Raw genomic sequence first — 144,179 nt, 5'->3', positions numbered from 1 at the left:
TGAGATAACACTTCCTTCCCATTAGCTAGTTCTACTACTAGTCTACTCGTAGGATACTGGCTTAGCTTTAGCTTTCTCATGTATCTAGGAGATAGAAATGAATGCTTACTTCCACAGTCTATGAGGAATTTAACTTTATCGCCTTGGCGCGTTCCAAGAGCTTGAATTACGGCGAGCTGCTGGCGAGCACCAGGATTATGTATGGCAGCATGCAGCACTGCCCTTTCGTCTGCTTCATCTCCTACAGTTGGTTGTCCAACTGCAACATTTGCCCTAGCAACTACATCACGTCCTTGTTTTTCTGCCTCCTCTTCCTCGTCCTTCGTGATTATTCGGTTGACCTCTTCCATTGACATTGAGAGGTACTGCATTTGCACTGGATGCATGAGTCTTCTTGGGAAATTTGTTTCTGTAATGGCCGTACTCTTGGCATTCATAGAAGTGCACATTGGGAAATTCAGTAGCAGTTGAAGTAGCTACCACAGGAGGATTCTGATAAGCAAGGTTTGTCGGTCTGTTATCCCAATTATTCGGTCTGGCCCTGTTCGCTAAGTAATTTCTTCTGCCCTTAACAGCTTTCTTGATCTCCACAGCTAACGGCTTGGCTCTTAACAAAGCATCTTGCAATGTTGTTGGTCTAAGAGCTTCCAATCTACTGTTCAATGGTTCAATGAGGCCTTGGCAGAACCTGGCCCCTTGTTGTTCCAAGGTCATCTTTAGCGCATATCTCTTCAGAGTCACGAACTTGGAGCATTACTCCTCTACAGTCAAGGATAGCTTCTTGAGTGAGAAAAAATCGTTCATTTTGATGGCCCTATGAGCTGGTGGTAAGTAGCATTTGGTCACCGCATTCTTAATTTCTTCCCATGATTGATAAGATCCAACAATGTCGGAGTCCCGGCAATGTTGTTTCCACCATATTTTGGCGTCTCCGGTAAGTCAAAACATGGCAAGCATAGTTTGATTCTACGAATGAGTTCCCGCAGCTTCAAAATAATCCTCCATGTGGCCTCGATCCAAACCTTTGCATCTCATTCCACATTAACCCCTTCACCTTTGAAGTTGGGGGGTTGCGCTTGCTTGAGAAGAAGTTTTTTCTCTTGAACCGTGGTATAAAGAGCAGAAGGAGGTACCTACATGATTTCATAAGATCAATAGACTGAAAAATTTAAAGACTTATCACACGACTAAGATTTAACTTCATAATAGACACAAGATCAAGACACTCAATTCAAAAGACTTGGTTCTTTATTCATAAAGTGAATATTTACAAGGATAGCCTGACAAAAGAGTCTTAGGGTATTTCATCCCAAATTATTACAATTTTCTACGGCATCTAAAGAATCCGCATAGCTGGCTGACTTGAAATATGGTGATACAAACGATGGGTGTTTATAGTTACATTTCTACAATCTTCTAATTGATTGGTATAGTAGTTCCTATACTCACTGGAAATCGGGAAGTAAATTACAAGATCCATATTCTTAGGGGTATTCTGAGGAATAGGAAAAGTTATGAGCCTTTGATGTGGAATTATCTCCACCACTTTCTCCCATAGCCAATCGTTCAAGGGTTTCTCCGTGCCTCTTGGATAAGTGGGAACACTAATAGTCGAGTTTGTACCCAAGAAGTAGTACAACTGAACCACTTTCAGTTCCTCTGCCCAGTGTAGTTTCCTTAAGTTCGTGGTAAGACATCCCAGCTTCCAAGCATTGATGTAATAGATCCCGCCTTCATTGCTCCAGTCGAGCTCCCAGCCTTTATCTATTCGAGTCGAATGAGGAGTGTATGCCTTCATTAGCAGCTCCATCACGCTCTGTCATAAAAGATAGTTCGGGGAACAACAGGCACTCTCATAAATAAGATTGAAGACTTGGAATTTGTGATATTCAAGCACAGGATCTTCCTGAAATATCGACACATAAGCCTTGGATTAGCTGTCTAATTTTTCTTGTTTTTAAAATTTTCAGACAGTACAAATTTTCCAAAACTAACCTAGGCTCTGAACCATAAGCTTTGATACCAGCTGATGTGAGGTCCCCTCCCCGTCTCACCTTGACGGAACGGGAGGACACCTGACGTTCACTAGGTCCTATGTGGAAGCAAACAAAAATTGGCTAAGAAGAAAAACCAGTGGATGGTCTCTCATCACTTAGTGAGTTGAGTCCAAGCCACCAGTGAAAGGAGTCTAGCTCCACCCCACAGGGGAAGCGTAACTACGTATTATCGGTCCTAATCTCATTTTCCAGGAGGAGAAGTAACCTCGGTGCCTTTTTCCCCGTAGCTTTCAGAGGCACATACACCGAGTTCCTTCTGCTCTAGCGTAATAAGATATCTAATTTCGTACTCTATAACACAGGGTAGAGAGTTCCCGACTGATCGGGACCACCCGCCTCGTAGGCTTTGGCAACCTGAGCCAAGCCCCCATTTTCCATCTCGCACTCACACATAGTCTTTGTGTGGCCTAATTACTAACACATTGTTGTTCAACTCTTAGGTTCCTTCTTTATATTTCCTCGACACAAGTTCCTTAAGACAATTCCCTTCAATCAAGAAAAATTGGCACCAAAACATATCTTTCCTAGAAAAAAGTAATCAACAAACAATACTTCATTAAAAATTCTAATGTCCTGGAGTCGTGAGGACCTCCAGCGAGTGTTAACTCCACCCATTGTTAATTGGCCGCCTATACAACCAGTCCATGATCCACCCAATTCCTGGAGTAACTCTCCGGGTAAAATCATGTACCCATAGCATCAAAAGCAAGCCATGGACATATCCACCGCACAAAAAGCAAGTCGTGGATTTAGCTCCTGCGATAACTTCATGAGCTACCGCCATGTGATCAGTAGGGGGTTCAGACTAAATCGACATTGGAATAATGAATGAAATTTGGTTGACATAGTTTTTCCTAAGAACCATTCTTTTCTACTTACAAATAGTCTTTCCATAAAGCCTTTCTTTCCTATTTGATTCAAACTTAAATTTAGATAAAACCATTGAAGTACTTATGCCGTTGTCTTAGTTGGATTTTCCAACATATTTCTGGGAAGTTTAGACATTCTCTAAAGTTATCGTAATTCAATGCTTATGTAAAGTATAAAATAAAATCTATCATGCCTCATGAATTTCCTCTTCGATGCCTCGTGAGATGGCCAGATTTTCCTCTCTTATCAGTACTTTACAGTTGTTCGCCATGTTACTAGTTCCCACCTCATGGTCGATAGCACCACCAAATCGAGTTCTTTTAGGGGTCATTTCTCACTACTAGGATTAGTTCTTTCGGAGAAACGAAGAGACTATGCGTGATTTCCCACAACAACGAATGAGAAAATTTGACAAAGAATTACCTTACTCTTACACATAATACTAGATTAAATGACAAGGCTTTCGCAATTGTATGTATGCAAGCTAACTCAAGAATACAACGAAATGATTATGCCCTAATCACTCATAAACTCATCCTAAGATTATCATAACTAAAACTTCCCTCGTATGCAACATAAGATCAAGATTAATGTACTAACTAGATGCATCAATATAACATACAATGATAGACTCTAACCATGCAAATACCAAATGTAATAGATGATTAATTCCCGCACAATCATACAAAATTGCTAATGCAACACAATACCCTAACTATGCATCTTTTTGTATGCAAGAAGTCTCATAATAATGCTTTAATTTCATGGGCAAATCAAGGGTTTAATTCCTTGATTAATCCTCAATTTGGGTGCATAAAAAAAGAAAAAATCTCACCATATCTTAGGGAATCATAGGTGAAGAGCTTTACAACGTAATTATGCACAACATACATTGCTGACAATGATGATTATATCCATAAACACATGCTTAATTTTAAAAAATTAGATATCCTTAAGAAGCAAGGTGCTCCTTAATCCAACAATGGAAATACAATCAATGGATGGAAACCATTGACAATACCCCACATGGATTATAATAGAGAATAGATTATTTAATGATGTAGCCAGCTAGCATAATTAGGCTCGACATAGGGATCCTCTAGAGAAAAGAGGCTATGGAGCAATAGGATTAGCATAATCATAAGTTAATTACCCTTTGATAAGATCCCCTTTGTGATGTAGAAAAAGACTTCTCAAAAATTTACTATGGCAACAGCACTTCCTTACACTGTCTTGGGGATTGTGTGTTCACTAGAGAGGGGTGAGCTACACTTATATAGGCATCCCCCTCAAGGAGGGTCAATTTTCATTGCTATAACTGGAATTAGAAGGTTTGCACACACAGACACACACACCTCCAAGGGCCATGCCAAGTGTGGGATTCCCTAGTGAGGTGTCCTCACTTGCCCATTCCACTTTCCTATGCTCCTTCTCTCTCTCTCTCTCTCTCTCTCTCTCTCTCTCTCTCTCTCTCTCACACACACACACACACACACACACACAAAAATTGATTTCTATACAAGAGGAGGTAGTGCTAGGGTCTTGCTATATTGAGGGGGTGTGGTGTCCTAAGCCCATGCTCCATTGCCCATACTAGGCCACACCTCACTCTTTGATCCATGCTCTACCCTATCTAGGCCATGCTTAGTTCCCATGCTAACCTATCACTTGTCACAGACTAGCTATACACATGACCCATGGCCATACATGATGGAGACACATGCCCATGCATACCCATGACCATGCATGCACATCCATGCCCATGCATACACATCCACATTTATGCCATACATACCTTAGAAAATGCTAACCTTAGGCTAACTAGACTTATACTAACCCAAATTCAATTCTGAAACTTGCGAACTCGAGACAGACCTGCAGGTAACATATATGACTACCTGCTATAAATAGCAGTTTTCGGCGTCCGAATCCTATTTTTACGGAAATCTGGGTCGGTGCACAGTTTGACGAGCCGATTGACCCTAGACCATACCGGGGGTCAAAAACTTTCTATTTTTGGGAATTTTTTATAAAAATTGAATCTGATCATAATTAAAAGTTTTACAAGGATCACAACATAAAAATGACATCTGATCTCACTGAAACATGCTAAAAATAGCATCTTTTGTCAGACTGATATATAGGCTTAAAATTTTACATAGGTAACCCTCTTCTAGGGGAGGTAGAGACCTTACATTTCCACTGACAATGAAGCACTTGATGATTCTCCTGTGCTTCTCCTTCGCATTTCCTCGCTTAGGAGAACACCCACAACATCATCAAACTTAAGAGTAATTGTGCCAGAAATAGAATTACTTACAGCCATCACAAGGCTGTCCCAACTATCCGGTAGAGACGATAGTATAAGGATAGCTCGCATTTCGTCACCGAAATTTTTTTTCACCGATCGAAGTTGACTTATGTTGGTATTAAAAAGTCATTTAGGTCTGCCATCTTTAGTTTGAACAAGTGCTTCATGAGAAATACCTTATTGGATGCCGATGTTTTCTCGTAGAAGTCGTCAAGTGACTTCATCAAGTCCTCAGTGGTCTTCATCTCCAAAACGTTGTATGCCACCGTTGATGCCAAGCTTAACTGGATTTTTCCCATTGCCTTTCGATCAAGGACAATCCATGCTTCATCTGCCATCGTTGCGGGCTTCTTTGCAAGACCGCCTAGTGGCAAATAGAGGTCCTTCTGGTAGAGATAGTCTTCAATCTGTACCTTCCAATGTTGGTAGTTTTTTCTATTGAACGTCTTGATCTTGAGCTTCCCTTCCTCCACCATTACTCCCACTCAATTCAAGGAATCCTTTCCTTGAGATAATTTAGCTACGAGCAAACCTTGCTCTGATACCAGTTGTTAGGAAATAGGACGTAGCTAAGTAGATAACTGAGTAGATTACTTAATGGAGAGAGATAATTTTCACACACAAGATATTATAGAGTAGGACCACCTCACACCCACCTTGTTCCATCAACTTCACACACTAAAATGTGTGTAGAAATGGCCTCCTTTTATAGGCCAAATGGGCTACCGTCTCTCATGAGAGGCAGTTGTGTGTAGCCGCCCTTGTGTAGCCAAGTCCAAATCGGACCCTCCAATCCGCCCATGTGTGGCCACCCTTGAGAAGATAAGTCCGCTTTTGAATTTGGCCACCGACCATTGACTTTCAACCACCACCCATGGCCATTGACTACCAGCCATCGACCAACCGACCAACCAACCGATCATTTTCCGACCACTTCTCGGCCGCCGTCCAGCCAAAACTTCTTTGCTCAAGACTGGCCTTGAAAATTTTTGTTTCCGATGACTGATTTTGGTTTTCAGTGAGTGATTTTTCTTCATGCACGATGGCTTCTCCTCATAATGAGGGCCTTACAAATGTGCGTTTTTAATACAAAAATTTACAAGGGGTAAATCAGGCTCCACCATACTTAACAACAATGATTGAAGAACTTTTGCGATACCCAAGGAAAAAATACATAAATAGTACACTATGGCAAGGAAATCTAGAATACTACAAGCTTCCATAAAACATTGGTAATGAGTTATTTCTTGCACAACTACAATATGTCTACACTAAGAAAGCTCCTCCTGTTAGAGTTTAGGCATCTCAAGTGAACTGCCCCATGTGATCCCATTATTTAGTTTGGCTTTTAGGTATTTATTTTACTTATTTGTCAATGTCTTGGATAGGGCAATTTACTGAGGTTGCTATATAAGAAACCCCTTGCCTCCATTCTACACACATTCAATTATTCATTGCCAAGGTTGATTGGTTCAGGAGACTCTCTCTCTCTCTCTCTCTCTCTCTCTCTCTCTCTCTCTCTCTCTCTCTCTCTCTCTCTCGCTTCCGCATCGTCGACTTTGACATATTACCATAATCTCTGTCCATCTTGCCTTTATCCTTGTCTATCTGTGAGTTCTTGCTTCTGCCTTTAGCTTCAAACTCTTGAGCCAAACAAAGCATTGAGTCACATTCATAACAACTCGTGGGTACCAAGGCAACTAACTGAGTAGTACTGGTACTGTCATCCTTGTCCAACTGACCTTTGTCATTGTCCTCTAGTAAACTCTACCATTTTCTTTTGACTTCACAAACTAGAGCCAATCAATTTTCCGGATTCCTTGAGAATTGTGCCGGTGCATAAGCCACTAACTAGATGATTGACGATCCGTTATCCATAGATTTTGGTTGGTTTTGGTCTATGTTGTCGGCCCTCGAGCAAGGGAGAGACATATTGACGTTGCAAGACCTGGTAATCGGGTACCTTCTCGCACTCCAAAAAATGGCCGCACAAACCAAGCCGCAAATGCTCCAAGCCAATTCAATTCCACCGCAAAGGGAACTCCATATGCAATGGGCTCGCACAATCTACTATCCCTCTCTGAAATCCAAAACTCTGTTGCCAATAGCAGCTTCGCACGTTTGCCTTGTGGTAGGCCTCAAACAAATCCAAAGCTCCACAATAAACCGTGCATAGCAAGGGCTAAGCGTTCCATCCAAGCCTCAACGCTGGAACTTTCTCGTTAATCAAGCCACATGACCGCTCCTCTCTTCACCTTGATAGCTCCCCTCCACTGTTCACATGACAGAGCCCTTGGCGTTTCAAAAACATTGGGCCTTACTACAAGGTATTGCCAAAGGGGGCTACTGGCCTTGTGTTTCAAAACGCTTGCCCTGTGCGCCTGTAGACTTGGCAGGCAAGGAGAGGAGAGAAGGTGTTGTCACACGGGCTACCTCTGTAGTAAGTTTTAGAATGCCTGTAGTGGCCCAAGGGATGCGGGAGACAGCTGTGAAAGGGGGATCCCTCTGCAGTGTTTCAAAACACAGCAGGGCATAGGCCGACAGGAGAGAGGGGATTCAAAACACAGGCAAACAACAATGTTTTAGGATGCCGATTGGGGAAAAGAAGAAACGTTGGCAATGAGAGGCCTCTTTTTGATTCTTCTTCTCAATGACGCTCCTCCGCCAAAGCTCTTCAAGCACGACCTCGCTCTTATACCATGTCCAAGGCGACGATGCGGAGAGAGAGAGAGAGAGAGAGAGAGAGAGAGAGAGAGAGAGAGAGAGAGAGAGAGAATGAGAGAGAGAGTCTCCTGAACCAATCAACCTCGGCAATGAATAACTGAATGTCAATCATCCAATTAGCAGTCTATGCACCGACACAGTTATCAAGAACACGAAAAATTGTTTGGCTCCAGTTTGTGAAGTCAAAAGAAAATAGAAGAGTTTACTAGAGGACAATGACAAAGGTCAGTTAAAAAGGATGATAGTACCAGTACTCAGTTAGTTGCCTTGGTACCAACAAGGTACGACCACAGTTGTTATGAGCGTGCTTTGTTTGGCATCTCAAGGAACCTGGAAAATTGTTTGTGATCTCCAGTTTGTGAAGTCAAAAGCAAATGGTAGAGTTTACTAGAGGACAACGCCAAAGGTCAATTGGACATGAATGACACTACCAGTACTCAGCTAGTTGCCTTGGTACCCACGAGGAACGACCACAGCTGTTATGAATGTGACTCAACGCTTTGTTTGGCTCGGGAGTTTGAAGCCAAAGGCAAAAGTAGGAACTTACATATAAACAAGGATAAAGGCAAGTTAGACAGAGATTACGGTAATAAAGACTTGACAGAGGAGATCGACGTGGCGGTGGCCACAATGACCTCGACGTCAGATTTCTAGTCAAATGACAGGTGTCACCACTAGCTTCATCCAGAGAGAGGCTTGTGAGTGGCAGAGAGGGGCAATGAATGCTCTCAATAAAGAAATTGGACCCTTGTATTGGAGTTCAAGTTATTGGTGTTTGGACCCGTAGGTCGGAGTTCAATGCACATGCATCTGGCACGGATCTAATCAGACATCTAAAACACTATGGAGGGGCGCGCCAACTCATTGTTGTTGGTCGGATCATGGACAGGATGTGTTATAACAGTTCATTATCTTGGAGTTTTATATTTTGGACATGATGTGTTCATAGTTCACGAATGGGGATTATTGGACGTAGTATGGTCTACAGTTCAAAGTTTCTACAAAGGCAACCAATGCTCAAGATGGCATTACTTTCAGGTACAAAGTTGAGGAGAGCAACACCGAGGTGTATCCAGTTGGTGGCCACTACCATGGTAGCTTCTTCATCGACTTGGTCTCGCTATTGATGTCCACTATGAGCTGCAGAGAGGGTGTTAGAGTTTTGGCATCTCAAGTGAACTGCCCAGTGTGATCCCATTATTTAGTCTGGCTTCTAGGTATTAATTTTACTTATTTGTCAAAGTCTTGGGTAGGGCAATTTACTAAGTTTGTTGTATAAGCAACCCCTTGCCTCCATTGTATACACATTCAGTTATTCATTGCCAAGGTTGATTGCTTTAGGAGACTCTCTCTCTCTCTCTCTCTCTCTCTCTCTCTCTCTCTCTCTCACCCCCCTTGGTCTCTACGCTTCCGAATCGTCGACTTTGACACCTCCAACATTGGAGGAGAAGCTTAAGTCCCCCTTCAACATTAAATGGGATGAAAGAAAGAGCACGTTCCCTAAGATATTGTTATAAATGTAGAGAACGGTCCTAACCCCACACCATACATATGTATCATATGTATGGTTTTTTCTTTTTTATTAATGGACACAAACATCGTAATGCACAAAATACTGCATCTGTCTCCATATTTAAATATTATAATGTGAAAGTTTTCTTCTCCACACATATGTTAATGCAAACTATCATTTGTGTTGAGAGTTTGTAGAGCTTTTGAAGAGAGATGCCACAGAGGCATGCCAACACAAGCTATGCCATGAGGTAAAAGCCACATCAACATGGCTTGTTAAATATTGAAGTCCTTTCTACAAAGTTTGAACAAAAATCATATCTACAACCAACTTCTTGTTGACCAACTTCCTAGGTTGACTGAGTGGAAAGGGATGCGGTTTCAAGATCAAGATACTTGGCTGGGGAGGAGTCGAGGGGACCGAAGTAGGCAGATGCGGGGAGGAGGGAGTCGAAGGGCTGGTGGAGGCTAGCTCTGCAGGACATGTAGAGAACAACGCGGGCTACCATGCTGAAGAGATCCAGCAGCGCCTTAGCTACGAGGCCCAGACCGAGGGCAATCCAGCGGGAGTCAGATGCCATTAGAGGCAGCAGCAGCAGGCCGCACATCCCGAACAGCAGCAGCAGCCCCAACGTCGCCCCCTTCCTTTGCCCCACCAAATGCATGCTCCGGATCATCGCCTCCCAACCCTGGGCCTCCTCCACAATAGCCACCGTTCCGGCCAAATTTAGCATCACCCCTAAATAGACGAGCCCAGCGCCAACCACTGATACTCCAGCTACGCTTATAACCGCTCCTAGAGTGCCTCCAACCACCGCAGTCCCCACTGCCACCGCCACCATCGCCGCTACCAGGCCCACCATCATCGCCGCCACCAGGCACAGAATCGTCACCACCAGCTTTCCCACCGACCGCCATATCCCCCTTGCAGACCCTCTCATATCCACGCTCTTCCCCAGGACCGCCCTGCACGCACTAAATGTTAGCAGCGGCGTGCACGTGAAAGCCACCACAAGAGAGAAGGCGATCAGGGCCACCTCCAGCGCGACCTTATGAGCTCCATGGGGTTGCGAGCCCCTGTCAAAGGCCGAGGGGTCGATCACAGCTGGCGGCGGCAGTTTACCGTCCAGAAGCTTGTACAGGTAGGATATGGAGGCTAGAAACTGTCTGATCGAGCCCGAGGTATCCAGTAGAAGTGCCTGCAGAGCAGCAGGGAGAGCTAGTATGACTGCAATGCACAGAAAATGCTTCGAGTTCCTGTGAATTATCAGGGCGGTGAGCTTGATGATACCAACAAACCCTACAGGCTCCATCTCTCTCTCTCTCTCTCTCTCTCTCTCTCTCACACACACACACACACACACACACACTATACAAGGCTATAAGCTCCTGCACTTTGCAGTTCGGCAATTATCAATAATTGAATTGGCATCTTCCTTTAGAACTTTCTTGTCATCTTCGCCTTGGCACATGCCATGCAAGACTTTGGAATCCCCAAAATTCAAATGGACCTATTCTAAGAAGACTTTTCATAATTATCATGATAGCAAGTCTTCATAATTATCATAATAGCGTTCGAGACTCGAGCGATGGATTGCCACTCATCCTACTGGTCCTTTTGAAGGAATCAAACAATTAATTGATAAGGCGTGCCAAGGACTTTCTATCGACTAGGATAGGTGTAGGTAAGGAGGTGTGCATGAATGGCCAAGTGTTTGACGCCCATTAGTAAGCACTCCTTGTCAGTGTTCACCAAAAACTTTTTTAGGAACCAATGGAAAAAAGGAGAGCATTGAAATTTTACCGATTTTTAGGGAAAATTTTAGAGGTTTTTTTTGTTTTTACACTAAAATCCTCCAAATTTAATCGGTTTCCTTCAAGGCAACCCTCAAAACTAACTCAGAGTTTCCAATTTTTGTCTTTTAAAAATACACTAAAGATCGGTTTTCTATGAACACCGCTCCTTAATGGTTTAGTAAAAGTGCAAAATTCTAAAAGGTGATTGGTTGAGAGTATCTTTTGCTAACCTTCTTTTGGAACAAAAATGCCCCTTTAAAGTCAGTTTTCAAAATTTTGAAACACCAAGTTGCACCAATATCAATGTTGACATTGAAGAAAGCATCTTGAAAAGACAAATCCAAATATATCTTCAGATCTCAGATTTGCATTGAATAGCAAAATCCCCCCCAAAATTACCACTTTTTTGTTCGATGCAAAGAAAAAATTTGATTGAGTGAAAGAGAGAGTGGATAATGAATATGGACTTGATGGAAGGATGGTTATCTTTCTTTATTTGTTTTGGTAAAGAAAAGGTGCCATGGAGTGAAAAAATCTAATTCACTCCATATATTCAAGATTAAAAAATTAGGACATCTTTACAGATGAAAGGGTAGTCACATCCAATGCTATTACCATTGTCGTGTTCATTCATCGAATCAAAACGCACCATCATTTTTATTCATGGCATAAACTAAGACTGTAGGAAGAGAAAGACTTCAATTTAGAGTAACTTAAAGCTCAATCCTTCCATGTTCATAATTTTTGGCCTTCAGAAGGTCATAGGAGAGTGGGTGAATAATTGGTGCACTTTTTGGACCGTTGATAAGAATCACGGATTGGCGACACATGTCAGGTGAGCTTGTTTTATAATGTATATGGATCTTTCCATCATTTCAACTTGGTCCCTTCTTTTAATGCTCAATTGACTTCTTTGTTTAATAAAGGTTATTATATTTTCTTTTTATAGCGTAAATGGGTCTTTCCATCATTGTAATTTGGTCCCTTTATTTAATACTCACTTGACTTTTTTTGTTTTTTAAATCTTTCTTTAGTTTATAAGTTTTATAAAAGTTATATTTTCCTTTTATAATGTAAGTGTCTCTTTTCATCATTGTAATTTGGTCCCTTTATTTAATGCTCACTTGACTTTTTTTAAATCTTTGTTTAGTTTATAAATAGGTCTTTTCATTAAAGGATCTAATTACTTTCTTATTAGCTCTTTGATTTAAAACATACTTTTTTCTTTGTAAATTTTCTTTTCATTTACAGACAATTTCTAACTAAAAATTTATAAATTGTCCTTACATGAAAGAATTTGTTCACCACTTTTTTTTTTTAACTTTTTTTTTGATATGCAAATGTCACCTTATTACTTTAATGCATGTATTATTATTAGGGATTACCTTTTTAAAAAATTCACAACAACTAAGATTTTTTTTTCGACTTTTTGTTTTGATATGTAAATGTCACGTTGTTACTTTAGTAGATGTATTATTATTAGAGAATAGGTTTAGACATTTTCAATATTCATTTCTAATCCTAAAGATATTATGTATTTATTTCATTTGATAGCATGCATCATTTTCTTGTGTAATTTGTTTTATTGATATATTTATACAAGAATTAGATCAATCCCTAAACTCTCACTAATATTTTATATGCTTTATGTTTTCATGAGACCAATTAATATAACACTCATACATAACGGCATAAGGAAAAGCGAAGATTTTTTGTGCAATTCTTTTACCATTGAATTGAATTGTTGGATGTTCTCCATGTGGCATTTGAACGTCGTTTTTGAATTTTAATGTGTGCATATGAGAGTGCCCCCCCACTCTCTCACTTCGTTGGAGTCGAGGTAACTCGCTCTCGCTCTCTCTCTCTCTCTCTCTCTCTCTCTCTCTCTCTCTTCCTTCTGTAGGCCGCCGTAAATCTTTACCTTGTTTTCATTTTGAAGGCCATAAAAAAAACTCCCCTTTTCTTTCAACATTTACACAAACTTTAACCTCACTATTTGTTGACCATTTCACCTCTATGTAGATGTGTATGCATTTGTGTGGGGGGGCTGGGGACAAATCGAAAGTGCATTTTTCATATCCATAATCCTTTGTTGAAGGCAATGGTGGGGACCATACCGATCGATAGGCCAATTTGGAACCGCTAGTTTCTAACGCCCGTGTCACATTGGGACATGGAGACAACGTTTATTCTCTTCCCAACCAATCAACGGATGTGCCGACAGAGTCACCTGTCACACTAGGATGCTGTCCATGTTTCCCCAACTAAGTTGGTCGTCTAGCTTAGCGACACACTTTTTCCAAAATTGTATCCGCCTCCCATGCCTGCCCAACTTCAACCCCAACACTAATCCTGCCGTTTGATTGGACGCGTAGAAACTTTTCTAATTTCTCGCACGCGCTCAATGTGACAGCATTTGTGCTAGCTATTGTAATCCGAACTCTTCTCATGCAAGGGCATGCTGATCATGGTCATCCAACTCATGATGGACACGCGGGCCAGTGTGATAGGGGCCTAATTATGTGTGTATATAGACAATACAATTCTATATCAAAACAACACAATTGCACAACCGATTGAGACCTACTTTCGATAAATCTTCCCCCTCCCCCTTACCTTCAATAGGCCATCGTGACTCCTTACTTTGTTTTTGAATGCTAAAGCAAAGCTACACCTTGCATAATTTCAGTAAATTTTACACACACACACACACACATGTTTTTTGGCCTTCAAAAGGCCATAGGAGAGTGGGTGAAGAATTGGTGCACTTTTTGGACCGTTGATTAAGAATCACGGATTGGCGATACATGTCAGGTGAGCTTGTTTTATAATATATATGGGTTTTTCTATCATTTCACTACAACAAAAAAGGGGGCCTTCAACGCAGCTTTCGAGGCTCTCCGTCGAAAAAACCATTGAAATACTCGTCCGTACAAAAACGTCGCAATATGCGTCGATATACGCATCGAAAGGCACTGTTATCGACGCCTATTTCGACGTGCCTAGCGATGCAGATTGCGACGACCATAACAGGAAAAAAAATTCTTGGGCAGAGGAAAGGCAGCTTGGCCTGTGCCCAGTGAAAAGATAGACACAACCACCACAGCCAGACTACCTGTCCTCTACCCAAGAAAGTGAGCAGCACCAAAATCAACTGTGCTCCAGCAGAAATTTTGGCAGAGTTCCCTTCGTTTTAACATAAAATTTTCAAAAAAAACCATATGTATACGCCTCCTACATGCTATCCATGTAGAATCTCACATGTTAAGGCAAATGAAAGAAATGAAATGAACTTTGTGCAAAACCATAACCAACTTAAAACCATAACCATAAGGAAATTTGTGCAAAACCATGACCAAATTAAAACCATAACCGGCTATAACCATATTGATCCAAACCATAATGATAACCATAACCATAAACAAAACAATAACCATAACCATAAAGTTAAACATAACCATAAACAAAACAATAACCATAACCATAACCATGTCTATAAAAGAACAATAACCATAACCATGTCTATACAAGGATAATAACCATAACCATAAAGAAAACAATAACCATAACCATGTCTATACAAAAAAGAGACACAGAAGCGTGTCTGTGTCTCACAATATATATATATGAAATCCATTGATGACTACGCGTCACAACCTGCACATATATAGGACAAGGCACAAAATTAGTATTGATATTACTTCACATATACTTATTTAATTAAATCAACTCACACATATTAACGTCTCACCTCAATCGATCAGCAAGACTCTAAGGCCTCCTAGTCTATAGGCTCTCCTGAGACAGCAAGATCATTCAATACTTCATAAATACCTCTGCGATATCCATATGTCTCCTCTTGTCGTGTCGGGGCTCGATGCATTGCAAGATTCTTCGTTTATACAAAAATCAAAGTAATTAAGAATACATGATTCATACGTTTAAAAAAACGCCATAGCTAGGATTGGAATGGAAACTCATAAACTCATAGCGAAAGGTGTCAAAGCCTCCATTTGCCAAGATGAGATGTCCCCCTGGTCATCTGTCGTATCTCCGCGGCCTGACGCTGCTGTTTGAACCGCGTGTCCACTATCCGCTCATCCTCCTTGATCTGCTGCCACGTCTCGTATGGGATGCCCGAAGGCTTTGGCCTGCCGGTCCTGAAAGCCTACCGAGCTGCATCTCGTCGATGTTTCACGATGTCCCGTACAACACCCTTGATCCACCTCCTCGGAAGATCCTTTGGATCTGGAGCACGCTGATACTCTCTCATGATGGTCTCCACTATATAATTGATTTTGTCACGATCTTGCTCAGGCCAAGGCGTCAGAATGCTGGTCGAAAACTGCAGCACCGCGAGCTGGCAAATCCGCTCTCTCATCTTAGTCCCGACTCTATCCATGTCAACAGAACCATCTTCCCGTACAGTATAGAGCTTGGAGGCACTAGGATCGTGTGCCCCCCCAAGGTGTTCGAGGTGTGCTAAGAGGTGTGTCGAGAGGTGTGCCTGGGTAGGACGGGGGTCGTGAGCGAGGAGGGGTCGAAGCATCTATGGACCCTCCTCCACAGCAACCACCACCTCCACCTGACGATCACCGAGATCGGCAAGTGCACCTGTGCTGCGGAGATGAGGACGTACCCGCCTCTGCCGTACCCCTAGGTGTCGAAGTGGCCGTGATGGGAGACCTCGCAGGCGTCGTACCCGTGGGCGTTCCCCTCATAGGCGTCGGACCCTCGGGTGTGAAGCCCGAAGGCGTAGTACCCGTGCCTCTGGCTACCCAGTACTGAGACGCCTCTGCCATCTGACTGGGCGTCATCCGTGTGACGAAGCCTCTGTCATCTGACACGAGCGATGGATTGCCACTCATCCTATTGGTCCTTTTAAAGCAGTCAAGCAATTAATTGATAAGGCGTGCCAAGGACTTTCTATCCACTAGGTTAGGTGTACGTAAGGAGGCGTGCATGAATGGCCAAGTGTGTGATGCATGTGTTGTTATATTTTCAAAAAGAGAAAATTTTGATTGAGCGCAGCAGAGTGGATAATGAATATGGACTTGATGGAAGGATGGTTATCTTTCTTTATTTGTTTTGGTAAAGAGGTACCATTGAGTGAAAAAATCTTATTCACGCCATATTTTCAAGATTAAAAAATTCGAACATCTTTACAAATGAAAGTGTAGTCGCATCCAATGCTATTATCATTGTCGTGTTCATTCATCGAATCAAAATGCACCATCATTTTTATTCATGGCATAAACTAAGACTGTAGGAAGAAAACAAGTGAAAGGGTCACGATCATGGCTTTTTAAAACAATAAGAAAGTGATAAAATTATTAAGTTGAGTTTAACTAGAATTATATAAAGTGAAGCAGTGTTCGAGAATGTCTCTTTTATTAAGCAATTGAGTGCCCTCCTCGCAAAGAAGCAAACCAAAAATACTAGCAAATTTTTTGAAATTTGTAAGATTTTTGGACTAAGTTTTGACATCATTGCTTCTATATATATATATATATATATATATATATATATATATATATATATATATATATATATATATATATATGTATGTATGTGTGTGTGTGTATATAAATAGATAAATAAATTTATATATATAATAAAAATAACTCAGTATGTCTCTACTATCCTTGAAAATTCATTTCATTACATGAATCTCGAGAGATGCGTCTTTGCCATTAGAAGAAACAGTTGCCATACAGCAGAAGGAGTAGGGACGCAAGACCGCAGGTGCCGCGTGTAAGCAGGGAGCATTGACTGTGTCTATCGGCATCGATAGAGAGAAGCCACGCCACTGGACAAGGGGGTAAAGTTTGAAATATGTTTTTTTATAAATACAAAAGGGACTTCAATGTTGACATCGTGACCAGCTGGTCGGGTTGATTAGCAAAAGCGTCTGTCTGCGAATGCGAGCACCAGAGTTCAAATCAAGTCACGCCACTGGACAAGGGGGTAAAGTTTGAAATATGTTTCTATATAAATACAAAAGGTACAATGTGAGGAAGTGAAATGAAAGGTGAAATAACAAGTGAAAGGGTCACAGTGGCTTTCTACAATAATAAAAAAATGATAAAATCATTAGGTTGAGTTTAATTAGAATTATATAAGGTAAAGCATTGTTTAGGAATATCTCTTTTATTAAGGGATTGAGTTTCCTCCTTGCAAAGAAGCAAACCAGAAATAATAGTCGAATTTTTGAATTTGCAAGATTTTTGAACTAAGTTCACATATTTCACCATTTTTTCTTCCCTTTAACATAAATATACATGACTTTCTCACAAAGGGAGTGGGTAACGCATAGCCTATTGCCATGGAGAAGATAACCATCGTGCAAGGTGAATGGTTCTTTGTTCTTTCCCAATGCAAGGGCTGACATTATGTCTTTAAAGCCAAGGTAAGTAGCATACTCATCTATAATAGAAGATAGATCAGTGTGAGTTGCTATAGACACCGCATTAACTCTTGGTCGTCTCGTGAAAGTGCATCGGCCACCTAATTATGCTTACCAACAATGTGAGCAATATGAAAATAAAATTGTGAAAGAAACTTTTCCCTGTTTGTCGGAAAGCTTAGTTTGCGACATGAAGTACTTGAGACTTTGGTGGTCCGTTTGCAAAATGAATGGATTCCCCAATAGATAGTACTTCCATGTGTCTAGGACATGTAGAACCGCTAAAAGCTCTTTTTCATAAATGCCCAAGACCCGTTCGTCGGTATCGAGCCTTCGGCTCTCATATGCCATGGCATGCCCTTCTTGAAGAAAGATTGCTCCAAGGAAATCACAATAAGCATCACATTGGACCTCAAATGGCTTTGAGAGATCCGGAAGCATAAGCACTGGTTGGGAGGAAAGCTTCTCTTTGAGCTTATCAAAAGCACTTTTCTCTTTAGCAGCCCATGAGTACTTAATGTTCTTCTTTGTTAAGTCATGTAATGGTCCTGCTATTTGAGAGAATTTTTCTAGCGCCTATAGTATGCACACATACCAATAAATCTTTGTAGCTCATGTAGATTCTTTGGATTAGGCCATGATTTTATTACCTCCAACTTTGATGGACCCATACGGATACCATCTTGAGAGATAATATGACCTTAATATTGAATCTCTTCACTCTTTTGGTAGGCGACTCTAATTTAAATAAACCATGCCAATGGATTTTTGAATCAAAACCTCACGACATGTGAATAGAAACACCTCATGAACATTATAAAAACACCTACCAATAGGGAGGAAGATATTGCTATTAGCCATCGAGCTCCTTTCTTATAAATTTCATCATGATTCAGCTTGAACCTAGCTTATGCCAACAAATAATGAGGTGGCATTAATTTAAATGACAAGAAATCTTAGGGGATCACTACAATTTAAAACAAGTGAAAGGGTCACGGTGGTTTTTAAAAGAATGGAAAAGTTATTAAATCATTAGATTGAATTTAACTGAAAATTATCAGTGTTTGGGAAAGGATTGTCTCAGCTTAGTCTTGAGCCGGTTGAAAATCGAAACTAGACAGTTGCAAACCATGGTAAAGGGAAGAAATGCCGGTGAAAAATACTTCAAAAATATTACAAATTTTAATGTTTTTGCTAGTATTTCGGTTTGCTTCTTTCTGAGGAAAAACCTCGGCCGTTAATAAAAGAGACTTTTTTGAACATTGACTAGAATTAAACTATAGAATGCAACAAAAGCCAAATCATGTGAGGCTGTGAAATGAAAGGTGAAATAAAAATAACTCTTTAATATATATATGTGTGTGTGTGTGTAGAAAGGTGAAGCTTCGCTTTAACATTCTAAAACAATAGAATGTAAGAAAAGTCGTGTAGAATGTGAAATGAAAGGTGAAATAAAAAGAAACATTTAATATTTTAAAATCAAAAAAACATTTAAGGTAAGTCTCAATCGTCGCTGAAAACATTGAAAGTAAGCTTCTTTTAGAAAGCCAAAAAAAAAAACCTTTTTTTAAAACATCTAAAATGCAAAAGTGAAGGGTGAGAAAATTAAAATCTTCTTGCAATTGGGAAGTGAGAATACTTTTATTTTATTCTATATAAAAGGGTGGCCTTGCCTATATGCAATGTGTCATGCTTATGTGGAATTTAATTTACTTTTTAATTTTAAAGTGATTTGTTGTACACAAAAAAGATTATTATATTTAAACTTCAAATCATTTGTTGCACCCCCTTCAAAAACAAGGTGAGATTTCACGATGGCTTTCCAAAAAGGAAATCAAGATATGAGGGAAATAAAAATATTATATTATATATATATATATATATATATATATATATATATAGAGAGAGAGAGAGAGAGAGAGAGAGAGAGTCACAATCGCTTGTTCTTATGAAAAAAGCTCTTTACTCTTTAAAAGCTTTAAAAATAAAAAGGTACACAAAATAAAAGCAATGTAGTCCCATCCTAAGAAAAAAGAACAAGTATAAATTGTGTGTTCATGTTGAAAATAATATAAGATGAGCAAGGACAAAACAAATAAACAAAGCAAAGTCTTAAAAAGCCTTGTAAGGCTATGAAATGAAAGAGACCCATTTGACAAACTCCATCAACATTTAAGATGAGTCTCCATCGTTGGCACTGAAAACATTGGAATTGTCAATTGCTGCAGATTCACATGTGTGGTATTTCGATAGTGGTGCTACAAAGCACATTACCTCACATCATGAATTGTTTACCTCTCTCGAGTATGTCCCTCATGGGAATTCAATCACTTGTGCCAACAATGCCTCTTATCCTGTTCAGGGAGTTGGAAAGATATTGCTTACTGCTGCAAATGGCAGTTCCTTCACACTTGTTGATGCACTTTATGTACCTGGGATCAAGAAGAATCTCTTGTCTGTATCCCCACTTGCTAGACTTGGACTTGTAGTCAAATTTGTGGATGACAGATGTACAGTTCATGATCTCAGTTTTGGTGATGAAATTGTTGCATTTGGCCTTTTGTGTCGTGGGCTGTATAAGCTCACTTTGTATGACAAGTGTGGATAAAATTTTGCAAATGTTGTTGCAGATTCAAGGGCTATTTCAAATGTAAAACTTTGGCATGCACGTTTTGGTCATCTGAATTTTGCCAGTTTGTTGCGTTTGCAGAAATTTGATACGGTTGCTTCTTTGCCGCCTCTTGAAGCACCTATCAAACATGTTTGTGAAGGCTGTATTTTGGGTAAGATGCAGCGTTCTAAGTTTCCAAAGGATGGTTCAGTTCGGGCCACATGCAGGTTGCAGCTTGTGCATAGTGATGTTTGTGGGCCCATGCAAACACCGTCCTTGGGCAATTACCTTTACTTCGTGACTTTCATTGATGATTACTCCAAGCATGCATGGGTATTTCCTCTTAAAGCGAAGTCCAAAGTTTTTATGTGCTTCAAACAATTTTTGACTATGGTTGAAAATGTCTCGAAATGTACTATGGGCACCCTCCGTTCCGATCGAGGGGGGGACTATATGTCTCATGAATTTAATGCATTTCTGGCTAGTCGTGGGATAAAACACCAATGTACAGTACCTTATACACCTCAGCAAAATGGTGTTGTTGAGAGGAAAAACAGGTCACTGAGAGAAATGGCACGATGTATGGTCAAAAGACAAGCTTTGCCGCATTCTTTTTGGCTTGTGGCCATCATGTGTGCCACTTATGTACTTAACAGGTGTCCTACGAAAGCTTTGCAGTCTATTACTCCATATGATGCATGGCATGATAGAAAGCCTTCTATTGAGCACATGCAAGTTTTTGGTTGTTTGGCATATGCTTTGGTGCCAAAAACACAGCGCAAAAAATTGGATGATAAGGTTGTCAAATGTGTTTTTGTTGTTTATAGTGTTGAAAGCAAAGGTTACAGGTTATATCATCCACAAACAAAGCGTATTCTGGTTTCACGGGATGTAGTGTTTGTGGAAGATTCTATTCAACCCTTGCTGTCATGTACTAGAGACAGTAATGTAAGCTCACAGGACATTTATGACACTTTGTTGCCTCTTTTCAGTGGTGGAAATACGAATGTAAGTTCCAATGAGACAAATGTACAGCCTTTGGGGGTTTCTGAAAATGTTATAAATCAGCCTATAACTGATGCAGATGTACATGATGTACTTGATGAGGAAAGGGCTGAAAATGATGAGCAGGCTAGAGGTATGCCAAAATGGCTGGTGCACACTTTGCGTGATAGTAAATTGGATGCACCTTTGTCTAGTCGTACTCGTTCAGGCTCTCACCATGCATCTTATGCATCAGATTGTTATGCTTTGGCTGTGTCTAGATTACATGATGTTGAGGAGCCTCTGTCTTTTGATGAAGCACAGAATTCAGAAAATTGGATGGCTGCCATGCAATCAGAATACGATGCATTTATAGAAAATGACACATGGACTTTATGTGATTTGCCTCCTGGCAAAAAGGCCATTGGTACGAAGTGGGTTTACAAGTTGAAACGCAAGCCGGATGGTGAGATCGATCATCATAAGGCTCGACATGTTGCAAAGGGTTATGCACAGCAAAAAGGTATAGATTATTAAGAGACTTTTGCTCCGACTTGTCGTATGACTACTGTGCGTTTTCTATGTGCATTGGCAGCTCATTTTGGTTGGGATGTACATCAATCAGACATTGTTACTACTTTCTTGAATGGTGACATATTTGAGGAAGTTTATGTAATGCAGCCTCACGGTTTTGCATAAAAGGACAAGAGGATAAAGTGTGCAGATGTAAGAAGGCTTTGTATGGGTTGAAGCAATCTCCTCGTGCTTGGTATGAGAAATCTGACACTCATTTGGTTAAACGAGGCTTTCGTAATAGTCCAACAGAAAGCACATTGTATGTAAAGCGTGAGGGTGATGTACTTCTCATTGTGGTTCTTTATGTCGATGATTTGCTGATCACTGGACCAAATGAGAGACATATTGCTGAATTTAAGGGTGATTTGAATGCTACTTTCAAGATGAAAGATTTGGGGCTGTTGCATCATTACTTGGGTATACAGTTTAAGCAGTGTGATGGTGGTATTGCCTTGTGTCAGAAAAGTTAAATAGAGACATTGCTATATAAGTTTGGACTTGAGGATTGCAAACCTATTGCCACTCCCATGGAAACAAGTTTGAAGTTGAGTCTACATGATGCTGGAGATCCTACTGATGTCACTCTTTACCAAACTATTGTTGGCTGCCTCATTTATGTATGCAACACGAGGCTAGATATTCAGTTTGCAGTCTCACAGATCAGCAAATTTATGCATAGCCCAGGGTCTAAGCATTGGCAGGTTGTCAAGAGGATTTTTCGCTACCTTAGTGGCACTTTACATCTCGGCTTGTTTTATCCCAAGGGGGGATCATTGCCGCCAGACTTACATGCTTTTTCGGACTCAGATTGGGCTGGTTGTTTTGACACGCGAATGTCCACAAGTGGTTTTTGTTTCATGCTTGGTAGTTCATGTATATCATGGTTGAGCAAGAAGCAACCTACTGTGGCCACTTCGAGTTGTGAGGCTGAGTACAGGGCAGTCTTCACAGCTACGGTTGAGTGTGTATGGCTCAGACGCCTTATGGCTGATTTGGGTGTTGGACAGGACACTACCAACACTATCTACACTAACAGTCAGAGCGCATTGGCAGTTGCGAGGAACCCAATTTTTCATGCTCGCACAAAGCACATTGAGGTGCATTACCACTATGTCAGGGAGAGGCTCTCAGCAGGAGAGATCAACTTGGCTTATGTGCCAACACAGGACAACCTTGCAGATATTTTCACAAAGGCATTGTCTCGTGAGAAGCTTGAAGTTTTCCGCAAAGCTTTGGGCTTACTCCCCTTTGTGGACTGATCATGTCCTCAGGGCATGGCACTTCCCTGTACTCATGTGCCAGCTCTCGTTCACCGCATCACTCTAGGGGGGATTTGTTACCATATACATGTGGTAGTGATGTGTGTGAACACACTAGGACCGCCGGGGCATTTTTTCCCTCTTTAGGAGGTTTTTTCCCCTAAGCATTGTATATACGCCCATCACTCTAGGGCTATCTATCTTTCCATTGCATACTAAGTAACACACTCTCTATTGTGTGCCTTGAGCTTCCTTCGTCTTCTCCAAGTTGTGTGCATCGCTCTGCAACCCTAATTCCAACATCTCCAAGGGGGGAGTAATGTCAGGCCAAGGGTCACCTTGGAGGTCAAGGATCGCTGCCAAGGGCCCCGACTGCTAATGGAGATGGGGTCCTAGGGGCAATTCCTATAAAGGGAGGGTGGGCAGAGGATTGAGGCTAGGCAGTCCCAGGGTTTTATATTTTATGAGCACTTTTTATAATTCTTTAAGTAATGCTAAGATACTCTACATGACATTGTACGACTCTTTTACTGATTGATGTTATTAAATGTTATAAACATATATGTAGGGTTTTGTGGAGATTTTTCTTGATTTTTTCCTAGTTAAATGACTCATTGTTATATTTTTTTGGTTAGTGGTTAACATCATTTCTGTTTACAATACCTTTCAGAGCAATACAAGTGTTTAACTATGATAGCTTCTTTGCTTGTTACGAGTCAAATATCTAAACAAATCTATAATTTAATACATAGATGGTTGGGTATACTACCTTTGTGCTAGTCGTATCTATTGATCCCATTCAAAGAGAACAACATGGGTACACATACTCAACTTAGATGGCTTACTTATTAGTTTGATTATTGGCTATTTTTTCATAGAACCTCCAAGTACATAATTTCTCCATGTACTCTATTAATATACATTTAACAACAGTATTTAATTTTTCCTTAATGAGTCAATTCTCTTTATAGCCCCAAATAATGCATAATCTTAGTGTTTAATCTATTTCTTCTTTATCTTAAGATCTCCACATTATGCATCACCACTTAAAATATTTTCCATACGATAATTCCTCAGTTTAATATGCTCGTTCGATAAATGCTCACTTTCTTTACTTTCTTGTAAGTTTCTCTCTCTCTTTGCAGATTTACCTAAGGGGCTACACTTAAGCAGTTTTACAAGAAGAGAAAATACTGCTAGACACTTTTAGAAGGCAAGGTTCTTATACTTCCCTGCATTGTCTTCTTATGAGCAATGAAATCAACCACCTCTAATACTGTGGATTGTACTTGCACTGAGTATAATCTCTATTGAGATGATTCGACATTAAGCTACGTAGCTACTCACAAGAGCTTAGGTGATTTGGGATAATAGTTGTAAGAACTTTGTTAAACATACTCCCATTTGGTGTCAAACAAGTAGAAGATATGTTTTCTTTCATGCCTTGCTTAGTCCATTGGTCACGTATGCACATATTGCCGATTTACGTAGTGTGCAAATGCTCATCCTGGTGTAGATTCGTCAATTTAGGCAACACTAGTTATCCGTGCAAATGCATCGATTTAAGCATCACACCAACAAATAATAAATTCATCAATTTAGGCAACACTCCCAATTGGTGTTGATTCACTAATTTAAGCAACACCAACTACAAAATCATGCGGCAATGGCTGGCCACCAGTGCCACTTGTGTGATTTTGTTACTAGAGTTTATAATGGAAGTGATTCGAATATGGAATTGGATTTGGATCTAGATTTGGTTTATGATAATTTGATATTGACAACGTTTATGAAATTGGACTTGAAACTAATGCATATTGATTATTGATCGATGATTGTGACCAATAATATCTTGATACATCAAGATATGACATAAATTGCTTTTCTCGTGGTGTGGGACAATAAAATATGCAGTATTTGGATGATGACAGGCATAAGAAAATTCATTTGTTTAAGTTTATGAGTTTTTTTAAAAATTATACATGATATTTGTGACACATAATTTTAACCATTGTTTTTCAACAAGCATGATTTGCATATTAATAGCATAGCAATTTAGGACAATTGCTATTCTAAGAAGAAGTATGTAATAGAAATGATAAATATATATTTATTACAAGTAAAAAGTGGAAAATCAAGGCTGCACAAATGGATGTTGTGGTTGTGTTGTCGTGTATATACCTTACAAGGGTGTTGTAACCTTTGATGTGGCATTGTTGCGTGTTTTATCTTTTTCATACATGCTTAACTTGATAAACTGATGTATAAATGTGGAGTGTTTCTAAGTGGCACGCTTGTCTTACCTAAAAAGTCCAATGTGGGCCAATCTAAAATAAGTAAGTTTCATGCACATCTGTAAAAGATGTATGCAAAGTACTTGGAAAGTGAAAAATTGAGTTTATCATGGAATTTAAGACCAAGGAATATTTCTATAAATTTAAGAGATTTTCCAACTCACATTTTTGGGCTTTAAATGGCCTAAAAAAGAAAAAAATAACAAAAACTAGTCAAAAATATCTAAAATGCCACATCTACGACGTTGTAATCGTTGCTCAAGGTGCAAGGGTGCTTGTAGAGCCAAAAATCATCACTTTTGGCAATCTAATGGAGATATAGTTGTTCTAAGTGGAATTGTGCTAGTGTAGTCTCGTGTTGTTTCTACCCCGTGTTGAAGCTTTCTATTTGTAGTTTGTTCTTTGTCTCTTTTGCAGGTGAAGATGATGACGTTGATACCTGCATCTTTGGGTACTCTACTTATCGTGATACTTTTGTCGAAGCATGTATTTTGGTTGTTTTGATCTTGATTTGTACGCTTTATGTTGAAGTTGGTATGCTTTGCCATTTTCCTATGAGAGCTCTGTTGATATCTTTTGAAAAAATTGTCCTTGGTAGCTCATTTACTTGAGAACTTGTTCATTGAGCAATAATCATTAAGTCATAATTGCTTGACTTAATTGAGAACCTATTCATTGAGCAACAATCGAGGTGTTTGTATAAGAAATCCAAAGCCTATTACTAGAAATTAGTTGAAAATACTTCTTGGATAATCAAAACAGTGAAAATCACAAGCTTGTCTCCCTTTATCTTTAGACCAATTTTGTTTTATCAAAGGTATTAGCAAGAGTTTTGTTTAATTAACTCCTCCAAGAAATTGGATTTTTCTCCTTAGCTTTGCAGTGTGACATTGAAATTCCAAAATAACATAATATATGCCAATGCTGAAGTACGATTTTATGAAGTACAAAAATAGACGGATTCTATGGAAGTTATTTATTACCACAAGCATTTCTATTTTTGCATGGACTCTATGCTCTCTTGGTGCATTCATGACCTTTGTTGCTCTATTATATAGAAATTGGCTAATAAAGAGGTAAACAAAAGTTTTGGTATTTGTCTATGGATCTTTTGCCATATAACTTTGATGCCCCACCCTTATCCTTATTCCCAAGATTCGCACACGATCTCACAAAATATTTCCTTGATTGAAGGAATATTTTTTCTTTGTCAACTTTCTAAGCAAGTATCCATTGCTTATACAATCTCTCTCTCTCTCTCTCTCTCACACACACACACACACACACACACACACAATTTTATCGAATATGAGCTCTTACATGGGTGAGAGACTTCATGATGAGATTCATAGTGAGAAATTTTTGAGTGAGTATGCAACACAAAATTCAACAATCTTTTGCTCATTTTAACAACCTCCTTAACATTATCATTAAAGCTGGTTCATTCTTTTTCATTAGGACAAGCAGAAAATTCTATTTTATCATATTTGCGAACATTCCTACTATAAGCATGTCTTTGTGAGCACTTTTTCTAATTCTTTAATTAATGCTAAGCTACTCTACATGGCTTGTCATAATAACTATTATCTAATTTTGCTAAATGATTTTCTCATGTTAAATTGATCATTTAATATGGGGAAGTGCCAGGGGAGAAAAAGCTATAATCACTACAACAAAAACAGGTGTTATCGATGCATATATCGATGTTGCTCGTCGCTATGCGTGTCGCTATACGCGTCGCTATGAAACCAATCGCTATTAGCGACGCGGATAGCGACGACCATAGCAGAAAAAAAATTTCTTGGGCAGAGGGCAGGTAGCTTGGCCTGTGCCCAGTTAAAAGATGGACACAGCCACAGCCAGACTTCCTGCCCTCTGCCCCAAGAAAGCGAGCAACACCAAAATATCAACCATGCTCCCGCGCGCAGAAATTTCGACAGAGTTCCCTTTGTTTTTACATAAACTTTTCAAAAAAAACCATATCATGTATACGCCTCCTACATGCTATCCATGTAGGATCTCACATGAGATTTAAGGCCAATGAAAGACAACTGTACCAACTGAAAAGCATAGCCATAACTTAAAAGCATAACCATAACGAACCATAACCATAACTTAAAACCATAACCGGCTATAACCACTTTGATCAAAACCATAATGCAGATAACCATAACCATAAACAAAATTAACACTAACCATAAGCATAACCAGAAAGAGAAACAATAACTGTCTATACAATGACAATGACAATAATCATAACCATAAGGGAAACAATAACTGTCTCAACACTAACTGTTTGTACAAAAAAGAGACACAGAAGCGTGTCTGTGTCTCACAAAGCATATAGATGAAATCTAGTCCACTAATGACTAGGCGTCGCAACCTGCACATAGGACAACTCACAAAATTAGTATTGATATTACTTCACATATACTGACTTAATTAAATCAACTCACACATATTAACGTCTCACCTCAAGCGATCAGCGAGACTGGAAGGCCTCCCAGTCTACAGGCTCTCCTGAAGCTTCAAGATCATTCAGTACTTCACAGATACCTCTGCGATATCCATCTGACTCCTCCTCGCGTGATGGAGCTCGATGCATCGCAAGATTCTGTGTTTATACAAAAATCAAAGTAATAAGAATACATGATTCATTGCGTTTTAAAAAACGCCATAGTTAAGATTGGATTAGAAACTCACAAACTCATAGCGAAAGGTGTCGAAGCCTCCGCTGCCAAGATGAGATGTCCCCCTAGTCATCTGTCGTACCTGCGCGGCCTCACGCTGCTGTTTGAACCGCGTGGCCGTTGTCCGCTCATCCTCCCTGATCTATAGCCACGTCTCGTGTGGGATGCCTGAAGGCTTCGGCGAGCCGGTCCTGAAAGCCTTCCGAGCTGCATCTCGTCGATGTTTGATGGTGTCCCGTGCAACACCCTTGATCCATCGCGCCGAAACAACGGAAGAACCCGGAGCAAGCTGGTACTCTCTCAGGATGGTCTCCACTATGTAAGTGACTTTTTCCTTGTCTTGCTGATCCCAAGACGTCAGAATGCTGGTCGAAAACTGCAGCTCCACGAGCTGGCGAATCCGCTGTCGCATCTCAGTCCCGACTCTATCCATGTCAACAAAACCATCTCCGCGTACAGTATAGAGCTTGGAGGCACTAGGATCGTGTGCCCCCCAAGGTGTCTGAGGTGTGCCAAGAGGTGTGTCGAGAGGTGTGCCTGGGTAAGACGGGGGTCGTGAGCGAGGAGGGGTCGAAGCATCTGTGGACCCTCCTCCACAGCAACCACCACCTCCACCTGACGATCGTCGAGATCGGCAAGTGCGCCTGTGCTGCGGAGATGAGGACGTACCCGCCTCTACCCCACCCCTAGGTGTCGAAGCGGCCGTGATGGAAGAAGAAGGTGTCGTACCCATAGGCGTCCTGAACCCCGTAGGCGTCCCTCCCCTAGGCGTCGGTCCCTCGGGTGTGAAGCCCGGAGGCGTAGTACCCGTGCCTCTGGCTACCCAGTACTGAGAAGCCTCTGCCATCTGCGCAGGCGTCATCCGTGTAACGAAGCCCATGAATGCATTTGCACTCATGGAAGCCGGATCTGGAATCTCGTCTGTCATACTAAAGTCCTACACAAAGAAAGTAAAATAAAGCGTCAAAACACAGTTGTTTAAATTAACTTTAAGCTTAATTTTAAATCAAAGTCTTCACACAAACACTTACAGGCCTAGGCCTCGACGAGTGAGGCATCATCGATAAGATCTTGCACCATATCATCGTCTATCTCTAATTGCCAACATAACTCTGCCCCAACTCGTTCTGGCAGATTGTCTTCATCCATTGCATCTTCATCTACAAGTGTCAATTCTGGCTCGTCTGCGTCATCCCTCGTATATCTGTCAGCTTCCTCTGCCATACCTTCGTCCATCTCATCTAATGTCACAGTAGTATGGACGTCGTCTGACTGACTTTCCTCTAGGAGATCTTGCCCTTCAAATACTTGTTTATTTCTTGGAGCAACCTGAACCACAAACCACCATTGTCGCTCTCGAGGGTCCGGTACAAAGACCACTTGCTCGCAATGTTCGGGGAGAGCAAATGTGTCGCTCGCATCTGTCCAAGTCTTTCTAGAATCTATTTGCACAAGCTTGTTTCCATCTCTGCGTACCGTTGCATTGCGGTCAGAAGTTGCTTTGCGTCTGGCCTAGAGGGGGGCATTTCATTGCCAGCCAGGAGAAGTTGCTCCCGCAATAACCTGTTTAAGCCACATTAAATTAAAAAGCTCTCCGAGCACATCACCGTTGCAATCGGAAAATTTCTTTTGTAAATTACGTACCTAAACAAAGCAGTGACGCTTGCATCTGACCACCCGTACACTGACTGAAGATTCAAAAACGCCAGACAAGTACGAAGCACAGATATTTTGACGCCTTCATAGATTGGTTGACGTGCCAACTTCCTCAACATGTCTTTAGGAGATAGGCGCACGGCTTCTGGTGATGCTTTGTTCGCGTTCTCCTTGCTTGTCTGGAAGAAGGCATCCAGCATCTCCTCCATGCCGTCGTCTTCTGTCTGTAAGCCCTTTTCTGCTTCCATCCATGGCTCTATATTGGTCGGACCTTCATGCATAATCTTTTTTCTCTCTCTCTCAAATGTAGGTGCTATGTCGCGGAAATCAATGCCCGTTCCGTAGGAGTCGTATCGTAGATTCTGTACGGTTTCTCTAGCAAACTCTCCGTACTTGTGCACATGCTCATTACATATCCTACGCTTGTGCAGGATTTGATACTTGCAGAGCGTGCACGAGCATGCAATCTTTTCCTCCATGTTAATTGATGACGTTGCCATCTACAATGATTATGAATGTTGTTTATATATATATATATATATATATATACTCCTCACAATGTAAACTACCTCGCATTCTCTAGTCTTGCCCAATCTCCGTACACCTCGGTCCAGAGGTGTACGGAGATCAGGACCACCGGGTCAAAATCTCGTCTTTATTGGTCAAATCCTATATGGGTAGACACATACGTGCATTCCCAGGTGTACATGGCAATGCATGTAGCAGACAAAACCCCTTTGCCTATTTTAGTTCCATAGTTTCATCTCTGTCTACGAACCCACCTGCCTCCATTCCGAGGTAGCCTGTCAGAGAAAGCTTTCCAATGCCGCACTTGATGAAAGCACAAGCCATGGAAGTTCTCAGCCCAATGAAAGTTTTCTACCTGATTGTAAACCGGACGGGGCCTCCATGTCCAAGCCAGAAGATAATGTGGAGATGGATGAGCAACTTGAGAAAGATTCAGAAGCCTTGCATGGTTCTTGCTCAAAAAAGCTATCTCGATCTCACTCTCGCTATCTCTCTTTCTCTCTCTCTCTCTCTCTCGATCTCGCTCTCGCTATCTCTCTTTCTCTCTCTATTTCCTTATTTTCCTATCTCTCTCTGTCTCGCTCTTCACTTCCCTACCTCTCTCTCTCTCTCTCTCTCTCTCTCTCTCTCTCTCTCTCTCTCTCTCTCTCTCTCTCTCTCTCTCTCTCTCTATATATATATATATATATATATATATATATATATATATATATATATATATATATATATATAACTCTCTTTCTCTATCTCTCTCTCTCTCTCTCTCTCTCTCTCTCTCTCTCTCTCTCTCTCTACTTACCTCTCTCTCTCTCGCTCTCTACTTCCCTATCTCTCTACTGATCGAACGAGCGACTGAGCTAGGGAGATCTAGACGTCCACGACTGCGGAGGACTACACAACATCGAGAGATGCTGCATCAGAGGATCTAGCTAGGTCACTTTGGCTCGACATGCATAACGCCCGGTCAAACTACTGACCATGGAGGAGATTGATGAGATCCGCCAACGACAACTGCTAGATCTCCTATGATCTACCTATCCCAGCTTGCTGGTTTAACCATTTAGTCCATACCGAGCAGTTTAGGATTCCATAATATTTTATTTTGTCATCTTCTTACTCTGACTTTGTATCAGATCCATCACATTCTAACTTTCTTGTCTCATGTCTCGTAGGTCACTTTGGCCTTTCGAAGACGTTAATATAACATTTCATTTCATTTCTCTCTTTAATTATTTTTCTTTAATTTTAATTTCCTACGCATACATTAATTCTCTATCTCTCTCTCTCTCTCTTTGATTACCTACACACACACACACATTTCTCTCTCTCTCTCTCTCTCTCTCTCTCTCTCTCTCTCTCTCTCTCTCTCTCTCTCTCTATTTCCTACACACACACACCTCTCTCTCTCTCTCTTTCCTACACACACACACACCGCTCTCTCTCTCTCTCTCTCTCTCTCTCTCTCTCTCTCTCTATTTCCTACACACACACACACACCTCTCTCTCTCTCTCTCTCTCTCTCTCTCTCTCTCTCTCTCTCTCTCTCTATTTCCTACACACACACACACCTCTCTCTCTCTCTCTTTCCTACACACACACACACACCGCTCTCTCTCTCTCTCTCTCTCTCTCTCTCTCTCTCTATTTCCTACACACACACACACACCTCTCTCTCTCTCTCTCTCTCTCTCTCTCTCTCTCTCTTTCCTACACACACACACACACACACCGCTCTCTCTCTCTCTCTCTCTCTCTCTCTCTCTCTCTCTCTCTCTCTCTCTCTCTCTCTCTCTCCTACACACACACACACGATGTAGAGAGAGAGAGAGAAAGAGAGAGGGGTTGGGGGGGGGGCATAATACCTATGCAGCAGGTGGAGGCCAAGATTTGAGCAGAGCGCAGGCGAAAATGGCCCCTGCTGCTCGCGGGCTTCGCTTTTTTCCCCCAATTTTTTTTGTGTCACTATACGCCTCGATATACGTGTCGCTATAGGCGTCGATATACGCGTGGGAAGTAAAGCCTTTCCACGCGTATATCGACGTACATTGAGACGTGTATAACGACGCCTGCTAATTTTGTCGATATACGCGCGTCGATATCTCCATGTTGTGTTGTAGTGAATATTGGTTAAGCTGGCAGACCGACCACAGTAGGGATCCAAAGGAGGGAAAATAGGGATCCAAAGGGGGGGCCGTTTGCAAAAGAGAAAGGTGTAACAATGGGCTTAAAAGACCCTAAGGTTCAGCCCATTAAGACTTCCAAAATGCTAAGGTTCCAAAATTCAAAGGTTGTGTCCAAAGGTCAAAAGCCTAGGAATTCGATGCGTTGTGTGTGCTCAAAAAGTCTTCATGCATCCCTACATAGGAGGGGCCGAGCCCTAGAAGTAGGGATGAGAGAGAAACTCACACACACAGACACACACACAAGCTCCCTTTACACAAAGGGAATAAGGGACACATGTCAACTCCCTAGCCTAGATGCCCACAAAGTGTACTCAAATCCTATTGGATGGCCTTGGAGGTGGACCAATGAGAATTAGGCTAGAGTAAATCTAGTTTAATTAATTTAAAAACACTTAATAAAAGAACCAATAAGAATTAAGCTCTCTAGAAGACTATTGGACAGTCTCCCAAGGGGTCCAATGAGCATTCAGCAGCCCAATGGCTTGCCTGATTCCTATTGGTCAGGAGACAAAGGAGTCCAATGAGAGTTTAGTTGCATTAATTAATTATCTAAAGCTCTCACAAAAGGGGAAAGGGAGACACATGTCAGAAGGCTATCACTTATGCTGCTTAAATTTCATTGGCTAAGCCTGGCATGGGCCAATCGGGTGTGAGCACGAGGAAATAGCAAGGGGGATCAACCGAGAGAGAGAGGGGGCTGAATTTTACAAGGCATTATCACTTACACACTCACACAATCTCATTTGTGGATTAAGAAGACTCTCTCTCTCCTTCTCAAGCTTTAATGGAAAGCTTATCACCTACTCCAAGCTTGTGAGAAGGGAGGCCTACACCAACAACTCTTGGCTTTGTGATGCAAATCCAACCAAGAGCCAAACTTCAATGCATGCTCATATCCTCTATAATGCTAATTACTAAGCTAAGCTATGCTAATATGAGTGATTATGTGAGGAGATGTACATCTTTCTCGTAAGACTACTCCTTCTTCCTCTAAATCTACTCTCATACCCCGCTAGCTCTCACCATCTTTGAAGGTGTGTGAGGTCTTGGGTCTGAGACCGTGAGGGAATTGATGTTGTGTTAAATAAGTGTTTTGCTTAGTGCTTGAAGTTTCCATCTTCATTGCACTAGCTAGTATGGGAGGAACACAAAGAATTTTATTGTAAAATGTCTCTCTTGATGGGAGAAACCATAATACAAAGCCTTTTGGAGCGGGGACCAGCTCCATGTAAATCCGGTCCTCAATTGTTGTCAATAGCTTAATTTCTCTCTCTTTTGAAGTATTGTTCATGCTACCTAACTAGGTGTTACACTTTTTGTTGCTTTCTCCACCCAAGCACTCTTGTTATTCTCATTAGGAATCTATCCTAATGAAATGCTCACTATGTTCATGCTATTTTCCGCTACACACAAGTTACTAGTCTATTAAATGTTACATTGGTATCAGAGCACAAGGTTTCTCTTTTCTTTCTCAAGAAGGGAGGTCCTCAAGCTAGCTATAAATGGTTGGTACTATTAATTGCATTTGAGTAAGTAGAATAGGGATTTTTCAGCCTTGCAGTGCGCCTGCCTTCGTGCAGCTAACAGGGCGTCACTGTCGAGAGCTATGGTCTTAATAGTGGAGTCCTACGGGGCTTGCCTACAGCTTAACCACTATTGGGCTATTAGAACCTTGATAGGAGTCGATGGTGTTTTGGTGTTGAACGACCCTCTCTTCTATTGCTTGCAATTAATGGTATTCGAGCCACGGGTACAATAGCTTGAGTGATTTTTCTAAAGGGGTAAAGAGGAGTAGCAACTAGGGCTTGAAGTGCCAAAGTACATCTAAAAGTTGTTAGAATGGCTGACAATAGTAAAGAGAGTGAAATTAATGTTGATAACTTTGATTTGCTAATGAGCAGGCTACTAAAATGATGCCCCTATGCTTGTTAACTACCTTGTTTCTAGGCTTCAACAAGCCATGGGCAATCCATCCCTCCAAAGTGAAGTGCAACGGCAGCTTCATACTCATGGGATTCTCCAAACTCCCTATTATGACGAGAGAGTACATAAGAAGCCTCCTTGTGAGACTCCCAAAAGAGGCCTCTCTCCAATTCGGGGAGAAGAAGAGGATCCATACGAAGGGCTCATAAATTTGCTTCTTGATGATGCATCTCCTTCTCAAAGGAGAACTCAAGAGCCTCCATCAAAGGAACAAGAAATAAGTGAGTCTTCTACCACCTCGACAGAGATGGCTCCACGAAGACGGCGGGCTCAACGCTCTCCATCACCTCCAAAACGTAGAAGACCATCACACACTTCTCCACACCATAATTCAAAGAGGGATGACAAAAAGCAAGAGAAGAAAAAGGCGAGAAAGAGGACACCCTCTTCTCCATCTTCTTCATCCTCTTCCTCTTATGAAAGTGATGGTGAAGACAAAGAAGATCAAGGCGAGAAAGAGGTCACCCTCTTCTCCATCTTCCTCAAATTCTTCATCTTCTGAAGAAAGTGATGGTGCAACCTTTGAACCATCAAAAAGAAGAGGCCATAGGAAATCCTATGCCGCGTGGAAGAGGTCGTCCAAGCTCAAGAAGTTCAAAGAGGGAGGAAAGAGCATCTCTTCCTTACCTACGATGGCACCTTTGGTGCTACGGACAAAGTCTTGGCCTTTATCCAACAATTGGATGCGGCGTTTGGAGATGAGCGCTTCACGGAGTCCTCTAAGCTACGCCATGTAGCTATGCACTTTCAAAAGTCCGCCAGGCAATGGTGGTCTAGCCTACGGGCCAACAGTGAAGCTCCATGAACATGGAAAGCTTTAAGAGCTTCCATTATGAAGCAGTTTTTGGCCACCGATGCCAAAGACAAAGTACTCACCGAATGGCAAAGCTTGAAGCTCTCTCCCTATGAATCCATTCACAAATATGTAGACAAGTTTTGGGACCTACAACTCAAAGCCACTGTCTTCAAAAAGTTGGATTTTTGAGAGAAAAAGCAACAATTTTGTGCGGGCTTAACTGAAGAAATGGCGGAGTATGTCAACTCCCGAAGGCCATGCACCATATCAGCGGTTATACACCATACTATGGTGACTTCTCAAATCAATTTCCAAACAGGGGCTAAGAGAAATTATAAGCCCACGGAAAACAAGGGTTCCAATGAGTCTAAGGGGAAGGACAATGTCCAAAAGTCTCCTAAGGGCAATTCCAACAAAGCTAAAGAGAAGGGAGTTTACAAAGGCAAAAATAAACTCTCTCATGAAAAGCTTGAGCGTTATCGCAAGGATAACCGTTGTTTCAAGTGCAGCAAGCAAGGGCATGCGTATTGCGCTTGTTCCCAAAAGAACAACCGCCATGAGCCTCCTAGAGCTACCTTGGTTGAAATCCAAGAGGAGGAAACTCACCACAAAGGATCTCCTCTATGCCATGCTTGGGGAAAGGTAAGAGAACATGATGCTTTTATTCTCTTTGACCCTGGTTCTACTCACAATTTCATATCCACAGAGTTGGCCACCAAGCTAGGGATACAAGCCTACGAGATGGGAGATGTCCTACCCACAGACGGTGCTTTCAAGGGGCAAGAAGCTTCAGTCACTCCCTTGATCGGGAAATTGTGGCTCCATGTCCAAAGCTATGTGGACAAAGAGGACTTCTTTATCTCTCCTCTCAAGCATGAGGATGTAATCCTAGGGGCACCATCGTTTGATCGCATGGCTACCAATGTTAATTTCCCTGAAAGGAGAATCTACTTTAGGTTCAGGGAAAAGGATATGTACATAGATGCTAAAAGCAAATGGGTAACACCATAGCCATTGTACATATGCAAGCTTTTAACAAGTCAATAAAGAGCTCTATTTCCGTGTACATGATTTTTGTTACAGATTCTCAAAATGAACCTAATGCTTTAACATAAGAAAATATAAACAATCACAAAGAATTAGAGTTATCCAATTTTCTCAAGGGGTATGTCTTTATTGATGACATCCCTTGTGAGCTACCTCCTAAATGAGGCAATGATGACCATGCAATTGAACTTCTTCCAGGAAGTTCACCGCCTAACAAACCTCCTTACAGAGTTTCTCAAGCTCAACAAGAGGAGATTATGCGGCAAGTGCATGAGTTCGTTGAGAAGAGCATGGTTAGGCCTAGCTCATCTCCATTTTGCTCACCTGTGCTATTAGTGCAAAAGAAAGATGGCACATATCATATGTGTCTCGACTATAGAGCACTAAATAGGATCACTATCAAGAATAGGTTTCCTGTTCCATGGGTAGAAGACATATTTGATAAGCTACAAGGATCGACCTACTTTAGTAGGATTGACCTAAAAAGTGGCTATCATCAAATAAGGATAGTTGATCGAGACATTGTAAAGACCGCATTTCGCACTACATTTGGTCTTTACGAATACATTGTCATGCCTTTTGGCTTGACCAATGCACTAGCCACATTCAACCGCTTGATGGAGAAGCTATGCAGGCCTCACCGAACCTTTACTGGAGTGTTCTTTGATGATATCATCATCTACTCTAATTCGTTAGACGAACACAAGCAACACCTCTATGTAATATTTCAAGTTTTAAGAGAGAATAAACTTTATGTTAATCGAAAGAAAAGTGAATTTTTCTTACAAGAGATTCAGTATTTAGGTCAAATTATCTCTCAAGATGGCATCCAAATGGATCCATCAAAGTTAGAGGTAATAAAAGGATGGCCTAAACCAAGGAATCTTCATGAACTCAAAAGCTTTATAGGTGTGTGCATACTATAGACGCTTCATAGAAAAGTTCTCACTAATAGCAGGACCATTACATGACCTAACAAAGAAAAACACTAGGTATACATGGTCTGCCACGGAGAACAATGGTATCGAAAAGCTTATCTCTCAACCTGTGCTTACACTACCGGATCTCTCAAAGCCACTTGAGGTCCAATGTGACGCTTGTGGTGATCACCTTGGAGCTGTTTTGCTTCAAGAAGGGCACGCCATAGTCTATGAAAGTTGAAGGCTCGACCCTGTTGAGCAAGCTCTAGGCATATATGAAAAGGGACTCCTTGCAGTTCTACATGCCTTAGACTCATGGAAGCACTATTTATTGGGGACTCCTTTCATTCTACAAAGGGATCACCAAAGTCTTAAGTGCTTCATGACGCATACCAAGCTCTCCGACAAACAAATGAGGTGGGCAAATTTCCTTTCGCAATTTCGTTTTCATATTGCTCACATTGTTGTGGCAAGCATAATCAAGTAGCCGATGCACTCTCAAGACGGCTGAGAGTGAATGCGGTTTCCATAGCAACTCACAACGATCTTGAAGGAGTACGAGCGGAAGTGCGACGCGAGAGAGAGTGCGAGAAGAAGAGCACAACAATATGGTGAACTCGCTCTACTGTAATGTGTAGAGCATAGTGAGTTCTTATTAGGTTTTTACAAAAGAATGTGTGTACATACCTGGCGGCCCGCCCACTTACCTGGGCGACCACATTGGGCTTTATACCCCAACAACCTCCCCCTTAAAGTCCAATGTGGTACTTTAAGTGTGAGAGAAGCTACTATACAAGCTAATATACAAGAGATGTGGAGAAGTGATGTACTACCCTACACCTAACTGCTTGCGAAAATGCGCAAAGCTCTCTGAGGGAAGTCCTTTTGTAAGTAGATCAGCAGGATTTTCTGTGGTGTGAACTTTGACAAGCTGAAGTTGCTTATCCTCGAGCATTTCCCTGATGAAATGACACTTCACATCCACATGCTTTGTCTTTGAGTGATAAACTGGATTGCGAGCCAATTGTATAGCACTTTGACTATCACAATATAACACAGGCATCTCTTCTTTGATTCCCAAATCTGTTACTAGTCGATTAATCCAAATTGATTCTTTGCATGCCTCTGATGCTGCAACATATTCAGCCTCTGTAGTAGACTGAGTAACACAATCTTGTAATCTAGAACGCCATGATACTGCTCCACCAGCCAATGTAAAGACATACCCTGACGTAGACCTTCGGTTGTCTAAGTCACCTGCATAATCTGAGTCTGTAAAACCCTTTACACTTAGCTCCTGACTCCCATAGCATATACGCATACTCTTTGTAGCTTTCATGATTCTCAATATTCCTTTCACTGCCTCCCAATGTTTCTTGCCTGGGTTTGACATGTATCGACTTACTACTCCCACTGCAAATGCAATGTCTGGGCGAGTAGCAATCATTGCATACATCAAACTACCCACTGCAGACGCATATGGAATCTTATCCATTTCAGCCTGTTCTTCCTCAGACACAGGACAATCTTGTTTGCTAAGTTTCACATATGGTGGCAATGGAACACTCAGTGCCTTTCCCTTCTCCATATTGAAACGTTGCAAAACCTTGTCAATATACTCTCTTTGAGATAACCAAATCAACTTCTTTGATCTGTCTCTCTCAATGCGCATACCAAGTATATGACTTGCCTCACCCATGTCTTTCATGTCAAACGATTTTTCCATCTTTGACTTCAAAGCTGAAATTTCTTCCAAGTGCTTGCCAGCAATCAACATGTCATCCACATACAAAATAAGGATCAACCAACTACCATCCTTAGCCTTCTTTGTATATAGACAGTGATCGAACTCACTACGTTTGTAGCCTTGAGAAAGCATAAACTTGTGGAATTTATGGTACCATGCCCTCGGTGATTGTTTTAAGCCATAAAGACTCTTTAACAACTGACATACCCAATCTTCCTTGCCTTTCTCAACAAACCCTTCTGGCTACTGCATGTAAATTTCCACATCTAAATCACCATGCAAGAACGCTGTCTTGACATCCATTTGGTGCAACACCAAATCTAATATGGCAACCAATGCAAGAAAGCATCTCAATGTAGTCATCTTGACCACCGGAGAGAAGACTTCATCAAAGTCAATGCCTTGTTCTTGATTAAAGCCCTTGGCAACAAGCCTTGCTTTGTACTTTGGCTGACTATCATGAGCGGTGATCTTATACCTGTAAACCCATTTACAAGGTAGAGCCTTTTTGCCCTGTGGTAATTTAACTAGCTTCCATGTCTTGTTTTTATGCAGAGCTGTCATCTCTGACTGCATGGCCAATTGCCAATTCCCGGAGTCCTTCATTTGCACTGCTTCCTTGTAACATGAAGGCTCATTGCAATCAGTCAACATGACATAGTTCATAGATGGAACAAACCTATCAGGAGGTCGCGTGACACGTCCAGATCTACGAACAATAGGTGGCTCAGGCTCAGCCAGAACCTGTGGTTCCACTCTATCCTGTCCTTGCTCCTCTTGAGCCCTGACATTTTGTCTTGCATGTGCAGGTTCATCTTCTTGGAAGACAACTCTTCTAATCTCCTCAACCCTCTCTGGTTTAGAATGATATTTGGATTCATTAAAGTGAACATCATTGCTGCGGACAACCTTTCTGGATTCAGGATCCCAAAGTCTGTACCCCATCTCACCAGAATTACAATAGCCTAGAAATATGCACTTTCTACTCTTTGGCTCAAGTTTGTTCCTAAATTCCTTTGGAACGTGAGTATATGCCTCACAGCCAAAGACTCTGAGATGCTTGTATGAGGGCATTTTGCCTGACCATACCATCTCTGGCACTGAATCCTTCTGCAAAACCTTGCTAGGAGATCTATTTACAAGATGAACAACTGTTGATACAGCTTCAGCCCAAAACCCATTTGGCAGCTGTGCATTAGACAACATACTTCTGACCTTCTCTTGTATGGTCCTATTCATCCTCTCAGCAACACCATTTTGAGGAGGATTGTAAGGAGCAGTAAGTTCACGTTTTATACCTTTTGACTCACAAAAGTCCTGAAAGGCCTTTGAAACATACTCTCCACCATTGTCAGTGCATAAGCATTTAAGCTTCTTGCCACTCTGATTCTCCACAAGTGTCACAAACGTTTTGAAAACACTAAACGCTTCATCCTTGTGCTTGAGAAAGTAAACCCATACTTTCCTCGAGTAATCATCTATAAATGTCATAAAGTAAGAAGCTCCCCCTAGAGATAGGTAAGGCATAGGTCCACACAAATCACTATGAACAAGTGCCAACTGTGTATCTCTTCTACTGCTTCTATGCTTATGTGGCTGCTGTGTTTGCTTACCATACAGACAATGTTCATAGAATTCAAAATCATTAAATGAAAAGCCAGGCAAATAACCAGAACGAGACAAGATTTCCATTCCCTTCTTGGACATATGTCCTAACCGGCTATGCCACAAAGAAACGTTCGGCTGCTCGTTTACATTGATTACATTTTTAGAGACATTTGATACATAAATCATGTAAAGTCCTCCAGACTTTACTCCATGTGCTACTGTCATAGAACCCTTGGATATCTTCCACATGTTCTGTCCAAAAGTGGTGACGTAGCCAGCATCATCAAGTAAACCTGTGCTGATCAAGCTCTTTGTAATTGCGGGAACATGTCTCACATTCTTCAGCGTGAAAGAAGAGCCATTCTGAAACTTCAATTGAACATCTCCAACACCTAAGATCTCACATGTCTGCCCATTGCCTAGCCGAACATGATCTTTAGTGGTATCATAAGAGGTAAACCACTCCTTGTTTGGAGACACATGAAGTGATGCCCCTGAGTCTATAATCTAGTCACTCATTGCATTTCTATCAGATACTGTAAGAAGAGCTGAGTCCATTGTATTCTTCAAGAAGTAGATGTCTCCTGACACTAGACTGTCATCCTCTGCAACAGTGTTTGTCACATTTATTTCTTGAATCTTCACTGAGGACTTGTTCTTCTCACCATGGTCTTCAGCTTTCTCTTTGCCTTTTTCTGCTTTCCATTCTCTGCAGTCTCTTTTCATGTGACCCTTCTTGCCACAATGGTAGCATTCTATGTCACTCTTGCCTTTAGCATTGCGGGACTTGCTACGAGACTGATTCCTCTTTCCACCTTTGTACTTTTCTTTGGTCCTTCCCCTGACAACTAAGGCTGTTCCTTTGCCTTTGTCCATTGTCTTTCTATTGGTTTCTTCAGTAAGCAGACTTCCTTCTACACCTGCTATGTTCAAACCATCTGGAGGTGCAGAATTACTCAAAGCTGTGCGAAAAGTGTCCCAACTTTTCGGCAATGTGATCAACAGGAACATAGCTCTAACAGGTTCATCAAACTTGACACCTTGAGCTGACAACTGACTATAGATTGTGTTGAATTCATTCAGATGATTGGACATAGGTGTCCCTTCTTTCATCTTCAAGTCAACAAGCTTCTTAAGCCAGTATACCTGTGAAGCTGCACTCTGCTTCTCATAAAGATCACTCAGCTTTAACCATGCTTGATAAGCCGACATCTCGTCTGCTACATTGAAGTAAACGCTTTCTGCCAAAGTCAGCATAATGGTAGAAAGTGTCAATTCATCCATTTCGCTCCATTCATCTTCGTCCATATCTTCTAGTTTTATCCCCTTGAGCTTTATAGGTTTTATCTGCTTCTTTTGTACCAACACGTGCCAAATCTGCTTCTTCCACAATGGGAAATTGGTTCCATCCAGCTTTTTGATATTGTAAAGAGCAGTGTCCTGTGATCCAGCCATAGCTACGCTTCACAGTAGTTTACTTTCCTGGGAAAAATTCGGCAGAGTTTCCCCTGTAAACTGACCTCTGAACCAATATAAACCTGTCAAATGAACCAAGAAAGCTTCAGATTCTGCAGAAATTTTGGCAGAGTCTCCTTTGTAAAATGGCTCTGGTGTACTAAAAACAAACCAAAAAACAGCTCAAAAAACCACTGTCTCTCTAACACTATAAGCTGTGGGTAAACCTGTCCTGCACCTGTACTGTCTCTGACTGTCCTGTCACTGTCCTGTAAGCATAGACTGTGACAATGCCTCAACGGCAGTAAAGCAAAGATGCAATCCCAACTGTCTAACTCACAGTCAATACATCCTAGCTGCCTATCTAAGGGTGCTTGAGGGATCGCTCCAAGACCTGTATCACCGAAAGGATCTCAACATTCGAGAATCCCCCAGCTCAATAAAACCTCACTCGACCCTCAACAAAGGCTGCAGTAAATCTGACAGTACATAGACTTCCCACAAAGTCATACATCCACAAATTTCCCAGTATATGCTGTAACCGCTGCGGCGGTTGTTTGCTGCGTGACTCACAACCAGCAAACCCTCAACAGACATACATCATCTCTGACAATACATCCCATGTGGAAGTACCTGCAATGTCAGGATGAAATCTGGAATATCAAGCAACAAACACAAGCTACCTGATGAACTAGTGGATGTCGCCTACAGTCTGTGTGTAGATGCGCCCGTGTCGTATGTGACACGCCTCCAAGAACTGCGAGCCGTCTTCGATGTGTAGACAACCACAAATCAACACTCTGGGAGTGTCGATATCCTCAGCACGTGCAGTCGTAGGCCGAAAACCCCAAATTTGCAGAGTCGGATCTGCACCCGCTGAGACCACGTAGTCGAAAATGGCCTGCGCAGAACTTTGTCGAAGCCGAACGGTGGCCGAGATGACCTCAGAATGAAATTCTAACAACACCGGGCCCTACGGGTATTCCCACAAGATTTGGGGCCGTGTCTTTGCCTGTCAAATTTCACTCCAATTTGAGCTGGTGACTCTAGCCTCCTGCAGTGCTGCCCCAAGCCTCGATCTGAGCTCTGATACCAGTTGAAGGAGTACGAGCGGAAGTGCGACGCGAGAGAGAGTGCGAGAAGAAGAGCACGACGATATGGTGAACTTGCTCTACTGTAATGTGTAGAGCATAGTGAGTTCTTATTAGGTTTTTACAAAAGAATGTGTGTACATACCTGGCGGCCCGCCCACTTACCTGGGCGACCACATTGGGCTTTATACCCCAACAGATCTATCTTCTATGATAGATGAGTATGCTATTGATCCCGACTTTAGAGATGTGATTTCAGCCCTTGCATTAGGGAAGAAAGTGGAACCATTTACTTTACAAGATGGTTATCTTCTCTATAGCAATAGACTATGTGTTACTAACTCACTATGTGAAAAAGTAATGTATGAATCTCATGCCCCTCCTTATGCGGGGCATAGAGGGATTCAGTCTACCCTAAAGGGGATTGAAACATATTTCTATTGGCCTACCATGAAAGCAAACATACAAGAGTATGTTTCTAAATGTGTGGTATGCCAGAAGACGAAGTTTGATAGAGGGAAGCAAACTGGATTTCTTCAACCTTTGCCAATCCCTAATTCACCATGGGAGAGCATATCCATGGATTTTATCTTTGGATTGCCTAAGTCTATCCATGGGAATACGGAAATATGGACGATAGTAGATAGGTTCTGTAAACAAGCTCATTTTATACCTATCAAAAAGACTATCAAAGCCCATCAAATTGCAACCCTCTTCATTTCACAAATCTTCAAGTACCATGGCTTGCCAAATGTCCATAGTGTCGGATAGAGATCCTAGAATGACCAGTAATTTTTGGAAGGGTCTCTTTGAGAATTAGGGACAAGGCTAAATTTCTCTTCGGCCTATCACCCACAAATGGATGGCCAAAGTGAAATAGCCAACCTAACAATTCTTGATCTACTAAAAGCCTATGTAACGAAAGTAGATCAAAGGTCCCAATGGAAGAAGTACTTACCCCCCTTAGTGGAGTATGCCTATAATAACACTGTACATACTTCCACGGGAAAAGCACCTTTTGAGGTAATTGAGGGAAGATAAAAAAGTCCCCTGCTACTTAAGGTACACGGGAAGATCTTCGCTACAGATGAGTATAGCCGAGACCTACAAGAATCTTTCCAAGAGATTAAGGATGCTATCTCTATCTCACAACAAAGGCAAAAGGCTGCTGCTGATAAGCACAGAAGAGCCCAAGCCTTTAAAGAAAATGATTGGGTCTTACTCAAATTTCCCAAGGCTCCATTAAGACACACGGTGGGCAAAAATCCTATGGGACACCAAAAGTACTATGCTAAGTTAGCAAAAAGGTACTATGGTCCCTTCCAGATTCTTAGGCCAATCAATGAGATGGCATATCAACTCAAGTTGCCCAGCCATTGGCTCATACACAATGCTTTCCATGTGAGCCTACTAAAGCCTTACAAAGGAGAGCCACCTCAAGAACCAAATATTGAAGACCCACTGGAGATCGAGGACCAAGAAGAGGTGCTGCAACCCGAGTCCATTCTCCGACATGAAGACAAGGTATTAAGAGGTGGTAAGACTATCCGACGATATCTTATTAAGTTTAAGAATTATCCTTTTAAAGATGTTAGATGGATGAAGGCATACAATTAAAGGATAACCTAAACCTTGTCAATGCTTACAATGCTTCCCTAGAGTAAGCAAATGTACAAATGTTAAAAATGAACAAAGTTTTTGTCTCATAAGACTCTTTTTCTTTATTGTGCACAAAAATGAAGTAGTATGCATGCTTAGATCAAGTTTGCGGAGACGACGTCTCCTGAACACCAAGTAGAGCTTGTCACTCTACTATGGAAGATTGATATGACTAATGTGCAGACATGCTTGTGGGCAGCTTAGGTTCTCAAAATGGACTAGTCATCCATTCTAGAACGATGTCGTAGGGTAACATAGGGATCCTCTACCCGCTAGAAAAAAGGACTAATGAATATGCTTTATATTCTCTACCCCGTAGTCGAGGACGACTATGATTTCAAGAGAGGTAATGTCATAATAACTAATATCTGATTCTCCTAAATGATTTTCTCATGTTAAACTAATCATTTAATATGGGGAAGTGCCAAGGGAGAAAAAGCTAGAATATTGGTTAAGCTGGCAAACCGGCCACAGTAGGGATCCAAAGGAGGGAAAATAGGGATCCAAAGGGGGGGCCATTTGCAAAAGAGCAAGGTGCAACAATGGGCTTAAAAGACCCTAAGGTTCAGCCCATTAAGACTTCCAAAATGCTAAGGTTACAAAATTCAAAGGTTGTGTCCAAAGGTCAAAAGCCTAGGAACTGGATGCTTTGTGTGTGCTCAAAAAGTCTTCATGCATCCCTACATAGGAGGGGGCGAGCCCTAGAAGTAGGAGATGAGAGAGAAACTCACACACACACACACACACACACACAAGCTCCCTTTACACAAAGGGAATGAGGGACACATGTCAGCTCCCTAGCCCAGATGCCCACAAGGTGTACTCAAATCCTATTGGATGGCCTTGGAGGTGGACCAATGAGAATTAGGCTAGAGTAAATCTAGTTTAATCAATTTAAAAACACTTAATAAAAGAATCAATAAGAATTAAGCTCTCTAGAAGACTATTGAACAGTCTCCCAAGGGGTCCAATGAGCATTCAACAGCCCAATGGCTTGCCTGATTCCTATTGGCCAGGAGACAAAGGGGTCCAATGAGAGTTTGGTTGCATTAATTAATTACCTAAAGCTCTCACAAAAGGGGAAAGGGGGACACATGTCAGAAGGCTATCACTTATGCTGCTTAAATTTCATTGGCTAAGCCTGGCATGGGCCAATAGGGTGTGAGCATGAGCAAATAGCAAGGGGGGTTGACCAAGAGAGAGAGGGGGGTGAATTTTACAAGGAATTATCAATTACATACTCACACAATCTCATGTGTGGAGTAAGAAGACTCTCTCTCTCTCCTTCTCAAGCTTTAATGGAAAGCTTATCACCTACTCCAAGCTTGTGAGAAGGGAGGCCTACACCAACAACTCTTGGCTTAATCCAACCAAGACCCACACTTCAATGCATGCTCATCTCCTCTACCATGCTAACTATTAAGCTAAGCTATGCTAATATGAGTGATTATGTGAGGAGATGTACATCTTTCTCGTAAGACTACTCCTTCTTCCTCTGAATCTACTCTCATACCCTGCTAGCTCTCACCATCTTCGAAGGTGTGTGAGGTCTTGGGTTTGAGACCGTGAGGGAATTGATGTTGTGTTTAATAAGTGTTTTGCTTAGTGCTTGAAGTTTCCATCTTCATTGCACTAGCTAGTATTGAAGGAACACAAAGAATTGTATTGTAAAATGTCTCTCTTGATGGGAGAAACCATAATACAAAGCCTTTTGGAGGCGGGACCAACTCCATGTAAATCCGGTCCTCAACTGTTGTCAATAGCTTAATTTCTCTCTCTTTTGAAGTATTGTTCATGCTATCTAACTAGGTGTTATATTTTTTGTTTCTCTCTCCACCCAAGCACTCTTGTTATTCTCATTAGGAATCTATCCTAATGAAATGCTCACTATGTTCATGCTATTTTCCCCTACACACAAGTTACTAGGCCATTAAATGTTACATGGCTTTTTACGACACTTTTATTGATTGATGTTATTAAATGTTATAAACGTATATGTAGGGTTCTGTGCAGATTTTTCTTGATTTTGTCATATTTAAATGACTCATTGTTATTTTTTCTAGTTAGTGGTTAACATCATTTCAATTTACAACACCTTTCAGAGCAATACAAGTGTTTACCTAGAATGGCATTAACCCATTGATTTTGGTAGCGATCATCATCCTAGTCGTGTCTATTGATCCCATTCAAAGAGAACAACATGGGTACATATACTCAACTTAGATGGCTTACTTATTAGTTTGATTACTGGCTATTTCTTCATAGAACCTCCCATCTAACAACAATATTTGAATTTTCTTTGATAAGTCAATTCTCTCTATAGCCCCAAATAATGCACCATCTTAGTGTTTACTCTATTTTCTTCTTTATCTTAAGATCTCCACATTATGCACCACCTCTTACAATATTTTCTATACGACAATTCCTCATTTTAATATGCTCATTTGATAAATGCTCACTTTCTTTACTTTCTTGTAAGTTTCTCTCTTTGTAGATATACCTAAGAGGCTACACTTAAGCAGTTTTACGACAAACTTGGAAGGCAAGGTTCTTTTACTTGCGTGCATCATCTTCTTATGAGCTGTGAATTCAACCATCTCTAATGTTGTGGCTTGTACTTGCACTGAGTATAATCTCTATTTAGATGATTCGACATTAAGCTATGTAGCTACTCACATGAGCTTAGGTGATTTGGAATGATAGTTGTAAGTACTTTGTAAAACATACTTCAATTTGGTGTCAAGCAAGTAGAAGATATGTTGTCTTTCATGCCTTCCTTAGTCCATTGGTCACCTATACACAGATTGCTGATTTACATAGTGTGCAAATGTTCATCCTCATGTAGATTCGTCAATTTAGGCAACACTAGTGATCCTTACAGATTCGTCGATTTAAGCATTACACCAACAAACAACATATTCATCAATTTATGCAGCACACCCAATGGGTGTTGATTTTCTATAGGCAACACAGACTACAAAATCATGCTGCAATGGCTCGCCACCACTGTCCCTAGTGTGATTTTGTTTCCCGAGTATATAATGGAAGTGATTTGAATATGGAATAGGATTTGGATTTGAATTTGGTTTATGATGATTTGATATTGACAATGTTTACGAGATTGGACTTGAAATTAATGCAAATTAATTATTGAACGATGATTGTGATCAATAATATCCTGATACATCAAGATATGACATATATTGCTTATTCTTGTGGTATGGGACAATAAAATATGTAGTATGTAGATGATGACAGGCATAAGAAAATTCATTGTTTAAGTTTATGAGTTTTTAAAAATTTTATACATGATATTTGTGCCACATAGTTATAACCATTGTTTTTGACAAGCATGATTTGCATATTAATAGCATAGCAATTTAGGACAGTTGCTTTTCTAAGAAGAGGTATGTAATAGAAATGATAAATATATATTATTACAAGTAAAAAGAGGAAAATCGATGTTGCACAAATGGATGTTGTGGTTGTGTTGTCGTGTATATACCTTACCAAGGTGTTGTAACCTTGGATGTGGCATTGTTGCATGTTTTATCTTTTTCATACATGCTTAGAGATTCTTCTCACGGTGAGTTTCATAACTCACGCACACTAATCTAAGGTTGTTTCCCTGGAAAAAGGGAGAAATGGTGAGTTTGGGAAACTTTTGCAAATATGCAAAAGTTTGAAAGACTTGGAGTAGTTTCCTAAATCTTAGACCTATGCTTGGTGAGAAAGACACGTTTCTCACTATTTTTAAAAGCCTTTTTTTCATTATCTGAAGTTTAAGCATTCCTTTTCATGCATGGGAATGCAAAAAGGGATAGTTTCACCAAATTGTGAAACTCATCGTGTGGAGGCCCTCTTAACTTGGTAAAATAATGTATAAATGTGGAGTGTTTCTAAGTGGCACGCTTGTCTCACCTAAAAAGTCCAATGTGGGCGATCCCGTCCCAAATAAGTAGTTTCATGTACAACCGTAAAAGATGTGTACGTGCAAAGTACTTGGAAAGTGAAAAATTGAGTTTTAGCATGGAATTTAAGACCAAGGTATATTTTTATAAATTTAAGAACTTTTTTCGATTAATGAGGCCTTTTCGCAGACAAAAATGGTCATTTTTGGGCTTTAAATGGCTCAGAAAAGGTAAACAATAACAAAAACTAGCCAAAAATATCTAAAATGCCACATTGATGATAGTGGAATTGTTGCTCAAGCTGCTAGGGTGCTTGTAGAGCCAAAAATAATCACTTTTGGCAATCTAATGGAGATATAGATGTTCTAAGTGGATGTGTAAGTGCTGTCTCGTGTTGTTTCTACCCTGTGTTGGAGCTTGTGAGACCACCAATTAGGGTTTCCTCTCTTCAAATAAGCATTTTGGCTTGCCTAATGAAGGGCTAAGCTTCCATGAAATGGTCTCGATGAAGAATTGAGGTGAAAAATTAGGGTTTTTAACAAGGGAAATGAGCACTATATCTTTGCAACACCGCATCATCAAACACACAAGAGTTTTGAGTTGATCTTGGTTCTTTTTCAAAGTAAGACTTTTATGGATGGAGTTTTGTTCTTTTTTAATGTGTCTTTTGCTTCAAATTATCTCCAATTTTCGTGATTTGCGCACAAACTCTCACTGTCGGAGGCCCGACGCTTTCCTAGCCTTATTGCAAACTTCTTGACACCGCATTTACTTTATGTTAGGAAATAAGACGTAGCTAAATAGATAATTGAGTAGATTACTTAATGGAGAGAGACAGATTTATATACACGAGATTATAGAGTAGAGAGAGAGAGAGAGAGAGAGAGAGAGAGAGAGAGAGAGAGAGAGAGAGAGTACACACGATATACGTGGTTCACCCAATGTGGGCTACGTCCACGGGAAAGCAGCCACTCAATGGCTTTAGTACTTCAAAAAAATAAGTAGTTTACAAAGGGATTATACCCTTAATGGAGCTCCCGCCTTGCTTCACTCTCACCACCTCACACTCACCTTGTTGCATCAACTTCACACTCTGAAATGTGTGTAGAAATGGCCTCCTTTTATAGGCCAAAAGGGTTGCCCTCTCGTATGAGAGACAACCATGTGTAGCCGCCCTTGTGCGAATAAGTCCAAATCGGACCCTCCAATCCGCCCATGTGTGGCCGCCCTTGAGAAGACAAGTCCGCTTTTGAATTCGGCCACCGGCCATTGACTTCCGACCACCGGCCAACCGATCGGTTGTTTTCCGACCACTTTTCGGCCGCCGTCCGACCATAATATTCCGGCGAAAAAAAAAAGTCTCGGGGGCCTTCGCCCCCGAGGCCTTTAAGGTTGCCCATGATTCTTGTCCGTAAAAATTTTGGTTTTCGGTGAGTGATTTTCCTTCACGCACGATGGCTTCTCTTCATAATGGGGGCCTTACAAATGTGCGCTTTTACCATAGAAAATTACAAGGGTAAATCAAGCTCCATACTTAACACTTTATATGCCGGCTCATATCAAACACACATTAGATCATATTTCTCACCAACTTAATATTCAAAATGGATTAAAAATAAAAGCCATTATTTAATTCACATTTTTATAACAATTATTTTCATTACTTTGGATAATTACAAGTCTTATTAGACTATTGTTTGTGGTTCCACACATCTGTTTGTCATCTTAAATGCCAAAATATAGTTTAAATCATGTAGTTATGTGTCATATTGTTTCATGTGACAGTTGGCTCCGTTTAAGCCATCAATTCTCTTCTACACTCTCATCTTCTTTGCCTTGCTTACTTTTGTGCCCATAATCTTTCTTTTATTGTAGGACCAAATCATTTGATCCACAATATAGATGGAAGGCACAATAGGTTAATGGTTGATACCCATTATAGAGTTTTGTGCAGTTTTTTTAAATAAAAAAATTCTTTCCTTTATGTATGTGATTAATTGTCCTTTCACCATTGTGTAATTGTTAGTTTGCTTATTGATTATGAATTTGTGAGAAGTAAATCTTGTTGAAAGTGTTTGGAAGGAACCCATAATCTAGCAATATTTCATGCAATCTCAACAAGAGAGCCATTTTTCTTTTGATGTCTTGAATTTTAGTCAAACACAGGAAGCGTTGATTAAGTGGATTGAAGTCTTCAAACTAGCTAGATAGCAATCATCCCCTCCCCCTTGAATAATCTTTTTCAACTGGGTGCCTCTATATTGGCTCCTCTACCTGACCAAATGTTGATGTCTTAATGGAGAAGTGGTGGCCCCAAAATTTCCCCCCCTTGGGAAACAGATGGTCAAGAATCGTTGATGATCTTAGGCCATTGATGCCTCCTAGATTGGGGGTGTCATTTAGTGATGAGGAAAGTACACTTAGAGCAGAGCCCCGTGGGCAAGCTAGAAGTTGTTAAGTTTGGAGGGCCTTCTATGAAAGGAGGGCCCTCTAGAAAAAGAGGATCAACCCACAAATCTTGTTGTTGTCGGTTTGGAGCAGTGGACAACTCAATGAAAGTAGTTGGAAATAGGTATTGAAGCTGACGCCGAGAACGAGTTTAACTCCAAAAGCACATAATCATGTGCTACAAGCATATGGAGGGTGGTCAAAGGATTCCCCTTTTGCACCAGAAAGGAACGATTCTCTATGGGGTTGCAAGATGTTAGAAGGCCTCCCACATGCGCCTCTATTGGGTCTACGGGGCATTGCTCTTAGGTCGGGTTCAGACGAGCCGATGGAAAGAGTACACACTCCAGGCTGTCTGTATTTCATTGGGTGAAAAACATTTCATGGGCGAGCCCCCCGCTCCCCTCTAACGAGCCCACTTTTCATGAAAATTGCAGGCAGCACGGCCCGATCATGCATCATGGGGCTACTTGCAGTACTGCTTGGTGCTGACTATTGTGAACACGGGGTCTTGAGGCCGATGCCACAAGGGCAGAGCTCCGTCGCGATTGTGTGAACCCAGCCTTAGGAGTTGGCTGCATTGAAAATCGAAGCCTGACACCAATTTTAACAACTATGAGTCTGTGTGTCATGGATGATTGGCTGCAGTCTCGAGCACCAACATTCAAATTCGAGAAGCTGGTGAAAAAAGAATGAACCTTCCACGTTCAGGAGCTGCACCATGGCAGCAGCCGTCTGTACGGGGTGCTTGTGTAAGCAGTACTCTCAGTAAGGAATCATTTCCGGGGCTGCCAAACGGCGTACCTTCCAGTGAGGACGACGAAGACAACAGTGGAAATGAGGAGGATGATCATGGGCTGATCCAAGTTGATAGCTTAGAATCCAGCATCTTTCGAGGTTATGAAGAAGCAGACCATTCCCATCATGGCCCTGCAGACATCTCTTCCCAACACGCCCTTGCAAAGATCCGAGATCTCCTTGTTGCTTCTAAGCTCAAAGCCATATCTTGCCTCATATGCCTGGAGAAGGTACGGAATTCTGACCCCATTTGGCATTGCACAGCAGGTTGCCATGCTATCTATCATCTCATCTGCATTCAAGCATGGGCTGGGGAAGCCTGTAAAGCTGCTGAAGACAGAGCAAGAGTGAGGCTTTCTCGAGAGCATTTCCCTGTCGCAGAGCATGAAGTAAGTTGGCATTGCCCTAAGTGTCGAATTGAATATTCACGGGCCCAGATCCCTCGTGAGGCATTGTGTTACTGTGGGAAATTAGTTGATCCCCCTTTTGATCTGTGGCTCACGGCTCATTCCTGTGGCCATTTATGTGCACGGACCCTTTCTAAAGGTTGTGGACATGAATGCAAGCTCTTGTGCCACCCGGGTGCATGCCCTCCTTGTCCCCAGTTTGTTAAGGTGTTTTGCTTCTGTGGATCACTTACCGATGTTCGCCGTTGTGGTCATAAGCACTTCTCTTGTGGAAAGAATTGCAGCAAGAAGCTTGCTTGTGGGCTTCATACTTGCCAGGAGGTTTGCCATGCAGGAGACTGCCTCCCTTGTAAGAAGAGTGGGACACACAAATGTAGATGTGGTCGGACAGAGGAAGTTCGTGCGTGTTCTGAATCTGATTTTGGCTGCAATGAGCCGTGTGGAAAGGCAATGCAATGTAAGAAACATTGGTGCAAGAAAGTTTGCCATCAAGGGCCTTGCGGAGAGTGTGAACTCCAAGGTAGGCAGAAATGTCCGTGTGGGAAGATTGCTTACAAAGACTTGGCATGTGACGCCATAGCACCAACTTGTGGATCGACGTGTGAAAAGTTGTTACCATGCTTGCTTCATCGTTGCCAAGAGCGATGTCACATGGGTGATTGCAAAACGATCTGTAGGATTGTGACATTGAAAGTTTGCCGCTGTGGAAGTTTGAGAAAAGAGGTATCCAATTTTTTTTAACATGACAATCTCATGTTGAAGTCTCTCCTAGTATCTTTGATGCTTATATATTCTTGTCTTACTGTGTGTGGTCTTACTTGTTCCAATCTGTAATGCTAGGGCACTCATTCTCTTACAATGTTTCATGTGCAGGCTCCCTGCTACCAAGATCTACAATGTGACAGGAAATGCCAATTTCTGCGAGACTGTAAACGACATCCTTGTAAGCGTCGCTGTTGCAATGGGGATTGCCCTCCATGTTCAGAGGTAAGCTTTTTGAATCAAGCATGTGCTTCATCTTATATTATATCAAAGCAATACCAAATGAAACCAAAAACATTGAAATTCTGGGTTGCTCCATTTGTGTACCTCTCAACTTATTCTCAACTTGTTGCCCCCATGCACCACTCATGCATACTTGAAATTGTGTGTACAGTAGGTGCAACAAAACCTATAGGATGAGCTCTTAGCAAAGAGCTTACTATGCTGAGAGCTCACTAAGAACTAACAAAGGATGTCTACCCAACCATAGGAGTCCCATATTTATAGAGTTGTTCGTTCAAACATGGTTGGACATTGGCTGTACATGGCAAAAGTATGTTAGTGCTGGGGCCCATTGTCAGCTGTAGCAGAATCGAGAGAAGGTAGAATTGAACAATCACCCATCACTGGACGGTACATTTTCCAACATTCATCAACACAAAATCCAGTTCCACAATTAGATTCTATCTAGTTATCTCAACACTCTTTATATTCCAGAATAATGAACTTCTTAGTGTACTCCACGACGTTCTTGAGTCTGCATCGTTTGAATAGCAAAAGTATGAGGGACACAAATATAATCCTCTTAATAAGGTTAAAAGAATAGATTCATGTGATGAAGTGGCCAATTTTAAAACTAAAGAAGCTGCCTTGTGCTCTGTGGTGGGCGTATCTCATTGCAATGTGTATGGAACCTCACTCAGACATAATGGCCAACCACCACTCATCTACTCTGCACTAAATAGTTGGTCACTAGCCAGCAAGTCAACCAACTGGTCTAGACTCCATAGGTAGGTAGGCTGAAGAGGTAGATTCAGCACTGCTAGTCAGGTGGCCCACCAGGTGTCTGGGGAGCGTTTTTGTTGTGCGTTGGAAAACCTCTGAATGACGCAGACCAGGTATCTGGGGAGCGTTTCGTTGTATGCATGAAACCTCCAAGCGACGGGTTGCGGTTTGGGGAACGTTTGGTGTATCAGTCCTTTGAGCTCATGGCGTGGAACTTTTTAGGTTATTTGCGGGGGGAGTAATGAGGTAGTCGTTGAGTAGCTTCATGTTGCAGACCGTTTGTCTCAGAGGAGTGCTCAATGGCGTTGTTCGTTATGTCTTGTAACATGGATATGTGAGCATTTGTGTTGCATTGTGATGTGCCAACCATTGAATATTCCTAATTGGGTGAGATTGCCTGGGCATGTAATTTTAGTTACATCGAGACACCCGTTAAAGATCAGCGCGGTCTGGGTGTGATGGCTAATTTTGCTACGTTGGAATATCGAGAGCTCCGATCTGAAATGAGAAAAGTGAATGACCCTTGAAATGTCCATCGGAACGACCCTTGGAAATTATTGAGCTAACTTGAGTTATTTTGTAGATATGATGTAATCGCGGACGATTACTCTTCTTTCAAGAAGGGAGGATGTCACAAACTGCTGACGTGTCAAGCCACTGAAGACTCGAGCCAACCTGCAGATCTCGACCGAGGGGCCTAAACCCTAGGAGAAGCAGAAGAAGACAAAGGTCTCACCAAATTACCGATCCTTGGCGAGCAGGCCAAACATTAAAGCTGTACCAACTTATGGAACCCGATAGCCTAATAAAAATAAAGCAGGACCCACACACACACCAAGCCAGCGTAAAAACTGTTGACGTGGCAATTGTTGTACGGATTTTCCGCAAATCCCGCTAACATGCTGACGTGGCAGATTGTACAAACAGTTTGGAGTTTTTCACTGACAAGTGTTGACGTGGCAGGTGTACGGATTTCCGCGTTCTATGGTGCTGGCTGCCTAGCGCTAGCTTTTGGGAGCCTAGGTGCTTTTAGACTATATGCTTTTCATGTACTGCTTTTGGATGGGCCCAGGGCCTTTAAATACGAGGGTGGGCTCCCTTCTCCCGCAACTTTGCGGGAGCAGGAGCAGAGTCGAGCCACCTCTTGTGTACTGAGTTGAAGCAATATAAAGAAATAGGGAAAGGGGCGCCAAGGTTTGGGACCAGTGCTCTCTTAAGGTGGAACTATGCCACTCCGCGTCTTGTGTGTCGTGCATCTCTCTCTTTCAGTTAAGTTGTTATTGAAGGGCTTAAAAGTTTGTTCCATCTGTTCTTTTCCATTGGCATGTGGTGCCCTCCCATTATAGATATGACATTTAAGCAAGTCCAAAACCATTGAATTGGTTATCTCTAATTGCCGATTGGTTTGTGGGTGAAACAACGTGAAAATTTGGGTGTAGTGCTCACATTTTCACACATTTCTCTATTGGTGAACCGGGATTCTCTGTTTGAAACAATAGGTGTAGGAATCCTATGTAGCCGAAAGATGTGTGAGACAAACAACTTTGCCAAATGGTCAGTCTTCACTATCTTCTTTAGTGGTACAAAATGAGTCTACTTGTTGAATCTATCCACTATAGTCCTTATGCCATCATGTCCACTTTGAGTCGTTGGAAGGTAACAAACAAAGTCCATTGCGATACTCTTCCAAGGGAAATGTGGAATCGGTATACGTGTGGGGAGTCTTGTCACTTTGTGCCTGTCATACTTGACTTTTTGACATACCATGCAAGTATGCATAAATTTTTCCATGTCCTTCTTGGCCAATAGAAGTATCTCTCGGAACCCCTTAAGTGTTGCCTCTATGCCCCTATGCCCACCAATAGGAGGACCGTGACACTCTACCAACACCTTTGGTCTTAGACTATGGGTAATACACAACATAGTCTTTTGTAACAAGAACCCTTCTTTGAGAGAATATCCTGAAAACTTCTTCCAACTATGTATCTTGCTAAAGATCTCGCCAAAATCCGGGTCTGAAGCATATTGCTCTTGCATCTCATCAAAGTCATGATGATGTACTGAAGTGACATCGGATATCTGTGGCTTGCAAGACAACGTGTCATCCTCATGTAGCCCTCTTCCCCTACACCACCTTACATCTTCTGTGCTCCCCCTGCCCATCCGCAGCCTTAGACACAGCCACACTACAATTGATCCTTTTTGTTTTATCTTATGACACCTAGATGTCAGAGACATCTTGTGCATGGTTTCGCATCATAGACCTGTTTCCTTTGGTCTCTACAAGACATCAATAAAATATTCTCCATCCATACACTCTTCGGTCTCTCTCTATTTTTTTATCCATCTAAACATCTTTGCGTCGACATCTTTGTCTTTGTAGTAAAAGATTGACAGCTTATTATTATAGGAGTGTGTGTCGTGTTTTGTCAGTGTGTTAGTTTTCTTCAAATTCAGAATGATTGCTGATTTTTTCTTCTGAACTTAAACGATTTTTGCTTTTGGATTCAGGTTTGTGGAAGGAAATTGCGTTGTGGAAACCATAAGTGTCCAGCTCCATGTCATAGGTATGCATTGCGTTCTTTTCATTGGTCGAGACTACAAATATGCTTTTTAGTATAAAGCAGCTTGGCATGTTTTCATTATATTTTAATGGCTAATTATCAAGAGAGTTCAGACTATTCTGAACTTATGAAGGTATATGCTAATTAGCAAGAGAGCCTCTTAAGGAATTTGTTGTTGGAAATAGGGTTGCAGGGAAACGCACACAGCTTGGAGAAGACGAAGGAAGCTCAAGACAACAGAGAGTAATATTATTTGAATACTTCCTTCCGTTGCTTCCTGTCACCCATCTAGTGTGACACATCTAAGATGGGTGACACATCAGAAGTACCCGTTCTTGGTGGCCTTACAAATATTCCTGTTCACAGTGCTCCCGTCGTTACTCTAAATGACGCACTAGAAATATTAGTACTCGGATGTCTCTAATGAGAAAAACCCTCTCACTTATATTTCCAATAATTCACTTAGAATTATTTTTCATGGTGTCAAAAGCGAGAAAACCCTCTCACTTAAAAATCCAATAATTCATTTACAATTATTTTTCTGTTTGATAAAGCCAATTTAGCAACGCAGTCACGTAGGAGATGCAAAGCAGAGCCACAAACCTTGTCAAAGCAATATAAAGAAATACCGAAAGGGGCGCCACAGTTTGGGGCCAGTGCAATCTAGGAGTGGAACTCTGCCACTCCGTGTCTCGTGTGGATTCTCTCTCTTTCCGTTCAATTGTTTCGAAGTGCTAAAAGTTTGTTCCAGCTTGTTCTTTTCAGTTGGTACGTGGTGCCTTCTCGCTACAGTGGTATTAGAGCTTCAATCGTGTGCTTTTCTGAAAGCTTACCGGTCCTCCCAAGAACGGACAGAGCAAGATGGGGCTTTTGGATTCTACAAAGTACCTACAATTTCTCCTTGACGAGCTCCGTGACATACTCTCCAAGCATCCTGAGCAGAATCTCCCGGTTCTACAGAGTTTTCAGCAGTTCTCAAGTACATGTTGCCACCTCTGTTGCCTCAAGAAGTTCCTCCTCCTTCGGCACCAGAAAGCACAAGATCCTCTTCTCCACAATATACTTAGTTGTCAATTCCGATCGGGGGAGTTTTCAGGAACATGGTTTAATCACCTGTTGATGAGTATCCATTGCAACCATTGTTGCCACCGCCTCCCTCATCATCTCCCAGATACAGTGGCTGGAGCCCTTATGGTTTCTCCTACTATTATCCACATCTTGGATTTGCATCGAATCAACCAAAGGGCTTCAAGGATGGTGTATCTGCAGTAAAATTTTTCACCGTTTTTGGCATGAAAGATAGGAAGAAAGCCTTACAGTTCCTGTAGCAATTTGACAACGTCTATGCCTTGGGAAACTACAAAGAAGAATCAAAGATCTCTCGAGCCGTGGGATTTTTCAAACATAATGCTATGTAGTGGTGGAGTTTCAGAGCTAGCAAGCCGCATGCTCCAAGGATTTGGCAAGCGTGCAAGAATATTTTTTCCCGGAGCCACATGACATCCCTATTTGAAGTAGAGCTTCTAGCAGAATGGGGTAACCTGAAAATGCTTGCCACGGAAACAATGTAAGACTACAACTAAAGGCTCCTCAACGTTTACCTTTTGGTTTCTAGATCAAGCTGATCACCTTGGAGGACCAGTGCGAGCACTATACCATTGGATTGCCATCACCTCTATAGGAATATTGCCTATCTAAACAAGTGTCTACTATGCAAGAACTTATGGACCATGCTGTGTTCGGTTACAAACTTATGAAAGGAAGATTGGAATTTGTTATGGAAGATCAACCGATCAACACTCAAAATCCACGACCACAACCATCAAATCCTTGGGATTCTCGCGACACTTCAATGCAAAAGACTTGTTTGACATCACGTCAACAAGAAACCCTGATACAAGAAGCTAGATGCTTTGAATGTTTCTAGACGAGACACAACTATAATTGTCCGGGCTCTTTGCTCTGTGCACGCCATCGCTGCTCCCCCCTCACCCTCCTGTCTCGCTCTGACCCCCCGCCTTGCCCCCTTCTCTCGCTCGCGACCACCCCCCGCTTGCCTCTCCCTCTCTCACGCTGCCTGCCCCCAGCCCTACACCCCCGCACTCGTGCATCCCCTGCTCGTCCCGCAAACCCCTCCGTGTCTCTCACCTTCCTTTCTCTCCCGGCATTGTCTCTATTGCTTGACAAGCCTTCAACGAAAGGACTCTTAACTATAAGTTAAGCGTCGACGCCCCATTTATCAGCAGAAGCAGACACAGATGGAAGCTTGCGCTTCGCCATAGAGGGACTCAGATGAAGCCCCCTCGTCCGAGCCCGCCGAGCCTACAATCCGACTTGCTCTATTGCTAGCAAAGCAAGCCAGCCTCGCAACTGAGGTGGAGTGCCTCCAGGCCACCTCTGTCATCTGCAAGATTATTGCAGTCAAGGAGAGATACGCGACCTTCTGCAGGCCCGCCTTTTAGCTGAGGTGGGGAAAATCATTTATATCCAGATTCTCGGGCGAGGGTACTATCAGATAAAGTTTGAGACTCATGAGATGGCTGTCAAGGTCATTTCTATGAGCCTGTTGGCCATCCGAGCGGTCAGAGTGCATTTTCGACAGTGGCGCCATGGGTTCGATCCAGCATCGGATGTTCTTGTCGTGGAGGTAGACTTGCCTATTTTGGTATGCTTCGTTGGCTTGCGGAGGGAGTACTTACTGCTTCTTTCTAGGATTGGTTCGGAGATCGGGATAGTCTTGGAGATCCGGCGCACGATAGCTTCAGTTGTAGCCAAGGCTGCCGATGTGCCTTCAATACGTGTTCTGGTTCGTGACACTCACTCTCTCCCGAAGTTGGTCCTTCTACGTAGGGTGAGTAAGGGATGGTTACGCCTGAGGGTGGAGTATTTGGGATTCCCGAACCAATGCTTCATTTGCAGGTAGATGGGCCAGTTAGCGAAGGCATGTCCTCGTAGGAGATCTCGACCCACGGTGCATGCGCAACCTCCCAAGGTTGAACATGCTTAGCAGACAGGTACCCATGACACACAGGCGGGTACCTCGACAGAGGCGAGCGATCAGCCAACTGACGGTTGGTAGCAGGTGCCCGATCGCCATCAACAGGGACGGGCTCGCCACACTGCCTTCCCTGCAACTCAGCAACATTGGGTTTTGACAGGGAGCCGTTTTGACTTCCTCCACAGCAGGAGCCCCTTAAGGAGACCCCCTCCACCACCTCCACCTCCCCCCCCCCCCCTCCACCTTCAGACTCCTCTGTTCTGTCTCCTCCCCCTCGTCCCCCACCCACACCTCTCGCTCTTCCTTTCTCCCCGGTGGGGCCCTTGGCCTCATCACCCGACCCTTCTGACACTCCTCCTCAGACGGAGGGGACTGGACACACATCCGCAGCCAAACGATCTCTTGGTAGTGCTTTTGCTACGAGTCACATGGCTCTAGAGGGACAACCCCGAATCTTTCTCGGATAGATCATTTCTATTCCACTGACCAAATCTGCGACATGGGGAGAATCTGTTTGCATCCTGACAGGGACTACTTTTTTTGACCATGCGCCAGTGATTCTCACTATGACGGACAGATAGAGGAGGGGGGGTGCGATGCTATGCATGCCTGAGCGGATCTTGTTGGATCGAGAGCGTAGAGAGCGAGTGGAGGCACTTTGGACAAAGAGCTTGGACATGCAGGACACCCGTGTTGGTAGATTGGCCTTTGGTGTGGTTGAGCTTAGTCGCTTCTTCCTCTAGGAGTTTGCAGCTCGCTTGGTTGCAACCAGGGAGGAGGAGAAGCGTCTCCGACGGGGCATTGTTTCCTTGCAAAGGATGTAGGAGCAACATCCAGACAGTCCTTGGTTGAAGGAGCAGATGTAGCAGGCTAGACAGGAGTTGGCAAGCATTGAGGAGGGGCATCATGAGTTTACCTTCCATCGGTAGGCATCTTGGTGGACCCAGGTGGGTGACAGAGTTACTGGGGAGTTTTTTGAGATGGTGGGGCCACGCCATGCGCAAGCCAGTGTTAGCCAGTTGAGGAGACCTGACGGGTTTGTTGCTTCAGAGGCTGAGGATAGTCGTGCAGTTGCTACTGACTTTTACCGTGATTTGTTGTCAGTTGAGCCTTAGTCAGAGCGTGAGGATGCATGCAGAGAGCAGGTTTGGGCACAGATGCCTTGCCTTGTTATTGAGGAGATGCGACAGAGACGAGCTTTCTTTCCAGCTGGAGGAGCTCCATGAGGTCCTCAAAGCACTTCCCCGAGGTAGTTGTCTAGGGGAGGATGGTTTGACCCCCAACTTTTTCTTGGAGTATTGGGACTTGCTTGGTTCAGATCTTTGCAGCACATTCCAGTACGTTTTGCGCACTGACGAGATGCTTGATAGCATGAGTGAGGGCATGATCTACCTTATTCCCAAGGAGGGTGGCTCCTTGGATGAAATTCGACAGTGGCGACCCATCACTATCCTCAACTCATCCTACGAAATTCTAGCAAAGGCTTTGAGCTTGAGGATTCAACCATACTAGAGAGCATTATACATGGGACCCAGGTAGGTTTTGTCAAGGAGCGTAGTATCCTTGACAACATCTTCACTTTTTGGGAGGCGTCTGGCCTCGCGCGTCTCCGAGGAGAGGATTTGGTGATACTCCTTCTCGATGTTGAGAAGGCCCACGAGAGAGTTGTCTGGGACTTCGTGGAGGGCACTCTATGCAGGATGGGTTTCTTAGATGCTTGGATCAGAGGTGTGTCATCTCTTTACAGGCGTGCACATAGTCAGGTGCTCTTGGCAGGGGGAAGAGGGGAGCGCTTCATGCTCACGCGTTCGGTCAGACAGGGTTGCCCTCTAGCCCCCTTCCTCTTTCTGTTCTATGTTGAGGCGATGATTATATTTTTGACTTCTCCGCAGGTTGGCTTGCGTGGCCTCGAGCTCCCTAATAGGGCAGATGAGCTCCTTGACGCTGAATTTGCCGACGACTCAGCCTTGTACTTGGAGGGCCAAGAGGCCAATCTGCACAGTTGTGAGTAGGCTCTTGAGGTGTTTTGTTGCGCATCAGGAGCACTGATCAATTAGAGGAAGACACTAGCTTTCTAGGTTGGCAGTGCTCCTACGCCTAATTGGTTGTCAAGTGAGGGTTCTAGATGGATTTCCCTAGGGATTGCAGTTCGTTACTTGGGTTGTCAGGTTGACCTGGACTTGTCCCCTGAGCAGTAGAGTGCTCCCCTCCTCCTGTCCATCAGGAGGAAGTTGTTGCATTGGAGTTCGACACGACCCTCATTGGTAGGCAGAGTTGTAGTTCCAACCAAGTGCTGTTGGCTACTATGTGGTACATCACGTCTTGCTGGATCTTCTTGAGCTCCTGTATCAGCCAGCTAGGGAGGGTGATCAGGAGTTTTCCTTGGTCAGGGCGCGACACCCAGTTAGCCCGGGCCAAAGTAGCGTGGCAGGTCATCACCTTACCATGTTCTCAGGGGGGGCTGGGGATCATAGACCGAGCAAAGCATAGCAGAGCCCTTCTTGGGAAGTTTGTTGTCAGAGGACTGCCTATATGGGAGGAGCCTTGGAAGGAGTTGTTGCTTCACCTACTTCGAGCTCGAGTCCCTCATGTAAGAGGCCCTTGGAGCCCTTCCATCAGGTGGATCTTCATAGAGATGCGCAAGTTGGCGGGAACAAGAGGTTGCGGGATCGGTTTGCTGCGAGCCCTTCGGTCTTGGGAGCAGCTGAGGAGTGGCTTGGAGCAGCACCAACCCACCTGCACAGAGGAGCGCTTGAAATAGCCCCTTGTTTGGAACCCCATGGTTCGCACTTACAGAGGCCACCTGGTTGGTAGTAGGCCTCATGTTTCTTGGGGTCCCATGGTAGAGGGCCCAACCGACACTCTCGGCGACTGGCTTCAGTTTTCAGGATTGCAACATCCAACTATGAGGCATGAGAGGGGTGCAGAGCATGTGCTAGGACATTAAGAGGCTTTACGAGCTGAGTGGCTCACCCCTCTAGAGACAGCAGCTACCAGATGGATGGGGGCCTTGATGAGACTGGAGGTCCTCATCGCAGTTTGTGCTTGCTCAGAGTCCGTACCCCCCATGTTCTTTGAGATCTAGGGAGAGGGTCGCCTACACAGAGTCTCAGTAGAGGCTCCACAGGTAACAGAGTGCTATTTTCAGAGGATACATGTAGTGAGCATTTGTGGGAGGACTTGTGTCATAGATCCTGACCCAACAGATCTTGAGACAGGCCACTGGCGGCTTTGGGCTTGGGAGAGCTGCCCTTTGGCAGGAGTGGAGTGGGACCGTGGAGAGTGGTTTTGGAGAGACCCTTTCTCTTCAACCGATCACCCTGAGATCCGCTTCTTTCAGTACACTGTTCGATTGGAGCGACACATACTGGCAGTAAGGAGAGAGGCTCCTCTTGTTGCAACACTTCATTGGCAGGAGGAGGGTCTCATAGATGAGTTCTTATCAGGTTTTTGGGAACGGTTGTGGGACTCGAGAGAGCCGAGGCGAGTCACTTTGTTCCAGTGGCTAGTTGCACATAGAGTTACAACAATGGGGAGCTAGCTAGTACATAGTGTCTTGTCGGCAGACTGCGCAGCTTGTGACCATCCTTTGGAGAGTCAACGTCACTGTTTGTGGGACTACCCCATGACACAACATGTTTGGCTTCCGGTACTTCGATTGATGCCAGCTCTTTGCACAACGCGACAATACACTTGGGGTGCTGTAGCCTGGTCCACCCTCACGGGCCCTGCACTCCATTTTGAGCTAGCCTCCACCAGCAGGATGATAGTGATCTAGGGGGGTCGACCTACACTTCAGCATGCCACAAAGCTTAGCCCCCAAAAGTGTTGCAGTGAGAGAGAGGTGTGTTGGGAGCTTGTCTGTGGCCTGACACTTTGGTTCATTTGGCGGGCTCGTTGCTTCCGCATCTTCGAGGCTCGCCCTGTCCCACCGGCGAAAACTAATTGTGACTTTTGGTTGGAGCTGATTCATACTCTTAGGGTCAGTTTAAGAGACTTCAGGGCAACTCCGACCGCATGCCGGAGCGCAGAGAGGCTTTCCTGCGGCTCTGGCGCCCAAGCTTGGCTTTTCTTCACCATGGTCCAGGGTGCACCCAGATGGCACTACCGGCCACCTGTGTGGCTCTTTGCTCCTCCCATTTTGTGATTTAGCCCCATTGTAGATATTTTGTTTACTCACTGGGAGAGTCTCTTCATGCTTTTGATGTAGCCCTCTCTAGTAGAGGTGGTTTGTAGCCCTATGGGCAGTTTTATCAGCTAATGGAAGGATCTTTTTCTTCAAAAAAATACTATTATAACTGTCCAGATAAGGCTCCAGAGCAACCACTTGCTAAGAAAGCCAAAACTTCGGTCGGACTTGTTCCCGTCAGCATTTATGGCCTCTCTCTAGATGTACGAAAGAATTGTGTAGAGCTTATGGCCAGATCAAAGGCTTCAAAGCACTTATCTTCTTCGACCCAGGAGCCAGCAAGAATTTCATCCACCTAGAGTCCTCAAGCAGGTGGATGTTGAATATGATCAGTTTGCGGGAGAGCTTGAGGTCGAGTTAGCCACAGGGCACACTTGGAAAGTGGTACCACTCATTGTTGCTCCTCCACTTACTATACAAGGGTACCATGGCAAGGCAGACTTCACATCATGCCGTTAGGGCATTGCGATGCTCTTTTGGGCGTGCCTTGGCATGACCAGAATGATGCAACCATCCACATCAAGGACCGAACCATCACTTTGGAGTAGATTGGAAAGCCAGTTGTTCTTAAAAGTTCGACGGACAGAGACCAACCTTGAATGATTTTTAGTTTGATTTATAGTTGTTTGAGACTATGATTTGTAGAATTGTTGAAATCGAATTGATATGTTTTGAACTTGTTTTGGTGCTGCTTTGAGATTGCTCGATTGTGTTTTCAACGATTTGTGATTTACTCATGGCTCGGGCTTTCTATGGAGGAGTATTGAAGAGAAAATTTGTGCTTGATAATGTATGAATTTCTTTTGGCTCGGGCTTTCCTGGGAGGAGTATTCAAGTTAGTGTAGGCCCTGTGATCGTTACAGGCGGCGGTTTGGGGAATGTTTAGTTGTACTCTTGGAACCTCCAAGCGCCGTAGGCTGCGGTCTCGGGAGCGTTTGGTTGTAGCAAGCCTCTATATCTCATGGCCCCAAACCTTTTTAGGTTATTTATGGGGGGGAGTGATGAGAGGGTCACTGTGTAACGGGAGGGCACCACGTACCAACAGAAAACAATGGACGAGACAATTTTAAGCACTTCAAAACAACTGAACTGAGAGAGAGTGCACGACACACGGGACTGGGAGTGGCGGAGTTCCACCCCAAGAGAGCACTGGCCCCAAACCTTGTCACCTTTGTCGGTATTTCTTTATATTGCGTGAACTCAGTACAATGCCGGTACTCGTGCTCTGCACCTTTACCCGATAGAGTGCCAAAGTATGAGCCCTCTGCACAAATTTAAAGGTCTTTGGCCCTCTAAAAGTAGCTTGCATGAAAAGAGCTTCTGGTCCAAAAGCATATGACCCAAAAACCGCAGCATAAAATTCAAAAATCCGTACAATTGCCACGTCAGCAGTCAACGTAGAACCTGGGCGCCCGTACATCCTGTCAACATAATTTGCGGAGTGCTGTACAGACTTGCCACGTCATGAGCTTGCTACACAATTGAGTCTTGTGTGTGTGTGTGTGTTAGTTCTGCTTTTATTTATGGCTCCTAGGTACTTGGGCACTGGATGGTGTCCCAAAAGTTGGTGGGAACTTCTTTTAAAATTAGGCCACACGGCAAGACTTTGTAAGTTGGTAAAACTTTTTCTCCTACTTTGCTTCTTCTTCTCTTAGGGTTTAGGCCCCTTGTACGAGATCTGCATGCCAGCTAGGGTTAGGCTCGGAGAGCCCTAACTCGTCGGGTCTTCAGTGGCTTGACACGTCAGCAGTTTGTGGCACATTGAATATCTCATGGCCCGGACCTTTTTCGGTTATTTGCGGGGGGAGTGTTCATCAACGACTGTATGTTTTTATGTCTTGTAACATGCATCTGTAATCATCTGTGTTGCATTGTGATGTGTCAACCACTGAATAATTCCAAATTGGGTGAGATTGCCCTGGGTATATGACTTTAGTGCATCGAGAAGGATCAACATGGTCTTGGTGTGATGGCTAATCTTGCTATGTGAGAATATCAAGAGCTCCTGTATGGAATGTTAGAGTGTGTGACATATTTCGCACCACCGTATGGAGCCTTTCCCTAGCCACTTATGTATGCCTAGCCATCCCAAATGATGCCCATACATAGGTATATGACCCATGAATGTTTCTATGTTCCACTTGCATATGAAGTTAAGAGGTAGGTCAAAACAACCTCTACAAGGGTGCATACCAATTTTCTCCTTGATTCTCTCTGTTTGGACTGTCTCACACCTCATGTATGATGCAAGCAAGATGCTCTAGTCTATGCCTATATAAGAGGCACTCCTATAGTCATTCTATGTTGAACAAAGAAGCTTTACTATGTTATTTTCTCCCATGAATGGCTCATTGAATTTCTGTCATAGCTTTACAACTGGTATCAGAGCCCTAATGGTGATTAGAACCTCCTAATCATCTTAGTAGATGCGCCCATATCTATGATAGACCTAGTGTGTGCACACATTTTGGTTGCCATTCAATCCCCCCCCCCCCCCCCCCCCCCCCCCCCTCTCTCTCTCTCTCTCAGAATAATCCTTGATTAACTCTCGTTCAGCTCATTGAAGGCATGTTGATGGGCCACTACCTTCATAAGTTCATTAAGGGTTGATCATGATTAGAATTAGAGCATTTTCCCCCTAGCCATAGTTATCTTTGCCCCATTTAATCTTTTATTTAAAAACTAAAATTTTGTTTCCTTGAGTCCAAGAGTTGATAGCCGTTTGCAAGAGCTCTCTGATGCATGCTTAAGCTCATCATTTGATCGAGATTATGTCTTGCTGATCACCTACCAAAATCGGCTTTGTATTTTCTTGTGTGCATCCTTGCCAAGCTGAGGAAATAAATCCTTTTTTTGGCTACTACCCATGTGAAAGGCTTGTGGTGACTTGGTCTACTTCACTGGAATAGGATTGTTGACCCCTAGATTGCAGGCTTGATTCCTGTCATCTAATTTTTTTTTTTTCTGAGAAGAAGATCCTTCTATTAGTTAATGAAACTGTCCATAGGGCTACAACCACCTCTTTGAGAGAGGGCTACAACAACCATGATGGGGAGACTCTCCCAATGAAAAAACAGCATATGTACAAAGAGGCTAAATCAAGAAATGGGAGGAGCGAAAAGCCACACAGGTGGACGGTAGTGCCATTTGAGTACACCCTGGACTATGGTGAAAAAAGGCCCAGGACGCCAAAGTCGAAGAAAGGCCTCTCTGCGCTCCCTCATGCGGTCGGAGCTACCCTGAAGTCTCTTGAGCTGTCCTCTGAGAGTGTGGATCAGCTCTAACCAAAGATTGCGAACAGTCTCTGTTGGTGGTACAGGGCGAGCCTCAAAGATGCGGAAGCAACGGGCCCGCCAAATGAACCAGAGTGTCAGGCCACTGATGAGCTCCTAACACTCCTCTCTCTCCCTACACCACTCCTGTGGAGTAAGCTCTGTGGCAGGCTGGAGTGTAGGTTGCCCCCCCTGCATCACTATCATCCTGTTGGTGGAAGTCAACTCAAACTGAAGTGCCGGGCCCGTGAGAGTGGACCAAGCAGCTGCCCCCCAAGTGTACTGCGGAGCCGTGGAGAGAGCAGGCATCAGCCGAAGAACACGAAGCCACACCTGGTGTGCCAAGGGACAGTCCCAAAGACAATGACGCTGACTCTCCACAAGATGGTCACAAGCTGCACATGCGGCCGAGAGACCACTGTGCACAAGCCAGCTCCCAATTGTTGTAGCTCTGTGTGCGACCAGCCACTGAAACAAAGTGACTCGCCTCGATTGTCTGGAGTCCCACAATCTCTCCCAAAAAGGTGCCAAGAACTCAGCTGTGAGACCCTCCTCTTGCTGATGAGGTGCTGCAGCAGGGCGAGCCCCTCTCTGTGCTGCCAGTATGTGATGTCCCAGTCAAACAGTGTACTGAAAGAATGGGACACCAGGGTGGTCTATAGAAGAGAAAGGGTCCCTCCAAAGCCACTCTCTAGGATCCTTCTGTACTCGTGCCAGTGGACATCACTCCCAAGCCCACAGTCTCCAATGTCCCGTCTCAAGAGTAGCTGGGTCAAGATCGATGACACAAGTCCTCCCATAGATGCCCACCACTCGGATCCTCTAAAAACATCACTCTGCCACCTGTGGGGCCTCTACTGCAACTCACTGTAAGCGTCCCTCACCCTGTAACTCGAAAAACACGGAGGGAACAATCTCTGAGCAAGCCCGAACTGAGATGAGAACCTCGAGATGCGTGAAGGCTCCCATCCATCTGGGCGCTGGTGACTCGAGAGGTGTGAGCCACTCAGCTAATACTGCCTTTGAGATGTCCTGGCACATGCTCTGCACCCCTCACATTCCCTGTAGCTGAAAGCCCTGCAGCTCCTCTTGACAAGCCTGAAAACTGCAACCAGTCACCTAAAGAGCGTGCTGGACCCGCTGCCATGGGACCTCAGGAAACATGAGGCCGACTACCAACCAAGTGGCCTTTCTGACTGCTAACCATGGGGTTCCAAACAAGGGGCTGTCGCAGGTGCTTCTCCGTGCAAGTAGGCTGCCGCTGCTCCAAGCCTCGCCGCAAGTGCTCCCAAGATCGAAGCAAACCCACAGCGAAGCAGTCCTCCAGTCTCCTGCTCAAACCAACTCTGCGCATCTCTGTGAAGATCCAACTGGTCGAAGGTTGCCAAGGGCCTCTTGCCTGAGACACCCTAGCACGAAGCCGCTGTAGCAAGAACTCCTTCCAGGGCTCCTCACCTGGAAGAAGTCCTCGGACGATGAACTTCCCAAGAAGGGCTCTGCTCTGCTGTGCTGGGTCTATGATCCCAAGCCCTCCCTGTGAACAAGGAAGAGTGATGACCTGCCAAGCCACTTTGGCTCGGGCTGTCCGAGTGTCACGCCCTGACCAAAGGAAGTTCCTGATCAGCCTCTCTACCTGGTTGATACAAGAACTCGAGAAGATCCAGCAAGAAGTGATGTACCACATAGTAGCCAAAAACACCTGGTTGGCCACTACAACTCTGCCAGCCAAAGAAAGTGGTGCAGAGCTCCAATGTAACAACTTCCTCCTGATAGATAGGAGGAGGGGAGCAATCTGCTGCTCGAGAGACAAGTCCAAACCAACCTGACAACCCAAGTACCGAATTGCAGTCCGTGGGGGAATCCACCTGAAACCCTCACCTGGCATCCAATCAGGTACAGGAGCACTACCAACCGAGAAAGCCACTGTCTTTCTCCAGTTGATCAGTGCGCCAGATGCACAACAGAAGGTCTCAAGAGCTTGCTCACAGCTGTGAAGGTTGGCCTCCTGGTCATCCAAGTACAAGGTTGAGTCGTTAGCAAACTCAGCGTCCAGTAGCTCATCTCCCTCAATAGGGAGTGTAACAAACTACTGACGTGTCAAAGCCTAAAGAATGGAGCCAACTTACAGATGTGAGCCGAGGGGCCTAAACCCTAAGAAGAACAAGCAACAGAAGAAGAAGTCCTACCAACTTATGGGGACCCCGTCCGATGGGGCCCCAAGTGACATAAAGGATTAAAATAAAGCAAGACCCACACACACAGGAAAAACTGATGATGTGGCAGTTTTCAAAAATTGCGTTGACACTGTATGGATTTCCGTAAATTACGCTGGCAGCTTTTGGCATTGCTTTATGGACTAGAAGCATAGTGGTCTCGTATGGTCTCGTACGTTTTGTACACGTACGATGATGTGCGGTACTAAACGAACTAAAAAATATTAAGATGTACGATGACGTTACGTACGTTCAAAATAAAAAAACAAAGAATTCTTACGTCTAAGGCTCAGGCCCTTGGGTTTAAACTTTACACTTAAAGAAACTTGACGTTATGAGATCTTCAATGGGAGCTTGAGAGGGAGAGACCCAATGGAGAGAAGATGGAGAGGCAAGACTCTAGTCTCTAGAGCTTGTCACTTGAGAACTAGAACATGGGAGCATTGAGCAGTGAGAGCATTGAGAGCAATGAGCATTGAGAGCTTGAGAGCAATGAGCATTGAGAGCTTGGAAGTGTTGGAGAACAAGATGGAGAGGCATTGCTTAAATAGGAAGAGGCTAGAGCATGAGAGAGAGAGAGTTGGGCTGCTCAATGTAATCCATTCACAATTGTGAATTTTGCTTTTATTATTAAAAAAAAAAAAAAAACGTACAAAACGTACGAGACGTACGGGACGGTACGTGACCCGCAGTACGGAACGAGACGTTTCGTACGTCGTACGAAAACTACCTTGACTAGAAGCTTGTGAGTTTGAAAGCTTTTCATGTAAACTGCTTTTTAGGCCAAGGGTCTTTAAATATGAGGTTAGAGCTCATTCTCTGGCATGCTTCCTGGAGAAGGTGCAGAGTCTGGAGTACCGGCTTGTACTGTGTTGATGCAATATAAAGAAATACCGAAAGGGACGCCAAGGTTTGGGGCCAATACTCTTTGGGGTAGAATTCCGCCACTCCGTGTCGCGTGTCGTCTCTCTCTCTCTCTCAGTTCAATTGTTAATGAAGTGCTAAAAGTCTGTTCAGTCTGTTCTTTTCTATTGGCACGTGGTGCCCGTCTTGTGACAGTGGTATCAGAGCATCAGGCGTGTGCTTTTATGAAAGCACACCGGTCCCACAAAAGCAGACAGAGCTATTGGAATTTATTTGAGGTATCTTCGCCCTCCAACCCGGACTTATTAGCCACTCCCACCCTTACTTCATCACGCATCGGGCGCGCTCCCGTCTTCACCGCTCATGTCTTATAGGGCATAAGCCATAAAGATCACTTACAAGAGAAGGATCTAGATTTGTTTCGAGTCATTGTTTTTCTAAGAAGCAGTGCCATGCAGATGTTGATGTCTATAGCTACCAAGCCGCACACTTCCAAGGACTTGGCAATTGTTCAAGAAAAAATTTGCCCGAAGTTATATGGTTTCTGACATCTTTCTTCGGAGTGAAACTTCTGGCAGAGTGGGTTAGGTGTGATTGCTATCTCTTGGGACTACCATCGCCGCCAAAGAAACACTGTCTGTCCAAGAGATGATGGACCATGCTGTGCTCGGCTACGACCTCATGGAAGGAACCTAACCCTAATTTTTGGTGTAGGTTTCAAGATGGAAAGTCAGTCGACTTTTCGAGCTTGACTGATGTCGAGATTGCTTTTTAAGTTTCAAATCTGTTTGAGAACTTGTTTGGTGATCTTGTTTGGACTTTGTGTGAAATGGATGCTATCTGTTTTAAACCTGTCTTGGTGCCGATTTGAATTGTTAGACTCTGGTTTTAATACTGGTTTCAATGATTGGTGATTTTACTCCCGGGTGGAGTAGTGAGAAATAACGTTTGAGAATGCGTGTTCATACTCATGGCCTGAACCCTTGTGGTTATTTGCGGGGGGCGTATTGAATGATTGAAAAGTGTTGTTTTACTCATGGTCCGTACCCTTGTGGTTATTTACGGGGGGAGTATTGTTTGTTGTAACTCTCGGCCCGGACCTGGATGGTTATGCGGGAGGAGTATTAAGAAGTCTGAGCAGTGGTTACTCTCAGCACCTCTGAACGACGCAGGCTGCGGTCTGGGGGGCGTTTGGTTGTTAAAGGCCTCTATATTTCCCGGCCCGGACCTTTTTAGGTTATGCGGGAGGAGTGATGAGAGAGTCGTTGAATATCTCCCGGCTCGGATCTTGTTAGGTTATGCGGGAGGAGTGTTCATCGGCGGCTTTATGTTTCTCTGTCTTGTAACATGCATATGTGATCATTTGTGTTGCATTGTGATGTGCCAACTATTGAATATTCCTAATTGGATGAGATTGCCTGGGTATGTAATTTTAGTGCATCAAGACACCCGTGGAAGATAAGTACGGTCTGGGTGTGATGGCTAATTTTACTACGCCAGAATATCAAGAGTTCCGATCTGGACGAAAGGAGAAGCTAACTCCTTGATCAAAAGAGCAGAAAGGAGAAGCTAACTCCTTAATAAAAAGAGCAAACTGATTGTCCCTCGGAATGTCCCTCAGAAATTCTTGAGCTAACTTGAGTTGTTTTGCAGATATGCTGTAATCGCGGACGATTACTCTCTTTCAAGAAGGGGAGATGTAACAAACTGCTGACCTGTCAAAGCCTAAAGAATGGAGCCAACTTACAGATGTGGGCCGAGGGGCCTAAACCCTAAGAAGAACAAGCATCAGAAGAAGAAGTCCTACCAACTTATGGGGACCCCGCTCGATGGGGCCTCAAGTGACATAAAGGATTAAAATAAAGCAAGACCTACACACACAGGAAAAACTAATGACGTGGCCGTTTCCGAAATTTGCGCTGACATGATGACGTGGCAGGTTGTACGGATTTTCGCGTTTTGCATTGGCTGATGACGTGGCAAGCTGTACGGATTTCCGTAAATTACGTTGGCAGCTTTTGGCATTGCTTTTTGGACCAGAAGCTTTTGAGTTTGAAAGCTTTTCATGTAAACTGCTTTTTAGGCCAAGGGCCTTTAAAGATGAGGTTAGGGCTCATTCTTTGGCATACTTCTTGGAGAAGGTGCAGAGTCTGGAGTACCGGCTTGTACTGTGTTGATGCAATATAAAGGAATACCGAAAGGGGCGCCAAGATTTGAAGCCAATACTCTCTGGGGTGGAATTCCGCCACTCCGTGTCGCGTGTCGTCTCTCTCTCTCTGAGTTCAATTGTTAATGAAGTGCTAAAAGTGTGTTCAGTCTGTTCTTTTCTATTGGCACGTGGTGCCCGTCTTGTGATAGAGAGTGCTAAGCCCCGTAGACCAACCTGCTGCGACACCAAAAACCTGCTCGTCGCCTCAGCATAGAACAGAAAGAGGAATGGGGCAAAAGGGCAGCCTTGTCTGACTGAACGTGTGAGCATGAAACGATCACCTCTACCTCCTGACAAAAGTACCTGATTGTGTGCCTGTCTGTACAAAGCTGACACCCCTCTGATCCAAGCATCTAAGAAGCCCATCCTGTGTAGAGTGCCCTCCAGAAAGTCCCAGTCAACTCTGTCGTAGGCCTTCTCAAAATTGAGAAGAAGAATCACCAGATCCTCACCACGAAGCCGCGCTAGGGCAGAAGCCTCCCAAAAAGTAAAGATGTTGTCAAGGTTACTGCGCTCCTTGACAAAACCTGTCTGAGTCCCATGTATAAGGCTCTCTAGAAGTGGCTGGATCCTCAAACTCAGAGCCTTGGCAAGAATTTTGTAGGCTGCGTTGAGGATGGTGATGGGGCGCCACTGTCGAATCTCATCCAAGGAGCCACCCTCCTTGGGAATGAGGTGGATGAGACCCTCACTCATGCTGGCATCTCTCCTGTGTGCAAGATGTACTGAAAAGCACTACAGATGTGGGCCAAGCAAGTCCTAGTACTCCAAGAAAAAACTGGGAGTCAAGCCATCCTCACCTGGACAACTCTACCATGGGAGAGTGCACTAAGAGCCGTGTGCAACTCCTCAAGCTGAAGTGGAAGCTCAAGCCTCTGACACATCTCCTCAGTCACAAGGCAAGGCATTTGTGCCCACACCTGCTCCCTGCATGCATCCTGACGCTCTGACTGAGGCTCTGCAGACAGTAACTCATGGTAAAAATCAGTAGCAACTGCACGCATGTCCTCTGGCTCAGAAGCAACTGACCCATCGGGCCTCCTCAACTAACTGACCTTGGCATGCGTATACCGAGGTCCCACTGCCTCAAAGAAAGCACCAGTCACTTTGTCACCCACCTGTGTCCACTGAGATGCCTGTCGATGGAAAGCAAACTCATGGCGCGGCTCCTCTGTGCTAACAAGCTCCTGGCGAGCCTGTTGTAACTGCTCCTCCAACCAAGGATTGTCAGGATGCTGCTCCTGCATCCTCTGCAAGGAAGCAACGCGCCGTCTGAGACGCTGCTGCTCCTCTCTCGCTGCAGCCAGGCGAGCCAAAGACTCCTAGAGAAAGAAGCGACTAAGCTGAGCTAGTCTTGAGGCCACTCTGTTAGCAGGAGAATCTTACATGTCCAAGCTCTCTAACCAGAGAGCCTCTACTCGCTCTCTGAGTGCAGAGTCCAGCAAGACCCTCTTAGGGATGCGAAGCATCGTGCTCCCCCTCCTCTGTCTATCTGCCACTGTGAGGATCACTTGTGCATGGTCCGAGAAGGAAGTCCCTGCAAGAATGCCAACTGTCCCACCCAAGTCACAGAAATGGTCACTAGTGTAGAAGCGATCTATCCGCGATAGATTCACTCCTCCCACTCTGCGGTCCGAACGAGAGAAGGCCAGGCTGTGTGGGGGCCTCACAAAACTAGAGTGCTGCCACACATTCGAAACTCTTAGAGTCATACAAAACCTCTTCCAAGCTGCCAGCTCAACTCCATGCACAGTAGCATGGCTACCACCAATCCTGTCAGAAGGGTCCTCCAACATGTTGAAGTCACCCCCTATGCACCATTGCTCTGCCTGCGGTAGAGACTCAACAATCTGTGACCAAAACTCTACTCGTGCACTCGCCACATTGGGTGCATATATGTTCAGGAAGCCCACAAGGCAACCCTGAACTTGCATAGTGATCCACTGAGCCCTGCCTGGCACAATAATCCCTCTGCCCACAATGGCCTGCTGCAAAGAATCCATAATAGTCATACATACCCCACCCTGGATGCCTCCAGGTCCAAAAGCAGCTGACCAAAAAGTATCATATCGTCCACGCAAGAGCTGACCACAACGTCTAATGCGGCTCTCACACAAATGATGCTCCTGTAGCATAAGGAGATCAATCTCTCCTCTCACAAGGCAACGCTGAATCTCCTGACGCAGTCGGCCCCTCTTGACGCTGAGACTGGGGCCCACCTAGTCCCTGCAGGTTCCATGAGATGATCCTCATGGGGAGCGAGAGAGAATAGATGCTGCCGCATCAGCTAAATGTGCTATCTTCGAGGTTGGCTTGGATGGGGAGTAATCCGCATCCGAGCGTCCTCTAGATAGGCGTGGCTGCAAAGAGTGCCTGGCCCAAGCCCAAGTAGACCGAGCCGTACGTAAAGCAATCTCCTCTGTCCAGGAGTCCTCATGAATGTGTACATAGCATGGCGAGCACTGCGTATCGACAAAGAAGTGAACCACAATGTGTCTACATCCTGCTGCATCTGGAGGGGTCACCGCAAACTTGGCCAATGGCCACAGAGTCTGAAGCATGTCTGTAACTCCTAGGTCTCCCATGTGGTGAGAGAACTCTAGGGCCCAAGTATGCAGCCACTCCAACACTGAGTCGAGAGTCCACTCAAGCTGGTCCCTGCCGCAAAGGGGAAAAGAGAAGCCAACCGATGAGTCCAAGGCCTCTATCCCCCTAGCTGCAAGGAACAGAACATGAACCCTGAAGCAGGCTGCCTCAAGGTCTGATGAGGAGTCGCCGAGAAAGCGTGTAAAGTTGTAGGCAAAGAAGTCCCATCGGCGCCGAATGTCGAAGCTCGTCAGACCACGAGGGACTGCTGTAATGGGAGACGTCTGTACCTGTAGAGGGGGTCGCAAGAAAGGCTGTCCCTCTCTCACCAAGCGACTCGTGGCAATGGCGCTGCCAAGAGATCTCCTAACAGCCGGAGTCGACTGTGGAACTGGAGCGGAAGGGGGGTGGGGGGGTGTAGGAGCAAGGGGAGGTGGGGGAGAAGAGGGGCGGGGGGGACCGGCAAAGGTATAGGGGCGAGGGGGAGAGGCGGCGGGAGCAAGAGGCGGGGGGGAGGCTGATGAGGAGGGGGGGAACTCGGGGGGAGGAGGGGATGTCGAGGGTGAAGCTGAGGTGGGGGCTGGAGCAGGGACCTCGTCCTGCTCAAGAGGACCGAATCGGTTCCCCGTGGGAACCCACTGCTGTTGGGCAGGCGCTTGAGGACCACACTGAGTGCCAGGCTGATGCTGTGGCCCCTGCCATCGTCGACCACGAACCTGCTGCCGTCCCTCCTCCGCTAGAGCCCCAGGCTCGGAGGGTGGTTTTGCTTGTGTGCTCTGTGTCTCTGCCAGTGGGGCTGCTGGCCAGCCCTTGCAGGCTGGGACTGAGTCTGTGGTGTAGGTCGGGGCCTTCTCCGTGGACAGGCCTTCGCAAGATGGCCCATCTGTCGACAAATGAAGCACTGGTTCGGGAGGCCCGAATACTCCACGCTCTGTCTAAACCAACCCCCACTCACCCGAGGAAGGAGGATGACCTTCGGGAGAGTGTGAGTGTCCCTAACCAGAACGCAAACTGAGGGAATGCCGGCCACCTTGGCAACTACTGAGGCTGCCGTGCGAGGTGTCTCGAGGACAGTCCCAATCGCTGAGCCTATCCTGGACAAAAGTGGTAGGTACTCCCTCTGCAAACCAGGAAAGCAGACGGAGATGGGAATGTCGGCCTCCTCTACCAAAGCATCTGAAGCAGGGTCAAAACCATGTCTCCACTGTCGAAAGTGGGCTCGAACTGCTCGGATGGTCAAGGGGCTCATGGCGATGACCTTGTATGCCATCTCGGAGGTCTCAAACTCAATCTGATAGTAGCCTCGTCCGAGGATCTGAATGTCCAAGATCTTTCCCACCTCTGCGAGAAGGCGGGCGGGCCTGGAGAAGGTCACGCAGCTCTCCTCTGCTAGGTCTGGTGCCGAGAATCTTGCAAATGACAGGAGTCGCCTGCAAGCGCTCTACCTCTGCGGCTAGGCTCGCTTGCTCGGTCGGTGAAAGAGCAAGTCGAGTGGTGGGCTCAGCGGGGTCGGGCGAGGGGACTTCGGAGAGTCCCTCTGTGGCGGAGCTTGAGCCTCCATCTGTGTCTGCTGCTGTGGCGGAGGAGTGGACAAAGAAATTTCTCTGCAGAAAGACCCCGACAAGCATTGTCAAGCAACCAGCACTGCGAGAGCCTAAACGAGAGAAAACCTTCGGGGAGAGTACGGCAGAGAACGAAATGAACCGGGGGGGGGGGGGGGGGAAGGCGTGGGGCGGGCTAGAAGCGCAGCAGGAGAGGACAACACGAGGTGGGTGGGAGAGGGCAGCGGGCGTAATGGCGAGGCTGGCAGGGGGCAGTGCGCGCAGCAGGGTTGTTGGCAGCGCTTGGGGGGGGGGGGTTGCAGGAGAAGGTGGAGCGTGTGGCAGCAGCAGCGAGAGTATTCTTTTGTTCAACCTCGATGCAATCCAATTTTTAGAACAATCCTGTCATCTAATTTTAGATCAAGGCTACATTAAAAAGGCACTCAACTGTGTTTAAGAGTCCTTAGGGTCTGCTGGCATTGATGCGGGCAATTTCTTGTTGGGCAACATCTGGACGCCAAAGTCATTGCAATTTACTCGATTCGAGCTGTCGTGTCCGTAGGACCTTGTTCACATGCGTGTCCCATACGGATGTAGCCGACGCCCCTCATGTGGGTTCAGATTCCTGTCCGGAGGTGGCTCCAGTATCTCCCATCAACAAATTAGGGAGTGAACTGTTTTCTGGCTGTGCTCGGCCGTATCTAAGGTAGACATACAGTAGGCTGGCATGAGGCGGGACCCCTATTCCTAGGGTTACACAGGTCAGAGTCTCTAGTGTTGTGCACTTTTCCTACTATATGTGTGTTGTAGGTCACTTTTAGTGAGTTTACAAATTTATTAGCATTTTTGGCCATTTTCAGGATCATGGGGTTTTTACAGGCCATTGTTATGCCCCTTCGGTAGGCGGTACGCGCTAGGAGCTTCCTCTCTCTAGCACTCCCTCTCCCCATTGTGTAGACACCCTACCTAGGTGTGTGCGTGCAGGCCATTGCCGTCCCCGTTCGGTGAGTGGTACGCACCAAGAGCTTGTGTACGAGGAGATCTATTGCGACAGATCCAAGATCTACTGGTGGTGTTTGGTTGCAGACGAGATCATCACGCGATTCACCTTTTTCCGTTGCACCTTTGACAGGATTCATCTCTTTTTCGGGTTTGGAGAAGGTCATTCCCACGAGCTCCAAGAGCCTCAAGGCCAAAGCACTTGGTGCCATCCTTGCCAAAGGGGCCACTTCCCACAAGGCCTCGCCATCGAGGGTCAAAGCCCTTGAACCCCTCCTACTTGGGGGCTTTTCCGACGCTGCACCAGCAACTTTGTTGTCCATAGCTAGAGCTTGTCCCCACAATAGTAGCCCCTCGAACGCTCACTATAATGTTAAAGCAATGCCTCACATAAATGAATCCATCCATGCACAACTTTTTTTTAAAAAAACATGTATGTAAACATTCTCATATAAGGTGACATTTTTTTTTTTGAAAATGGAGACTAGACACTGCCCTTGTGGTAAGAACTTCTCCTCACACAAGGGGTGCACTACCATGGGAAAAGGTGACGAGTAAATTTGAGGGCATGAGATTCCACAGAGGCAGGTTAAGTTAAAAGGCTACTTGATAAAGAAGGGGCTTTGGGGAGTGGTAAAACCTCTAGGACAAGGAGGGACTGTACAAACTAGACCATCCACCGAACAATTTCAAAGCAAGGATGAGCAAGCACTTGGGGTAATTCTCACTGCAGCAGATGACAACTTCATGCACTATTCACTATTTAGATGAAGCTACCACTGTACTCAATGCTTGGCAAAAACTGGAATGTATGTTTGATGCTAAAGCAAAAGACTCTAAAATATCGCTTGAAATGCAATGGTACGGTTTGATGATAAAAGAGGGAGAGAATCTCTCTAGTCTCATCAATAGGCTAAAGAGCATTTGCACTTAGTTTGTCTACATTGAATCACCTATCAACGAGGAGGACAAGATAGCCGTTGTCGTGCCGCTTTGCGGGCACAAGATGAAAGACAAGGATCTGCATGCATTTTCAAGTTTTGCCAAACTTATTAGTAATGCCAGAATCTGCTATGACATCAAGATGACTAGAATGCATGCTAAATGTGGGTTTTGAGGCCATCAAATGAGGTTGCTGCTTGCGGGCCGAGATCTATTGATGCTGCCAAAATGTGGTTTAATAGGCCAAAACTAAAGTGCTCTCCATGCTCTCCATGCCTGTCTTCACGGCTCGTCAATCGGAGTCCGAATGGAGAAGTTATGAGCAGTTTGGTATTTTCCAAGGGCCGGATCTGCTGTCTTTAGACCGGATTTGAGATACGTGCTTGAGTGACCTGCTTCAACTTGACATGGTTCCCGTTGATAGCATCTGGCACGGGCTCAACATGTGTTTTATAGGGCTCAATTGGGCATTCAATGCTCAATTTAGGGCCAATTGAGTTCTCTCTGCAATTTTGGGCAACTATGAGCAGGGAAAATTATGTTTGATGCAGTTAAAGTTGTGCTCGGCACTGTTTTAGTTAATATTTGGGAATAACAAACTGATCTTGGAATTGCCTTGGCTATCAGTATGCCAAAAGCGGTGCACTTCAGAAAGCACAAAAGCTTGCTTGAGGAGTTGTGTTGACAATGCTTTATCTAGGTATATAAATGCTTTGGTTGATAAGCATGCCAAATGTGGTGGTCTTAAGAATATTTCGGTTAATATGAATGCCAAATCTTGTGCTTAACAGTGTCTTGGCAGATATACATGTTAAGTATGCCCAACATGGCAGTGGCAAGGCAGTTGACGACCTTGTGATTGGCAATGCTTTGGTTGAAATGATGGTGCTAGGGAATGCCTTGGTCCATATGTATGCCAAATGTGGTGTCCTTTGAGGGCAATGGCCGCCCAAAATGCAAACCAAATGGTCGCCCAAAATCAAAGGCACCCAATGCATTAGAGGAGGGGGGGCGATAATGTGAAAGGGGGAAATAAAAGAAGAACGCGAGGAGCATGGCAGCGAGCAGCGCTTGGGGGGGGGGGGGGATTGAGGGGATCATGGCGGGCAGGGGAAGACTCGGATGAGCGCTGCCTAGAAACGAGAGTTGGCCAGCTCGCCGGGGTGCACCCTTTCGACATCATATGCGCCGATTTTCGTGCAAGTCTCATGTCGACCTTCCACGTCATCAGGGGATGCTTCCCACCCCTTGTCACGGCGCTGTGACAACAAAAAGGGGGGGGGGGGGGGGCAAGCTATTAAGGAAAAAAGAGGAAAGTAATGAGGAAAAAAGAGGAGGGTTTTGTATGAACGAAGAAGGGGAGGTCGAAAGGAAAGCACCAAGGGGGCTGTCCATGGCTTGTGGAGACGAAGGAAAGGGAGGTTGAAGGAGAGGTTGAACAGGAGGAAGAGGAAGGAGAGTTGGAGGGAGTGAAGTTATGCAGTAGAACAGTGGTGAGGATAGTTGAGATGAGCAGTCTTTCATTGCCCATGCCCAACTGTTGGAAATCCAGGTGTGTGAGCGACATTTGCAATGATGCAGGGAAGACACTAAGAGAGCAAATGGATAGAGGCTCAATTGGATAATCCAAACAAGATATCGTTGAGCTTAAGGAGCAGAGACATGATTTTTCTTGTCACAAGCAACACCTTGATGGGTAGACACAGTCACACAGGTTGGTGATCATGTTACAAGAGAGTTTTTTTATATCATACGTCCAAGAAATTCCTGCTTAGGAGTTTGCCACCTTGAGAGGCAGGATGGCTCTTTGGCCCGAGAGTCAAGGGTGAACACACACACACACACACACACACACACACACACACACACACACGCACGCACGCACGCACGCACGCACGCACGCACGCACGCACGCACGCACGCACGCACGCAGAGAGAGAGAGAGAGAGAGAGAGAGAGAGAGAGAGAGAGAGAGAGAGAGAGAGAGAGAGAGAGAGAGAGAGAGAGAGAGAGAGAGAGAGAGAGAGAGAGAGAGAGAGAGAGAGAGAGAGAGAGAGAGAGAGAGAGAGAGAGAGAGAGAGAGAGAGAGAGAGAGATGAAATGTTATATTAATGTCTTCAAAGGGCCAAAATGACCTGTGAGACCAAAAGGTTACATCTGTGAGTGACTCTAGTACAATGTCCGTGGGGGTGTCAAAGTGCAGCGGAAGGTGTGGCGACAAGGGAACACACAAGAAAGAGAGGCGAAGAGGAGAGAGAAAATGCTAGAGGGACGATGGAGAGAGAGAGAGAGAGAGAGAGAGAGAGAGAGAGAGAGAGAGAGAGAGAGAGAGAGAGAGAGAGAGAGAGAGAGAGAGAGAGAGAGAGAGAGAGAGAGAGAGAGAGAGAGAGTGGCACAAGCCCAAACTCTACAAACCAAGTGCTCCTTGGCAACGATGTGGTTACTGGTACATTATGTCTTGTTGGCCAACCGAGTCCTCTTGGCGACGATGTGGTCCTACATAGGGCATACTCCGCATCGTATTATGAAGCCTTTTATGGTCTCGTATAGCTGGACAGCTTGCACGCGCCATGGTTGCATGGGAAGAATATTCCTTACCCATCTTGCAAGGTGGATTGGCCCTACATTTCACAACCGGGCATTCCTGAGGAAGCTCATTCTTAGTGGACTCCTCCAAGGAGCTTTTGGCTAGGATTCAAGCTCGAGCTCTCCTAGCAGAGGGCCCATGGTGACCGGAGATGCAATGGATTTTTACATAGATGCACAAAGTCAACTTCAGTAGAGGACGAGAAAACAAACTTGTTCAAGTATTCTACATGTAAGGTGCAGCGGCATTGATTTATGGTGATAACTTAGGACGAGTGCTCCGTGTATACTCGAGGTTCCTTTTACTTCATGAGAGTTTAAGAGAGAGAGGTGCAATAGGGCTTAATCTGAAAATAGTACTGATCTGCAAGGCTGAGTCTGGCGCCTTCCCGGTCGACCCTGGAGAACCGCGCACTCCGACACCGTGCTCTTGAAGGCTCTTCCCGAAGAGTACAACCAAATAGTGACCGTCGTCATAGAAAAGGAACCAATACCAAGCTTCGAAAGCGTCATCAATTCACTCCAAGGAGAGGCCAATAAGAACGACAAAAGCAATGAGGGAACTTCCAACGGAGCCTATGCAGTCACATCAACAAGAAGAAGGGGTGCCAACACTATGGAAGAAGCAACCATTTGTCAAAGGATTTCTACAAGATCAATCCATGCAACATATGTGGAAAGAACACACATTCATCAAAGGTTTGTTTCTACAAAGATAAAGAAGCTGGCACAAACAGTAGAAGCAACGTCAAAGACAAAGATAGAGGTAGAAACTCAAACAACAAAGGCAAATTCGATATGGCATTTGAAGACTTCGACAACAAAGATGGTGAAGGCAACACATGCTACATCAACGACATACTTTGAAGCGCTAATTTTTGCAGCCAAATTCTTGATGGATTACACTTGTCAAGGGGAGGCATTTTCGTCTAATCCTATTGTTAAATTCTCTAGGATAGACATTTCATTCCTACACCCTAGTGTTTAATTCTGTAGCAGAGGATACTTTGTACTTCTTGGGTGCTACATATGACATTCAAGGGGAGGATTGCTACGGTGTGTGACATTTCGCACCATTATATGGAGCCTTTCCCTAGCCACTTATGCATGCCTAGCCATCTCAAATGATGCCCTTACATAGGTATATGACCCATGGATGTTTCTACACACGTTCCACTTGCATATGAAGCCAAGAGGTAGGTCAAAACAGCCCCTAAAAGGGTGCGTACAAGTTTTCTCCTTGATTCTCTCCATTTGGGTTGATTCTTGAGCTCTCTCACACCTCATGTATGATGCAAGCAAGATGCTCTAGCCTATGCCTATATAAGAGGCACTCTTGTAGTCATTTCTATGTTGAATAAAGAAGCTCTACTATGTTATTTTCTCCCATGAATGGCTCATTTGAATTTCCGCCATAGCTTTACATGGAATGAGAAAACTGAATGACCCTCCAAATTGACCCATGGATATTTTTGATCTAACTTGATTGTGTTTTGCAGCTCTAAGCGTGGGCCATTCTTTCTTCAAGAGGGTTGTATGTCACAACTGCTACGTATCAACCAGTGAAGGCGAAGGGAGTTAGAAATGCTTGGTCCTAACCCTAGCCAACCTGTAGATCCCGGCTGAAGGGCCTAAACCTTAGTAGAAGAAGAAGAAGAAAGAAAGAAAGACTTATCAACTTATTGAAGCCGACAGAGTGGTCTAAAGGGCCGAATGGGTTAGGAATAAACATCCTAACCCAATCCAACTTACAGGAACCGGTCGAGGGACCTAAAAACATTAAAATAAAGTAGATCACACACACAAACTCAATTTGCATAAAGATTGATGACATGGCATTGTAGACGTGTCAAAGGTGGCAGCGGAAGATGCAATGAAGACAAGAACCGACTCGTGATTCGGTGGGCACCTCAACTCCGATCTAGAACACTTTCAATGCTAAACACGTGAACAAGGCACATGTCACCAACCAGTGGCAATTCCATTTTTGTTTATTCTCTCTTTCTTTGGGTAATTTCGTTTGTTTTACCTTTTGGAAACACCCCTTTGGAAATCTAATTGCCCTGCATTGCATAGCTAGTGTGGAACTGTTCAGAGAGAGTCCAGGCCTGAGGGCTAAAGAGCACTAAGGACAAAGACTATGGTTAGCCAAAGTGGGGTCATTCGCCAGCCAAAGCGGAATCCTTTGCTTCATAGGCTACATTTCAGTTCTGGGTGTGGCTGCAGTGTACAAAGAGGGTCAGATGACCTAGAAGAATGTAATGGTAGAAACTCCTAAATTTTAGGGACTGCTATTTTTGGACGGCAAAATGTCTTCGCGTCATTACGTGCAGTTTGACATGGGGATCATTTTGTTACTCTGTGGCCAAGTCAACAGAGGCTGCAGGTGAGATATTTTTAGACCCGAGGGTCTAAAGCGGGAAAATGCACAAATGAGTGACACTTGGCACTTTGAGGCCAGTTTACTACTTAAAGAGAAGGCAAAAACGTGATTTTCAGTGGTGAGCTCGTTTTTGAGTGCTGTCACAGGTGGGAGAGCTTCAATGGAGTGCTGGCTTACCCTCTATGTACTGTGAGGTGCAGGATGTCATGACCTGCACACCTCTCACTGCTCTCTCTCTCCCCTATAGTGGGCTCATCAGATTGACCATGTACAGTCTTGTGGTTTGATGCTCTATTGCCGAGGCAAGAGCCTCCCTGAACAGGAACAAGAGTAGCTAACTGCTACTCCAAAGCAGGGAAACGAGAGGGTGATAACCTCTCAAGTAAACACACAAAAATCAGCACTGTTCTATTGCTGATTTTGGGCTGTTTTGGGACTGTTTTGTGCTCGGAATCATGCCAGAATCAAGGGGCACGTAGTCCAAGGCATTGGGAATAGTGCAGGGACAGTTGACAGCTGAAATTAGGTAAAAAACAGGTCCTAATCAGAAAATACAGCGGTCTGAAATTTACTGTTTTGCAGCTGTATGGATGCCAGATGCATTGGGAACAATGCCCAATTGTCAGAGAACACTTCTGGGAAGTGTTGGGGCTCAAAACAAGTGAAAAACCAGAAATTCCAGTGACCTGTAATTGCTCTTTTTGAGTTGGAATCAGAGGGTTTATGCCAGTGGAAGTGAGTTCCAGCAGGGGAATTGATTTCGTGCAAGTTTTGGAGCCGTTGTGTTGCCAAAATTTAGCCAAAACAGGTGTTGTATTGCTGGATACAGATTAGGATTCCCGGAACTCTGATTTTTGCAGGTTTGGGACTGTTTCGATGCCCTAAATCCTTCCAGATTCAAGGGGTAACTAGCCCAAGGTGCAGGGAACGGTGCAGGGGCTACAGGGAGCTGAAAACCAGTCAATAACCAGAAATTACAGAGGCTGGTTATGCTTTGTTTTGGTCAATTAAAGGTGGAATCGGGACAAGGACAATAGTCTCCTTAGGATTCCCTACTTGCAGACTGTTTTGGGCAGGGTTCTGCGTCGTTATGCTGCCCAAATTCCTCCAAACAGGATAGAAACTGCGGGATATAGGTTAAGAACTGCGGGATACAGGTTTAGTGCTATAAGCACTCTTCGTACTTCCTCTTAACTGTAAAAGAATAAAGAAATACCAAAAGGGGCGCCTATTTAGGGGCCAATTTAGTGTCTGACTCACATACAGATGCATTCTAGCGTCTGTATCCCATTCCCCTCTCTTGTGTCATTATAGCACAGGTAGAATAGACGACTAATAATGGGTGAAAGCTAAATCAAGGTTTGAAGTAAAGTCTAAAGCCCTTTTTGAAGTTAACAGGCCGGTTACAGCACACCTGCGGAGAAGAGAGATCATTGAGGTAGAAAGAGAAAAAACATATGAGAATGAGAGTGTAAGGTGCAGCAGAAGTTAATGTTGAACTTTGCTCAAGATGAGTGCTCCGAACTGTGCTCAAGGGTTCCTTTTACTTACGGAAGGGAGAGCCTTCTGTGCCTTTAATGAGAGAGTGCAAGTGGTCACAAACAAAGTGGATAAACACTGTGGATGAAGGTGCTGAGACTGAGAGATAGAGAGAGAAGAGAATACGACACCAGAATGTTATCAAACCCTCCTCCGAAGGCCCCACTTTCTATGGCGAGAGCGGTCTACTATTGATTGCACAAATCTCTACAATGCTTTGAACTTGCCGACGATGTCGACGACGATGAGACGGGCTGAAATCCGAGAATGCTAAGGGCTGAAATCTGCAAATTTTTATCTACTGAATTCCGACTCTATGTCGGTGACGATGTCGATGGCGACGATGCGACGGTGATGCGCTGAAAACTGAAAACGTTGAGTCTACTGTGGTTCTATCGCGAAGATCTGCAAAAACGCCGAGGTTTATTTGCAAACCAAAAACGCTAGGGCTGAAAATGGGTCCTGCTGCAAACACGCTGTGGATCTGCTAGTGCAAACGACTAACGCCAGTGCTGATCTGTCCTTTGTTGTCGCCAGGCTGATGCCGATGCAAAAACACTGGCTGATCTGGGTTCTTGATGGAAAACGCTAGCCTTGCTGCAGATGTTGCAAAACGCTAGGCCTCCAATGCTGATGGGGGGTCTTGTTGAGAAGTTGCCCGTTGAACAAACTGTTCCTGCTGCCTCTTCTACCAGAAAGTGCTAGCGCTAGGTTTCTATATATACAAACTTAGCAAAATTGCCCTACCTAGTTTCCAACAAAAGTAACTTAAAAATAATAAGTGAAAAATGTCAAAAATAGGTAAAATAGGTCTCCTGATGGGTTATGATGGAAATCTGAAGATCATGCTGTGTACAACTAGAGGATATGCATCTAATCTAAGTGTCTGGACATGCACGGTTTGCGAACAGACTCACAAAAGTGCCAGATCACTTCCTATTCTAGACTGACTTGACTAAACTGAACCCTTGTCATGCTGTAGCTTGTCCACGGACGCATAGGGTTGGATGTGTCACGTGACAGAGAAAGAGATAGATAGATTGATTGAATTATCGTCCACGGAGGTCACATATGACCTATGGGACCAAAAAACAAAACATTACAACGCTGCTTTTAAGTGGAGGCATCAGGTACATATTAGTTAAGGACTGAAGGTCCATTGGCTAGGAAGAAAGAAAAGAACAAAAACGGGTCAAATGCGACGGAGGCCGGTTTGGGAGTTCGAAACTCCTGGATGACGGCTTTACTGTCTCGATAGACTACCCATTTGCCTTGTTTGTGTGCTTTGCGTATCTTCTTGAGCTCACTTGTTTTAGTCTTCAGTTGATTCATAGTTAATTCTTCGGCGATCCTAAGATTCGTCCCTTGAGAAGGTGCGATTGGTGTAGCAACCGCATCCACTCGTCTTTGTCCTTGAAGGTGAGGATACAATGCTTAGGTGGCACCTGCCTATGTATGTCGTTGATCCAAGAGATGGTTTCAGGCTTTGTGTTAACTGATTTGGGAAAGGCTCTCCATGGACCGTGTTGATAACAAGCTGCTCATACAAGTGACCAAGGGTAGTATGCCGTTGAACCTGTTGCTTGTCAACCTCGGCTAAGAGGTGGGCATGCACCAAATTTCGGGCCTCCCCTCGATTGTGGCTGCAAATGATGGATGTCGTCTGTAGTTGGTCGACCTCTGCTTGAAGGCTCGCTTTTTCTTCCGGTGATAGAGAAAGTCAGATGGAGCCCTCTGCCTGGCGGGTGAGGGGGCTTCTGTGAAGTCCCTCTGGGGCAGAGCCGAGGTCTCCATATGTGTGCGTGATTGCTGGAGCGTGCAAGGTGAAGCGAATGCAAAAGAGAGTGTGCACGAGGGAAAGTGGATGTGGCTGTGTGCACGCCGGATGGCATGGGAGAGTAGCGCGGGGAGAGAGGAGGGGCTGGCAGTGCATGAGTGAGAAAGGGGGGCCGTGTGTTGGTGGGGGGGGGCGCGCGGGGGGGGGGGGTAAGTGGCGTAGTTTTGTTGATTCTATAACAAGGGAAAAAGTTCCCCCTTAAATAATATTTCGACTTTTTAAAGACCATTAAAGGCCTTGTTTTCATAAGGACACACACTTGTGCGCTCCACAAAACATTTCGTTTCAGCTGCATATATTTGGTTCAAGATTGTGTACAAAGTTTTAGTGGTGTGCTTATTTGAAGCCCTGCAATTCATTCATGCATGAGATTCTAATGAGCATAGGAGATAATGAGTTCGTTGATTTAAGTCCAAGGTTTCTTAACAAAGATACACTTTTGTCACAGTAAAGTAGTTCAAATTTAGAGAATTAATAGATCCTTCTAAAATTTGTGGCTCAGATCATATTGATTTTATTAAGGTATCTGTAGTATAAATGTCAAACCCTCTTCTAGGATAGCTCTTCAACTGTTTATTGAGTTGGGTGCATGAAGGATTGTGGTACTAAACTACAGAGTTGAGTGAATTTATAGTTTCTTTGTTTTTTGCTTCCAGGGGTCCGTGTGCACCTTGTCCAGTGTCTATACGCATATCGTGTGCATGTGGTTCTACAGCCTATGAGGTTGGTCTGTTGATGGTTTTATTTGAGCAACGTATCCTTGGATGCGAGAATGTGTGCGTGTGTGTTTATGTATGTGTGTGTATAAATATCTATTGCATGTATGTGTATAAGACTACCACGAGTATATAAGACTTGAACTTTCCTGCAAAAGTAAGTCTGGGCTTGCTCGGTATTTAGTTAGGTGTGTAAATATGGTCTTGCGCGTGTGTGGAAACTTGCTATCCTATTTGCTTGAGGGGCGTCTGAAGATGGACTTTTGTCTGATCTATATACAAGTTTAAAATCAAACAGCACACTTTTTTTGTGTTCAAAGGTACCTTGTGGTGCAGAAAGAGACAAACGGCCTCCACGATGCTCCAAACAATGCTCCATTATACCCAGGTGCCTCCACAATGAAATTTGCAAGGTAAAATGATATTTCTTGTCAAGATCGCTTTTCTGTTGCTCGAAAGCTTTGGTTTGAAATCTCCTTTGGTTTTTGCTTTAATTACGCAGCCACATAGATGCCATTATGGTGCCTGCCCACCATGTCTTTTGATTTGCAATAAGGAGCTTTCTTGTGGTCATACCTGCAAAGAGAGGTATAGTTGTTCAAGGAAAATTTTGTTTTACAAATCAGAATACTGTAGCTGCAGATTGTTGTATTGTGGACCTTTTAAAAAACTTTGAAAACTCAATCTTGCTGTACTAAATGGTGGGTAAAGTATTGTAACTCCTAAAAGCTCTGTGATCAAAGAATCTTTGTTGCACTGTTTTCTCCGCTGGGTATTTTTGTTTGAATAAGATATGTCAGCCAATGCCGAATGCTCTGGTCATAGTTCATGGTATTATGAACCTTTGTAATGTTGGGATCTATGGGCTTTGGCCTACACTTATGCTTCTTGGTGTGAATCTTCTCTAGTCTGCTAGGATGCCTACATGGCATTGGGCATGTGTATCAATGTGGTAGCATGTGGCCACTTCCACCTAGGAGTGCTGACACATGGGATGATGTATTATCTGATGAAGTCACCCATGAGGTCTATGCCTATATAAGAGGAAATTGTATACATTCATTTTAGTTGTTCAAGCTCAAGCATAATAGAGTTATCATTTTGATTTACAGTGAGTCTCTTGGGCTAGTTTCCTACGGCGTTAAAATACTCTTCTGCTTCTTCTTCTTCTTCTTCTTCTTCTTCTCTCTCTCTCTCTCTCTCTCTCTCTCTCTCTCTCTCTCTCTCTCTCTCTCTCTCTCTCTCTCTCTCTCTCTCTCTCTCTCTAAGTATACACACACACGCGCGCACGTGCACACACGCACACACACACACTTTTTTTTGTTGTAAATCTGCTTTGATTAATTTACAAGTGGGAAACCTCAAAGCGAGGAAAACCCACGAAAAGAAAGGGATACAAAACACGGAGCACTATGAGGCTCCGAATGCTAGAAACAATCAAAATAAATCCTGTAGGTTTCAAGAGCGATGTCTCCAGCGTCAGAGGCAAAATGCAGTGCTTGACCAAGAGATAATTTGAAATAGGGAAAGGGGTCAACAAGAGTGCCCTGGAACATTAAGGAGTTCCTATGATGCCAGATGGCCCACATAGTCCAAAACCTGACCCAGGTGAAGAACACCGCAAACTGAGATTGCTGTGACCGAAGCACTCCAAAAAGCCAAAATCGTCCGTGAAAAGAGCCGGAAGGAAAACGTGATGAGCGTGCGGCGGTGTGTGCAAGTGATAGAGCACGCGAAGATGTGCAGGCCTTGAGGCTTGAAGCGGAGGCACTTTGCTGCAGAAGGGAAGCGCTAGCAGAACGAAGAGGGAGAGAGAGAGAGCTCACGTTTTTGGGGAAAACTCAATAAGTGAGTTTTGGGGTTTCCCACTTTTATTATAAGTGACCTTTAAAAAATGTGTCCAGGTTCATATTGAACCTGGACAAAGTATAAAAATGTACAAAAAGGGGTTATTTAGGCCTTTAACCCAACAACCTCCCACTTGAAGGCATAAATGACGCCTTTAAGTTAACCAACTCCCACCAGCTTTATGCAATGCTCATGTTGAGCCTTAGCAAGACTCTTGGTGAGAACATCTGCAGGGTTATCCTGTGTATGGATCTTAGTCAAGCTGACTAGACCATCCTCCAATACCTGTCGTATGAAGTGGTACCGCACATCTATGTGTTTGGTACGCGCACGAAACATGGCATTTTTGGCTAAATAGACAGCACTCTGGCTATCACAACCCAACACGGGTGTATGAGCAGGCATGCCAAGTTCTTTTGCAAGTTTGCCCAACCAAATGGCCTCTTTTTGAAGCCTCTGTCGCTGAAATATATTCAGCCTCAGTAGTACTCAATGCCACAATTTTCTGTAACCTAGAACACCAAGAGACTGCACCACGAGTAATGGCAAATACATATCCATTGGTAGATTTCCTGGTATCCATGTCACCTGCCATGTCTGCATCACAATATCCTTGCAACTTTAAGTCACTTTTTCCATAACAGATACACTTTGATTGTGTACCTTTCAAATATCTCAGAATGCATTTGACAGCTTCCCAATGCGCTTTGCCAAGATTCGACATGTATCGACTAACAACTCCCACTGCATAAGCAATGTCGGGACGAGTGGCAACCATAGCATACATAAGAGAACCACAAGCTGATGCATAAGGGATTCCCTTCATTGCTTTCAATGTTACCTCATCCTTTGGGCAATCTGCTTTGCTAAGCTTAGTGTATGGAGGTAAAGGTACTCCAATAGGCTTAGCATCAGCCATATTAAACCTATCAAGTACTTTTGCAATGTATCTTTCTTGAGATAAAAACAACAATTTCAGCTTTCTATCTCTTTTAATACGCATGCCCAAAATATGCTCTGCATCACCCAAATCCTTCATAGCAAATGTTGAATTTAGCTTACGTTTTAGAGCATCAAGACTAGTCTTATGTTTCCCGGCAAGCAGCATGTCACCAACATAGAGAACAAGTACGATGGGACTACCATCTTCATCCCTTTTCGTATACAAACAATGATCTGCATGGCTGCGTTTAAAGCCTTGAGATAGCATAAAAGTGTCAAACTTCTTATACCACTGCCATGATGATTGTCTCAAACCATACAAAGCCCTTTTCAATTTGCATACAAGTTCCTCACGTGTAGGAACTACAAAACCTTCAGGTTGTTTCATGTATATGTCCTCTTCAATGTCACCTTGCAAAAACGCTGTCTTTACATCCATTTGATTCAATTCCAAATCAAGCACCGCAACGAGAGCAAAAAGGACATGTAAAGTTGTAAGCTTTACAACGGGAGAAAAGATTTCTTGAAAATCAATCCTTCTTTCTATGCATATCCTTTTACAACCAATCTTGCCTTGTACTTGGGTTTTTCATCCACAATCTTAATCTTGTATACCCATTTGTTAGGAAGAGCCTTTCTCCCTTTAGGAAATGGCACAAGATCCCAAGTATCATTTGCATACAAGGATTTCATTTCCTCTTGCATTGCAAGCTCCCACTTACTGCTTGACTCACATGTCTTTGCCTCTTTATACGTAAGAGGCTCTCCCTCATCTGTCAACATAACATGATGCAAAGAGGGCTCAAAGCGCTGTATCAACCTTCTAACACGAGTAGACCTGCGTACCCAATGATCTACATTCTCAGGCACAGGTTGTACATCAGGAGGCAACTCATTTTCAGCCATGACAGGTGGCTGTCCATCCTCATTTGGAGCATCTAAATCATGTCCTACCTCTTCTGGCTCAAGGTTAACCGGCTGATTATCAATTTCAGCTTGCGATAATGCATTCTGATGCTCTTTTTCAACATCAATAAGTGGCAAGAGAGGCTGAAATTTGACCGATTTCTTGTCAATTTCAAAAGATGTAGCATTTTTCAGCAATTTAGCCACATTGAACACTACATCTCGGCTGCGTACTAACCTCTTAAACTAAGGCAACCATATCCTGTAGCCCATTTCACCCTCTTCCCCATAACCTAGGAAGAGTCCTTGGATGGACTTGGCATCTAGCTTTGTCCTCAAGTCATTATGAACATGGACAAAAGCCTTGCAGCCAAACACTCTCAAATGATCATAAGAGGCAGGTTTGCCAGACCAAACCTCCTCTGGAATGTCATTTTTCAGCGTACTGTTAGGAGAGCGATTGCATACATGAAATGTAGTTTTCAAAGCCTCTCCCCAAAACCCATGAGGGAGATTAGCCGTGGACAACATGCAACGCACTCTCTCACATAAAGTACGGTTATACCTCTCAACCACACCATTAGAAGATGGATTATAAGGGACTGTCAACTCCCTTTTAATCCCATATTCTTCGCAATAACGCTGAAATTCAGCAGACGTGTACTCCCCCCCATTGTCAGATCTCAGACATTTAAGCTTACTACCCTTTGCGTGGTCACAAAAGCATGAAACCTCTTAAATGCATTAAATGTCTCACTCTTATTCTTTAACAAATATGCCCAGCCTTTCCTAGTGCAATCATCAATGAATGTAACAAAGTATAATGCACCACCAAAAGACTTAACAGGCATTGTACATACATCGGAGTGAATTAAATCAAGAGCATTAGCTTTGCACGAGACACAAGAATAATAAGAAGACTTCTTTTGTTTACCATACAAACAGTCATTACATAAATATAACTTGGTGCCCTTTACATCAACCCTCTTCAAAGAGGAGAGCACATCAAGTCCCTTCTGGCTCATATGGCCAAGTCTTTTGTGCCACAACTCCAAATGAGAAGCAACTTCAGCCACTGCAAGAAACTTGCCAGGCAAAGCTTTGCCATGTAAATAGTACAATGTACCACTCTTGCATCCCTTGACAATGAGCATTGATCCCTTAAGCAACTTCCATGAACCCCCAACAAAAATGGTTGTATAACCCCGTGCATCTATCTGGCCAACAGACAATAGACTCTTTTTGACGCCTGGTACATACCTGACATCTTTAAGCATAAACTCTTGGCCATTGTTTAATGCCAAGCGCACAGTGTCCATTCCTTCAATGTCACAAGCATGGTTATCCCCAAGGTAAACCTTGCCATACTTGCCTGCATGATAAGAAGCAAAACACTCCACAGATGGAGTCACATGAAATGAGGCACCCGAATCTACTATCCAAGACTGTGTAAGGCCATCATTTGCACTTCGCAATGCATCAATGACATCTCTACGTGAGATAAGCATGTCTTCTGCATTTGCTACAACAAAATCTGAGGGGCATGAAATTGCAACCAAGATCGTTTCACTGTCGGATAACTCTGTGATAACCACACTAGAGGATACATTGACAATCTCTGAATCCTTGGAGGAGGTACCTGCTGATTTTTCCCCTTTCTTATCCTCTGTCTTCTTCTTCTCCTGTGATTCCTTCTTTCTTTCCTGCTCTTTCTTGAAATATCTACAATCCGGCCTTTTCTGCCACACTGATAACAAGTCACATCCTTATCCCTAGACTTGCTTTTGCTCCTATTTTGAGTCTTGGTACCTGTATTTTGCTTTTGACTTCTGCCTCTCGCATTGTAAGCAGAACTGCCACCTTCCCCACCACTAGACTTGCGTCTAATTTCTTCATTTAAGATGGAGCCTCACACTCCATCATATGTGAGGTTGGGGCTATTACTCAAAGAAACCACAAGCGTTTCCCAAGAGTCTGGCAAAGTCATCAACAAAAATATGGCTTTCAACTTGTCATCAAAAGGTTGAAGCTCAGTATCCTGTAGCTGACTCATAACACTGGTGAAAGCACTTAAGTGCTCAGAAGCCGACTTTGCTTTGTCAAGCATCATGTTCACCAGTTTGCGCATCAAATGCACTTGATTCACAGGAGTGGCATTCTCATAAGTTGCCTTCAACTTATGCCAAATTGCATGTGCACTGTCCAAGCCCTTTATGTCAACCAGAATGTCATCGGTCACAGCCATTTTGATGTAGGCCTTTGCCCTCTTGTTGAGCTTGGCCCAATCCTCATCCGGCATATCCTCAGGCTTTACAGCCAAAAGGGCGTCCTCACAATCCTTGAGGAACAAAATCCCCTGCATCCTGTCCTGCCATAGGTCGAAACTTGTACCGTCAAATGGCTTGATTTCCATCAAGCTCTTGGTATCAGACGACGAGGAAGTAGAGGCCATTTGCACGGATAAAAATGCACAAGAAAGTGTCTACACAAAATTTGAAAATTTCCAGTGATCACAATGTACCGCACGTTGCATACAATGTGCTGAAAATTTCAGCAATTAACAAGTATCCCCAATGCGTACTTGCATAAACCCACAAAAGGCGTACATAAACCTCAATTTGTGTACATAAAAACAATCCACTTCTGAATTTTCTGCAAATTTACTGTTTTGGCGCATCAATTTGCATCAAATGGATCTGTTTTGAGTGGGAAAAGCAAGGGGCATTCACGGGAATCGATTTAGAACATCTGCATTTTGCTGTTTTGACCTGTAATTTTTTGGTTTTTACCTGTTTTGACCTAATTTCAGCCTGTTATAGGTTGTTTTGGGAACCCTAATCACCCTAGGTGACATCGGAAGCAAGGGGCTTCGCGATGAAAGCGGAAATTTGACGCTGGAGAAGCCTTTTGCCTGCTGTCCAGGCACCTGTGCAAAGCTTCAGAAACCCTAATCTGGCTCTGATACCAGTTGATGAGCGCGCAGCGGTGTGTGCAAGTGATAGAGCACGCGAAGATGTGCAGGCCTTGAGGCTTGAAGCGGAGGCACTGTGCTGCAGAAGGGAAGCGCTAGTAGAACGAAGAGGGAGAGAGAGAGAGCTCACGTTTTTGGGGAAAACTCAATAAGTGAGTTTTGGGTTTTCCCACTTTTATTATAAGTAACCTTTAAAAAATGTGTCCAGGTTCATATTGAACCTGGACAAAGTATAAAAATGTACAAAAAGGGGTTATTTAGGCCTTTAACCCAACAAAACGCAGCCGAAGAGCAGTCGACACTTGCCGAATGAAGGCTCTGGAGTGACGACAATACCACAGTAAGTGTGGCACTGTCTCGTCAGCTTCAAGGCATCTTGGGCAGCGGGAAGGCGCAATATGCCGAGCATGCAACACACTGCCAATAGGTAGAGCTCCCACCAAGCACCACCACAAAAAAACACGTTCCTTCAATGGCAGATGGCTCTGCCAAATACGAGACAATGTGTATTGCCACCACAAGGATGACTCGGAAAGCGACCATAGCTGATTACCCCGATGCACAATCCATACATCAGACTGAAGAATGGCATAGACACTGGCAGCTGAGATGCAGTCCAATCTAGTAGTAGCCATATTCCAATCAGAGAAGCGAGAGTCTTCATCCAGAGGAGGAATGGGCGAATGAGCAGCAAGCATGTTTCGAAGCTCCCGCCAGAGAGGAGAATAGTGAAGACCCAACCAAAAGCGGGAGACTGCATCAGCGAAAGAAAGAACATAACCCGAGTCATCAACCACCTGATGCACCTGATAGATTCCTTTTTGGGAAAGAAAATATGCTTGGCGAGGAGACCGTTGAACCAAAGTCGAAGCAAAAACCCTGCTCCAATGCAGACTCTCCAAGCGAAGAGAGTTACCCCCAGAGGATTGTGGACCATCCCAAGCCAATTGCGAAGTGACAACCTTCCAATCAACAATTAGAGAAGAAGTAAAGGGACATCTAGGAATGTGTCCTTCAAGCTTCCCAAAAACAACATCCCAATAAGTCGGTTTCCAATGACCAGAAGAAGGGGTGACAATGTGCGTACATAAATGTGTGACCATGAGAGCCCAGGGTTGCTGCTACTTCACCAAAACTGGCAACAACATAGCTTTCCGAGCCAGAAGATGACGTCTCAAGTCCAAAATATTCAACCCTCCAAGCCGCTTGGGAGAACACAGCTTGTCCATAGATAGAAGCCGAATGCCCCGCTTGGTAGACGAGGTCCGCCAAAAATGTTCTAAAATATTGGACATGAGAGACTGCAAGCGCAACCGAGGCCAGGATAACAAAGGCAAGTAAAAGTGCACATAAGCCACCAGGATGCATTGGACAATCCTGAGACGCACATGAAGAGGCCACGTGGACAATTTCCAATAATTTAACTTGGAATGGAGACGTTGGAGCACCCAATCCGTTTTCTTCATAGCTGATACATTCCAGCCCAGCGGATAACCCAAATGGCGAACCAGAACATGGGGAGGAACAATCTCCCCAGGCCACAATATATTATGCCAGTCACACTCTTTCAGAGGCAATAGCTTGGACTTGCAAAAGTTAAGTTTGAGACCTGCTGCCAATCCAAACAAGTGAAGAGTATGCATAATCTGTTGTACATCATCATAGTTATTACGAGGCATGAACAAAGAGTCATCCGCATAAGCCTGACCAGCAAACTGTCAACCAGAAGGTAAAGTAAGGCCATGTAGCCTATCAGTGGAGGTCAAGGAATCCAAATACATAAACAAGGAATGAGTAGAAATCGCATAAAGCAAAGCACTCAGAGGGCAGCCCTGTCGTACCGACCGTCCCAAAGGCCAAGATCTGTGAGAGAACCATCCAGCAAGCCTGCAGAAGTACTGTTTGCATACAAGAAAAGCATGACACGGGATAGCCTAGGCCCAAAGACCAAATGTCGCATGGTATCCGCAATGTAATCCCAAAGAACAGTATTAAATGCCTTTTCAATGTCAACCTGCATGACTAATACATCCTGTCGAGTATATTTTGCACATTCCATACCAATAATGACATTTGCGAGGTTATCAGTAATTTGACGTCGCGGAATGAAGCCATATTGAGATTGATGCAAGCCTTCATGCAGAAAGCATTTGAGTCGGTTAGCAAGCATTTTTGCCATTAATTTATATACCACAGGCATAAGTGTAATAGGCCGCCAATGTGAAAATTCTTCACACAATGCATGCTTAGGGATTAGCTTGAGCAAACCTTCTTTCCAAGAGGAGGGTAATTTCTGTTGTTCCCAAGCGCGCGCGCGCACACACACACAACATGAATGGTTCTCTCTTGCACCCACCTTGATCCAACAAGTGGTATCATAACTACAAATGAGATTAGCAGCTTCTAATCTCTTAGATCCTAGGGATTATCTCATTGCTTAGCTAGCCACATTAGTTAATTTCTTACTCCTTTGTGTGTGGGCAAGCTCTTGGTGATCCCAATGAGCCACTACCCTCCATAGAGCGATTAGGAGGCTGATTAATGTGAAGAATCATTAATTAGGGAGAAATTAGGCATCCCTAGTTGCATAATTAAGTGCACATTTAGGTTAATTTTGCATAAATTTTCTCCATTGTCCAAAGCTTCATCTTGCATTGAGGAATTCTCATCATAAAGCCTCTGCTGCAAGCTTTCATTTGCACCCTCAACCTCTTCATTGGGCTTCCATTAGCTCCACTTAATCTCATCCCAAATATAGTGTGTGCGTGTGCGGTTTCTCTTTGTCGGAGTTGGTTTTTTACCACTATTTTTGGAGCTTTTCACAATTAAACCCGCGAGCCTTGTTGGCTAGCCCAAGTTTGGTAGGCTATTCTTGGCAGTTGGGGTCGTGGGTTCAAAAGGCATTTCCCATTTTTGGTGAAGGCATGCGGGCAAATGCGAAAGCAAGTACTCAATTGGGCTCATAGGCGAGGCGGGTCTGCAAGTTGAGGTTCATGCGCAGAAACATCCTTTTGCTGCCAGTCCGACGTGAAAGGGCCTTTAAAAGGAGCTTATAAGGATTTCGGCTCCGCTAGCAGAGGTTCCCACAGAGCTTTTGTCACCAAAGGCATAAGCACCACACCCCTTATAAGGGCCCTTTTCCCACAACGTGCGGAACTCGCAAGGGCGAATCCCTCTCAAGAGAGAGTGCCCATAGGTAGCAGGTAGCTGAAATTCGGGAAAAGGGTTTTAAGGCTTCAAAGTATCAAAAGGCTTTCATCACCAAAGCTCGAAAGCCTCTTCAACGGATCAAGGTATAAAAGCTTCTCTAAAGGCATTAATTGTCACGAGGACATGTCAACTGTTAACCTTAGTTGTTGGTTTCTTTCCGATGATTTTTGTTTAATTTTTGAGACCCTCTTTTTGAAGTTGCAAATGGCCGGACATTGTATGACCAGTGTGACTAGTGTGAAACGGTAGTTTCACCCGCAGACGGGAAGTTGGTAGGCATTGGAATTCCAGTAGTAATAAGGTGTCTAGGCTCAGTTCAAAGTCATCTAGGTCCTTTCGTCGCACTTAATAAGTAGGTGGATACTAGGAAACTAACTCAATGGAGGCACAATGCTAAGGTGGGGTCACCAAGAGAATCACCCGAGAACTGGGCTACATTGCATTTTTGGACGTGGTCCCAGTGGTGAAAGATGGTCAAATGATCAGTGAGAGTCCAATGGAAGCATCTCCTAAAATTTAGGAAACTGCTATTTTGGGCCACGAAATCTGTTCGCGTCATAAGCTTCATAATGACAAGGGGAACATTTTATTACTCTGCTGCAAAGTCAACTGAGCAATCGGTTGAGATATTTTTAGACCGGAAGGTACAAAACGGAAAACCATGCATGAGTGCTATTTGGCACATTTTTGGGCATTTCCCACCTTGAGAGAGAGAGAGAGAAGCGTTGAAATAGACGTGGGGGTTGCATTTTTCACCCGTATGGTGGATTGTTGCAGGTACCAAAGCTATTGTGTGCAAGCTTTCTCTCTCATGTACAGTGTAGTGCAAGAAGTGATGTCTTGCACACTTTACACTATACTCTCTCTCCCCTACGTGCAGTAACGTGATGCTGACCTACGTATAGTTGTGTGGTCTTATGCTTTTGTGCCGAGGCAAGAGCCTCTTTGAGCAGGAACATGAGTAGCTAATTGCTACTCCAAAAGTAGGCATCGGTGAGGGTGATAATCTCATCTTACAGGTGCATTTTCAGGGCTGGCTATGTGCTGTTTTTAGACTGTTTTGCAGCCGTATGGATGCCAAAAGCATTGGGAACAGTGCCCCACTATTAGAGGACAGTTCCGGGGCTGTTTAGGGCTGAAAACAGGGTAAAAACTAGTAAATACAGCGAGTTGTAATTTCTGTTTTTGGGCTGAAAACAGAGGGTTTATGTCTTTGGAAGCGAGTTCGAGTAGGGGGATTTGTTCAGGGTGAGTTTTGGGGCAGTTATGTTGCCGAAATTTTACCAAAACAGGTATGATCTAGTTGGATACATGTGAAGATCCCCAGGACTCTAGTTTTGTAACTTTACCCTCTATAGGAATAAAGAAATACCCAAAGGGGCGACAGTTTTTGGGGCCTACAGGTTGTCGGTGTCTGCTCGGAGCATTCTAGCTTCCGAGCCGCGTGTGCTTTGAAGTGTTAATTCTTGTTATAGGTTCCTTCTGCAAGGTTTCTTTGTGTGTTAAAGCTTAAAGTAAAGTTTCGGGTGAAAGCAAAGTCTACCGCCCTACGGGCTGGTTTCATGGTTCCGTTGCTGGGACAGAATCACTTTTTCCTCAAGAAGTGAGCCTCGGTTGGTTTTTGATGAAGACACAGTGTACAAGAATGCGGGATTACACTATGGCCGACAAAGGGAAAGGTATTATGGTAGAGGGTTCCTCTTCGAAGGACAGACTAGAAATTCCTACAGTGTTCAAGGTTGGCAAAAGTTCACGGCCACCCCTGTCTGTCCCTCTTGTTGATGTGAATGTTCCACCAGTGCAGGGCTTTATGACTAGGCAACTTGAAGATGATGCGTTCAGGACTCAATTAGTTGTCGTTGTGAATGTGTTTTCTCGACTGGTGCAGAACCCAAGGTTTATGGAGTTTTTGCAAGCGTCACCAGTGTCACAGCGCAGACAAGGCAACTCATATAGCCAGTAGAGCCCGTTGAGTATCAAGCCCAGGTATTTCATGCGTCCGAGCAGGATAGGGAGCACTCGCATGTTACGGAGTCAAGGGCTCCAAGATAGGTTCCTTCCTGTCCATGAATAGGTGGTTAGGACGCCAATTCCACAGGTTTTGCCAGTTCAGCCCGCCACCTTTCAGAGTCCGCATATTGCGTTACAGGGATAGTGAACCAGTTTCCAGGAAATGCATCAGGTTTTCCACCACCCACGGTAGACAGTTCTTCTAGCTCTTCGGACTCAAGCGAGGAGGACAGAAAGGGCAAAAAGCGAAGCAAAAAGCAAAGCTTTGGAAAGGGCAAGAAAAAGGCAAAGAAACTCAAATTCCGCCCAATTTTTGATAGCTCTGCAGAGGAGTCATCCTCTGACAGTGCGGACTCCGATGACCATATGTTTTATGCAAAGAAGAAGCACTTCTACAGAGCCAACAAATACGACTTCCTCGAAGACGGGAGCAAGAAAGCTAAAGAATTTAAAGAAGGTGGACAATCGATCAAATTTGAATCCTTTTCTGGATTCCAAGATGCTCCGAGGGCTTTGGCCTTCATCCAGTAGTTTGACATAGCCTTCTCTGGAGGGCACTACTCAGAGCACTCCAAGGTTAGGAGGGCTGTATCTTTTCTTAAAGGAAATGCTCAAACATGGTGGCAGTCAAGTGGTTGAAATTCAAAAGGTTCTTTATTTCTTCTTGGCTGACCCGGGAGTACGAACGGGCTATACAAACCGCTTGGAACCATCTTCGGGTGACCAAGGGAGATTCTTTGGACGCTTATTGCGAGAGGTTTTGGGACTCTTTTCTACCAACCTTTTCATTTAAGAAGGTTACCTGGAACAAAAGTTAAATTCTATCCAAGAATTAATGGGTCATGCGAAATGAGGTTTCTTGATACGTTCGGGAAATTTGACTTACCCCATTGATGAGATCTTGACTCAGAGAACGCGACAGACCTCCAACAATGAAAGTAGAAAGAAAAAGAGTTCCCAAGAAAAGAAGGATAAGGATACACGACCCCGACTGACTCTTCGAGAAAGGGCTAACTATATCAGAGAGGGGAAGTGTTTTGGTTGCGGAGAACAAGGGAACATCTCCGCAAAGTGCCCCAAAAAGGCACAACAAGGACAGACTGAAGACATGCCAGAGAGTTCGAGAGCAGTAGATGAACGTAGATGAAAACAGGACTGGTACCAGATTGCATCGGTACTCACCCAAGCCTGATTGATGAAATTACAGAACTTTGCCGAGCTTGGGGCAAAGTGAAAGATCAAGAAGCCTTGATTTTCTTTGATGGAGGAGCCAAGGCCAACTTCATTTCACTTGAATTGGCGGCGCGGCTCGAGATTACACCCGACAGGATGGGATCACCAGCAGAGGCATTTCTAGCGGCGCCCGGACGGGACATAGCCATTACACCTGTCATTGGCAAACTTCGGTTGCATTGTCAGGGGTATTTACTTTTAGGGCACGAGGGCTTCTACATCATGCCTTTGGAAGGCTGTGACGTCCTCCTAGGAGTCCCTTGGTACCATAAGAACACGCCGTGGTCGACTATCGGGCAAAGAAAGCAACCTTGACGAATGAAAAGGGCCGAACAATTGTACTTGATGTAAAACTGAAGGGGGAGTCCATCCCTATTGTATCGGCTTCGGCCATTTCCAAATTAATGAAATCTAGTCTTTTTGTTTACTCAATCGATTTGAAAGAGTTAAATGATGAACACAGAATGAACATGTCTGAACTTGACAAAGAACGCCAAGATTTTCTCCACACACATGCTGATTGTTTCTTTGAGGGCCTGCCAGGCGAGTTACCCCCATCTCGTCCTCAGGATCACACCATTGATCTGATTGGTGAAGCACACCACCGAACCGGCCACCTTACCGTGTTAGAGGAGCCCAGAATGAAGAGATCATGAACCAAGTGAAAGACCTTCTGGAAAAGGGTCTTATCCAGTCGAGTACTTCACCCTATTGCTCTCCGGTGTTGTTGGTATTAAAGAAAGATGTATCTTGGAGAATGTGCATTGATTACAGAGCTCTCAATAAAATCACTATCACAAACAGATTTCCGATTCCAAGGATCGATGATATTCTTGACCAACTTCAGGGATCCTCTTGTTTTAGCAAATTGATTTGAAAAGCGGATATCATCATATGAGAATCGCTCCGGAGATGTCTACAAGACAGCCTTTTGGAGAAGTTTCAATTTGTATGAATTTTTGGTGATGCCTTTTGGCCTTACCAATACTCCAACGACTTTCAACCGAATGATGGATAGGATTTTCCGAGAGTATAGATCATTTGTCGCCACTTTCTTTGATGACATTATAGTCTTCTCCAAGGATGAAGCAAAACATCGACACCATCTGCTACAAGTCTTTCAGACATTGCGAGATCACAAATTAGTTATCAATGCCAAAAAAGAGTAGATTTTTCTTACCAGAGATACACTTTTTGGAACACATCGTCTCAGGAGCAGGAGTACAGATGGACCCGGACAAGATTGAGACTATACGTGACTGGCCAGATTTGAAGAATGTTCATGAAGTTGGAAGCTTCTTGGGCTTGTGTTCTTACTACCAGCGGTTCATTCGAAAATTTGCAGAGGTAGCTTCCCCTTTGCACATATTGACACAGAAAGGAGTCCCTTTCTCGTTGGGACCAATAGAGGTGACTGCCTTTCGGACACTTAAAGAAAAACTGACTACTGGACCAGTTTTGACTTTGTTGGACTTGCAAAAGTCATTTGAAGTATATTGTGATGCTTGTGGTCGTTGTCTGGGAGCGGTCTTAATGCAAGAAAGCCATGCCATTGCCTATGAAAGCCGATTGTTTTCAAGGCCAAAATTGACAGCACATATTTATGAGAAAGAGCTTTTGGCAGTGATCCATGCTCTTACTCAGTGGCGACATTACCTACTCGGAGCCGATTTTACGGTCTTCTCTGATCATCAGAGTTTACACTACTTCTTGTCACAGAAGCAGCTTTCGGAAAAGTAGATCCGGTGGACTAACATCTTGTCACAGTTTCACTTCCAGATTATCCATGTTTAGGGACAGAAAAACTTGGTGGCAGATGCTTTTGTCTCGGAAGTCCCTAGTCTTGGCTATTTCCGTGATTCATCATAGAAGCTTCGAGGACATGGTCGATCAGTACGCCACAGATCCGGATTTTTTCGACGTATTTGATCGAATACAGAATGGGGAGGTAGTAGCGGGATATTCCATATAGGATGGCTACTTGATGAAGAAAACGATGTTGTGCGTCACATAGCCGTTGAGGGAAAAGGTTTTGACTGAGTGCCATTGTCCACCTTTACGGGTCGACCGCGGCATCGACACCACCTTGAAAGATATGGAGCGTTACTTCTTTTGTCCGAGACTCAAGAAAGATGTGGATGACTTTGCTCGCAGCTGTTTAGTATGCCAGAAGGTCAAGTTTGATAGGCAAAGGGCACAGGGATTACTATAGCCTTTATCCATTCCCACCCGCCTTTGGGAAAGTATTGCAATGGATTTCATTTTTGATCTCCCGAAGACACAGAGTGGGCATGATGGCATTTGGACTGTCATTGACAAATGTAGCAAGCAAGCTCACTTCATTCTAGTGAAGAAAATAGTCAATCCGGATCATTTAGCATGACTGTGCATTGCACAGATTTTCCGACTACATGGCACATGGTTGCAGTCCTCGTCATCATTCCACCCGCAGACAAATGGGCTATCTGAGATTGCAAATTCAATTGTTCTGGATTTATTGAAGTCTTACATTTTTGATCAGAATACTCAATGGGAATTTTTTTTTGCCCTTGGTTGAATTTGCCTACAATAACACGATCCACTCTTCGACGGGGAAGGTGCCATTTGAGATCATCGAGGGTGCTCCGAAGGTTCCACCCTCCCTTAGCACTAAGGATAAGATTTTTGAAGCCGACTAGTACACGAGGGACTTCTACACTGCTTTTGCCAATGTCCGGGAGGCTTTAGCGAAATCTCAAGAACGACATAAAAAGGCAGCAGATCGACATCGACGAGATTTGAAATTAAAGGAAGACGATTGGGTGCTCTTACGTTTTGAGAAGGCACGCCTTAGAAAACGAAAAGGAAAGGAGCGGCTCTTCCCAAAGCTCAGCATGAGGTATTATGGCCCTTTCCAAATAAAAGAAAAGATAAATGACATCTCCTTTAGACTCAAGCTGCCCGATACTTGGAAGATTCACAATGCATTTCATGTGAGTCTATTGAAGCCTTTTAAAGGCGATGTGTGTAGCAGGGCTACAGTGTCACTGGCACGGGACAGGCAATTAGTCACAGTTGACGGGTTTCACACTGGACGGACTCTCTTGCCGGGTGGTGACACGTGGCAGGGATACGGGTGGTGGTCCAATCGACACCGTCGCCAGCGCACCACCACCACAGTTCAGAGATAGGCTTAGCTGGAGTGGATATTTTGCAGCCGTTGGTGGCTCTTCATGTTTGTATATATCCGTAGTGGGTTTGAATCACTTTTATGTGGTCAGTAGTTTGAGTCTATTATCTGGAGTTCATGCACAACACGTCTTCACGTTTTCCCTGCACAGCTGAGCCTCGACACCCCCATTGTACCATGAGTTTTGGGCTGGAGCTGAGTGTGCTGCCATGCCAGAGTCTGTATTGGTTTCTTTGAGTTAGTCGATGTTCATACTGTTCAGGTTTCAGTTTGCTATTGTTGTTCTGGTCTTCATTGTCTTCTGTGTTTCCATTCTGTGGAGTGAGATCTCACGCACACTGCACCACTGAGGAGTACCCACTATAGAGAGCACGACACATTATCTCCACTACAGGTGCTCTCATTTTTGGCAAGCCCGATGGAACCTCTGAAACCGGCCTGTGGGGCGGTAGACTTTGGCTTTCACCCAAAATTCTTTACTTTAGACACACACAGAGTGTAACAGACTTGGACACTCTAAGTCAAGAATCAATCGCGACAGCACCAAATAACCACTTCAAAACAATTCACAGATCACAATAGATTTACACTAGCCCGGCGGAGTTCCGTGCCTAGAGATATTGGCCCCAAAGACTGGCGCCCCTTTCGGTATTTCTTTATGTATTAAAATCAATGTCAGAGTACAAAAAGCGGTTAGGGTTTCAAATTTCAGCCATTTAACTGGCGCAGTCTTGTTTAAAAGAAGCGTGGACCACCAAGTACGAGCATTCCGCTTAGAGTAAGAGGCAGCTCTCCGAATCTTGGAGTGCTCTGAAAAGCGTCCTCCCGCGAAAGCGATGTCAAACTGCTGTATAAAAGACAAAGCCTTCGAAGCATCTGAGTATCCTGAAAAAGTATCAAACTTGATCGAGTGGCCACCTTCCTTAAACTCTCGGACTTTCTTGCTTTTATCTTTGAGAAAGTCATATTGGTTGGCTTTGTAAAAATTCTTCTTGTTCGCATAAAAGTTTTCGTCATCCGAATCTGAGTTGTCTGTAGACGAGTCCACAGTAGAACTGTCAGTCTCTGGGTGAGATTTAGCCTTCTTTGCCTTTTTCTTGCCCTTTCCGAAACTTTGTTTCTTGCTTCGCTTTTTACCTTTTCTGTCTTCTTCGCTCGAATCTGAAGAGCTAGAAGAACTGTCAAAAGAAGAAGAAGAAGAACTGGGTACTCCTTCAAATCGAACACGCTTCTTCTGTTTCTTTGCCTTATCAAAAGTTGACTGACGACCCAAATATCCTGGGGAGTCACTGCTTTTCTTCTGCTTTTTGCCGTGCTTTTTGGCTTTCTTTTGCGCGTCAAAAAGCTGGGCAATCCGTGCATCAACCACCTCTTCTAATTCGTTCTCTGAATATTTCTTGTGAGCAAAAGGTTTCTTGAGAGTGGGTGTAGTGGTTTTCTGCCACTGCTCATGCACTTCCTGAAAAGAAGTCTCGCTCATATATTTTGCAAATTTTGGGTCCTTCGCAAAATTGAGCATCATCTTCGTTGCATGGCCGATCAACTAGCGACGCCCCATCTCTCGCCGCTCTGCCTGAGTAGGCCAAGGCGGGCCATACTCTCTGTCGGAATCTTCGTTGTGATCCTTGCCCGCATCTCCAGATGCAGAGGGAGTCGATTGATCCTTGTGTGAAGCCATAGGTGCCGCGGAAAAAAATTGGGGATTGGATTTCCCGTAGAAGAGAAATCAGCCGTGCTCTGATACCACTGTAACAGACTTGGACACTTTAAGTCAAGAATCAATCACGACAGCACCAAATAACCACTTCAAAACAATTCACAGATCACAATAGATTTACATTGGCCGGCGGAGTTCCGTGCCTAGAGATATTGGCCCCAAAGACTGGCGCCCCTTTCGGTATTTCTTTATGTATTAAAATCAATGTCAGAGTACAAAGAGCGGTTAGGGTTTCACTCTCAGACTCTGCGTCTAGATGCTCTGAGAAGTGAGGCCCTCACCGCATATTAAAATGTTACAAGGGATGCCCAAAAGCAGAGCCCCAAAAGCTTGAAAGCAAAAGCAAATTCTCTCTCCCTCTCAATGAGAGTTAAAATAAAGCAACTCAACTCTCTTTCTCTCATCCAAAATCCTTGCGTAGCAAAAAGCTAGGATTTGCGTTGCTCATTTTAATATTTTTTTTTCTTTCCACCTCCGCGATTTCCGGAAATTAGGGTTTCTGGTAGAAATTAGGGTTTGCAATAATTTTAGGGTTTTTGGCAGAAATTAGGGTTTGTGCTGTCCGTAGCCACGTCATCAGTTTGTGATACACAGAGCACTTTGCAAAGGGAACCTGCAACGGGGATTAACACTTAAGTACACACACGGCTTGGAAGCTAGAATGCCTCGAGCAGACGCCGACAACCTGCAAGCCCCAATTTTTTTTTTTTCCGAGAAAAAGATCCTTCTATTAGGTACTGAAACTGCCCATAGGGCTACAACCACCTCTTCAAGAGAGGGCTACAACAACCATGGTGGGAGACTCTCCCAATGAAAAAACCAGCATATGTACAATGGGGCTAAATCAAGAAATGGGGGGAGGGAAAAGCCACATAGGTGGTCGGTTGTGCCATCGGAGTACACCCTCGACCATGGTGTAGAAAGGCCCAGGACGCCAGAGTCGAAGGAAAGCCTCTCTCCGCTCCCGCATGCGGTCGGAGCTGCCCTGTAGTCCCTCGAGCTGTCCTCTGAGAGTGTGGATCAGCTCTAGCCAAAAATCGTGAACAATCTCTGCTGGTGGCACAGGGCGAGCCTCAAAGATGCGGAAGCAACCGGCCCGCCAGATGAACCAGAGTATCAGGCCACTGATGAGCTCCCAACACTCCTCTCTCTCATTGCACCACTCCTGTGGAGTAAGCTCTGTAGTAGGCTGGAGTGTAGGTCGCGCCTCCTGCATCACTATCATCCTGCTAGTGGAAGATAGCTCAAACTGAAGTGCCAGGCCCGTGAGGGTGGACCAAGCCGCTGCTCCCCAAAGTGTACTGTTGAGCTGTGGAGAGAGCAAGCATCAACCGAAGAACTCGTAGCCACACCTGCTGGGCGGAGGGATAGTCCCAAAGACAGTGACGCTGACTCTCCACAAGATGGGTCACAAGCTGCACATGCGGCCGAGAGACCACTATGCACTAGCTAGCTCCCAACTACTGTAGTTCTGTGTGCGACCAGCCACTGAAACAAGGTGATTCGCCTCGGCTGTCTGGAGTCCCACAACCTCTCCCGGAAGGCTGCCAAGAACTCAGCTGTGAGACCCTCCTCTTGCGAATGATGTGCTGTAGCGGGGCGGGGCCTCTCTCTGTGCTGCTAGTATATGACGTCCCAGTCGAACAATGTACTGAAAGAACGGGACACCTGGGTGGTCTACAGAAGAGAAAGGGTCCCTCTAGAGCCACTAACCAGGATCCCACTGTACTCGTGCCAGTGGACATCACTCCCAAGCCCACAGCCTCCAGTGTCCAGTCTCAAGAGCTGCGGGGTCAGGATCTATGACACAAGTCCTCCCACAGATGCCTACTACTCGGATCCTCTGAAAACAGCACTCTTCCACCTGCGGGGCCTCTACTGCAACTCGCTGTAAGCATCCCCCACCCTAAAGCTCGAAGAAAAGCGATGGAACAGTCTCTGAGCAGGCCCTGACTGGATGAGAACCTCCAGTCGTGTGAAGGCTCCCATCCACCTGGGTGCTACTGGCTCGAGGGGCGTGAGCCACTTAGCTGGAACTGCCTCTGAGATGCCTTGGCACATGCTCTGCACCCCTCTCATGCCCTGTAGCTGGAAACCGTGCACCTCCTCTGACAAGCCTGTGAACTCTAACCAGTCACGTAAAGAGTGCGCATGACCCGTTGCCATGGGACCCCAGGAAACATGAGGCCGACTACCAACCAAGTGGCCTCTCTGAGTGCTAACCATGGGGTTCCATACAAGGGGCTATCGTAGGCGCTCCTCCGTGCAAGTAGACTGTCTTTCCGCCAAGCCTCGCCGCAAGAGCTCCCAAGATCGAAGAAAACTCACAGTGAAGCGGTCCTCCAGTCTCCTGCTCAAACCAACTCTGCGCATCTCTGTGAAGATCCATCTGGTCAAATGTTGTCAGGGGCCTCCTCCTTGAGGCAGCTGCATGAGGCAGCTTAGCACGAAGCCGCTGTAGCAAGAACTCCTTCTAGGGCTCCTCACTTGGAAGAAGTCCTCTGACGATGAACCCAAGAAGGGCTCTGCTCTGCTGTGCTGGGTCAATGATCCCAAGCCCTCCCTGTGAACAAGGAAGAGTGATGACCTGCCACGCCACTTTGGCTCGGGCTATCTGAGTGTCACGTCCTGACCAAAGGAAGTTCCTGATCAGCCTCTCTACCTGGCTGATACAAGAACTCGAGAAGATCCATCAAGAAGTGATGTACCACATAGTCACCAACAACACCTGGTTGGCCACTACTACTCTGCCAGCCAAAGAAAGTCGTGCTGAGCTCCAATGTAACAACTTCCTCCTGATAGACAGGAGGAGGGGAGCAATCTGCTGCTCGGGAGACAAGTCCAAACCAACATGACAGCCCAAGTACCGAACTGCAGTCCCTGGGGAAATCCACCTAAAACCCTCTCCTGGCATCCAATCGGGCACAAGAGCACTACCAATTGAGAAAGCCACTATCTTTCTCGAGTTGATCAGTGCGCCCGATGCACAACAGAAGGTCTCCAGAGCCTGCTCACACCTGTGAAGGTTGGCCTCCTGGCCATCTAAGTACAAGGCTGAGTCGTCGGCAAACTCAGCGTCCAGTAGCTCATCTTCCTGAATAGGGAGTGCTAAGCCCCGTAGACCAACCTGCTGCGACACCAAAAACCTGCTCATCGCCTCTGCATAGAACAGAAAGAGGAAGGGGGCAAGAGGACAGCCCTGTCTGACCGAATGTGTGAGCATGAAGCGATCACCTCTACCTCCTGCCAAAAGTACTTGACTGTGAGCCTGTCTGTACAAAGCTGACACCCCTCTGATCCAAGCATCTGAGAAGCCCATCCTGCGTAGAGTGCCCTCTAGAAAGTCCCAGTCAACTCTGTCGTATGCCTTCTCAAAATCGAGAAGAAGAATCACTAGGTCCTCACCACGGACCCGTGCTAGGGCAGAAGCCTCCCAAAAAGCAAAGATGTTAAGGATACTGCGTTCCTTGACAAAACCTGTCTGAGTCCCATGTATAAGGCTCTCTAGAAGTGGCTGAATCCTCAAACTCAGAGGCTTGGCAAGAATTTTGTAGGCTGAGTTGAGGATGGTGATGGGGCGCCACTGTCGAATCTCATCCAAGGAGCCACCCTCCTTGGGAATGAGTTAGATCAAGCCCTCACTCATGCTGTCAGGCATCACTCTTGTGTGAAAAATGTACTGAAAAGCACTACAGAGATCTAGGCCAAGCAAGTCCCAGTACTCCAAGAAAAAATTGGGAGTCAGCCCATCCTCACGTGGACAACTACCACGGGGGAGGGCCCTAAGAGCCGTGTGCAGCTCCTCAAGCTGAAGTGGCAGCTTGAGCCTCTGACGCATCTCCTCAGTCACAAGACAAGGCATCTGTGCCCAAACCTGCTCCCTGTATGCATCCTGATGCTTTGACTGGGGCTTTGCAGACAGTAACTCACGGTAAAAGTCAGTAGTAACTGCACGCATATCCTCGGGATCAGAAGCAGCTGACCCGTCGGGCCTCCGCAATTGACTGACCTTGGCATGCGAATGTCGAGGTCCCATTGCCTCAAAGAAAGCACCAGTCACTCTGTCGCCCACCTGGGTCCACTGAGATGCCTGTCGGTGGAAAGCAAACTCATGTCGCCTCTCCTCTGTGCTAACAAGCTCTTGTCGAGCCTACTGTAGCTGCTCCTCCAACCAAGGACTGTCTGGATGCTGCTCCTGCATCCTCTGTAACGAAGCAATGCCCCGTTTGAGACGCTGCTCCTCCTCTCTCGCTGCAGCCCGGCGAGCCAGAGACTCTTGGAGAAAGAAACGGCTAATCTGAGCTAATCGTGAGGCCACTGTGTCAGCAGGAGAATCCTGGCTGTCCAAGCTCTCTGTCCAGAGAGCCTCTACTCGCTCTCTGAGTGCAGAGTCCAACAAGACCCTCTCTGGGATGCGAAGCATCGTGCTCCCACTCCTCTGCCTGTCTGCCACTGTGAGGATCACTGGTGCATGGTCCGAGAAGGAAGTCCCTGCTAGAATGCCAACTGTCCCTCCCAAGTCACTGAAATGGTCACTAGTGTAGAAGCGATCTATCCGCGATAGATTCACTCCTCCCACTCTGCGGTCCGAACGAGAGAAGGCAAGGCTGTCTGGGGGCCTCACAAAACTAGAGTGCTGCCAAACATCCGAGACCCTCAGAGTCATACAAAACCTCTCCCAAGCTGCGAGCTCAACTCCATGCACAGTAGCATGGCTACCACCAGTCCTGTCAGAAGGGTCCTCCAACATGTTGAAGTCCCCTCCTATGCACCAGTGTTCTGCCTGCAACAGAAACTCAACTACCTGTGACGAAAACTCTACTTGAGCACTCACCACATTGGGCGCATAGATGTTCAGGATGCCCACTAGGCAAACCCTGAACCTGCATAGTAATCCACTGGGCCCTGCCTGGCACAATAATCCCTCTACCCACAATGGTCTGCTGCAAAGAGTCCGCAATAGTCATACATACCCCACCCTGGATGCCTCCAGGTCCAAAAGCAGCTGACCAAAAAGTATCATATCGTCCATGCAAGAGTTGACCACAACGCCTAATGCGGCTCTCACACAGATGGTGCTCCTGAAGCATAAGGAGATCAATCTCTCCTCCCACAAGGCAGCGCTGAAGCTCCTGACGCAGTCGGCCCTGCTGACGCTGAAACTGAGGCCCACCTAGTCCGTGCACGTTCCATGAGACGATCCTCATGGGGAGCGAGAGAGAACAGATGCTGCCGCAACAGCTAGACCGGCTATCTGCGAGGCTGGCTTGGATGGGGAGTAATCCGCATCCGAGCGTCCTCTAGATAGGCGTGACTGCAACGAGTGCATGGCCCAAGCCCAAGCAGAGCGAGCCGTACATAAAGCAACTCCTCTGTCCAGGAGTCCTCATGAATGTGTATATAGCATGGCAAACACTGTGTATCGGCAAAGAAGTAAACCACAATGTGTCTTCGTCCTGCTGTATCTGGGGGTGTCACCGCAAACTTGGCCAATGGTCACAAAGTCTAAAGCATGTCTGTAACTCCTAGTTCTTCCATGTGGTGAGAGAACTCTAGGACCTGTGTGTGCAACCATCCCAACAATGAGTCGAGAGTCCACTCAGTCTGGTCCTTGCCACAAAGGGGAAAGGAGAAGCCAACTGTTGAGTCCAAGGCCTTTGTCTCCCTAGCTGCAAGGAACAGAACATGGACCCTGAAGCAGGCTGCCTCATGGTCTGCTGAGGGGTCGCCGAGAAAACGAGTAAAGTCGTAGTCGAAGAAGTCCCATCGGTGCCGGATGTCAATGCTCGTCAGACCACGAGGGATAGTTGCAAGGGGAGACGTCTGTACCTATAGAGGGGGTTGCAAGAAAGGCCGTCCCTCTCTCGCCAAGCGACTCGTGGCAAAGGCGCTACCAAGAGATCTCCTAGCAGCCGGAGAAGGTCTTGTCCCCTTGGTCGATTGTTGAACTGAAGTGGGAGGGGGGGAAGAAGGAGCAAGGGGGAGCGGTGGAGAAGAGGGGTGGGAGGGAGCGGCAGAGGTAGAGGGGCGGGAGGAAGAGGCAGCGGGAGCAGGAGGCGGGGGGAGGATGATAAGGAGGGGGGAACTCTTGGGGGGGGGGGCTATCGAGGGTGAAGCTAGGGTGGGGGCCAGAGCAGGGACCTCATCTTGCTCAAGAGGACCAAACCGGTTCCCCGTGGGAACCCACTGCTGTTGAGTAGGCGCGTGAGGACCACTTTGAGTGCCAGGCTGTCGCTGTGGCCCCTGTCGTCGTCGACCACGGACCTGCTGCCATCCCTCCTCCGCTGGAGCCCCAGGCTCAGAGGGTGGCTCTGCATGTGTGCACTGTGTCTTTGTCTGTGGTTGCTAGCCAGCCCTTGCAGGCTGGGGCTGAGTCTGTGGTGTAGGTCGAGGCCTCCTCCGTGGACAGGCCTTCGCAAGATGGCCCATTTGTCGACAAATGAAGCACTGGTTCGGGAGGCCCGAATACTCCACACTCTGTCTAAACCAATCTCCACTCACCCGAGGCAGAAGAATGACCTTCGGGAGCGTGTGAGTGTCTCTGACCAAAATGCGAATTGAGGGAATGCCAGCCGCTTTGGCAGCTACTGAGGCTGTCGTTTGAGGTGTCTCCAGGACAGTCCCAGGCTGAGCCTATCTTGGACAAAAGTGGTAAGTACTCCCTCTGCAAACCCGGAAAGCAGACAGAGATGGGGATGTCTGCCTCCTCTACTAGAACATCCGAAGTAGGGTCGAAACCATGTCTCCACTGTCGAAAGTGGGCTCGTGTTGCTCGGATGGTCAATGGACTCATGGCGATGACCTTGGACGCCATCTTGGAGGTCTCAAACTCGATCTGATAGTAACCTCGTCCGAGTATCTGTACGTCCAAGATCTTGCCCACCTCTGCGAGAAGGCGGGCTTGGAGAAGGTCACGCATCTCTCCTCTGCTAGGTCGAGTACCGACAATCTTGTAGATGACAAAAGTCGCCTGCAAGCGCTCTACCTCTTCCGCTAGGCTCTCTTGCTCTGTCGGTGAAAGAGCAAGTCGAATGGTGGGCTCAACGGGGTCGGGCGAGGGGGCTTCGGACGAGTCCCTCTGTGGCAGAGTTGGAGCCTCCATCTGTGTCTACTGCTGTGGCGAAGAAGCGGACGGAGAAAAAACTCTGCAACCGAGCGTGCCGAGCACTGTCCAAAGAAATAATGCTGCCAGAGCCAATTGCAGGGAAACTTTAGGAAAGAGGAAGACCGGGGGGGGGAGCGGATGAGGCGGGCAAGGGGGCGGAAACTCAAGAGGCAGCGGGCGGGGGAATGGCGGCGCGAGAGGGCAACGGGCGGGGGGGAATGGTGGTGCGAGAGGGGGGGGCGGGTGGGCTGGGTTGCCGCGCGCAAGGACAGGCGGGGGCGTGGGGCAGCGCGAGGGGGGGGGGGGGGGGGATTTGGCAGTAGTGAGCACGCTCGACTTGAACAGAAATCTTGTCAGTTACTCCGCTTGTAGGTCCCAAAATTGGCGCCCCTTTCGGTATTTCTTTTACTTTGAAAGGGTAAATTACAAGTAGAGTCCTGGGAATCCTTTACTTGTATGCCGCTAGATACTACCAGTTTTGGCCAAATTTCGGCAGCATAACAGCCCCAAAACTTGCGCGAAACCAATTCCCCTGCTAGAACTCACTTCCACTGACGTATACCCTCTGATTCTTGCCCAAAAACAGTAAATTCAGCACGCTGTATTTACTGTTTTTTCTCTGTTTTCAGCCCCAAACAGTCCCCTAGCTGTCCTCTGCTAATGGGGCACGATTCCCAATGGTTCGGGTGTCCGTTTGGCTGAAAAACAGTCGATTTACAACGCATACACAGCGCTGAAAACGCACCTGTACGGTGAGGTTATGACCTTGACTGGTGCTTGCTTTGGAGTAGCAGTTAGCTACCCGTGTTCTTGCTCAAGGAGACTCGTGCCTCAGCACAAAGGCATGAACCCACACATCTGTACATCAGTCAAATGAAGAGCCCTCTTGTGGGGCATCACATAACTACAGTGTGTAGCGTGTAGGGCATCACTCCTAGCACCACACTGTACATGAGAGGGAAAGAAAGCACTCCATAGCTCTTAACCTGTGACAGGTTCTCAATGAAGCATCCCCCAGCATAAATCGAGCGCCCCCTCTTTTGCGCTTGACCTGGAATGCATCTGTGAACAAATAGATGCAAAAAGGGGAAGATTTCCATGGCTGCCAAAACCTGCGTATCGCTGAAAACGCAGCAAAACAGCTCTGTAAACATGCATCTGATGCCTTCCAATGCTGAAAATGAGCTCCTTGGTCCTAGGTAAAGTCATGGGAAGCTCAAAAATGGAGAGAAATGGCTGAAAATCATAGTTACCAGCCTCCAAAACTGCCTCAAAAAGTAAGTGACGAGTTTGTTCTTCCAAACTTGGTAAATTGGCCAAAGAGTGCCACTTGGCACTCATACATGCAATTTCCCCGCATTGGGCTTCTTGCTTAAAAATCTCTCAATTGGTGCATCAGTTGACTTTGTAGCAGAGTAAAAAAATGTTCCCCTTGTCATACCGGAGGTAACGTCGCGAACACATTTCACTGCCCAAAATAGCAGCTCCCGAATTTTTAGGAGATGCTTCCATTGGGCTCCCACTGGTCATCTGACCATCAATCCCCATTGGGACCGCATCCAAAAATGCAATGTGGCCCAACTGTCGGGTATTTTCCTTTGGTGACTCCACCTTGACATTGTACCTTTATCGAGTTCACTTCCTAGTATCCACCAACTTGCTAAGTGCGATGGGGGGACCTACATGATCTTGAACTGAGCGTAGACATCCTTTTACTATACAAGTTCCAATGCCGACCAACTTCCCGTCTGCGAGTGAAACTACCGTTCACATTGGCCATACAATGTCCGACCATTTGCAACTTCAAAAAGAGGGTCTCAAAAATTAAACAAAAATCATTGGGAAGAAACCAACAACTAAGGTTAGCAGTTGCCATGTCCTTGTGACAACCTCAACTGAAATCTCATGAGATATCAGGATCAAAGATGCCTCGGGTTGTTTTGCTAGAGCTGCGCAGACACAGGGAGAGTCTCTTGATGAGATCAGGCAATGGGAGACATTCACAAAGGGAGATTACTGACTTCTTTAGAGCAAGGACTCAGCAGCCAGATGAGCATGCTCCACAACAGACGAGCCCACTTATACTAGAGGTATATTAGTTGACAGAACCATTGAGCTCGGGAGAGCTAGACGCGTCTACGAGGGCGACCACGACATGGACGGAGGCTCCATCAGAGGATCAGGACTATTCTAGCACGACATGGGAGACGCCCAGTATGACTATTTACAAAGGTGGACATTGATGAAGGTCTTCAGCGACTGATGCAGCACTTTCTCGGACAACGCTCGATACCGGTATCCTCGGGCATTGATGATGATGATGATGATGATGATGATTTTAGTCTTTCACTTTACTTCACTTTATTTTTATTTTTATTCTTGTATCCACCAAGATTGTATCAGTTTGGTCTCATAGGTCATTTTGGCCTTTTGAAGACGTTTAATATAACATTTCATTTCATTTCATTTCTCTCTCTCTCTCTCTCTCTCTCTCTCTCTCTCTCTCTCTCTCTCTCTCTCTCTCTCTCTCTCTCAGATGGAGCGAGACTTGTATCAGTTGTTCTTGAGTAGAGACTCAGGCGAGGCATGGCGACTCTTCCATGAGCACTCCCCTCCCCCAGTGATTACTTCTCCTGATGTGTGGGGCCAGTATGCGACATCGTTATATACGGTTCTTGGGCAGGATCCCCTTCCAGATCCTACAGAGCCATGTCCACCTACGAGCACCTTCTTTACCACTGAGATGGTAAAGAGAGCCATTGACAGGATGAGGACCAGGAGGGCTTACGATCATGACGGTCTAGTAGCGGAGCACTTTATACATGCTAGGGATATGCTGATGGAGGTTCTTGCAGTGTTGTTCAATCGTGCCATGTGTGAGGGATTACCTGAGACTTGGAGGTTGTCTACTATTGTGCCTATATTCAAGGCAGGTGATCCTACAGAGCCTGGAAATTACCGCACTATTATGGTTGGACACACACTGGCACGATTGTATGCATCCATTATTGAGCAGCAGTTGAGTAACTGGGCAGAGGGTGAGGGTGTACGGGCAAAGGGACAGGCAGGTTTCAGGAGGGGTTTCTCCACTCTTGACCATATTCTGACACTCAGAGCTATCATTGAGGAGAGCAGGTCACATGGGAGACGGATTTATTGTAGCTTTGTGGATTTCCGCAAAGCATTTGACATGGTACCGAGAGCTCGACTGATGCGCAGACTGCAGGAGATGGGGGTGCCCACAGTGTTGATTTGGGGGATTATGGCTTTATACAGATCAGTGATGGGACATGTACGCACCCCAGAGGGGATATCTGACTTAGTTCACTCCACTATCGGGGTGAAACAGGGTTGCCCATTGTCTCCTACTCTATTTGGTATGTATGTTGATGAGGTGTCTGATTACATTGACAGAGAGGGTGATAGAGGTGCCCAGCTGGCAGGGACGTGGATCCCATTGTTGTTATATGCTGATGATATTGTCTTGATCTCTGACTCACCAGAGGGTATGCAGCGACAGTTGGATGCATTACACAGTTTTGCAGCGGATAGTGGATTGTCTGTAAACCTTGGTAAAACCAAGGTCATGGTGTTTAACACCACACCGCAGTGGATCAGGAGATCGGCATCGACCTTCACGTATGGTCAAGAGATTGTGGAGTATACATATGCATACACTTACCTTGGGATAGTCTTCACTGGGCCGAGGTTTTCTTTGGGGAGAGCAGCAAAGACTAGACTGACCAAAGCTTATGCGGCCTTGGGAGGCTTGGAGAGGATGTGTTCGCAGGTTCAGTTCCAGGAACCTCGGACAAAGTTATGGCTCTTTGATACTTTAGTAGCCTCAGCTATGATGTATGGGGTACAGGTATGGGGACCTTCTGTAGGCCAGGATGGTTGGAGACGTATGGAGAGGCCCTTGGTATCTATGATCTCCCGATTGATTAGAGCCAAGGCCTCCGTACCTCACGCGATCATTCGAGCAGAGCTAGCTGCCCCCCCCATGGAGATTGAGGCGCTTACCAGATCAGTGTCCTTTGTGCACAGCCTATGGGATACTACTAGAGACAGATATGCTAGATTGGCCCTTGAGTCTTCCAGACAGTTAGCTCTACAGGGGGACACTTCATGCTGGTATGCACAGATGACTTCATGGTTTCAGACGCATGGCTTCACCATGGACAGGTTGCCCCCTTTCCAATATTCTCTTCAGGCACCCTCGCTGTCTCTTACACGGGTGGAGATCACTAGACTCATTCGTCAGGACTTGATCCAGCTCGACACCAGGAGGACATGGATAGAGCCGCCTCAGGAGTTGAGCACGAAGATGGCTTTCTATAGAGAGCATCTTCTCCACCTCACAGGAGATGGGTTTGTGATTCGACCCAGCTACATGGACACACATATGTCTCATGGTTTGCGTTGTGCCATTGGTCAGATACGCACATCCTCACATCAGCTCGAGATTGAGACTGGTAGATTCAGAGGGATACCAGCAGACAACAGGATATGCCGATTATGCCAGAGAGAGCCAGAGACAGAGTTGCACTACATATGTCATTGCACAGTGTTCTATAAGATACGGGGGCGTTTCCACTGCTTATTCAGAGAGGGTTTTGGTCCTCTATCTAGGGTCATGAGTTATGAGGATCAGAGATGTCTTGGACTATATCTACTTGAGTTACACAGGTATAGAGACACTTTACTGGGGAGAGCTAGAGAGAGGCAGTCCCAGAGACACATTACAGATTTCTTTTCACTAGATATGGGACAGCCAGAGGAGCAGCCACCACTGCAGAGCTCGTCCCACACTCATTCGACCACTACTGGCACTCTCATCGACCGAGCATTGGAGCTACAGAGATACAGACGACCGCGACTGAGGAGAGGAGCTACACAGCATCGACGGAGACTACAACAGAAGATTCGAGCCATACTCTCTCGACATCCAGAGTGCAGATGAGGATGGATCCTCACCATTTCTTCCATCTTTGTTTCACACACTGTTACATCCAGTTTACCGGGTACCTATTGTATCAGCTGCTACACCCACGTAGTTTTAGATTGTAGTAGTAGTAGTAGTATTTTGTTCCACTTCTAGTTCTTTTCTAGTTCTTTTGTACCCAGACATGGTATTAGATTCACTATTTTGTAACTGATTGGTCTCATAGGTCATTTTGGCCTTTTGAAGACGTTAATATAACATTTCATTTCATTTCATTTCTCTCTCTCTCTCTCTCTCTCTCTCTCTCTCTCTCTCTCTCTCTCTCTCTCTAAGTTCAGTTGTTGCAGTATTTGCTCGTGTGTTGCAATTGATTTCTTGCTTGGGTGCCCAAGCCTGTTACAACGTCCAATTGGGGACGCTCGGCTGTCCTCGGTTGTCCCCTTCCTCCAGCCTTTGGGGTCTGTCCCCTGTCTCCCTGTTTCTATGCTTTCTAGCCTTTTACCGGAGGCTTTAAACAGTACCTTGAATTATCTTTCTTTAAGGCATTGATTAGATTATCCTTCTTTACAGTCACTTATCCCTTTGAGTTTATCATGTACATCAGATGCCATGGCCCTCGACCGCCACCAAATCCAGAATTCAAACTGAAGCAGACAAAAAAGCGAAAGGAACCAAACCGAGATATGGAGATTTTAGGATCACCTTGCCCACCTTGTACTGAGCGCATTCTCAGACAATGCCTTGGTTACCACCTCGGTGAGGAGAGAAATGTAAGCTCTTTGTAAATGAAGTTCAATCATCGTAATCTTTGTTCCTCTCTTAGATTGTGATTGACAAATGAAATCTTATTGGTGTTTAAGTCTGTGAATGCAGGTTGTGTGCTCTGAAAGTGGTCCATTTAGTTGTGGAAAGCTGTGTGGAAACTACCTTGCTTGCAGCAATCATATATGCCAACGACCTTGCCATGAAGTCACAATCACCAGAAAGGCAGGCTTCAAGGCCGAAGTTTCAGATACCTTTACTGATGTTGACAGTTGTGAAGAATGCACACGTAATTGTCAAAAGGTCAGTCTGAAACTTATATACTGTGAATAACCTGCCAAAAATAATTGCAGAGTGATTTAGAGCTCATTACTTCCTCTTACTTTTGATTTTTCAGACCCGAATTCCTGCTTGTCCTCATCCATGTTTGCAGCGATGCCATGTTGGTGCTTGCTCTCCTTGCAACACTCCGTTGAAAAGAGCGTGCCATTGTAGTACTCTTGTGCTTACTTTTGCTTGCAGCATTTATAATAGTTTTGGGCAAGAAGAACTGGCCAAGAAATTATCATGTGGAGGACCTTGCCACAGGTCTGATGTCCTTGCGATTTTCTTTTGCAGAATGGGTTTTTCAATGTCAGTTGATTGTAAGTAATTTCTGTATGAAATGGCTTTTCTCTCGTAGGTTTCTTACGAGAAAAACTTATCGTAATGAGCTATTATACAAGGAGCCATGAGACAGTGGTAACTATTTAGAGTGGTGTCATGACCTCCATGGAGCCTGTGTACTCCCATGTGTGCTGAACATTCCTTAGTGCAAAGAATTGAACTGCACCATCTTAGTCTTTAAGGCTGCTCTTTCATTGTCCTGAAATTTAAAAAGCATGTTACAATGTAGGTCCACTTTGCTCTAGATGTCACAAGGTAGGCCCTAGATGTTTGCAGACTTTCTCATTCAATATACGATATATACGATGGCAGGTACATGGTACCTATCTGCAGACTAATCTGCATGTAGCACACCATATACATAACTGACTATTAATAGCCATCATGCTAAACATTTTTCTGCATATTTGAGTCCTATCCTTCCAGCAGGGTCATTAAAAATAGTCCTATATAAGCCAATTCCCAATTTAGTCATCTCCTGATCAACACACTTTAGCAGGTAGAGCCACCATAGAGATAGTTGATTTGATCAGGGGAATGACCATTTTTGGACAGACACATGCCAGGAATGGCAGCTTGTTTCATGTTCCATGCCGAATCTGTGGCACTGTATTGTCATATAGAATGGCCATTTTCAAACAGTCACATGCTGGGATTCTGGGAGAGGCAGGTTCCTTTCCATTTCTATTCTCTATGCACTATATATAACAGGTCTTAACTTTTTCTCGTTCCTGTTTTTCTTTCTAGGATTGCCTTCCTTGTCACAATGGATGAGACAAGATGGCTCCCAAATAAGTCCATGAGGAGTCCTCTTCGGAGGACCCCTTAACTGTTTTAATGATAAGGGCCAAGTCCGGAGTTATGATAAATTGAGAAACAAAATGGAAAACCAACAAAGCTGAACTTTCAGGTAGAGGCTTGGCTCATGAGCTGCTTGTTGACTAGGGTGAGTGTGTTGTGTCCCCAGACATCAGGATGGGCGCTTGAGCTATGTCCTACCAAATGTGAACATGGCCCTATGGTTAGGGCGGTTAAGGAATCCTATAAATAAAACTTTGGGCTCATTTGTGAGCTATTTTGTGTGATCACCACTTTTGGACTCTAGGCCTTTGGCAGCTCTACGTGCACACCTGTCTGGTGTGGGCTTGGAGGTATGGGACACCAGCCCTTGTGGTAGAGGTTAGCTTGTTAGCTACAGGCTCGCTCGGGGGTGACCCCGTACTGGCTCCATGGCTGGGAGGTGAGCCTGATGTCTGCTCTCTATGCTTGCCTATGTGTGAGTATGGCTTCTGTCATGTCATATGTGCAGGATGGATCTGGCAAGGGACTAACAGAGTGGATCTGCTCTTTTATCATTTGTACAGATGGCTTCATCATCCTTTTTCTTTTATATATATATTTTTGTCTTTGTTTGTGTTGTGTAAGCGTTCTAACTTCTAGCCCATCCTTAGTTCTGATGTCCAGCATTTTCTGACCTTCCGTAGGTACATTTCCAAGATTTTGGAAAGAGGGATACTGTTGCAGCTTTCGTCGACTCTTTGTTCAGTTTTGATTGCCTGAAAAGGGTACTTAAGTTTCTGCTACTAACTACTCACACTCTTTTTTTGCAGAAAGTTGCCCAATTGCACACATTTGTGCTCGGAGATATGCCATTCTGGTCCTTGTAAGATGAGTACAAATTGTCGAAAAAAGGTTAGGCGAGTTGTGACTGGCAATTTGTTTTTCTTGGAAAGCTATTTATCATCATGACTAGCTGAGGGACATCGTTGATTGGAGTTTGAAGAGCCTGTTACTAGAGTCAATGAGAATCTCATCATGCATGTTAGGACAAGCAAGCACATTTCTTATACACTTTATGGACCTTTTGGAGGATGGTGGGCAATGCCTCTTATTTTGTTCATGGAGTCCAGGTATCCGTATGGTGTAAGTGCCAACGGTTGAAGAAAGAGTGGTTTTGCTCAGATGTTCAAAAAGCTAGTGCCAAGTCGAGGCTACCTCACCTAAGAGGCCCTATAGGTGTTGGGTTGCTTTCTTGTGATGAAGAATGTTTGAAACTGGCTGAAGAACAGAAAGCTAGAGATGAGATGGAAGGACTACGCCAGAGGACAGCGCAAGTGATAGAAGTAAAACTGCTTTCTTTTTTCAGCAACTTTCCACACGATTCTCTGTTTCATGAAACTTGTAACTAAGGGGTGATTGTTTTGGACTTTCACAGGATCCACCCAAAAAGGTGGGCAAACGCAGGCGCCATTATGCTTCTGATGTCTATGTGAAGCACTCTAAAATGAGGGTAAGTTTTGGAAACATAGATATGTGCAGTCTTTGATGTGTTATTGTGGTTGTATTAGAAAACACATCAATTTGAATGCACATGTTCTTAATCTCACGAAGGTACGTTGGATCCAACCAATCTCTAGCTGGTGGAAACTTTACCGTCCCCATTATTCGGACCAGGTGGTCTCTTCCTAGTAGTCAAGAGCCTCATCCAAGCTCACGGGGCGGTCCTTCTCACCAACCCACTTGTAAGCTTCAATGCGCTCTTAGTGTAAGGAAGCTCCCTTAGTGTGAAGACTTCTCTGTCCCTCTTAACCTCTGAAGTGGATGATGCTTTTGTGGATGCGCTTCAAGGTCTTAACCACTTCTAGTCTAGAGCTCGTACCTACTACTACCTTCCCAGCTCATAGAGCTGTCAGTCCAGTCCTCTTTGAAGTGAACGTCCTGAGAGACACTTGTTAAGCAGGTATCCCTCTTTGAATTGCCATGCCTTGACCCAATGTTCCGCTATGCTACACTTGCAGTAATCCAGTCCCAAGCGATGGACTTCGTGACCCTTGTAGCCCTAGAGGCTTACATGATAGCTAACCTGTCAGCTTCCTCCTCATTGCAGAACTCTGCTTGACTGACAGTGTCATCTTTAGCATTACTGGTGTCGTTGTTGATGGAGGAGGAATTACTTTGAGGCCAGAATTCACTATGCTTGCTTTGGGCCTGTTGGCTACTCATCCGTTGACGTTGTTCAAAAGCAGCTTAGCCAACCGATAGATAGTGCTCCTGTTGGGCATTGTGGATGATGTCATTCTCCAAGAATAGCGGTAGTCTCCCACCTGTAGAGGGATGTTTACACTTTCGATTGGTCATCCTCGGCTTCAGCACAGTGAGGCTCTGCACAATTGGGGCAATGATGCTAAGCATACCTCCACTCCAGGCCATCCTTGGTGACCCATCAAGCTCAAGGGTGGACTAAACTGGCAAAAATCACGTGTCTTCCAATGTTAGTTTTTTCACTACTTTTTAATGGGTTGAACTTTTGCAATGCAGGAGATCTCTACAAGAATTCTGAAGTGGTGTATGCTTGTATTGGTAATTATCCTGGTAGCAGCAGGCATCTACTTTGGAAAACGAGGGCTATATGCTCTCTCAGACTGGATGAATGAACGTGAAGCTAGACGTCCTCAAAGAAAGCTAAGTGCAAGGCACTGATCCTTATTTGTGAGTCCAAATTTTCTTACATCCTGTAGGGTTTCCATCAAAAACTCCTCCATTGCTTGATGGAATACATATTCACTGTTATTTTTCAATGCGTAGCATGTAAAATTTCAAATAAAAAGTGCTTCAATGTCACTCAACATATACAGTATGCTGTAATGCTGTAATTACTATTTCTTGTAAGGTCTTTCTTTTCTTTTCACGGGGGTCGAGAGACTTACGTTGTTGCGTAGATTTTTCACCTGGAGGTACAAATCTGTTCGAATTGAAACAAACTTCACGTGAGGGACAAATAACACAAATGGGTGGACAAGCCTGAACTTTAAACTATTTTACATTTGTATTATAATGCCCTCTCCATAAAACTGGTGTTATAGAGCCTGAAATCTGGAGCCCCCCAAATTACTATGAGACACCCTATATGTTGTCCCAAGCTAAGGAAATCTTTTTTTTTTTTTTCTTGGCAAAAAAAAGAGAGAACTATGTCGGTTTGCATCATGGTAAAAGAATGTTAGTGTACCACCTGTGTTCAAAAGGAGGGTTATTTTAATTCATAAATTTTATTTTATTTTATTTGAAATTATTTTACTTCCAAAAGGGATTTTAAATAGAAAAATAGAAAAAACCCATAAGTTTAACAAGGAAAAGGGTTCATTTTATTGCCTTACAATATGTAAGTACATTGTTTTTTCTAACACCATTTGAACACACATGATATAGATGGTTTCTTGTAAGTGCACCCCTCTGAGAGTAAGCAATTGCAGCACCAATTACATAGATTCGTACCACCAAGTCTTGTGCGTATTATGAATGCATACTTGAAGGGTAAAGGCCAAAGCCTGATGGCCAAGGGCCTCCCATTATGTATGGTCTTACTCTCAGAGATCTTAGAGGCAAACATTTGAGTTCTAAACCCTAACAATCTTATTGCTCTAGGATCTCTAGAGATACAAGCCTTAAGTTTATTTGACTCTTGTTTAACTTAGTTTCAAGTCTTGAATTTAATGCAAGATGACTCTCCTGTATTTATGCCATGCTTTAAACTTGATTTATAAACACTCATGTTATAGAAAAGAGGACAATTAGATGTTCGAAACACAAAGCAGGTGGTGGCCTTGGGCAGGGAGGTGACTTGCTATTCTTTCGCTTTTATTTACGCTTGAAGCATAGGATGAAATGTGCTAAATTTGCGATATTGAATATCCCAATGTAGTGTGACAACCTTGGTTTGCTTCAAATTCCTCAAGCTTGGTTCATATGTCTACATCCATTACGAGTGATTTTTTTTTTGAGGTACAAATGAATTTCATAGATGCCATTGGGTGTTGAACTTGGGTCTTTACGCACCCACATATCCACCTTAACCACTTGGTCACGATCCCCCTAGCTTTATCGGCGATAACATAAATACAAAAGCATACTAGAGGATTTCAACCTCATGCAAAAATATACAATGGGAGTCTCTTAGCCGTTGAATAAATGCCAAAAAATGAGCATGTTGGTTGAATATGCTTTGTAGGTTGTTGGTCCATTTCTCAAATTATATAGGTTGTTTGGCGTACAAGGAGACAAAAAAAAGGTGGAACGCCCACCATCTTAGAATCTAGAAGGTGGAGCCTTGATTGCCATTTTTGGCTTCTAGTATTCCTTGGACACTCTTTTGCTAAGCTTGATGTGTGAAGCAATATTGGTGAAAATGTGGTCATGTATTATGTTGGGAGACGGAACCCCCCCCCCCCCCCCCCCCCCCCCCCCCCCACAACACACACACACATACACCAAAACCCCCAACACACACACACCCCTTTTTATTTTGTGTGGTGATAATTAAGTTACTATGGAAAACCTCATCATGAGGGGACCACACAAATGAGATAATCTACAAAGTAAAATGGTGTCCCCAAACCATGCAAACAAGGGTTGAAGTTGCGAACAACTAAAAGCTACCAAAAAACAAGTCTTGGATATGTTGTGATATGTTATGAACAATGATGAAAAAAAACGAAAAAATCTCTTGGAAGTTGAGGAAGATGGTTGCATCCATGAAAGGGTAAGATAGCACATCAACAACAAGAACCACTTCCCAAAGTGAAGAGAAGGAAATCTAACAAGAAGGCAACCAAAAATGTACAAAAGCAATGCTCGAGGATTGGACAAAACAAAAACTTATGTCATGAGTCTTCTTTGTCGAATCATGCAATTTCACATATTCTCTACTAGAGGTGTGGACAAGAGTTTAGTATGAAGGTATGGTGGAAGTGAGTCAATATGACTCAAGGATGATGTGATGGTATGTACATACATGTCCATGGTTATAAATTTTACCTCATTTACATGTTGGAGGTCTCTATAATAACTACTGAAAAAGACCTGAAAAAAATGCAGAGCATGTTGCAGTTGTCTCTTTGTACCTAAGGGTACCTTAGCGCGTAAAGCCTAGTAGTTAAGTGCCTAGTCCCAAGATTAATTTGGAATGGAGCAAAGATGCCATTATACATTATGTAGTGATCTTTGCAAGGTTATAAAGTGATATTACTTGTAAATCCACTCACACCTTAGCATTGGAAAGAAAGAACTAAAAAAGAACATGTAAAGAGAGCATAGAGAGATTCTGAGGTATTAAATCTTGTATTGAATGTTGTTACCTTGCAATTTTCTTTAAGGATGAACCCGAGCTTATCTTGAATGCATCTAGGTATATTGCGTGTTGTTAGCTGGAAAAACACATTCATTACACTTGGGACTTTAGTCTCTAGCATGGGTTTGAGGATCAACCATTTCGTCTTTCAAAAAGTACCTATATTGTGTATCATAGGCACTTTCCCAAAACCTGTTTAGATACTCTGTTGAACGCAATAAAAATTACTTGAAAGAAGTTGGAGTGATTTAAATTCTTGGATTATATCCAATTATACTTATTGATTAATACAATTTTCCATTATATTATAGCAATACCTCTCTCATATTGTGATTATCTTTATGTGCTCTCCTCTCACACATATTTTGGCACAAAGATCCATTTTTTAAAACACATATTTTCACATGGTATCAGAGCAAGTTATAATGCATAAGTACAGAGAGGTTGAGTGAGTAAAAATCCTTCTTCATCACATTACTTGAAGATCGAAGTAAGTCTACACAATCTACATTTCGAAGGAGTCAAAGAAGCTTACAAAGAAAGAACCTGTGCTATTGGAGAAAACAAGGAAGACAAGGAAATCTTTACATCATTATCAAAAATCAAGAAGACTCCAACAATTTTGTGAAGAAAGAGACAATTTGATTTGCACAAAAAGTGAGTCACCTTTGTGCATGAAGATGTAGTTTCTTAACATGCAAAGTCACTATTTTTCAAAGCGGAGACAACCAAAGTTGAAGCAATGGTGCCTACACTTTCAAATCAAACAAAATATCAATTATGCAAGAGAGAAGAAAAGCTCTTCAAAGGGTATGGAGTTATGCCAATTGTTGCATATCCAAAGACAAGGAAAGACCAATCTCTCTTTCTTCCATGAAGTGTGGCAAAAGGATGCTACTTGTGCCTTGCTTAATGTTCATCATGAGGAAGAGGTGTTGCATATATATGTATAAGCAATGGAAGTGGTTACATGAAGATTGCATGAAGACAAGTAAGATTCAAGAGCCAAAGATGCAATATTGGTTGCCAATCTCATTTCATAAGGAGGCAAAGAAGCGATGGTGGAGAATGAAGTTGTTTGCAAATGCCAATGAAAAACACCTCTTCTAGCCAATTTTCTTCTCATTGTAATTACTCGATTGTAATTATACATGGAGCTCACATGTTAATGATGTAATAGGAAATAGCCCACTTAATTCTGATGAATTTGTATATTCCCTATGGAAATTGAGCCTAAAGATCATTTTTGAGAATAAGTATAAAAGTCATTTATTAGCAAAACACAAACATGCTGAGTAACCTTTTGAACGGTGAAATTGAGAAGTAAACAGAGCTATTCTAGAATTAAATTTTTTTGCAATTTAGTAATTTAAATCAAATTTTGTTAAGTGTATTGTGTTTCTCTCTTTTTTGCTCTGTCTCTTAAGTATATTCACTTTCACTATGACAAAAGTTCATGTTTATAGTGTGCAAGTTTTAATCTGCTGTTTTATTGATGTATTTAATTTCAAATGTTAATCTTTTGATAGGAGGCTAACCTTAGGCCTTAGGGAAAGCTATTAGACTGCTTTTGTACATGATTGATGAGTTGAAAAACGAATAATCATGATTTGTGGTCCTTTCAAAATTAGATTTAATGGTCCAAAATTGTCGTAGCCTATCATTTCTTTGAGCTTTGAATCATTTCAAACTCCTGTGTCTGAGAAAACATCAAAGTGAATAGTTGGTGTGAGGATCGACTCTATGCATGACGATTGATTGTTGATTGGTGATTGCTCTCGCGTATCTTCCTACTTAGGTTCACTCCGTTGTGGTTAACACCTCAACGTAATTTTTTGTCCCATCATGATCGCTTCCTTGAGCATTGACATTGAGTGTCCTAGTGCTAGATAGTTCCTAATACAAGGAACCAAATAGAATAATATACTACGCAATGGGGTCAAGAGGGCCATAATTTGGGGATAGAGTTTTAGAGATAAGGACAGAACATGTAACAGAGGATTCCACAAGTAATTTCCCTAAGAGAAAAAGAGTCAGGAAGAAAAGTCATTAGGAAGAGAATAGGGTCTAGGAGGACCTCTTTATTTGGTAGTTTAAGAGAGTTAAATCTCTAGTATTAAGAAAGCATCAAATGACACCTTTTGAATCCAAACAAGCAAAACGGCTACTTTATTGAATTCAAAATTTCCCCCCAAAATGAAATTTAAAATCTAGCGGGCAAAACCATATTATGTAACATATTAACGGAAATAATTCGAAGTGTAGATTACAGATCTATAATCTCCGCTCAAATTGGAGATCATATGTAGGAGTTATGGAAGGTCAAAAATCATAATGTTGTCTAACCCCTTTTTTGGGGGGGTGGGGGGGTGTGAAGTGCATCATTTGACATCTCTCTTATATTCCCACCATTCTTGCACTCATGGCGTGCATCTATTTGTCAAAATGTTAATCGCCTCCATACTCTCATGGCAAATAAAAGGACCATTCTAGACCCTATCCTCTTCCTAATGTTTTACGAGAGACCTAGAATTGATAAGATACGTTGCTGAACCATGACGAATGTGACTATTTCAAGTAGCAAAATGTGTTAACCAAAAATATCATGGATATGAAGATACTCATATCCATGTCTCTATTTAAGCAAGTCTTGAGAGCAAAGCAAGTGTATAATGTTCATACTAAGAATGAGGGATTCAACTTGACCTTGAAAGGAACAATTTTAACTTGGTTCGAACTGCTAAATCAATTATTTTGGCTACGATTGAAAATAACTTAGCAAAATTTGTAGAAGTGTTTTTCAAATGGAGAATAAAGCATAACATTATATCACATATTTATGCTTTCAAAGAAAAGATAATGAGAAGGTGAAGGAAGCTTTATTGAGATTTAAACAATATCTTGAGAGATGCCCACTACATGAGGGTATCACAACAAAAATGATTAGCAATGCTTTTAATCGAAGGTTTAAAAAACAAAACACTAAAGGATTTTGCATCCCTAGAGGGAGTGACGAAGGAATCTTTGTACCTTGCGGACAATCACAAAGCTTATAGTGAGATTTTGGAGGAAACTGATGCCTCAACAAATGATGCAACTCTCATTCTTAGTGAAATTGCAACTTGAAAGACCCATGCAACCTAACCAATAGCTAATAACAACTGGTTGAAGAGGTAGATAGAAGGATGAGCCAAGATTTCAAACAAGTGCAAAGTGTTAGACAACTTGAAAAGAAGAATCATGATATTTGTGGGGGTGATCATCCGATAACCCAATGCTATACTCTAACGAAACTGTCATTCACAGATATGCCACGACAATTAAATCGGTGTGCAACTGAACAAAAATAGACAAAGAAAATTCTGAGGTGTACAGTTCTTGAGTACGTGCCATAGTATGTATGTACATATGCTCTTGGTAGATGTTGATGTATTAGAGGGGATCTTTTTTATTCAAGCAATTAACATATACTTGAAAGAAAAAACAAGCAATTTTCTAACAAGCAGACATGAGGTAGTGGACCTAAAAATGTTTTTGCTAGTGTCACAGACAATGCATCTAGCTACAAAGGTGTGGGTTGTACAATCTAAATCAAGTATCTTGAGCTCATCTGGGTTCCATATATTGTCCACACTTTGGATTGGTTCTTAAAGACTTTGAGAAAGTGTCTTCAGTGAGATAGACTCTAATAGATGCTAATGATGTCATCAAGTTCATGAGAGCATGATTTTACTTATGCTTTGTTTAAGAATAAATCTCCTGGAAAGAATCTGTAGATCTTTTGTGAGACACAATTTGCGATTGTGTACTACATTCTTGAAATGGTGCAGCAGGTTCAACCAGCCCTTTGTAAAAGAGACGTAGGCATATGACGGGATATTTGGATGATGCCATTGTGCTGAGATAATATGCCATCGTGTTGAGGTAGTATGCCACCTCTGTGTTGAGGTGGTATGCCATTGTGCTGAGGTGATATGCCATCATGTTGAGGTACGTTGTCCATCTGTGAAGCACATGTTAGCGACATAAAATGTGAGTGCTCTTCAAACCTTCAAAATTTCAAAAATTGCTCAAGATTTTTTTTAAAAAAATTTGAACTTGAAATAATTGTACGCTTGCGCTTGAATTTTTTCATAGACCCAACTTGAAAAAACATTACATGATTGAAACAATGGCACAAAACTTATGATTTCGTTAATCATTCAATCATTGATTGGCCGCAACATGGGCTCCATTCATACAAAGCAATGAATCCCATGCATTAGGCCTATTTAAGGGATTCCTTTCTTTTCCTTGGGCAATATATTATAGCACAATGCGCAAAAAAATTTGCTTCTCACGTTCAAAAGGCTATGGGATGCACAAAAACAAGCGTTTAAGAATCCACCACAAACTATATACATTAGAGGCTTTAGTGAAAGGAGGGGGTTAGTACTAATGTTTTCAAGAGCTATCCATGGAAAATCTCTCTCTTCTTGTGCTCTCGCTTCTGGGGATAGCTGTAAAAAGCGAGGAAATGTCTCCTTGGTGCTATGACATTGCTTGAATCTTAATCAACAATGCTAGCATATACACCTTTTGTGCCAAAGTGTATCAATATGCTGCAAGCATGTAGATCATTGTGTAGGAAGTTGTGGTTGTGCAAAAATGTCAGTGTTTATAAGGGGGTATTTGTGATTGACAATATCTAAATAAAATTCTCCAAAGTTCTAGATGTGTATTGGAACTCTCTTTAGTTGGTTTGATTCCATGATGGTGACAAGCTTGTATCCACTGCTCCAGATGGACACCGTTCCACATTCTGAAGATAAACATTGCCTTAATGCTATAGCGTATAAGGAACCGTGGCAAGGATTATGCCACGATGCTGAATAGTCATGGTAGTACCCTCTTCTAGTGCCATCTCTTTGGGGGATTTATGGTGCGGCCTGAGCTTGTAGACCTTGGCCAGATAGACTGTATCCATGAATTTTGGATGCGTCACAATCACTTGCTTCACAACAGCAATGCGACCTTCACCAAGTTGGGGAGCTTGTAGGTGAAAAACTGAAATTTTACAAAGCAAGTGAATAATTTTCGGGGGGGGGGGGGGGGGGGGGGGGGGGGTATGCTTTCATCCAAAGCAATTTCCTCTGTGATAGAGAGACATGTAGATGATGTGACTGCTGCGAGAATTTGGGCTACAGATTGAACAACTGCTTCATGAGAAATTTGTACTTTCTCTTTAATCCTTGGACATTTGGAGGAGTCTTCTTGTTTCTTTTTGCCAAATGTAGTTGTGAAATAAGCCACATCCGATCTGGAATCCTTGGAGAAGTTTTGATCTCAGGATGTTGGATGCTCTCAAACACCCCGACAATCTACCCTAAGAGCTACTTGATCGCTACATGCATGACTCCGTTTATCAGCATGATTGGGTCTGATCGCATCGAAGGAAATGAGGCTTCTAGCTTGCTAAAATAGTTTCTCACAAGCTTTGTAATGAAGTCCTCAAACTTTGACACAAGCGGATTGAATGCTCTTCGTACATGATCCTCTGTAACATGATATAGGTAAAGTACAAGAGCATCAATGAAGGCTTTACGATGGGCATGTGACAATTTTGTCTCTACCATGGCTAGATTTCTAAAAAAAAAATTAGAAAATCAAATCTAAATGTTAATGTATGGAAATGTCATAATAGCTACTAGTGAAATAACAAAAATTGATGACCTAAAAATAAAGGTAGAAAAATATGAATTGATGCAAGTAATTTAAAATGACAAACTTAAAGTGATGACATTCCTCCTTATAATGTGACATGGAGGCCTGTATAGTCAAGGACAAGATGTTTATTAAAACCATGGTCCTCCCTGCTGTGCATCCTAGTGGTCTGCATAGTCACGAGTAAGACGAACATACATACTTATTTGGACTTTGAAGTAAAGTATGTTACCTTGTCCAAAATGATCGATTAAAGCTTAGTAAAAAATAGAAGATGTGCACGATTTGTTATTTGTCAATTGTGCACATCTGTGATGATTGAAAATGCACACAAATCTGCTTAAAGTGATGCACAAGTGGTTATGAAACACTTTAAGCAAGCTTGTATGTGTATTTAAATAGGAGATATGTGTGTAAAGTGCACACAAATTTATTTCTCACCGATTTTGTGATGAATTATTTTGGATGAGTAATCAATTACTTCATTGTAGGTAAGTAACACGATTGACACATCTGTCATATTTGAACATACACACAAACATGCTTAAAGGGTTGCACAACTGGCTATGCAGCTGTTTAAGCATATGGTAGATGTGACGATAGTGCAACTCTTCTATTTTGTATTGAGTTTGTAATGAGAAAAAAGTTGAGCTTGCAAGTTGCAAAATAACATGCTTTGTCCTAGGTGAGGTTCTCACCTCTTATGCACACACATACAAAAAGCACAACAAGTAAACAAAGAAACAAAAAAGCCACACACTCCACACACTTGATGTGAGCACACACACATTAAATTGAAGTCTAAATAAGAAAATGATCAGTAGCAGAAAAAAGCTTTCCAGAAAGCTTTAATTTTAACACTAGAATGGTAACAAGACACTTTTATGTCCTTGGACACTTTTGTGTCCTGTTAAGTGACCATTTTGCTTGAATTATTTGAAGAGTATGAAAATGAATTTCTAGGTGCTATATATCCACAAAGTTGCCTTATGAGCTGAAAAAAACTTAGCATTTTTTTTGGAGTATCGATCTCACCATTAACCTTACTCTTGCACAACATTTTTGAACCTAAATTGTGTGAAAAAACGGGTCGTGTTTTTGGCTTTTTTTTTCAATTTTTGGCAACTATACCACTCTAAACTTTATGTTTGTGAGGTTTAGATGGCTAGAGGTTAGGCCTTCATAGTTCTCAACATGTTTTGATGCGTGTAGGGGGAGCTAAGTGTTAAAAGTGAAAGTTATGACCAATTTACAAGAATTGCATAATCCTGTTTTTTGGGCAAAATTAGCACTTTTATGATTTTTTTGGTGGCTTTCTTGATATCCAAATTCAATTTTGATTGTGTAAGTGTAATTTATAACATAAAGCTAATCTTCCTTGAGTTTTGGGGGACCTAATATGCTATATAGCATAGTATATGATGATGGTTGAGTTTTTTGATTGCTGAAGAATACGATACATTTTAGAGTAGCAAGTATAACTTTCTCAATATTGCTAGTTCCTTAGGCTAATTGTGTGTATTTTGTAGGTAGTAACCATATCTAATCATAGACTACAAACTTGGCTAGATATTGAGTAGTTTCTATGGGTTTCTAGAGGTCATAATGCTAAACCCAGTTTTTTCATGTTTACTGTATTTAGCACTTTATCATTGCCCCCAAGGTTCCAATTGTGAGAGATCCATTATCCTTTTGACATTCTCCATGGCTCCTTTTGAATCCAAAGGCCCAAAGGGAACTAAGAAAACATGTATATAGTAGCTGTATTGAGCGTGACTATAGAAACTTTGATGATAGGTCCGCAGAATGGCAAAAATGCAACTCTTTTTTACCTATTTTTTTTGCCCAAAAAAAAAAAAGTGAGGTAAAAGCAACCATATGTTTTGGTCACCAACCCATTGAAGTTAACGGGGCATTTTATCTCATGTCCTACAAAAATCCTCACTCTTATTTATATGCAATCAACCGTAAGAAATTGCTGTTTTGGGCAAAATGCACTGGTCCATCCACTTTGGAGGCTTGTAGTGACCAAGGGATGAGAAAAATTACAAGTTTCTCATTTTTTCCATATGGAGTAGTTATTGAACTATAAGCTCATGAAAGGATTTTTCAAAATGAGTGGATCTACTATGGTTTTGGAATTTTTTCCCAAAACCCTGAAAGGACACTTTTATGTCCTGTTAGGTTACCATTCTAGTGTTAAGCATCCAACAAAACGCTCATATGAGCTCCGATTTGAGTGTTCATGGGTGCAATAGAAAGGTCTTGAGAAGGGAATTTCATGCATGTTCCTGTAAATGGCTAATGCTGCAAGGGAAGCACTATGCAAGCCCACCAAAATTGACCAAAATAGTGCCGCTTTGAGAGTTGTTAGAAACAATTATCCAAATCAATCAAGGAAGAGCTAACACACAATCTAATTCTCAATCTAATTATCCATAAAAATTAGTTAGGGTAGTGGTAGTGCTCAGAGAGAGAGAGAGAGAGAGAGAGAGAGAGAGAGAGAGAGAGAGAGAGAGAGAGAGAGAGAGAGAGAGAGAGAGCACTAAATCTAGCATAGGGATCTCAAGTGGTGCAATTAGGAAATGCTAATTGTACATTAGCTCTGATACCACATGTAAGCTATGGTAGATAGACCAATGAGGCATTCATGGTTGTACCGTAACCAACAGATAATTAGGAGTAGATTACATAGTGATCTCAATACACAACATAGAATGAAAATAACTTGTTTGCTTGATCAAAAAATTTTAGAGGGATTACAAGCTTTGGATATTGGCCATTTATAGGCTCAATGTGGAGAAGTGCAATCAATGGTTGGATGGATATGCACCACAAGTGGAAGTAGCAAGGATCATGTGATCTACCACAAGTAGCATGTGGCTCTATCAAGTAAGTAGCATGTGTATATGCTTTATAGGTGACTATGCACTTAAATGGTGCATGATTGGCTTTTAGCGAGTGTTCTCGCTATGAGTGTAAGGTAAGGCTTACCCCAACACTATTCAAGATAGGGTCACTTCTATACTATCTATGGAAAATTTACCTCAAGAGTTTTGGAGAGAGGCTATTATGATAGCGATGCACTCAATCAATTGATTTCCTAGTACACCATTGAATTACAAGATTCCACAGGAGATGTAGACAAGCAAGAAGCCCAATCATGCCTAAGGAGCTGAGAAAGAAGTTGGACCCCAAGTCACACAAATTTATCTGTGTTGGCTATGGTGCAGATGGAGAGATGGGTTATTGTCTTGGCACTCAAACTCTCAAGTTGTTTGCAAGAAAGTGATCTTTAATGATTCAAAGATGCACAGACAGCCTATGAAAGAGTTTGAGTATCACAAAGCAGATTCAAGGACATAGCCTCAAGTCCAAGTACACAAACAACTCAATCTACTAGCAATGTACCTACCAATAGTAGTGCTCTAGCGAGATCTAGTGATGCTCTTGAGAAAGCACAGTCTAACAGTGAGGGAAGTGAGGAGATCTGCATGTGTCTCTCATGCCTCTGAGAGTTTTCAACCAAGGTTAGACTATTTATTGGTTACTGCTGACTACGGAGAGCCTACCTACTACCACGAGGCTATTGGAATGGAAGATAGTATGAAGTGGGAGGAGGCAATGCAATTTGAGTATAATTTGATTAGGGCTAATGAAACTTGGGAATTAACAGAGTTTCTAGAGGGCAAACAAGCCTTTCCTTGAAAAAGGGTATATAAGAAGGGGTTTGATTTTTTTGCAAGTTTCCTTTGGCGATCTTTTTTGAGAAATTAACATTTTTGACGAGCTTCTCCATTATCGAGAATTTTTTTATAAATAGCATATCTCTATCAAGACTTCTACTAATCATGAAGGCAAAACTATAAGTGATAGTTTATAGAAACCCAGCAAAAGTATGGTTGAGTGATTCCCAAGTTCTAAAACCCTCTATCAATGAAGATAGCTAATTGTATGAGTTATTTCATGAGAATGGTCTAGGAAGGTATTGCATGTTCTACTTATTGTTTGAAAACAAACATCTTTATATCAAGGCATGCTAAAAAGGACCCTTGAGACAAAAAATGCAAAGTGCATAGCTAGACGGCGGATCTAAGGACGTCGATTTTGATGGCTAAAGGATATAACAAATGGTATGCAGATATAAGGACAATTAGAAATCATCATTTCATTTCACATCTCTATGTGGACTTTGCACCTTTAATTTCCCACCCTGGACTCCCATGTCTACCTAGTGTGCCAACTTGCATGTCTACTACCTACTTCTACATGTCACAAGACCTCAATTCACCTTTTTAACCCACTTGTAGGTTTGCTCTCTCTCTTCAACCCCCCCCCCCCCCCCCCCCCCCCCCCCCCCCCCCCCCATCCCCCCCTTCTCTCTCTCTCTCTCTTTGGAAATTCCCTTTCTTCTATATTACATTTTCTTACATCTTTACAGGCTTCTTGAGGACTATCTTGCTTTGCCAAAGCAATTGCAAAGGAAAATGCAAATGTATTCTCTCTCTCTCTCTCTCTCTCTCTCTCTCTGTCTGTCTCTCTCTCTCTCTCTCTCTCTCTCTCTCTCTCTCTCTCTCTCTCTCTCAACATTAACTTCATATTGATACAAGCCAATAATATTTACAAATTTTTTTATATTTGTGTTGGCCAATCAACTGATGATGTTGCAAACAATGATGTATTATCTGTAGAATTGCAACTATAGAAGACTACGCCGTTGCGTACAAAAGAGAGTGTCAGGCCTAGTGAAGCTCCAGTCCGTCTGGCTATGGAAGACTCTCTCTCTCTCTCTCTCTCTCGTTCTGAGAGGTCATCCATGGTGCAAGTCTTGTGTGTGTGTGTGTGTGTGTGTGTGTGTGTGTGAACGGGATAAAAAACGTTTTAGATCAGCGTGGATGAGCTACACACAAATATTACACACTTTGTTTGTGAAGGAGGTCATCTGTGTTACCCACTCAACCAAGATTTTGACTTATTTAGCTGGGTTGAGACAAGCCATTTGGCCGGCTCTCTCTCTCTCTCTCTCTCTCTCTCTCTCTCTCTCTCTCTCTCTCTCTCTCTCTCTCTCTCTCTCTCTCTCTCTAACCTTCACCGGTCTAAATGCGGACGAGTCCTAAGTGATGAAAATGGGTAGTGTTAAAGGACTAAATCTAATTAAGCAAATAACCTAAATCACAATTACAAAAATAACATTATAAAATTTTAATTTCTAAATTTATTTACACAAAAATAACAAAACTAATTATAAAATTTAACATAAATCAAAAAATATATTTGTGTTAATGATAAAATGTCGTTATCTTCTTTAGTTAATGATGATTTCTAATTAATATTATTTATAAAATAACATTTTTTTAAATTGAAAAATGTGTGCGTGCGTGTAGATAGTGTGTTTATATTGTTTAGTGTGCATTTTTACTTACTTGCGTGCATGATTATGTAAATGTGTGTGTATGTGTGTATGCAACAAAAAATAATGTTAGCTGAGCACTCACATGCGGCCTATTTGAGCAAGAAATAATCGGAAATATGTCCTCAAACCTGCAAACACACACACACACACACACACACACACACACACACACACACACACACACACACACACACATACACACACAAAAGTGCACAAATCTACAAGGAAACTTGAAAAGAAGCTTACCTTGTTGATGGGGAACAGCCTACGAGTAAAAATCTCAACTCCTCCAGCAAGTCGTGAGGTAGCAGATCTGTAGCAAGTGACGAGGAGAAGGGCAAGAGAGGAAGAGAAGAAAGGAGAAAAATGCATAGGAGAAACTCACAATTCTGGTTTTGTAGAATCCATCTGTATAGGTGCCGATACGTGCGCTGATACAGGCACCGCTATACACATCACGTGTCAGAAATTTGAAAATTATTTTTTAAAAAAACTTGATCTCCCTCCAAATTTACCTACACATATATCAACGCCTGCCATTGACGTCGATAGTTTGACATCAAAATTTAAGCGATCTCTTGTAGTGATTGGAGGAGTCCTCTTCTTTTATCGGAGAGAATCTGATTTTGGAAGTCTCAACAAGAGGCTTCCTAACCTCTCTCTCTTCTTGGAGAGGTAGGGAAATCCCATAAGCATAAAGTTGTTAACTTCAGCTTGCAAGGTAGGGTTGCCCATAGCTTGTTGCAACCTAGTAAAAAGATAGTTCACAAACATTGGGACATCATCAATAGCATCTTCATGTGTAAAGTCAAAGTTGTCAATATTCTTTCTACTCTCTTTATTATTGTCAACCATGCTAACTAAACTTATGTATATGCTACTTTGTGCTTTGGTACCCTCAAAAACCTTAGTTGTTACTTTTCTTTACCTTTGAAAATTAGCTCTCAAGAAGCCACACCCGTGGTTTAGAGACTGTTGATTGCAAAGAATAGAGGAGAGGGTCTAATATTGCTCGGTTGATTATGGTTCTTATTGAGTTTGCTAGTAGCTCAATAATGGTTAAGCAAAAGGAAAGCCCCAAAAGACTCCATTATTAAGTCTATAGTTCCCAACGGTGTACCTCAAACTAAATCCTTTTCAACCAAGTTCATAGATCCGTGTCCCACTTACCCTCTTGTAATGAACACGTCCAACTGTTCATGGACAACTTAAGGACCTCTCTTCTTAAGAAAAAAAAAAGAGAAACCAATAGCTTTGATACCAATGTAATGGAATATGGCTATGACATTGATTGTAGTGAAATTTAAATAACAACAATGAGCATTTTATTTAAGAGAATTCTTACAGAGCATAACAAGAGTACTTGGATTAAAGGTAGGAAAATGAAGGCATGAACAATACTCATAAAAGAGAGAGAAAGAATTAGAGAAATTGACAACATTTGAGGACCGGATTTATGTGAAGCCGGTCCCCCTTCCAAAGGCTTTTGTATTATAGGTTCCCCATAAAGGGGTGAAAGCATGAGTGGGTGGACAAAAAGGCTATGTCCGGGACATAGCTACTTTTGGAAGTATTTGAATAAATATGGTTGACCAAAATGAAAAATCTAGGGCGTGTTATATATCATTGGATATCTCTTCGAAAGGAGAATCTAAATCTATATAATGAGCACACAATTTAGAATTGATTTGTCAATTCCCACCTTTGAAAAATAGCTATTGAAAAAAATCTTCCCACCCCTAAAAGTGTACCACCCATTCATGCTTTCACCCAAAGAGAGACGTGGTACAATACAATATTGTGTTCCTTGAGACCTCATTGGTGCAATGAAGATAATAGACTTCATACACCAAAATTATGTCCATATTTAACTTGCAAAAGAATTAACATATCCCCGACCTCAATCCCAAGACCTCAAACACCTTCAAAGGTGGACAAAGCTAGCAGGGAGTGAGGGAAGGGAAGAGCAAGAAGAAGTAACATACAAGAAAGAAATAGGCTCCTCACTTGTTATTACTCTTGTTGCTTAGCATAACATAATAACATCGTAATGGAGATGGAGATGGCAAGCCTATACTTTGGAGCACAGATCTTGGTTGGATTTGCATTCTATAGCCAAGAAATGTTGGTGTAGGATCTCAACTTCTCAAGCTTGGAGAAGGAGATGGTGTTCTTGCACAACACACTATGAGAATGCAAGTGTGTGTGAGTGTATGTGTGAGAGAGAGTATATGGTCAAGCTACACCCCTCCTTGCTTGGGTCTACAGCCTTATAGATCTTCCTTGAATATGATTGGACCTCCTCAAGCTTAGCCAATCACATGATTTTTGCATATCAAGCAACAAGGGTAGCATTAGGACAAGTGTCCTTCTTACCCCTTTGAGAGAGAGGGCTTGAATAATTCTTGAAAACTTAATTAAACAAAGTACCCCCTTAAGGGGCCAACCAATAGGCTTTAGGCACCTTATGAGGGAAAGATGGGGAGGAGCTTGACAGTGTGTCCTTGTTGCCTCTTTAGAATTGGATTGCCTTGAATGAGTGTGTGTGTTTTCTCTCTCAATCCCCTACTTGTAAGGCTCACCCCCCCTTGTGTAGGGATGTTGTTGACTTTTTGGAACACCTCTAACCCCTCAAGAATCTTAGTCATGAAGCACCTTAAGCACCTTAGTCATAAAGTATGACACGCACCTCAAGCACCTTAGTTAGCTCAAGCACGACAAGCACCTCAAGCACCTTAGTCAGCTCAAGCACGACAAGCACCTCAAGCACCTCAAGCACATGCTTAACTTGTCTAAGGTCTAAAATACACTAAAGTCCTAGGTCTAGAGACTTTTAAAACTAACTTTTGGAGGTCTTTATTGATAATTAATAAAAACCCTAAGGTCTTTTAAGCTCCATTATCTAGTCATTTCTCTTTGATAGACCATCTCCCTTTTGGACCCGTGCCTTCTCTCCCTTTGGTCTCGTGTTGAGATATACCTAAAAGCACATGTCTATATTCTAACGCTTGTTCCCTCTTATTTCCCACCTTAAATGATCAATTGAACATGAGAAAATCATTTCGGTTAGTTAGATATTAGATTTTATGACAAAGTGATGGGAGAGAGATGTTCCCTTAAACCATCATAGAACTTTGTCGCAACAACAAAAGAGACTTTATCTGAAGAGAAACCCTCACCTCACTTACTAAAATACATATTTAGAAAATTTGGGAATTATTCAAGTCCCATTTTTTATAATGCTACCCAAAAACTTATCATTTTTGTGTAGTTTGAGCTATCATCTATTTGCAGGTACATTGAATTCAAATCCTTTTTCTGGTTAGATAGTGCCTTCACTTTGACATACATCAGGTATTTGAAGGATCCCATCATTCAATAATACTCTATAGACGATGTGATGAAGTTTGATCTATTGATAACATAATAAGGAATTTATATTAGGAGGCTCGGAGGTCAACTATAGAAGGAGGTCAACTATAGAAGGAGTTTGATGCTTGTTATAATGAGTTCAATTTAGGGTACTTGGAGGTCTTTTGGAAGGAGTTTGATGCTTTTTACCTTTAGAAAACACTCCTGTTAAACAAGTTCTCTGAATACAAAGCTGACCATTTGTTAAATGAAGTTTCCTTTTTTCAAGAAAAAACATTATTTGGTTCTAGTTAGACAAGAAAAAGTAAATTTATACATGAAAAACAAGCTACCTAGCGTAGAGATTTTAGATACAGCAAGCACTTTGTAAAGTATTTAGCCTCTGTCATTGAATGGTGTGCAGGTTCAAACTTAAGTTCAAGCCTTTACCCTTGCTAGGTACAAAATTGATAGAGGATGAACTAGTACTAGGTAGAAGAAGGCGTAAAGGCTCGAACTTAAGTTCGAGCCTCTACCTTGCTAGATACAAAATTGGTAGAGGATGAACCTGTACTAGGTAGAAGGTGTGGAGGCTCCAACTTAAGTTGGAGCCTCTATTCTGGCATGGTGTGTAGGCTCAAACTTAAGTTCGAGCCTCTACCCTTGCTAGGTACAAAATTGGTAGAGGATGAACCCGTACTAGGTAGAAGAAGGTGAAGAGGCTCGAACTTAAGTTTAAGCCTCTACCCCTACTAGATACAAAGAGGAAAATATGAAATAAATAAATGAATAAATGAATAAATAAATAAATAAATAAATATAGAGAGAGAGGTCCAATACCAATGATTGCTGCCCAAGATTTCCTCTACTCAAAATATCTTGATACCATTGTGCTTGCTTGTAGAAGGTTGTCATAGATGGGAAAATATCTCATGTCACAATGAGAAATAGCAAAGCCTTGGCGTGATCCCTTCACAAAGAGTTCTTAAAAAAGTGGCCTTCCATCTGTGACTTGTGACTGCCCTCAAGCTACTGGTTTTCCTTATAAGAGCACCTTCAATCAGGTATGTTATTAGTGACGAGCAAGAAACAAACCTATAACACACAAGGTTTCACCTTTGTGAGTGCTCAATATGCTTTTGTGAAGTGATAGCTCCGCACAACGAGACCTTTGCATGAAAGCACACCTTCATTTCCTAACAAGAGGAAGGGCAAGTGCAGGCACTGCACACAACCGAAGATCTCGTATGTAATCCATACAAACTACACAAATGGAAAGAAGAGCTCGTAAGCAATAAGAAAAGCGCTCTCTCAACTGCTACTAAAGGAGAGGTTGGACATGGTGGGGGAAGAAGAGCAGGCATCGCTCACAACCCTTTGTAGACAAAGAGGCCTACACTTCATTATTCTGCAGATGATTGCGAGCGCCATGTTTATGCACAAAAAGCATGATAGAGGAGAGCTTGGGCATGGCGCGGCTAGAAGAGCAGGCATCACCCATCACCCTTTGCAGCCAAAGAGGCCAAGGCTTCATCATTCTACGGATGATTGCGAGTGCCAAATCCAATCAATGGAAACGAGCTACACAAACTGCAAGGGCAATGAGTATCGCACAAAACAGCCAAAGGAGATTGTATGCAGTTCAATCTTGTATGAGCACGAGAAGCACCTTGCCTACAAGAAAAAAGAGCTCGTGTGAAGTTTGAGCTCATATGAATAGGAGCAGCACGTTGCCTACAAGCAGAACCTTAGACCGAAGATGATGAAGGTAAGGCGCCTCGCAATACAGTAAGGAGCTTGTATGCAATCAGACCTGATATGAATAGGAAGAGCGCCTTGCCTGGAAGCAAAACCTTAGATCTCAGATGATGAAATCTTCATTTTCTTATTGAGATGATGAAGCTCAAGCGCCTTGCATGGGCTGGAGGACACTGATGGCCCGATCCATCAAATTTGAATTTCAAATTAAGGGATCGGGCTCAAGTTTGTATGAGAAAGCATTCAAAGCATGAGGGAGAGCAAGCCTTCGAAGCATGAAAGGAATCGGCCTCATGTTGAAAGGAATCGGGCTCAAGGTTTGTATGAGAAAGCATTTGAAGCATGCTTAAAAGAGAGAGCAAGCCTTTGAAGCATGAAAGGGATCGGACTCAAGTTTTAATGAAAAGGATTGGCTTTATATTGTGTTTATGTGTTTGAAAGTAATCTACTTTAAGTTTTAATGAGCACACCTTAGACGCATGCTTTGGCATTCGGACTCTGAGAATATCTTGTGGCCTAGAATGAGCAAGCTGTTGAAGCATGCTGAAAAGGATCGGCCGCAAATTTGAATGAAAGACCGGGGCAGCTTATTGTTTGAGAGGGATCAATCTCATGTTTGAATGAGCAAGCCTTGGAAGCATGCTTTGGCATTTGGACTCCGAGAGTATCCTACTGCCTAGAGTTTGAGAGCACGCTTTGGCATTTGAACTCTAAGAATATCTTGTGGCCTAGAATTTTAGAGCATGCTCCGGTCTTTGGACTCTCCACTCTAGAGTGCTTATATAATGGACCTTAATCTCAAGTTTGAGCCTTCTTGTCACAAAAATCTAGTTCTAGACACCACAAATATTGTCATCGATGAACATGTCTACAATGTATAGAAGCTCATCCCCAAGAAAGTGTATTGGCACACCCTTGTTTTGTCTTTGTCGTCACATCATGGTTAAATACCACATATGTTTGATAAGGATCAACCTAGAGCTTGGGCCTGATGTTGCGTTTGAAATAATGCCTACTCCTAGAGAATTGTGCTTGAGGATGAAGGTTGAAGAGTAGTCATTTTTGAACAAGTTTGTAGTTTTGAGACTCAAAAGCTTAGCATCATATGCGATTACTAGTCCATGACCATTGAAAACTGCATACAAAGACAATGTGCATCCTTGAACGTCACTGTTTACCTCTTCTCAAAAAATAGAGAACAAGAAGAATTGTCCCGTTTTTGTGCATTTTTCCCAGAATTCCTAAATATGTGTTCTAATCTAAAATGTCTCTCATGGATAGAACAACATACAATCTTCATCTTGGTGGTGATACACCATTCACATAAATCTTGTAGCATCATTTCAAGCAGCTTTGGGTGGGGTCTCCACAACTATTAACCACAAATTAACCAAGAACTATTGCAGCAACAGAATCCATCCCTAAAATGGTGGACCTTGTAGGAAATTGATATTATGGTTTTTTGCATTTAAACCTTGGAAATGAACTTTGTTGTTGTATGGAAATCAGGACATACACTTAAGTTTTACCTACTCGGATACCCTGACAAGTGCCACAACTTTGGAAAGTTGTTGCCTACTCATATGGTTTTTCCTTGAGAAATGCTATAATCTACTTTGTCTTTAGAAACTATGATATTGGAATGTTGATATTAGGCCCCTTCTAGACATCATTTGATTGTGTGGATGGTTGTCATCTCCAACTAGGAATGAATGTACCTTATTATCAACCTCAATATAAGCCTTGGTTGGTTTTTTCCATACTCCTGAGAGAACCTTCTCATGTCTTGTGTTCTTGCTGCATCCTTTTCCATACCTGCACTGACATAGATGCTAAACATCAATGTATAAGTAGTTGCACAATCACCTTTATCAAGCACCCAATCAAGGTAGAGTTCTCCTAATGTCACATCCTTATACGTATTACAAGATCCAAGCAAGGAGGTCCATCCAATAATATGGTGTACTTTCCATTAGATCCTCTGCCTCCTTTAAAATTGCTACTCCTACAAAGTAAACCCACCATAGAATTATAGTGCTCTAGGGTAGGTTCTAAGTTACAGTCTTACTGTATGAACTTGAAATGTCAGCATGCCTTCTCAACCTCGCCTGCATGATTGCAAGCAAAGAGTAAACTAGTGGAAGTCAAATCATTCAACTTGAGCCCTAAATCTAGAATGCTCTAAAACTAACCAGAAACCAAGGAGACGTTGCTCTATAGAGCACAACTAGCAATTGTTGTACTGTAGGTAACAACATTTCTTACACACATCCGGTGCAATAGCATGTGGACATCCTCTAGAATCCCACAACTTGCATACATATGTATAAGTGCCCTACCTTCGGGGTGAAATCAACCCAATCAAAAAAGAAAAACTGATTTTTTTTAACTCTTCATCATGATCTCCTTGTCTATGCTTGACTTGTGTTCCAAATGTTTCCCTTTCCTTGAATTTTGTTCATCAAAAAAAGAGAAATTGAACTATGTTTGAAGATCTTGTATAAGGCCATAAGCCTTTGAGGTGAATGTGTAGGTGAGTGCAATTAGAGATATGCATTCCCCATCTCATAGGGTAAGAATAACCCAGAGTTTCCTTGCCATGACCATGTTGACCATATCCTACAATCCGCTCACTCCAAGAGATGACAGCCTAGAGAGGATCCCGATAAAAACTTCTTGTGTCGTCGTGATGGCACCACATTTTCATACATATAGATCAAAGCACTGCAAGCAGTGCATTCCAAGAGACAACTTTCTGGACAAAAAGTTCCTCAAGCATTTTTTTTGATTTCTCAACCATACCACATTTGGCA

The 144,179-nt window shown here is 43.7% G+C and overlaps 2 protein-coding genes across 4 annotated transcripts; one reads left to right on the top strand and one right to left on the bottom strand.

Moving 5' to 3' along the window:
• Nucleotides 1-9,721: 9,721 nt before the first annotated feature.
• Nucleotides 9,722-10,864, bottom strand: LOC147442441 (uncharacterized). Its single transcript, XM_086528609.1, has one exon. The coding sequence runs from the start codon at nucleotides 10,390-10,392 to the stop codon at nucleotides 10,045-10,047; it is 348 nt and encodes a 115-aa protein (XP_086384735.1). The 5' UTR covers nucleotides 10,393-10,864; the 3' UTR covers nucleotides 9,722-10,044.
• A 40,538-nt stretch (nucleotides 10,865-51,402) lies between these two features.
• NFXL2 (NF-X1-type zinc finger protein NFXL2) lies at nucleotides 51,403-122,703 on the top strand. 3 transcript variants are annotated; one of them, XM_086528608.1, is made up of 15 exons: nucleotides 51,403-52,310; nucleotides 52,468-52,848; nucleotides 52,971-53,051; nucleotides 53,202-53,315; nucleotides 56,607-56,662; nucleotides 87,474-87,540; nucleotides 87,854-87,946; nucleotides 88,036-88,121; nucleotides 118,194-118,359; nucleotides 118,463-118,654; nucleotides 118,749-118,939; nucleotides 120,628-120,709; nucleotides 120,928-121,140; nucleotides 121,233-121,307; nucleotides 122,336-122,703. In XM_086528608.1, exons 1-15 carry the CDS (start codon nucleotides 51,816-51,818, stop codon nucleotides 122,495-122,497), a joined length of 2,454 nt encoding a protein of 817 aa, XP_086384734.1. In that variant the 5' UTR covers nucleotides 51,403-51,815; the 3' UTR covers nucleotides 122,498-122,703. The 3 variants fall into 3 exon arrangements, with proteins under 3 accessions (XP_086384734.1, XP_086384732.1, XP_086384733.1); XM_086528606.1 differs by having other exon boundaries at nucleotides 51,403-53,051; XM_086528607.1 differs by lacking the exons at nucleotides 56,607-56,662; nucleotides 87,474-87,540 and having other exon boundaries at nucleotides 51,403-53,051.
• Nucleotides 122,704-144,179: the final 21,476 nt, after the last annotated feature.

The sequence above is a fragment of the Adiantum capillus-veneris genome, chromosome 14 (assembly GCF_014529385.1).
Source record: "Adiantum capillus-veneris isolate H3 chromosome 14, ASM1452938v2, whole genome shotgun sequence".
Lineage (NCBI taxonomy): Eukaryota > Viridiplantae > Streptophyta > Polypodiopsida > Polypodiales > Pteridaceae > Adiantum > Adiantum capillus-veneris.
Note: the sequence above shows the minus strand (reverse complement) of the source record. Positions and strands in the feature narration are given on the sequence as shown.

Coding starts and splice junctions, on each gene's coding strand:
- LOC147442441 (XM_086528609.1), bottom strand. CDS start 10,392: ATGGCGGTCGGTGGGAAAGCTGGTGGTGACGATTCTGTGCCTGGTGGC.
- NFXL2 (XM_086528606.1), top strand. CDS start 51,816: ATGAACCTTCCACGTTCAGGAGCTGCACCATGGCAGCAGCCGTCTGTA. Junction 56,663..87,473: donor TGTCCAGCTCCATGTCATAG/GTATGCATTGCG, acceptor TTTTGCTTCCAG/GGGTCCGTGTGCACCTTGTC. Junction 118,940..120,627: donor TGTGGAGGACCTTGCCACAG/GTCTGATGTCCT, acceptor CTTTTTTTGCAG/AAAGTTGCCCAATTGCACAC.